The sequence below is a fragment of the Trachymyrmex cornetzi genome, unplaced genomic scaffold (assembly GCF_001594075.2).
Source record: "Trachymyrmex cornetzi isolate Tcor2-1 unplaced genomic scaffold, Tcor1.1 scaffold25, whole genome shotgun sequence".
Classification (NCBI taxonomy): Eukaryota; Metazoa; Arthropoda; class Insecta; order Hymenoptera; family Formicidae; genus Trachymyrmex; species Trachymyrmex cornetzi.
Window position 1 is genome coordinate 1,644,817 of NW_017297166.1, and position 144,179 is coordinate 1,788,995.

General features: G+C 33.7%; 1 protein-coding gene across 1 annotated transcript; it reads right to left on the bottom strand.

Moving 5' to 3' along the window:
• Positions 1 to 52,103: 52,103 nt before the first annotated feature.
• LOC108761526 (lachesin) lies at positions 52,104 to 99,404 on the bottom strand. The gene is made up of 9 exons (XM_018508130.1): positions 99,335 to 99,404; positions 89,340 to 89,446; positions 85,719 to 85,904; positions 67,873 to 67,956; positions 62,241 to 62,364; positions 58,292 to 58,429; positions 58,052 to 58,174; positions 55,986 to 56,156; positions 52,104 to 52,393 (listed from the first exon to the last, which is right to left on the bottom strand). Exons 1-9 carry the CDS (start codon positions 99,402 to 99,404, stop codon positions 52,104 to 52,106), a joined length of 1,293 nt encoding a protein of 430 aa, XP_018363632.1.
• Between the last annotated feature and the right edge of the window lie 44,775 nt (positions 99,405 to 144,179).

Here is a 144,179-nt window from a genome sequence, read left to right on the forward strand (position 1 = left end):
TTCTGTATCTAACTAAATTTTTAGCAAATCCGTTTTATCCAATGCAATAATTGATTTATATAATGACATTTGTTTATCAGAAAATATTGCGCCGAAACTTTTTTTCTCTCACTGATTTAATATGCTTTTAAATTTAATATTTTTTTAACATTCTGTATAATGCGTAGGGGAAGCTCGGGAAAAATGGACGCCTTGGGTAAAGCGAATACCTTTTATTTTCGCTTATCTATCTGAGATTGCGCTATGAGTCTCTAGCAGTTGAAGGAATGACAGACCAGCGACGCTATGAAAGTACGAAACGACATATAATTGCATTTGTTTGTGTTTAATAGAGTTATATAGAAAATTGAGTGTTTTCTTGCGATTTTTTCTTAAGTACGTAGCTTAATTATTATCTGTAATTGTTTCTTAACCAGTGTGAATGATTTTTTATAAGAATTCTGTGTCTTTAAACGTGTATTCGAGGTTAAAATTTTTCACTTGGTGCTTCAACTTATTCTAATCTTTCCAAATTCGCGCCAGGTACACGGAGAGAATTTTTTCTTAGAATTTACCCTGAAAATATAACAGCCGTGGGACAACATTGTATTTCGAAGAATTTTAATATAAATCTCTCTCATTCATTAATAAAACTACAATAAAGTATAAAATAAGTTTGATCAATTTTACTGAAGTGGATGGTAAAAATCTTTAAAATATTGTATTATACCACAATCACCATATATTTTCAGGGTAAATTTTAAAAGAAAATTCTCTCCGTGTAGGTCCTTTGGCCAAAGCGGATGATCCATTCTCCTTACTCGGTATATGATTACAATAAAAATACTGGGAATACGGAGGGACAGACGACCTTTCGAGTGTATGAAAGGCACGTGTTTGTTCTCATTTTTGTTTATTTTTTGCCACAATGCAGTATGATGATTTGTTTATGACTGATCCAGTGCAGACATTGCACCAAATGGGCCCATGAAGGCTGCACTACATACAGAGGATTTGGTAGCTGCTTTTGTGATGATTGCCAAGACTGATTCTAATTTTTTAAATTTCGTTTGCATTGTCCGAGTGATCCATTCGCTTTGCCCAGGGGGGTCGAGCAAAGCGGATGGTTTCTCTTTTTTTATGTTTCAACTAAAACGACATATTAATGTTCAAGTTTTTAAATTTATTTTTATTTTATTTCAAAGTTAAGTCCTTTAAGAGATTTATGAGAATAAAAATGGCTTTTGATCTCAATTTTTATTGTGCCATTTTTTCTTCTCAACCTTAACACGTCCGCGCTTCCCCTATATATATATATATATATATATATGAGGTTAATTAAATTATATGAAGGAATGATTCTCTACGCGCAAGATAGGAGAGCGTGTAGTCGACAGCGATTGTTGCATTATTAACTTTACGCGCGGTTGTTTCTTCACTGAGCTCCGTCGTGGCTACGTAGTTTCTGCCGAGTTCTGCGGGAGCATCTTTCTGCCTCCTCTGTTTACGCGAATATAAAGCTCAAGTCCTGCGTGTGATCGTTATGAAAATCCAGCGGTGGAGTCCCGTTAATTCAACGCAAAAGGAAGCCATTTACTTCACGCGCTCCAATTTCATGCTCTTGAAAAAACATGCACATCGAACTCTTTGCGAGGATATTATTTTTTACAACCACCACTTGCTGGAGTTTTTCTATATATTTCTCTCCGCGCGTTCATTTTTACGGGAATTGTATCAAGTTTCCACTCATAAGCTACATTTTGTTTCTCTATTTATTAAATCTCATCGAGATTACATCGTTTTCACATCTTTTGCAGTTTATCTGTAGTTTCAAAAACTTGTATAACTATAATGAATAAAAGGTTTTGGAATACCTTTAAGCAGTTATGTCTCAAAGGATATCATGAAAATATAAGGATATAAGATATGTCAAAGACAACGTACAAACATTTTTTTTTTAAATAGCTCCTTCCCAAACATCCTTTAGATAATTTCAGAACGTTATAATATTCTCTGGGGACGTTTTAAATGCTAGATTTTGAATTCATATCTTCTCTCAACCGAAATTTACAATATTACATACAGTACATTCTTTGTGTTGTGCTAACGTTTCGAAAATTTCAGTGTAATAAGGAAAAATCTTGGTACGTAACATTATTATTTGAGCTACTGGTTTTGTACAGAAGCTAACAACTACATTAAGTTAACATGTTACGTCTCGTAACAGCCGCTTTTCATATCCTTGCCGTCACGAACGCATTTCACGTTTCGTAATATAGATATAGTTCGTTGAATAAATATATGTAAATTGTATAATCGAATACGATGTCTCTTTCATATAGAAGATGTCAAACATATTTCAATTTTCCGCCCCGCTTAACGCCATTATGATAATCGTGATGAAAACATTTAATTATGTTATAACGCAGCGTGTAAACGTAATTTCTACATTAATACTATTATGATAAAACTAGCCATATAAAATTCCACACATAAAGACATCTTATGTTTATATAGCTTCTAAGCTATCTATAAACATATCTTAAAAACATAAACTAAATAACATATCTAAAAAAATAGAGTTAGATTTTGCTTACGGCAAAGTAGATATATCGAGTTATGTTTAGAGCATCTTTACTTAAATTTATTATTTTTGAAAATTTTTTATTTGTATTATTTTTAAAATAAAAGAGATTGTTTTACGCTTTATAATGGAAATTTGCTTTACGTATTAAAATTTTACATGATTACAATATTAAACGTACTTTATGTATTAAAATTTTACATGGTATACATCGTCGATGTTTTCTATCTTTATAAAAACATTTTGAAAATAAGGATAAAACGAAGTAAACAAAAATTTCATGGATAATGTCTTGACATTGGATTGTTATAAGGAAATTTCTCAATAGATTAGTTCCGTCTTTCGCGCGGGTTATGGGACGTTAGGTCGATCCTTTACATGCTGTTCCATAAGCGTAGCCGACCGAGGAAGCAAGGAACTCGTTTAATAAATAATTCTTGGGTCTGTGTTTTCTTCGTCCAGCCCGTTCAGTCTTACAGCGCCGGTTCCAGTATCGATTTCTTGCGACTGTAAGAAAAATAGACCGCGTTCCGGTAAATTTTTAATCCGCGCCGCCTTCGATGTCTAAATAAAGAAACTTTCTCCCCTTTTATGCAAAACTGGCGTCTAAGAAAGTTTTCGGACGTAAAGAAGTGCACAAGACCGAGAGGCTGAGTGGTGAGGGATACGCTCGCTCAATATTTATGTGCTGGAAGTCCGTGCTCTCGCGCTCGCCTTCCCTTTTCTAATAGTGCCCCGTTGAACTTGTTGCTGAGTTCCAGCAGCAATTGTTACATATTATTTAGCAAACAACTTTTGAGCGAATGAAAGGAAAAGTAAGTTGAAAATCGATATGTTCGGCGGAATCTAGAAACACGGAACTGAACACAAACCTTTGATCGACCAATAATTGTGCGTCGTAGAATTATTTAAAATCTTTAATATTTATTAGGGATGCATTGGATCGCAAAATTACTGGATACCGGTTATCGGGTATCCGAAAAGAATGTAACATCAGATATCTGGTATCTAGGTAACATCAGAGATCCGGTCGGATATCTGGGAAGTCAATTTTTCGAGTCGGACATCCGACCGAATTCCGAGAAAATGTCTTCTAAAAAATACTGTAAAAAAGAGAAAAAATTGGAATTTTGTAACAATATATAAGATATAATATTATGAGTATACATACTTATATATATTTATATAATAAAAAAATCAACAATTTAATGATATAAAATTTCAACCGGATATATTCTCGGATATCTATACTAATAATATCCGGTCGGATAGTAAAAAAATTGCCGGATAATACTGGATACCGGATACTTTTCGGATATCTGGTGCATCCCTGATATTTATATCAACATGTCAACATTTGTTATCTCTCAAGATTTTTATTCGTTGAACAATACGATAAATCACATTGCATGAACATCGAGAAAGGATTATTCGTGATAAAAATTTCTCGACAATTCGGAATGCATCTCTTAATGCGACATACTTCGGAGAAATCGCATTAGCTTAGCCGTCTAGGTTCGTATCGCTGGCTGCTGACACCATTCAACAATATGAAGCACTTACGGTTATAGAGTTAGCCTGTCGGCTGAGCGCATAATTACCAACCGGAGCGGAGAATCTCGCGTAATTTTCGGGCGGTGAAAATTTCATGGCGAATACGTACCCGCGCCGTCCGCGCAAGGCGTTTTAACGAAGCGCGAGCTGTCGTCGTCCCTCACGAGCTCACCGTGAATTTGCAGTACGACGATCCGCTCTGCCTTCGTTGCGTCGAACTTTGCTGCAAGCGAGAAGAGAAACGCGAAGGTGGTCGGTGTACAGATAAACCGGAGGCGTGTGTTCGCCTTGCGAACGAAGCCGGAGCGAGTGATGTGCCAGCCCGGGCGGCAGACAGCAAAATCATTTGCCAACGTCTGGTTTGTAAATTATTACAGCTACCCGGGAGAGACTAAGTCGCCCATTATTCTGTTAAACGCTTTGTAGAACGAGATTCATCCCCGAGTCGAAGGGACGTACATAAAAGTCCCTTGGCGAAGTTGGAAATTTTTTAGGGGAACTTCTTCCACCTCTGAAGACCCGTAAAGAAGTATACGAATGAGCACAATAGAATGAAATAGATTAATGAAGTAACGAAGATATGTGCACATTTTCATTAATGAATTCAGAAATTTAATAATGCATCATTATTGAATGGTATCACTGAGAAAAAATGCTATTGATTCAATTAAAGTCTGTATTACGGGCTGTCACTAACATAAGTAATTAATTCATGTAGGTGTATTTTTATTGACATAAAGGCCTTGATTATTGAAATAATAATTTATACCCTTATGTCACACACACAATAAAAATATACATGAATTAATCACTTATGTTAGTGACAGCCCGTAATACAGACTTTAATTGAATCAACAGCATTTTTTTCTCAGTGTAATAGAGATGTCGCCATCTTCTGTGAAGAATTTGTTGCTATGTACGAAAGAGAGAACGCTGTAAGTCGTAAATTTTTTTGTCCATATACTGTACAATTATTGAAATAAGAATTCAGAAAAGAAAGGATTAATATGGACTTTATAGAAATACAGGGAATTGTTGCGTATATGAGACAAATGTACTATCTGTGAAATATCTCCTCTGTTCGGGACGTTGCTAATTACATGGCCGCTTTGTGGAGGCGAATTCTTTATTACCTTGCAACGAATGAATTATGCGTATAATCGTGCGTGTGGTCGTTTTACTATATTGCCGCACGAATAAATAACCCTATATATACGCACATGAAAATGCTCGACGTATGCACGAAAAGCTGGCAATTTTCCAAACTCCAATTTAAATAGGATCCGACTGTGAACCGGTAATAAGCAAAATTTAGTTCATACCAGATCAATAAACTTTTTTTTCCGCATATTGAAATATATGTATACATATATATATAATTTTATTCTTTACTACTTTTTTCTCTCACAATTCTGCCTTTGTTCGTTTAAAATCGATAAGCGAATGTATAAAATATATAAAGATCATCGATCAAGTTTAGTAAGATCAGTAAATTATTCTTTATTAATTGTTTTAAATAGGAGGAATTTTTTAAGTTGATTTTTTAAAACGATATAGAACGCTAATGATATTATAATAATATAATCAATAATTTACTGTCCCAATTAATTTGCACGTAAATTTGTTTGTTAAAGTTTAATCATTTAAATATCCCTTTATTGAAGATACTTTATGGCTTTACATATATCTTTTTCCTTGGGAAAAATTAAAAGCCAATAAATCATTCTTGGGATCGATTTTAGTGTCATGATCCACGCGGTATTTCTATTCGACGAATAATTTTTTGGCAGGGTAGGGGTCTTCTTCTCGGCGAGGAACGTGCTGGGAGTTCTTGCGATTTCTTTGTTCGATTGATGTTCAATGCGAGAAATGTGACGGCCGATACTTCAACCTGGCCGCGATATTCCCAGGATAAATGTCGACGAAGATCGCAGACGAGTATTCGGGAGACAGATAGTCGGACGGCGATGCCCGTATTCTCGAAGGATTGTAGATTCCGTGAAATTTTTTGACCATCTTGTGTGGGTTATCTCTTTAAGCAATTTACATAGCGTTTCGATTAAACGCTTAATTTTCCGTTTATGTACCGCACATTTTTTATTATTATATATTTAAATTTGTACAACTTTTGTTTTTTTTTCTTCTTTTTTTAATAAAATATAAATTTTTAAAGATAATTTATCAAAGCTAAATTTGTATCTGTGGCTGATAAACTAAATGTTTTTAAACTGATAATCTGATATTATAATTTCGACGTCTAGAGCTTCGAAATTTAATAAATCTCGCTTTGCGTATCACGCGTGTCCCGAGAGTGAAAAGAGGAGCTCAGTTACTCGGGGTGGCATTGCATCAAGCACAGCGCGTCGGAAGATTTTCGTTGGCTTGGTTGAAGAAACTTCACCGAGAGAGTCCCGCGGCGAACTTCTAACGCTATACCGTATACGCAGCCTGGAAAAGTTTCAACCCACCTACTTGCCATTCGTTCGCGGGACGAATCTTTCCCCCTTTCCTGCTGCCGAATCCCTTTTTACGCGGGAGAGTGTCTTCTACCTGGGAAGTCGTTATAAACAAGGATTAAGGCTCCCGGACGTGCCGTATTTTTCCGCGCGTTCTTCACGAAATGCGTTTTTCACATTCTCGACGGGCGGCGCGATGACAGATATTCGCGATTTCGAAAAACCGAGAGCGTGCACACACTAAACGATGGAAAGTGAAACGCAATAAGAAAGATAAGTCAAATACGATAGGGAATGCCATCACGGTCAGAGTTCACTGTTAAATTTTATAGGGTCAAATTAACTTGTGAGTCGCCACTATTCCTACTCAATAATATCGTTACTTTTTACTAAAACAATGGTTATATTTGACACTATACAATTTAACATTATATAGTGTCAAATTTAATTAGGGTAAACTCGAGTATGATGGCCATAGTTTTTTAAAGTCCAAAAAATATACATTTATTCTTGTTACTTTTTAACAATATTTGGGATATTACTTTCACTGAAGCTTAAAGTAACAAATATTATCGAAATTAAAGAGAAAACGTAGGGTAAACTCGGGTATGATGGCCATAGTTTTTTAAAATGCAAAAAACATACATTTATTCTCCTTACTTTTTAACAATATTTCTTTCACTGAAGCTTAAAGTAACAAATACTATCGAAATTAAAAAGAAAATACTTAACAAAACTTTAATTTCATCAAAATATTATAAAGTATGCATTGGCCATCTTATCTGATTTTTAGTAAATCTGTAATTTATTAGACATTATAACAGTTTTTAGCAGACACGTGCAAAACTTTGCAGATAGTCGAAAGAAAAAATATTAGATAATATTTATAATATTGTTATTTTGAACAATGTACTTATATGAACTACTGTAAATATTGATTATCTTTAAGAATTACTATAAAAATACACTATTTATCAATTATTGGAGAAATTATGGTCTATGGCCATAATACCCTAGTTTACTCTATCATTTTAGTAAAAAATAATGATATATTTAGTAGGAGCAGTGGCGACTCATATTAGATTAAATTTGACACTATAGATTTAACAGTGTTAGATATTTCGAATAATAAAATATATATTCTCTATTAAATCAATTTATTTCAAATATGATTGCGCGCCGATAACTTTCGGAATTTCAACACTAACTGTTTGAAACGCTAATAATTCCCCCTAAATTATATTGGAAAAACTGTCAAGGACTTATTACGAAAAATATTACCTTTTATAAATATATTGTCCTTCTATATAATTATGTTTATTACTATAAATCACTTTTTATAAATATATTATAGAAATATTATCTTAAGTCTTAAGAAAAATAAAGTTTTCATTTATTGGATAACAACATCTCTCCCGTATTTTCACTCGCATTGGGTGTTATCGTTGAATTAAATGGATTAAATGATCATCGATCATTTTCGCTCACTGACGCAGGAAACTTCATATATTTTGCATATGTCCACCTAACTATAAGTTCAATCAAATTGATAAATTCCATGCATGTCTGCAGCGTTACATTCTGCAAATACTTTAGAATTATGTTCGATCGCTACGTTAATCGTCTGTGATTGAAATCCTTGGCATTGTAATCTATCTAATTAAAATAAATGTATTCGATATTACGCATTCATGCATGTATTTCTATTATAATTTTATGATTGCATTAAGTAATACTCAAATATTGTAATAAAATATATTAATAATACTTATCTCTCAACTTATCTCTGACTTATCTCTAATTAACACCTTTTAATTGTTATATTTTAATTATATAAATATGTAACGGGAGGTTAAAACCCTATTACTTAGAGATAATTCAGAATTGATTATAACTTTAATGTAAAACACATACATAGTTCGACGATTCCAACGAGCAATTAAATGAGCGTGCATTACGTGTAACACGGTAAGATGCACTTAAATGCTTCCTTACACCCCTAATTTTACACGCGAGATAAACGTCTACTCGCGGCAGTTTTGGGAGCCCGACTGAACATTAAACTCGCTTCGCACATTTCTTCAATTTGATTTTGCGTGACTGCGTCGTAATTACCTTCGAGCAAGACCGAAGGAGAGATACAAATAGAAAGAGAGAAACACAGAGAAGAGAGGAAAGAAAATAGTGAGAGAATGACGCAGAAAAAGGGAAACGCTTAATATTCTTCAGAATAAAATTCTTAAAGCAAACACGAAACGTAAGTTAGTAATACTATTCAAATGCGACTAATGATGATGAAAAGCATAACGTAAGAGGAATTGAAAATCGGAATACAATTTGATTTGCACACAAATTATATTTTGGTCCAAATATAAATATAATAAATTACATATATATTCTACTTTACACAGTAAAAAATTTTGTATTAAATTTAACACATTTTACATGTCCCAAATGATGTACCCAAATTTTTGTGTTAATTTAATATAAGAATATGTTAGAAAAGTAACACAAATATTATGTAAAAAATTAACACAATAAGCGTAATACTTTGTCACAATTTAAAAGTAAATTGACACATTTATAATGTTAAATTTAACTGAAATTAGATGCTATTTTCAGATTTTTAATTTAGGCGATGCCTCTGCGATATTTACATACGCAATATATAGATTTAACAAATATTTACCGTTACAAAGAGTAAATAACACAAAATAGCTGTACCTTTTATAAAATATGTAATTAGCTGTACAGAATATATTTCTTCAATAAAATTTATAATATTATTAATTATTTTAACACACATTTTATTCATTTATACCTAGAATTTATGTTTTAAAACTACATTATTTTTGTTATTTATTTACCTATAAGTTGTGTTATTTCAACACTGAGAAATGTTCAATTTTAATTTAATACAGAATATTCAAATAACATGATCACATTATGTTAAATTAACACTCGGATAGGTTAAAAATTCAACACAAAAATTTTAACAAGGATTCGTTCTAACATAAGTACAAAATGTTTTTTATTGTGTAGAAAACGGTGATAATATACTTGTCTAGTATTTTTGCTTTGTGTTAATTACTTTCTATAAATACGTATGTAGAACGACATTTATTGCAGGTATTAACGATATATTTTGAAAGATAATACTTATGTTTGCATGCTTGTCATTTTTAATTCAAATATCTTCGAATTAATTTAAATCGATCAATTAATTGATACTTGAAACAGTCTTAGGCCCGGTTGCACCAACGTTACTTTGATTTTAAGCGAAATTTAAAACTCTCTATCTCGTTTCATAACCGAAAAGAGACAGGGACAAAGAGAGTTTTAAGCCTCGCTTAAAATTCAAATAACGATGGTGCAACCGGGCCTTAGAAATCTATCAAACCAACGAGACAGACGTAAAGGGAGAGAACGGCAAAGACATATTATAGAGAATGTATACATAATTACACACACCCTTTAATGATTAGCGTCATTACGAGGAAGAATTAGGCGTGCGTTTCTGCAGGACGAGCCTATGTGTATATATATATAGTACGTCCTAATAGAGAGCTCACATATAAACGGCGGATAATAAGTCACTTACACGAATCCTGGACTAGGAGGTTGGCCACACGCCAGTTATCTCTCTCTCTCTCTCTCTCTCTCTATTCGCGCTTCGGTTGTTCCGATCTATTCTATATCGTGCACGTCACACGCATGACGCTCTTAACTAAATTATGGACAAAGTAGTGCGATTCCCTGGCTTAAGGGGACATTCACAAAGTTCCGGTGCAGCCCCACGAATTTCGCGTATTCCTTTGTAGGGTGTAGTACCTAGTGATGCCTATCATTTTGTGAAACTTGCAAAAAAATGCAATATAATATATAAAGTTATCCTGTTGTTCGTATCTGAGATAGTCAAAGGTTGATATGTATCTTATATAACTTAAAATTAAAAATAATTTAAAATTAAGTATATTCCGTTTATCATAAACGAGAAAAAAGAATTTTACAAAATGAACGATGTTTCATTTTTCTGTTACTACTTTAAAAATTGACGAAATATAATCGATTGGACATGTATTATATTATAATGATTGTGAGAGTTATATAATTATCTTTGCTAATTCAAAATATTATTGTGACAAAAGTTAAATTTTGATTTTATCCTGTTACATTCAAACAATTATTTTATAAATTATTTGCAGCTTGTCCTTTATATTGACAAGATATGGCTATCTTTTTTTATCCACTACGAAGAAATTACCGTAGCTAGCTATGCGCGATCAGACACGATGGCAGTAAAGTAAATCGTGCAAAACATCCTTCGCCACGTATCGCATCCCATGTCAGCAACGAGTGACGGACGTTACACGCTGTGTTGTAAATTGCGAGCGTCCTCCACGGTGCAGTTAGCATGGTACACAGCTCTCGATATGAAACTGCGGAGTTACGTTTGGCATTAGTCGACCATTTCTATTGACCCGTTACTCCAATTTATTTATTGTTTATTGAACATCGGTAGGCATGCCTTGCTCGCAGAATTTGAAAAATTGTTATGATTCTTTGTGAAAACGTTACATATCAATTAATTTAAATAAAATATTGTAATCATACACACACACACACACACACACACATATGTACACACAACAATTTTGCTCACTGCAATGAAAGGCAATCGTGAGTACCTTTAATAAAAATTTTAAAACGGTATTTTGATTATTGTCAAAAGCACAATTAGAATTAGATAAAATTATTATTATCGTTATAAAAATATTTAATTATTTGTTTCTCATATTTTTATTTGTTTATTCACGGTAAGCCGTTTAAAATTATGACAAAATTACTGAGATTATTTAGAAACAAATATATAGTTTTCTGAATATTCCAGAAAGTATAATCCGTTTTTAAACATTGATCTCTAAATAGTTTTAATCTAATTACTTACATATATCTGTCATACTAATGAATGAGAATCGTTTATTAATGACCTTTATTGAAAGCTACTCTCAATATTATTAAGTAATAAATGAAGGTATCGGAGCACATGTAGGGCAAGTATCTAATTCATAAAGCTCGTTACGGTGCTATATTTAAAATAATTTGATGGTGGAGCTCAAAAAGTGGAGCTTAAAAGTTATAGACTTGATTTTTACTTTTGCTCTCAATCCATCAAATTCTATTCAATCTTGTCGTATTCCGCAAAGTATTCTGTCCTCATGCCGTCAATCATATTTGCGGAAATAAAACTACGTGCAGATACGTTAAATTGAATTTAGGTGGCGATTGGACGTCACATCCCGAAGTATCAGGGCGAATTAAATGTTAAATCGTCGCACAAAGGATGACCGAAAGGATGGTCGGCGCGTTTTCGCCCTTTCGGCCAGAAGGTTTTTTTCACGTTTTGCTGGCCAGCGCATTTGAATTTTTATAGCGGCGCTGATAGATTGACAGACGAATTAACTGACAGTGTCGACGTCGACACTACTCTGAAAGAGAGTCGCGCGCGGGTGTATATGGTTAAAGGCGAAAGCCTCACAGGTTTTGTTTTAAATGTGCTATCGTAACTACCAAACGCAATGAAATAGATCTACGTATATCGCGAACACTTTGCGATACACCTTTTAGAGAAATGTTGAAAGTGAAAAATTTATGCACGATTACTTACGAGATCAATTTATATAATAACCATATTTCTGCATGTAATCAGAAAGTTTCGGTCCATTCATCCACGCTTTCAACAAAAATATACTGTATTTTTGTTGAAAGCGTTTCCCTGAGAAATCCATTAACATGCTTCGCGTCTTACTTTCATAATTCATCCGAAATACAAACATCGACTCGACCTTAATTTGAGTCGCGCTCTCGAAAAGAAAGACTTTTACACGTAAAAGTTGTATAAGCGCGAAAATATAGAGATCTTGAGGGTATTTAATTTATTTTCTCACAAGAAGCATCCTTTAAAAAAGGATGATAAACGACAAATATCAATCGAGAAATTTGAAAGCTGTATCTTTCCGACGTAATTCGCGCATCGACCAGCAAGAGAAATTTGAACGGTGCGCTATTATATACCGGACGAAAATTCGGAAATGTAACCGGATAATTGAGACAGACACGAGGGGGACGTGCTGACATAATTAATGTCAGTGCCCGATTTACCGGGATAATTTCGTGATACGTGTCCCGGCAGGGGTAATTCCATAATGCTCGAGCTCTCCGGGCACCGTAAATCTGAAAAATTCGCGTTACCGGCCGGTGATTAAAGAACGAGGCGATAATGGAAGGCAACGTGGAAATTTTTGTCCGCACGCTGGACGCGCGTCGCGGCCCAATTATTTAACAAATATGTCACCGGTTGACTTTCAGTCACGTCACCTAAGCCGTGATGTCGCATTTTTCTTCGCGCTAACATGTATCCTTTAATTAGCGGAAGCGTATAAAAATTACGCTCGAAACCCGTGTATAAAAGCTACGAGTTTCTATAAAATCAAATTTTGCGGGATAATAGAAAGAACGAAAAATGCAGTAAAATGTAGGCTTTTTTTCTACATTTCATCATCTTACACTCTCCGAAGTTGTAAATTGAGAAAAAAACGGACTATAATTCGAAAATTTCACTCCGATTATTGCTCGTCACATTTTTACATTGGAAAAGTTTCGAAAAATCACCTCGCGCGACGTTTTAGAGTAACATCGAAGGGAATTTTTCAATCTCCTCAATCCGGATATGTAATGCACTTTCCCGACACCCAGAATGTCGACCGGCCGCGCCATAGAACTCGATGCAATATAAGAATCTCCAGAATTTGTACAATTTTTTAATGTCCATACTGTGCGGAGCAGGTTTCTCCTCCTTCTTCGGCAAAATTTGAATGGCATGACTCCATATATGTAGGCGAGGACACGCTACTTTTTAAAGGATATTAAAAAGCTTTATATACCTTTATTTTCTTAAAAAAATATTTCCAATTTAAGTCGTGGGTGCAATTTATTTTCCATCGTTATGTGTATAACAATGACGTGTAGGACAAATAACGGGCGACCTAAGTTAAATGAATTAAAGCTGTTTTTGCAGTAATTGCCTTTGATAAATGTATTTTTAGGTTTGCGACACAATTGCGCGAATTGAAGATTGGTAATTATCTTCCACTTCCTGCCGCATTACCAATGCAAATTCCGAGTATCGATATCGTACGAGGGCGCGCAGATTTTTCGCGAGAGCGTATTAACTATTTTTGCGCTCCATAAGCGCACCGGTTAAATCTGGGTTATTATTTCGGCGTCAAAAAGGGCCATTTAGCCGTGAAATTCGATTTACTATAGCGCACAGGCAAATTCGATAGAAAATGAACGCTGAAAGGTTATTATTCTATATACGCGCACCGTATATCAAATTCCTTCCTTCGACACTTCCAGTCCCAAAACAAAACAATGTAATGGTTAATCGTAAAGAGGAGTGGGGGACAAATCAGACACGTGATAATAATAAATAATTTATGTAACGCATAAAATAACAGATATCGTACCGTTTTCCGGTCTGTATGATTATTGAAGTAAAATATCTTTTTATTTCTATTTTATAACAAATTTTTTTACACATTTGGCTTTATTATTCCAAGTGTTAATTATTTTTGCCTTAAATATTTTCGTAACTTTTTCACTTACAAAATAAGTAGAAAATTGTATTGTATATCGAAGAAAGATATGAAGGCATGAGATTAAATATGTTATATTATCCGAGAGAAAAACAGCGAAATCCCCTTTCACCCTTTCTCTCATAAATGACAGGATGATGTTGCGGCTAGCCAAGAAGCAAGAGAATTTGTGGTCGTCCGCTATGCAGGATATGAGCAGATACCAAAGCATCCTGTTTTTCAGTTTTAACCTTCATAATCCCGAACGGCGGTCCATATGGATTCTGTACTATTAATGGAAATAAATGGTACAGTTATATATTCTCTCTACAATAATCCATATTTGACTGTCACACATTTTTATCATCATGATTTTTATTACATTTGTTTCCGTCCTTCGTACAGATTGAAATTTTCAATATAACAAGATTTACGGTACCTACATTTTAACAAATTTTATATACAATTTTATTAAATAATCAAATATTCGCTCAGTAAAAACATTAAACATGAAATTAGATGTATTGGATGATAGAAATGTCATTGTGTGCATTTTCATTTTTAATAAGAATGGCTGCGTTCAGCAGACTCAACAGTTAAGTGAGCGCTCGCTGCTATTGATGCATTCTTCTAGATCTAAACGTCATTGTGTGCATTTTCATTATTAATAAGAATGGCTGCGTTCAGCAGACTCAACAGTTAAATGAGCGCTCGCTGCTATTGATGCATTCTTCTAGATCTAAAATCTGGTTGGACGATCTAAAAGAATACACCAATAACAGTGAGCGCTCATTCAACTGTTGAGTTTGCTGAACGCAGCCAATGAGTACCGGTATATCTCTATAGCATAATGAAACCTTCTAACTTTTCAGAATCAATTACGCTTTCAATTGTTACTTGCCAAAATTACCGATAATGATTTTAATCGGTGAACGTAGGTGCGATATCGCGGCCGTTTAGCCGCGCAATTCGATTTAGCACGGGTGAACGGGAGATGTAACTGCCGGAAAAGCGAATACTACGTATGCGCAGCACCTACTATATCGTGAATAGTGTCCAGTGTTCTTGCTTCTTCGGTACAACGTTGGGAAATGCTTAGGATGCTGCGGTTCGCCACGGGTGGTGACAGAATTTCGCGACCGTACAGCAAGGCGTGGCGGGGCTGGAGTTGCCACGCGCCCTCTTTCAGTCAGCTCTGTCCATGCAGTCACCTCCTGTAATTATCTGCTGCCCGTAATTTTCTTTAATCACAGGAGCCCGCGGCGCTCCGCGTTCACTTTGACGGACTTGCGTCGAAAGGATTCGGTCACCACGGGCCGTGTCGACTAAACACGTTGCGACGCTCACCGGGTGGTGTCGAGAATAAAGAGAGATGATGGTGTGAGGGACAAGTACGGATACGGTCGGCAAGCGAAGCGAAGCGGCGCGATGTCGTGGAAAGCTAAAGGAAGCGAAGGCGAATGGACATAACGGACAAAACGGCGAAAGGGTGAAACGGGAGTGGTACCAAGAATAGGACGGATCGAGTTTTCGCACGTTCAGTATCCTATATCGAGCGGGAGGAAAATGAGAACACGTACCGCGCAGTGAGTTGATGCTATTAATGTGTACTGTTCACATTTAGATATTCGTGTCTGTTGTAAATATGGTTACTCGTTAATTATTAGATAAAGCGATCTGGGGTAAAATCTAGGATAAATATTGTATTATGTAAAGAGAGATAGATTGATTTTCTACTATAGCTGTGAAAGCTACACTTAAGTTCTAAAGCGTCCTATTAAGGCTCCTGAGTAGTCATCACAACCATATTGAATCATGATGTTAAAAGTGAGAAATAACACGTTAATTTTTATTACGTGTCATTTATAGATAAAGACAATTTAGATAAAACAAAATGATGAGATTGCTTTAAAACATTTTGTAAAAATGGACGAAAACTATGTTTATCCCCTTTGAAAATCAATAAACAATCGTAAAAAATGATAATTTTAGAGCAATCTCATCATTTTGTTTTATCCAAATTGTCTTTACTTATAAATGACACGTAATAAAAATTGACGTTTCATTTCTTGCTTCTGACGTCACGATTCAATATGGCTATGGTCAGGATTGGGAAAGTTACTTTTTAAAAGTAACGCGTTACCGTTACCGTTATTTGCAGTAAAAAGTAATTCGTTACCGTTACTCATTACCGATTCTACAAAGTAATGCGTTAAGTACCGTTACTTAAAAGTAACGATAAAAAATCGTTACTTTTCGTTACTTTTTTTGTAATTATGCAGGATGAGCCTACTACTCACCGATTTTGATGAAATTAGAGTCGTTCGACGCATTTTTGCAAGAAATGAACGAATCTAACAGAAAAATAAGTGTCATTCTGCCCGGTAAACTGAGATTAATGGTTAAAATTGATGACTATTGAGTTAAGGAAATCTAATTTCATCAAAATCGATGAATAAACCTGTCTTCTGTGTAATTACATTTTTTAAAATGATAAAACAGGCTTCTAAGACAGAGTATAAATAAACTATAAGATATTTTTTTTAGAAACATATTTATCTTTGAACATTTTTATCTTTCATTAATATTTTATACATATACTTATATTTAATTCTGTGGTATTTTATTATATAATAAATATTTTAGTTTTTAGTGTTCTCATGTTAAAGTGACGACAGTGATTGAAACAAAAATAGGCAAAAAGTTTTTTGTTTATTTAGTATCTATAATTTTATTATCCGTGACGGACGTGACCTATAAAAAAAGTAACAATACAAGAGTAACGGAGTCAATTTCGTTACTCGTTACTAAAGAAGATATATAACGTCGTTACTTTTTCGTTACTAATAAAAAAAAATTAACGGTGTTACCAAATCGTTACCAAAAAAAAGTAACAAAAAAGTAACGTCGTTACAAGTAATGTGTTACTTCCCAACCCTGGCTATGGTAACTACTCAGGAGCCTTAGGTACAAAATATAAGTGAACCTCTGTCTTACACGATTGATAGATAAAGGTTCAAAGTTTTTTTTACCTATAATTTAGAATCTCATCGTATCAATATCATATAGATTACGTCAACCGTATAAAATTTTCGATTCGGGTCCAAACGACCCATTGCTGTAGTCGAGGGTTAAAAATGTGTTGGCATCGATCTTGGAATCCTTTACGACGTTATACGTCTCTCGCACTTGCTTGTGTTATATTAGACAGCAATCTAGTTAGACAACTATACTAGTTACTGAAGTAACAAAATTTAATACCATATTTCGCTAAATAATAATTTGTTGTATAACGGAGGGGGGAATGAAAAGTACGGGAAAAGAAAAGCAGAGAAAGCAGACTGAGAGAGTTGTCGAGAACTGGAGTACAGAAGAAGACTTTTAGGACAAAGAGAACGGAATGGTAGGGAACGCAACGTCGAGAGTTGGAGAAATTATAACGTACTGACAAAACTTTCCGGCGGTATTCAACACGCACATACTGGGCGTACACCGCGTAGCGCAGCTGGGAGAATTGTTTAACGAGAAGAATTTCCATTCGGCGCGCCACCGTGTTGATAACGTTTTCTAATTTGCCCTAAGTCCTCGTCTGGCTTTAGAAGTCCAGGCACTTCTCGAGGAATCGCCAACGGAAGATTCGAAAAGTCTACTTCTCGCGGCGCATTAAATTGGATTTACGAGAGATACTTTCTTTTGGTCAATCGACGGCTGATTGTTATCGGCTGCGTCTATAATTGTGTATTTCTAAGAGATAAGGGAGATTCTGCAATATATATACATCGATTAGGTATAATTACGTGTATCTTCTTTGATGTATTCATCGTTTCGTATTTCTTATTAAGGTAATTTATCGCATATATTTTTCGACATAACTAATAATATATAATGTTTATGAACAAAAGTTTAATTCTATCTTGGTATTCGTTCTAAAATTGGTTCGGTGTATTTTAAATTAATATATCTTTGCTTAAAGTTAACGTAATTGAACAATTTTTTTTTATTTCAGAAGGTCAAAATTCGAGGAATAAGATTGTGCAACTTAAAATTATGCAAGATTGTAAAAACTTGTCTGGATACGCAAATATCAATTAGAGTTAAAAATCTGATTTGTTTTTCATTAAAAGTTAGAACGTCTGGATTTTAATGGTATTTTTTAAACAAGTCGTTTAATTATAGTAAAATATTCATGCATATATTTTATAAATAAATATAACGTATATATTATAAAACAAGTAAAGTTCTTATTCTTAAGCAAAAGGTTTTATAGAAGGATTATTTTAATTATACGTTGAAAATATGTAAGGATACCTGTAAAACAGTTGAAAGTCGAAATGGCAGTTCTCGAGGTATAATAATCGGTAAATACAAATAGTAATATCGGATGCAGAGTCGTCGTTGTGACGTTAATCCCATTTGCTCGAAACACGAAGTGCATCGATGACATCTGCGTGCTACTGTTACGGTCGGGTTGTTGCAGCAGCAACAGTTTCTGCAGCCGGAACAGCACGATTATCCGGGACACCTAACGTCAACCGCTTTCTGAAGCCGCAGTTTCTGCAATAGAATGACGCATGCGGAGCTTTCCGCATTCGGATCCTTCTGATATCGAACCGCGCTGCGAACGACGTTTGCGAACAAAAAAAAAGAATGAGATTCCTCATATAAATGCATTTCGAGATGTGTGGTTAAAATCTTTCTCGTGATATCGCGTTTCAATGCATTGGTGGAAATATTTGCGGGGAATAGCGATTATTGTCGTCGCGCTCGATGCCTTAATGCTCGCTCTTAAATTTTATGCTTTTGTTCTCTCCATCGTTTGTCGTCACTTACTTATTTTTTATACCTTCACCGACGTCATTGAACATCAAATGCAGCTATGAAATCAAAGTATGTATAGATATAACGAATAATAATGCTACAATAAAATTCATACGTATCAGTTTGCCAATTTATTATATCGGCAAGTTGCATAGGACATCGGTGTCCAGCGAATCGCTTTGACCATAACTCAGAACGTTACGGATGGACCACGCAGATATACACTGTTATTTACGCACTTCCGATAACCGCGCGCAATGAATACCGTAAAGTTTCGTAAAGACCGCAAACATAAAAGCTGCGATAAACGGAGAATTGTAGAGGTTCATTGTGAGCCGCTGCAAGTTTCGTTGCCTCCGCCTCACCGCGACGATAGTTGCACAATTCTCGTTTCCCTGTCGCTCGTAATTTTCAACGGCCCAACATGGTGGCAGTCTCGTGTTCCGCGTCCAGCCAATTCTGAAAACACACATACCACACGGATGGTATTTTGGTGCCGATTTTGGTTCCTCCTGCGGTCCCGGTGCGATAGAATTAAACGAGTCCTCGGTAAAAAGTAAGAATATTTCTCTGTGAAGTGCAAGACTAACTGACTCCTCTAGCTGCTCCCTCCCCTCGTTTTTGTCGGGCGCACGTGGTCCCTCGCAAATTTTGTGATATACCTACACTGGGCCGTCTTCTCTAGAGAAACTAATTAGCATCACTCCAGAGTCTCAGCGCCAAGCGCACAGAAGGCTTAATCAGACCTCAAAGTATTACATGTGCCGACTTTGCGCCAAGTTCCGGTGCAATGTTATTTCTGTTGTCGGAAGCGCTGTGTTAGTGGCACGTTGCAGTTAAAAAAAAGATGATTAAAAAGGCGCCAGCAATGAGAGATAGAAGATTGCATAATAATGGGGACTGTGGGAACAGGCGCATACACATATACATACCGTGATTGTACTTGGACTTTGAAGAGCCCAACAGGAAAAGATTTGCGATTGCTTTTGTTTCAGTTGAAAATAGCTTGTTGGAAACTATGTGAAAGAATCGCGAATTTTTATGCTGATCAGTGTTAATTCTATGGTATATCTGATTTTCATTTTCAATGCTTTTTTAATGCTTTTTTCATTACTTATAAGGTAAATGTATTAGTTAGTGGACATGATCCAATTATTAAACAGAGTGACAAATTTTAATTTGCTTTTGTAATATGCGTGGCTCAAATTCGTGGTTTATAAAAATTTAACAAGACGAATTCATTTAGAGTCGTATTTAATGACTTAACATTAAAAATTTTTGTCATTTTGTCCAATAAAATTGGTATACTTACCTTAACTTTTTAAATAAATAATAAGACATTTTCTTGATTATACCGTTATGTTTGGCGTTTCACTTAAAACAAATCTTTTGCAATATGTTTTATTATGACACACGATACGATGATAACTCGTAAATTTGAAGAAAATATCTGCGAAAGTCTCAAAGCTTTATGAAAATTATAATCAATATTAAAAATCTTTATTTTAGACTGCATATGTGAAAAACATAATCAATAAGTACTTGAAATTTGAAAATGCCTATTACGGGCTGGATCTTCATTGCTTTAAATAATTCAATCTTGAATTATTAATATACACTATATATGTACTTGCATATATACCATATTGTAGTCTTTTCAAACTGCGCGCCAAATTGTTTTTCCGGACTATAAACGCAATTAAAACTATTCTAGTACTCGCGAATTAAATTGACAAGCAATTTAATAATTTAATGCTATCATCAAGCATCATATTATAAAGATGTTAATATGTTGAAACTGTTAATAAACAATTATAGTATATATGCAAGTACATATATAGTGTATATTAGTAATTCAAGATTGAATTATTTAAAACAATGAAGGTCCAGTTTCGACCGTAATATAGGCACCTTTTAATTTCTAGTATTGAAAATTATATGTAATTAAATTGAGCGGGTATGCTATATATCGCAGTTTATTAATATAAAATAGTATGGCGTTTAAAGATTAGGTATAATTTCTGTAAAAAGTAGCTGAAAGTGGACATTTATACTTTTAGTATAAAAATGAATATTATATATAGATTATATAATAGATGAAATAATTTAATAAGTTTAATATTTATATTTTACAATACAATTTTACAGTTTAAGTAAAAGTTTTTTCATGTTATCTTAATTATTCTTTAAAAACATACCGCGTGTTGTATCAACATATTGTGTATCAATATGTCAGGTTATTTTATAAATGTGATACCTTTCTAACAGGTATTACGTTTATAAAATTAATCGATTGATTACATTTGTACAATTGAGTGATTGATTACGTTTTATAAATGTAATGCCTTTTCTAGTAGGCATTACATTTACAAAATAATCGATATACTGACCAATATGTTGATGCAACACGCGGCGGTACATTATTTTTTTTAATTTTCAGGTTTTAAATTGTCGCTAAACTGTTTTTGTATCACTTTCAAATACAGTATAGAAAAACTTATTTAATTTTTTACAGTTTTGTCATTTTGTTTAAAAAATACGTATAATATATTCCTAAGGATTAAATCGACATTAATATATTATGTGATAGAGTGATGCACTTTCGAAAATCTCCGATGAGAAATGCGCGAGAACGTACAAGCAGAAATACGTTCCGCGATTCATCTCGCGCGCGGTGAATAACGCAGTTTTGTATTCCGGAAGACGACGCCGTCGATACCAATCCGAAGTTCTCCGATCTCAGCCGGCTGTGGTCCGTATCACAGACGAGCACATATACAAATGTGCAAACGCACTCACCCTCGGCCGCAAGTGAAGAAAGCCGAATACTGGTGCGTATACGCGATTCTCCTCGGGAGCCCCAATCTCTCGCAGAAGAAGCCGCGTTAATTAACAGTCGCGGCCGATCGCGATACCGCCGTCGAACTATAAAGATAACGGTGCGCGAATGTTCTCCAGTAAATGGCTGCCGAGTGGGCGTCGCAACCCCGTTCTCGTCGCCGTCATCATCGTCGTCGTCGCGCAGTGTCGCGGTGCCGTATCCGACAAAGTCCCGCGACACCGGCTGACTGTCGGGGATGTCGGTCGTTGTTGTTGTTGTTGTTATCTCGAGCTGTTTCCTGGTAATTGTCTTCCCTCTTAGGCAGCCCGGGACGGGCTCGTTATCTGGTGAATAATTCAATAAACTGCCGCGGAGAGTTTGTAAAGCGAAAATTTCACGGTTTAGGGGCAAAAAGCGACGCGAGAGATGTTCCGTTTGATGCGTCCGACTTCGGTTCCCTGCCTCCGATTCGTGGGCTTCAACAAGGAAAACCACGATCTCCGCGATCGGATAAAATCATTGAGTTTTACTCACGTGTTCTAAACTATCGTATATACCATATATATATATATATCTGGGTATTTATAATTATTTTACTTGGTAAAATTAATTTAAATAGATAATTATTAATACGAGAACGAGAGAGAGAGAGAGAGAGAGAGGGGGGATATTTTGATTAGTAATTCTTTTAAGATACAAAAATATTGATTGATCTGTTTGTAATAAAGTTTTTCCTTTTACTACAATCATGGGTTTAGCTCGCTGTTAGCGAGTGAGGTCCGAAACTGAAACTAATTTTAAACTCGACGTTAAATAGCTCTGCGAATAGATAGATAGAGAGCATGATTGTACGTTGAAACAAACGTATTTTGCGTGGTATACGTTACCGAGACTATTACACACATTTGCGACATTCGATACGGTGCAGCAGGACAGCACACGCTGCTCTTGATGCACTTTGCCGCGTACTCGAAAAGCAGGTGCGCCTATCGGCAGACATTTCAAAATATATAATACACTCGATAAGTGACACGCGTGGACGCCGATCACTCGACAAAAATACAATTTGCGCGCATCGCGCTGGCTCTCGCCGATTCAGTGCTCAAAGCGTGTCGCGCGCGAATAAATCGCGCGTTTATCCGCCGATAATTACACCTCCGATGTACGCATGTTATTGCATGTGTATATAGACATTTTCCGGCCAATATTTTCCGATAAATATTTCGCGGCCGGCGCAATCGCACGGGAGAATTGCGTCGCCTCCCCGACAAATATTATTTATTTTTCCCTACATGCAAACGGACCTTCGGAAAATACATATTTCGAGTGGCGGCGACCGAGTGACCGCGCCCGCACACGGCCGGTGTAACCACTGAATAACGGATCTGTTTCTGGCAACTGTTGAATATTCAATGAAATAATTTGTTTCGTTCTATTCTCGTTCTTTTTCCATCTCACGGCGCGCCGCGAAACCAATCATAAATTGTATCGCGGCTGTTAGCCGGACGAGCCGCGCGCACGTCGACGACCAGTCAAGACACTTCCGTCGTGCCAACAAAATAATTAGATCGCTATGAATAAAGTCGTAGTTTCGGTCCAGTGCGCGGATTGCAAATGAATAAGCTTTCTGCAAATTTCACCTGGTAGATTCTTCGATCGATTTCGACTTGATGTTTCTTTAACAAGATCGTCGATGCGCCACGGTAACTTTGAAATTATAAACGACTTGAGCTTTTTTATGAATTCATTTTCTGCAATGAGAAAATAGCAAGATTAAAAGATTTTACAAGAGACTTTAAGAGATTGAGATGTCAAAGAATTATAATATATTTGTTACTTTATATTATTTACTTTATATTCTATATATACGAGCTTTAAAAGGATAGTTAGAATCTAATTCACGACTCAACTCAAGTATGCGTCGGCTGCTCTCAAACGGACTACCATCACGTGTTACAGGGTGTTTCAAGTCTGAACCATTCTGTATATAGAATATAGGGGTAGAGAACGGGGATAGTCTGTTTGAGAGTGGCCGACGCAGATTTGAATTGAATTGCGAGTTCGATTTTGACCATTCTTTCAAAGCTTGTACATATAGAATATAAAGTAAATAATTTTCTAGTGTTGTAAGGGAAGGACCTGAGAAAGGACCCGAGAAATAACAGAAAGAGAAAAAGTTCTTTTCCACGTCTTGAGATAAAGAATCTGTAATCGAAAAAATATTTTTCTTTTATCTAAAATTATGCCACTTACGATTATTTATATTGAGTTAAACTAGTTAATAAAAACAATAATTTTTGAAGGGCTACGTGCCACAAAATAAATAAAGAGAGTCTATTTTAATTATAAATATGAAATTAAACAACAAAACAAACGTTTCGACGCCGATCGGATCATTCTCAGTATTCAGAAAAATTTAAATATCTATTACAAACGACAAATTATTATAACTTAATACATGTATAATGTAATGTAAATACGTATTGATTGCTGAAATGCTTGCAATGATGTAGTCATTCTTTTAATCCTTCAACATAATCCAACAAACCAATTTAAATGGCATTTTTCTTGTGTTCTTGTAAAAGTTGTCATGTCTTATAAAAATGTTGAGTCCAAAGTTAAAAATCCCATAGTATTATAGTCGTAAAAAAAACACTGGAAACATTACAGCAGTGCAGAAGTTAACATGAAAAGATCTATAAGAAAACCATATAAAGTAACCGTAACAATCAGAGTTCACAATATAATGCTAAACTAGTTAAATTTAAATGTTATAGCATTCGCAAGTAATCTGTTATGTACTGTCGCTAGAATTGACATAAACGGGCATGTATGCCATCGCGAAGTAATATTTACTACTCTCTAAATCTGAATCAGTGGATATAGTCACTAATTACTGAGTGTACATACATACTTGGCAATATATACTTGATAATCAGTAAAATTCAACTAAAAAAGGAAGAATGTTTGAGCATTATAACAAAAGTACTGATATTTGCACTGATAATTTCAATTTTCCAATACCATATTCATTGAATTTAAGCACTAAAACAAGTTAGATTAAATCCGTTAATAAATCAAACTAATCAAGACTCCTTACAAATCAAAGAATTGGAAAGAGTAAGGGCACTAGGACACATAATAAAGATTAGCTCAGTTAGGGATATCAGCGATTTTCCACTAATTCAGATTTAGAGAGTACATCTTTTCCTGTATTTATGTGTGTGACAACACTATTTAAAAATACTTGATTATTATCTGTTAATATATCTCTGGAAAATCATAACCTTATCTGGATAATTTTAAATAGCAGCTTTTTAAAAGCAAGTTATAAAACAGTGCAAAACCATTCGAAAACCGTTTTTTCTCAGTGCCTGATTTTTGGAGAAAGAAATCCAGGAAAATGAATTTTTTTCAACGATTAAAATTTCCCGCGAAAATAATAACACTATTCGAAACTTCTGAAAAATTTTAAGAAATGATAGATTTCAAACAAGAAATAACTTTTGTTAGATTTTTAAGGAGCTCATTCGGATTCTGATATATGAGGTATGCAATCGATTGCATGGCAGTATTGCGAGTGTCAGTTAACAATACTGTAAATCCATAAATTTTTGTGTTTTGTTATCTTTTTGCAAAAACAAATCAAAAGACGTGAATTAGTCATGAATGTGAATTGTCAGTCATTACGTAACTAGACGAGTAACTCCTTTCATTGAAGGACACAGGTTCTTACGAAATTGATTATCTTGAAGCTGATTTAGCATTCTCTGAAATTTGTCCCAGAGATCCTGAAACATCCTGCATAAAATTGCGAATGCGTTTGCCAATGATTTCCGCGAGCGTATTTGCATCTTGTAAATTTCGTAACTATCTCAACGTTCATTTAATTGCAACGAAGCCGTCAGATGCATGACGTCTCTATAATGAATATTTCATCGTATATATCACGTTCATAAGATTCCGTTTCCTTCACATGAAAAACTCACATAATTAAAATAATGAATGAAGAAAGTGTGTATTATCTTTAATAATAATTTGACCTTGTTGTATAGGGGTCAAATATTTTAGATATCATTAATTCTTAATACGATGATTTTATAATTCTTTACTATACATGAAGGATTATTCATGTATGTCTCAGATTTAATTCTCATCACTTTAATAAAAAAAAACATGCAAAAATTATTAAGTGATATTCTTACATATACTTTAACATCTTTACAGAATATTTTGAAGATTGTGTACCAAAAAAAATTGTTAATCTATAAATGTTATAACAAATTACTTGATGCTCTCAGTTTTTCGAAGAACAGAAATGTACATACAAGATACGAATATCCCAATCATGTATAATGAGTATACTGAATATACAAAGAGTTAATTTGTAGATCTTTTTAACTCAGATTGAAATATATTTTAAATGAAATATGAGATCATAAAAAATTGTCTTAACCGTACTTAGAACGATTTAGATTGTATGCATTAGAAGTGCTGTTTACTTTATTGTACATTTATCTGAAAAATATAACGTTCGTAATGTCTGATCAATTGTCTTTATCGACGACTTTGCATCGCGTTTAAGAATATCATATTTCGTTTTATAAATGTAGCAAGAGGTAACTGACACTTTCGTTAACGGGAGCGATAACGGATAAAGGAGAAACTTTTAAAGAAGAGGGTTCCGCATTTTCGTATATGAATGTTAAAGTAATTTTTAACAACGTCGCGCTGCATAAAGTGTTTCTTTTACGTTTTCTCCGTGTGAGAATTGTGACATTTCTTTTTTTTTTCAACAGCTGCAATCGCAAAACATGCTTCTATTGCGTGTTCCCACTCGAGAATCGATTCCACCCATTGATATGTAGTAAAATAAAAAAAGCTTGCGACTGATATCTCGTGCTATTTCAGTAACGATTGACATAAGAGAATGAAGCGAAACCATTATCTGAAGGGATATAATAGCTGCGCTGTTATAGCTCTTATCAATAACGTTCCGCTAATCTTCAATCGTACACGGAAAAAAAATTTTACTTGTTTCAAGAAAAAATTATTTGATTCAAGAAAATAATTTTCTCAAATAGTCTCTAGCAGGCATTTAATTAATTTATGAAACAATTTTCTCGTTACTAGTAAATATTTTTAGTAACCAAGAAATTGCTTTTTGAAATCAAAATTATATTTTATAAAAAATAATCAATGTATGATTTCTAATACTCATGTCATAAATTTAAGAAAAATGTTCTCTTATTAACAACAATCAGATTCAAGTAATAACATTTATTGAATTTAACGAAACAATTTTCTACTGACAAGTAATTGTGTTTTTATTAGAATAAAATATTTTCTTCATTGATAAATTATTTGCTTCAGAATAATATTTTATTGGAACAAAAAACAAATTTATTGTGGCAAGTAATTAATTCTTTCAATAAAAAAATTACAGTTCAAGAAAATGTGTTTACTTGAAAGTAAATTTTTTTTCCGTGTATTTACTTAATAAATCGCTTTATCTTTTTCGTGATTGTGCCTTATATTTGATTACAACATATTTTTTAAATTTATAATCGCTTATTATTCTAACCGAGTTAGAAAGTTATAACCATTACTAAACGCCGCTTAATCTTTCGATGTTACTCTACGAGAATAACACTACATTTGGGTGTGGCATATTCAATTGTTCATAACTTTCATAAAAATAAATATATTAATAATTTTTTAAAAATATTTAAATAATTATTGTGTAATTATTTAAGTAATTATAATGTTTAATGTTTTTCTTTTTAAATTAAAACATTAGAAAGAAAATACACTGAAAGAAAGAATTTTGTTAATTTAACACTTCAACACTCCAATAATACCTTTAACAAATGTGATTGAAGTTTGGAGTAGAGTGAAAATTAAATGTAAGCCCACTGAAATAACAAACAATTGACGATCACTTTAACAAATGATTTGTATGTGACAACAAATTGATTTGTTACGATTGCTGCTAGTCTACTATACCAACTAATCATTACTAGAAATAAACTATATAGAACCTAATCTAATCTATCTTTTGAATAGACTTTATTTGCAAGCGACACTGTCTATTTTAATTATTTGTTACATTGACGAATAATGAAGAATGATTTGCAGTAGTAACTAATAGAACGTTTCCTTACCAAATCATTTGTTGTCCCTTGATTTGTTATTTTGTTTCTATATAACAAAGTCATTTCTCTCAGTGTAACGGTACTAAATAAAAATGTATTTATCTTTATGAAATAAAGAAGTTGTAAGCAATGGAAAAAGCATTGGAAAAAGAAAATCGGATATGCCCAGAGTGGCATCGAAGAGTTTAAATTCTTTGCTAACAGACAGTTTTCTGAAATCTCATTCAGGAATCTTGTATGTCCTGATCGCGGATCGAAAGGAAAAGATGTTAAACTAAACGTTTATCAAAATTCGCCCTGGAAATTCGGTACGTTTCGAAATCCGATGGAACGCAAGTTGCGTTTATGAAATCTCTGCGACCGGGGATTAGGACGCAAAACGATTTATTATAACGAGTATTGCTTGTCGCGGCTGGAGTCACGGATCCCTCGTAATACTTTGTAAAGTAAGGAAATGCAGATTGGAGATTAGCGCGACAAAATTAATAGGCCGCGGCCTGACAGGAGAATACTACAATCCACCTGGGACCGGCGTCCAGACGAGTCTCTCCGGAGTGTACACGACTTAAATAAGAGCGCGACACGAATGAGGTGATTTTTAAATAATTTCTCGCGCCGCGTTCGCTCACAAAACGAGCAGTGAATCATTACTATAAGCCGACATCGACGTCGCGCAACAATCGACCATTCTACCCTGTCGCCCCGTGTAAATCAACTGTATCGCGATATAATTAATGATACAACTTGAAAATTTTTCTAGGCTCGGGACAAAAGTGGGCTACACCTTACGGCATTTTTTTTTTTTACCTTCGCTACGAAATCATCAATCTTTTTCCGGCCTTCACTCGCTCGCGGTTCTGTCGATCAATTTTGAAACGCGTTTATGCTCTGGTAATGCTCGCATCGATCCTTTATCTCAAAAAATCCATGTATAGGTATAAAAGTACGTCGCTGGAATATTGATTGTAGCAAAGTGACTGCTCGTGAAAATCTATGGATAATGAAAAAACTGCGACAAATGGCTTTCGCAAAATCGTTAATAATAAATATCTTTTAACTTTAAATAAGTGACAGTTGACACAATTAAATATGCATCGAGATAAAATGCAATTCGTATTTTTCACGTACCTATTATTATTATTGTATACATTTTTTTAAATATTCATGAACATAAAATTAAATTTTTTCTGATTAAAAAATTTCTTTCTTGCTTATTAAGAAATTTAACAAAAAGGAGATTTTGATAGCAGTTTTTAGAATTTTGCGTTGTAAAATTGACCGGAAGTATCAATGTTAAAATATTGGTTATTTGATATTGGTAACTATGGCAATTAGTCTGAACGTGTTGATAGATAATACATATAAAAGAATGCGATTCTCTCCTCTGTCTTTCGTGAAATCGGTACGCGATACTGATTAACGAGGCTCGTCGAAGAAAGTGAACCCCGTCCATTGTGCTGCGGCATCAATGAGCTCTCTTCGATCATTTTCTTTCAGTCCTCTAGTGAGTCCTCTTCTTTGGCTTTGCGCTTGTCATTCTCATTTTGTTCACTGGACTCTCAATTTCAACTGTACATTTGTCTCTTGGATATTCTGATTCCGTCGTGTCAATCGATAATGTCCGATTATTTCTCAATACGGAAAGAAAGGAAAGAAAGTATGTCTTCTCCCCGTATTTTATCATTTGTTCGCAAATGATTCAATTGAAAGCAAACGATTTAATTTAATTTAACTCGAATATATTATTTATTAAGTATTCCTTCCTCTTAAATTTTGCTCATAAAATTTTGTTAAGTAGTTAAATATATTGCTGAGAAAATGGAAAATACTTATTGCGAATAATTCTGGTATTAGCATTTTTTGTTTGTTATTGGTTAATTTAAACAATAATATTTAATGCAACGATGTCATGATTAATTCAGTATAACGTAATTATAGTGAGAATATCATGAACTATCAGTTTAATAATTCATATATAAGTTAAAACTTCAAAATTTACACAAAGAAACTTGTTTAGACATTGATAATTATATATAATTGTATATAGATAATGATTGGAAATGTACAGTAATCACATATTTTAATCCTATTCTCAAATAATTGTATAATTTGTTCAATAACAATATTAATGCTTGAAATATTATATCTTTATTATTCGTCTGCACACAAAAGTATTCTTATTTTTTAAATTTCTTGTCGCTTCAAGCATAATTGACTGTAATTTATAATAATGCTCACGAACTGAGCAATATTGACAATATTTCGAGCATACATCAGCCAAAATTTAACAAGCATGTACACGCTTGTGTCGATCATCTTCAACGCGATAAAGGAACGCGACACATGGAAATTGCTGAGCATGAAGTGACTCTTCTCCCCGCCATGAGTTCAGTAATTGTTCGTTCTCTCCGCATGATTGCTATAAAATAAAAAGAGTGGCAACTCGATGTATCACAAGATAACGAGGCAAGAGAAATAAAACCATCTACACGAGTTTTATACTATTTCAAAGAAATCGTAAATAAAATCTACCATAGGAACAATATAAAAAAAAGAGCTCTCTTTCTTGACATAAATAGTATTAAGATTGTTATCGAAACAGAATATTGTTTAAGTAATTATGCGTTTGACATGTACTTACTATTTTTATTCGAAAAGAAAATGTTACTTTTCCGATATGAAAACTTGATACATTTTTTTTACTTATTCATTTATCTAAGTTTTTTTTATTATGAATATGACGTAATGATACATGAAATATAATACGGGACATTATTGAAAAGAGCTACACGAAAGAAATGATTTTACTGAAATAATTTTTACTGAAATATCTAAAAATTTAGTTAGATGTAAATTTAGGGTAAGTATGCGATCGATGAACCGGTACAACGGATAAACTAGTTAAATATTTTTAAAAACTTTAAAAAAAAATATATATATATATATAGGGCTCTCGAAATAAAAATACAACAAATTAAAGAATATAAAGGTAATGAGAGCGTCAATACAGCGCGGAAATTGGTGCGCAATTATAACAAGAATTTCAACTAATTCACATAATATATATTACCATGTCGATACAAAAAATTTTCCTTGTACGTTTCGGTTTGCTTCAAACCATCTTCAGTAAGTTTTGAACAATTTCGTCGATGTCTTATAATAAATATAGTTCGCAATGTTGGTTAAGTCATCTTCGTCGGTGTTTTGAAAAATAGTCCGCAATATTTAAATTTAATAGATTTAGTAAATTTTTAATAGAAACTAATATAAGTATTATTTTAAGGTTTTATCTTTTTAACATTTCTACTGTTGTCCCGCGCGTAAAAATTTTAGTAGCGTATTTAGTAATATTTAATAGCACATCGTATCTCTAGTAGTCGGTGTTAAAAACAATTGTGATACGTAAATACATTTTATAAATTACTGGAAACTGACGGATTATTAACTAAGTTTATAGTTTAGCAAATTGTTTTAGTGTTGAAATAATCTTTAATTGAAGATGAAAATTTCTATCTCCGTTTTTGAGATGTACGATTTAAGCGTGTAAATATAAAGTTTTGATTGCAGTAAAGCACTGTGTTGAGATTGATTCATGTTAATTCCATTTTAAACTCCATTATATTTCGGTTATTATATTTTACTTTAATACTACTTCATTTCTGAATAGCGACATTTTGGATAGCGTGGTTAAAACTGATTCGTTCCCAGTTGGAAGATATATTCTTGTTGCGGCGCCGTTTGCGTGTATCTCTGTATTATAATAAATGTCATGTAAATACAAGATTGATATTAAAACTGGCGCGAATTTCGGGTGGGCGTTAGGGAGTTCCGTCTTTACCATCGTTGCAATCCTGAGCTGGCACGTCAACGAAAAGTCTAAACAAATATTTGCCACGTACTGGCCAACCTACTCTATTTGCATGTGCGGGGGGGCGTGTGCACAGGCGAGGATATATTGGTTTACCTACTGAAATATTCGACCGTCTGTCAGCCAGTGTAAATCTCATTCATAATAATGACGACGCTGCATATCTTCTTCCTTTCCTATTCCTTTTTTATTTTCTCCCTGAACGCTGTTTCTTCTTCGTCGTCGTTATTATCGGTGATTCTCTTGATACGCATCCATCAGGAACTTTATTTTACTCTTAAAATGAATAAAATTCTTTTGAAATTGACAAGATCTTAAAGTATTAACTCTGGCGAATTCAAAGATCTTTTCATGTAAAAATATATCTTTATGCATTATTAAGAACTTTGTATATATTGAGTACACAACATCGTCGTATGTAATTATTGATATTTTTTACATGAAGAGAGGCAGAGATAGAAACAACTGTTTATCGATAAAATAATTTCCTCATTTATAAATTTTAATTGTATCGTTTAAAAAATATATGTCATTATACTTTTCTCCTAAATCCACGTACGATAACCTTCTAACATTTTTTGCATCACAAATGCATAACTTAAATTGTGAGGCTTGCGTTCCATAAATTGTATAGCTGCCTATGCAGCAGATAAAAATCTCAATTGTTTTAATATTCTTAATACATAGTAAAATAAATTTTTAATTAGGTCAAATTTATAAAAGGTATTAAAAGAATGTTATTTTGAAACAATTTTGAGATTTAATAATGCTACGTTAAAAATATATAATAATAATTTATATAAATTAAAAGTTTTTTAAATTTATTATTTTTAAATTTATGATTTTAAGTTTATTTTCTCTCTCTCTCTCTCTCTCTCTCTCTCTCTTTCTCTGTTATAAAAAATAATAACTTTTATATTAAAAAGTAAAATAAAAAAATTAAGTTTTATTCACTGGTTACAAAATGGTTTCCATAATCGGTATATCATTTTTCTAACTGTATCGAAATAGGTCGTTCTCAAGAAGTATTTCGAGGATGGCAAGGTATCGCATAACTCAGGATTACTTTCCTCTGCACACAAACGAAATCGTCTTATCACCTAGCACTGGTTCACTTTTACTAGCAAGAAAAACGTTGAACTCACACACGGTCGAATTTACGTCACTTTGCCAGTGAGGGACGAGATCTTAAAATGGTATCTTCAAATATTTAAAAATTATAAAGCTTTTACTCTACTAGTACATTAAATTAATAATTATAAGGAATCTTGAAATTCGAAAGAAATCAAATTATAGCATGAAAAATTAAGTAATAAAAGTTTATTTTATTTCTTTTTAAATAAAGTAGTTCTTTAAGTATAAAGGTTTAAGTATATAAAGGTAAAAAGTCATTCGCATCATAAGTATAACCGTGCGGTAATATGCGTACAGTGACAATGTTGTGTTGGTGATTGCGCAGCTTTGACATCTAATAGATACCATTATACGATACAGATCATTTTTATTAAACATTTAGAATTGGTTATATTTAAATTAGGGATGCACCGGATATTCGAAAAGTATCCGATATCGACGGTCCGATGCATCCCTAATTTAAATTCTTATTTACTTAAAAAATTATTTTATACATGGAAAAAAATGACATGCATTTTTATTACTTAATTTTTTTTATTACGAACTTTTATTTATACGAGCTATATTTTTTATTAATCTAAAATTTCGGGTCTTTCTATATATACAAATATTTCTATGTATAAATCATTTATGCATTTATAATTTTTGAGTGCTTTTCTTGGACTTTTTTAAATGTTAGACATCGTTATCGACAGCTGGATTATTCATTACGATCGATTTTATTAATTAAAATGCTATGTGCAGATATGAGAAGTCACATCCAATAGAGAAGTGGACATATCACAAGCGGTCAGCATACCAATCGAAAAGAAAAGAAGGTCGAGATGCAATTTATCGTGTCAATCGTGACAGCTAATCGACAGTCGATTATTATCGCGTCAATGCATAGAAATGAATTTATTTCGTCACGCGTTCTTCTTCTTCTAAAATTCTTAAGTTTATATTTAGTCACGTTTCTACCGTAAATTTAAAAAAGAAATCAATTTTAAATGAGACAATTTAGTAAATGGATCTAGCAATAAATTTGATATTTGCGATATTATATTTATAACCGCAATCTTATGTAATATTAATTTAATTAAAAATAAAAGAAGAGATATGAGAGAGAGAGAGAGAGAGAGAGAGAGAGAGAGAGACAGAAAGAGAGAGAAATGAAAATATAAAAAATGTATATTGTATATGTATTCACAGGGAGCCATGAAGTTAAAAAAATAACTTTAGTTGACAACAACGGAATGAAAATGTGAAAGATTGCCTTCGCTGACGGATGAAATATTCTCTTGGCAATAATCGTTGGCATCTCAAAGTGCTCGTCGGAGTTAATCAAATTTCAAGAGTAAGAAGAGAATCTGCGATAGAGAATTGTAGATGAATTGAGTGTCGAAATGCGGTCTAGCATTTGAAACAAAGCATCTCTAGCTATCTTTTATACCAATTTATACATGGAGAGAATTTTTCCTTAGAATTTATCCTGAAAATGTGATAGTCGTGAGACAACATTGTATTTCGAAGAATTTTAATGTAAATCTCTCTCATTCATTAATAAAACTACAATAAAATATAAAATAAGTTTGATTAATTTTACTAAAGTGCATCTTTAAAATATTGTATTGTACCACAACTACCATATTTTCAGGGTAAATTTTAAAAGAAAATTCTCTCCGTATACGATATTAATACAGTATTTATACATTAGTAATACTTTTATACAGTAGTAATAATTTATATATACAGTAATAATTTTATTCGAAACGTCTTTCATGGAAATTGATAATGAAAATCGGTAACGAAACCGGAACGAATCATCGCTAAATGCATGTTTGCAAATTTAAATTTTATTTTTTAATTTAATAAATATACTTTTAACAAAAGATAAAAAGTTTTCCGCGTGAATATCAGCTCTTATTTCTTGAAAATGAAGAAGAATGGATGTTATGCATATTAATACACAGCGATGTGCACATCTTATTTTTTTAATTTAAAAAAACTTACGGTTTATGAATTAAAAAAAAATGAGGTTTATAAAAATACAAAATATTAATTATTCATTCTTATTTTCCAATTTTGATATGATTTCATAACTTTGAATTTGAAATAAAAATTCTAATAAGCTAGAACCTCCTCGATTTAAACAGAAAATAAGGTTTTGTTATTTATTTACGCATTGGAATGAGAGCAAACCGAGAGGAAACATTGGCTCGAATTGAGAGATACTCTCTCGGTAATTACCAACCAGATTGACTTGTGCTCTTGCCGTATCCCAGGTGGGCGAAACGAGATCGAGAGAAGAGGAAGAGATTCGTCGCACGCATTGATCCGATAACAAAGAGCGGTATAAAGCAGGCAGAACAATGAAAGATCTAAAAGCACAAATAAATGTAACAAATAAATGGAACGTTGACATTTTGTTTTTATGGAAGCGCGACAGGTTGTTTAATGCCATCTAATAAAAGAGAAAAGGGATGATACTTTTCCATTCGAGTTGGCTGCTTAATAATTATCATTCCTTTACATTTTCTTGTCGGATTGAAAAAATTGCGACAGGAAAAAGAAAGTCGCGGTACATATTGATTCATCGATAAGAAAAATATAATGGTTATATATGAGAAATATGAGAATAGTTGCTACAGACAATAAATCAAATCATTCAAGTTACGGAATACAAATAGAATACATAAAAATCGGCCATGTATCTATTGTAAGATAGAATAAGTTAGTATTGATTTCGAAGCGTTTGAATTCAAATTCTTTGTCAATAATTTTTATCTATTTTAATATTATTATTAGTATACATTTTTAAAATAATATATATTTTTTAATATCATAAATAATATATATTTTTATATCAAATAATATTGGAAGCAGGACGTATACTTACTTTATGCCTCAGTAATTTCCTCAATAATTGTGAACGACGAATTATAGACATTTATGTCATCGAATATCTCTTTCATTTTTATTCTGCGATAATTATAAAATAAATGTATAGGGTAACTGTCCCTATTAATGTGCCTTTTAGCCAATTCGCTTATTACTGAATTAATTATTAAATATTGTAGTTTTAATTTTATCTACTTTTGCAATCAATATCGGTTTTTCAACTATTTCTTTTTTTTATAATATTTCTTTAATCTAAAAAATGTTAATACTTTATAATGCTTTTAAAAATAGAAAACATGTTTTTGTCCCTATTAGTGAGTCCTCTAAGCGGTGATTAATGTGCCCCCAATTTGTGTGCCTATCCACATTTGACTCATCTGAACATATAATTACTAAAACAGGCAATAAATTTAAGCTAATTGTTAATATTACATAAATCATTATTTTAATTATATTTATTTCAAAGTACATTCATAACACAACGTTTTCAGCTCCAATACAGGGCACATTAATAGGGACAAGCTTAAAATCTTGCAGTACGTTTTAGTGGATTCGCATAAATTCCTCATCTTTCGAAAAATATTTAAAATACTTTAATAATAAAAAATAAAATATTATCTTCGGTATTGTATGCATTAATAATTTAACTTAACAAAAACAAATTTTTTTCTTATTCAACAACAAAAAATCCAAAAAAACAGGGCCAATGAGAGTTAGCGTGGTAACTAATACGCAATCTTAAATCTTCAATCCAGAAAATAGATTCTTTATTCCGAAAAATAATAGTACGTTCCAGTTCACTTTGGAACCATCCTCAGCAATACAAATTCAAAATATCAATCCCTTCGTGTCCAAGAAAAATCACCGTCAGATTAACAGTTTTGATATCGTAATCCCAAGATATAGAAGGAATTCGTCTCGACATTGGATCAACCAATTACAATTAATATTTACTAAAGAGTATCAAATTAAAAAACGTATGTTGATCGCAACTCAAACGAAACATGACTCAATTCTATTTTCTGGATTAAAGATTTAAGATTGCGTATTAATTACTACGCTGACTTTCATTCGCTTTGTTTTTTTGGATTTTTTGTTGTTGAATTTGGGAGAGTCCCGTAAGAAGATTACATTATTAATATTTTTTCTTATTTATTTGTGCTAGTTTTCTTTATGACTTATCGAAATACAAAAGCACACTAATAGGGACAGGCACAATAATTGGGACAGTTACCCTATTTAGGCGGAGAAAATCTTTTTACATTTTTAATATATTATACATATATGTATTAATTATAGTCACTTTTCTTTCAATCATATAATTTTTTTAAATAGAACATCTCTTTAGTTATTACTACGATGTTACACTACAAAGTTATAAAATAATTAATTGAATTTTCCAATAAACTATACTTTGTGAAATTTTTATTATTTTAGGAAGCTAAATTAAAATTTATAAAAACACTGATATTAATTTAACGTGACATGCAATTATTAATTATCGGAAAACATTTACTTCATGTTTAACTTTGCTTTTAAAATATTCTACAAAATTTAATTTCATATATCGTCGTAAAAATTGCTATTCAACGTTTTTTTCGCTATATTTGTGGGTTCGCGTCAATTTGCGCGAGTTAATCAAATCGGGAAAATGAGACGAGGATTCGCGGACGTGTCGCTTGAGGGCCGTCGAAGCCATCGCATGCGTAATACTGAAAAAAGGAAAAGGGTCTGGATGCAATTTGCTGCCGTCGACCGTGACGACCGTGCCGAACGACGATAGTCGGACGCGTGAGGAGTGTTCCTCCATAAAGGGAGACGTATAAATAAAATGAAAAAAAGGAGAATGAGAGACGTGGAAAACCGCTTGAGGAGGGTTGCCCGGAGCTGGAATGAGGAGAAAGAGAGAGGTAAGGTGAAAAATAGAGAGGCAGAGATACGGAACGGCTTACGTGCACTTTTACGGAGAAGGATCTAAACAAAGTCCGGCGCGCATTACTTTACGAGCCTGGAGAGACGTGATCCATCTCGTCGTTAATGCGACGCGAAGCGTCCCCATAAAAGGATCGTGATCTCTCCTTTCGCCACCTGAGCAGAGTGTCTGGCTAATCCAAGGTAAAGGAGATTCGACAATGTCGCAAAGCCACAATGTCGCAAATAAATGCTGCGTGAATTTACAAGCCGGGGTTACATAGCGTGTCGACTTGTCGATACATCTTATAGCGGTGCTGTCAGAGATAACATTGTGACGATAGCTTTAACAAAAATAAATAAATAAACTCGGAATTTGGGAAAAATTCTAAAGAAACTATTTATTTTTACTTTGTTATTTATTTTTTATATATTTATACATAATTGTAATTTATATTTATTATATACCCATTGAAGCATTAGAATCTTTTAAGCTGTATGATATTGAAACGAAACTTAAATGAATGAATGCGATTTGATACTTTTATCCATTGCAGATAGAAATTCTTGCAATATGTATCGGTTTATTCACAAATCTTAATTAAACATTCCAGGTGTCAGTCGATTCGATCGGGATTATTAGTTCCCGTTGTTGCTAGCAGGCCAATTGTTAGCATTTCCGGTCGATGCCTCGAAGGGAAATTCCACAGAGTGTACGCTATAAGGGAAACTATGTGCGTAGAATTTCGCGAATTTCCAGGTTTACAGGATAATCATCTTATGATCCTCGAAGAATCGATGCACACGAAATAACATTATTATTCGATCTGCTACTTTAAGAGTAAGTTTTCGATATTCCTCGTACATATAATTGTTCATATATTTTAACTTCTCTTATAAAATTTAATATAACGTTAGATTATACTAAAAATTAAAGAGAAATGCACAGAGTCTTAAAAGTTGCATATTAGAAAACACATTGTTAAAAAAAATAACGACCGTATCGAAATTAAGTTCACACGATGGAAAGAATGAGCGAAAGGAGTTTAAATCGGCGCAATTAATTTTGCAAGATGAACTTTACTACTATGACTACGTAATCGAAATCCGATATGGAAACTGGATCTCATTTCCTAATTGATGTAACGTAAACGCGTTAAAATTGATATAGTTTACTCTCAAAATTGCTTCATCTTACAACTGCGTACTCCAAATGTTTATTGAACGTAATGAGAAATTGAAATTGTTGCAATAAGAAACGTATTAAATCGATACATACAATGATATTAAGCTGACTGTAATATGATTGCTTAATATAAATCTAGTTTCTAAATAATGATAACAATTGTAACTAAAGTAATATATTGTAATGACATTTTTTAGCACCTTTGACATTTTGTAAGGCATCTTCATCTTTTCGTAAGTCTCTCTCTAATTCGTTTCTATCGATTAACTTTGTCAGTTCAACTTACTCTTCATTTTTTTTAATTCTTAATAAATATAGAAAAAAAATGAAGTTAAACCGAGATTAAAATTAAGTTGGACACAAGTCAGGTTTTTTATTACTTTTATTTTGATATTCTGTTATATGTTCTTTTGTTTATTTATTTGCTTTTCCTTTTATGTCTTTACGTCATATTTTTTTAGGACACTTTTTATCTTCCATGTTATGTTAGAAGTTTATATTCATATCGATTTAAGAGTTAACATCACAAATTTTTATATCTTTCAAACTTTTAAGAGTTAGTCTTTTTTTTTTAGAGTTTTATACCAAATTATATTTGACTTTTTGTGAAAATCGTTCCCCACGTTATCTGACTGCAAAAACGTCAACATATTGGCCAGTGGACAAGGGATGTAATTCGTATTGTAAATTTACGCAGCGCAGCGAATTTATTTGCGACGTCACGGCTTTGTGCTGTCTAAATGGCAAATTAAAGTCGTCCAAACATAACTTCGATATTCAATTACGTTCGTTTTATCTGTCTGATAGAAAAATCGATTGCAGACCTGATCGCGTCGTCTCGCGAGCGATAGTTGTAACGTAAGCACGGCGAGAGGTGCGTCAAATGGCGCTGGCGAAGCAGCATATCTTATTAGAAACAAATATTCATGTCACATACCCGGCACCGGCTGGTGCCAAGTGTTTGACTGTTACCCTACGCCGCACGTGCGTGAGAACCGAGCGAGTCTGGCATACCTACTCCGTGTTTCAAAGAACTTTGAAATAATATCGAACGAATTTTTCCATTCGACCCCCTAACCCCTTCCCGTTTCTCCACTCTCTCTCTACCACCCTCCATCGCGTCGAAATCCAAATAACCGACCGCAGTGCATGTGTGCCTTCGTCCACTCGCTAGACATATTTTTAAAGTGCATTCGACGAGACCTGTATTTGATGCGAATATTTGAAAATAACGTCATATTTCTCTTTTTGAGATGCAAAGTGTAAACTGCGCTTTAAAACGTTTGTCGTCTTATGTTATAATTACGTCCCGCGATCGTATTGTAATAGAATCGCTGGCATATTTTTTGTGATTTTTAAAATTATTGAGTCTTTGTTAGTAAAGATCCTTTTACCGATTTGGAATTAATCTCTTCTTGATGAAAATGTCAATATGGTTACACGGAAAGAACGAATTTATTGAAGTATTTAAAAATTTAGCTAGAGACAGGTCGGAACATAATTTTATCTGGCCATCAAAATAATTATGTCGGACGTTGAAATAATGAGCAATACCGTAAAAAGTTTTGACACGAGAAACTAGTTTTAGCGTCCTACATAATGATTTTGTGATGGATTTTAACAAAATTATTTTTAGATCTGTATCTGGTTAAATTTTTAGATACTCCAGCAAAACCATTTTTTTCGTACAGCATTTTCGAGCAATAATGATTTAAATTATTATCAATTTAATTATTTGAAATATTCATATCCAAATTAACTAAAAAAATTGTGATTAGAACGGTAGTCGATAATTTTTAGATTTTCTGTAAATGACGTTCGCTTTATAAAGACATTTCGCAACAAAACGTCCGAACCGAATAAATACATTTTGTAGAACATGTACACCAAAATAACAATTTTGCTGAACTATTAAAAAATTTATATATATAGATACAAATCTGAAAATAATTTTGCTAAATTACGTATATCAAAATAACTATGTATAACGCTCAAGTTAATTGCTCAAATTTTTTGCAGCATCATATTTTTTACTCATCATGTTTAAGTAATCTATATAATTATTTTGATGATCCAAATCTGTCCGAAAGCCGCTTAAACTCCGTAATTTCTTATCCACTAGTATTGACAAAAAATCGATATACTGTATAATTTCGTAACACAAGTCCCATCACTGTTGAAACTCGTGTTTAATTAACTAATTGCGATCGACCCAACAAAATTATTTTCAGATCTGTATCTAGCTAAATTTTAAAATATTTTAATAAAATCATTTTTTTATTTATACAAATTTTTTTGCAAAATTCATAATTCTTTTGAATATTTAAATGGACTTCATCGAAAATATTATTTTGATATTCATATTGATTCAATAGTTACAAAAAGCAAAGTAGTTGACATCAGATAATTCTTTGTAATAGATATTTATATTATAAAGAATTCCTATTAAACGAGCTAAAAGGTTATGATTCGTTACAATTTAAAGTTCAATTTATGAATAAATGGCGAATAAATAATGTGTAATATACGTAAAAACAGTTTACTTGAAAAATATTTTTTTATTCGTACATTTACTATGTTTTATGTATTCAAAAGTGAATATTTAATTTGAACCATGCAGTGCAAAAGTCATCATTATACAATATCGATATTTACGCAGAATATATTTTTAGACACGTTATCTGATATCTACTCTCTATATAATAAATGACCAAGACAGGATATTGAACATTATATTTAGAAATGCATTTAATGAAAATGGTATTCATTGTATAATTCATACTCAAATACAATCTAATTGAATAAGTTTTCTTAACCTTATTAAATGAGAAAAGCATTGATACTAAATTGATCGTTCAATATTCTTTCAGTGTAAAATTATACTATCATTATATAGGAAAGTATCACAATACATATTATTTATCATGATAAAAAAGCTTTTCTATACGAAATGAATGAAATTACGGATAAATCTTTTTATATTTATCGTGATTTGGAAAGAATTTGCACTCAGAGCTTTTTATCGATTTGCAAAGATCTCGAGTTTTTTTTTGCACTTGACTTTACGCGCGGATACATACATTCAATATTAAATTCCTGAAATATATTGGACTATCAACGTGTGTATCTCCGAGATAGAATGTTGTGTAACAGAAATATCTCATATCTCATTAAAAACAAATCTTAACATGCTTTCTCACTTTGATTATATGTTCCATATTGCCAGACAACGGTGGAAATATTTTATCATCGATATCAATTTTAGTTACCCACTGCATCGTCGTTGATAAAGATCATTACTTTCAACCTTTCTCAGATAACATTTTCAAAGTGACTTAAAATTGACAGCATTTTAATAGAAAACCAAAATTCTGATAGATGTGCTAAATTTTGTGCGAAACTTACCTTCATGCTCGAACCTGCGACATGTAGAAGTGTCGTACGAGAGAGCTAAAAACGTGTGACTTCCAAGTTGTTATTTTACGCGTGGAACTCCAATAAATTAACAGAATATAAGCTTTCTTTTAATTATATGTATGAGAATACACCTTTTGGTGGGGGAAATTTTAGGCAAAACAATATATTATTACTAACAAACACAATAATGGATTCACGCAATAACATACATATGCAAGATAAGATCTTATCGATAGCTTCATATATGACCCGAAGCTCCGTCTTTATTCCGCCGTGATACTTGGTTACAGTATTTTTTTTTGTTCACAATTATTTACAGAATTATTCTCCACTATCTTCTTACACAACTATATTTATACAATCCGCTCGTCGCTCGTCGTTTTGGTTTTTAGTTAATCTTCGCTCACCAAAGTGATCGATTGTACGTACAGTTATACAAAATTTACGCGAGCACTATGCACGCGCATCGGGAAAATAACGCCGTCGAAAAATCATATCGAACGCTACTATATGACTTCGCGATTATTATTTATACAGGAAGATAGCGTTTGGATTTGGTATACATTGTCGACGGTCGAATTTACCTTTACGCGAGCAGTACTTTATCATTTCGAGATAATACTCGCATAACGCCAAGTTCGTTCGGATATGGAACGATTGTCCCATTTAACAACGCAGGATTGCAAGTTCTCTTAATATACAAGTCGAATCGATTGCGCTCGTAAACGAAGACAATGCAATTCGTTTAATTAGCTTCCTGAACACTCAGCGACAAGCGCGTAAGCACGTTTCGTGTTCCGAAGGATTCTTAAAGCACATTTCCGTCTCGCGATGTATCCTTCGTCAGGACCAAGATGATCCTAGGACACATCTTGACTTACATAAATCTAACCAAGGAACGCCTTTCAACCGTAATGTTCGGTTTTTATTATTTTACAAAAAGTATACATCATATCAATCAAAACACAACAGGAAATTACTTCGTGATTAACACCAGAAGAATCGAGGCAATCGTATTGAGAGAGAGAAAAAGATATTCCTTATTTAATATAACTTTTCCTGTTTAAATTCGTTAAATCTTAATTTTTAAACTAATTTTCAATATTTTTTAAAACATTTTTTTTCAATTACTTATTAAAGAAGAAGGAAAGTATATCATTAAAAGGAAGTATTTATTAAAAGAAAAAAAAATTCTCTAATTAAAAAATTTAAATTCGTAGATAAATAAAACATTGATAGAATACGTGAATAATTGTCAGATAAAGGCCCCTTTGATAGTCTAAGTTATAATTCCTTATCTTAAGATAACATTTTTTAATTTTCTGTATTAATACGATCGACGATATGTTTATACTTCGAGGATATAGATATGTAATAGATCGATATAGTCGAAGATAATTTTTGTTGAATTTAATAAGAAATAATATTATTTTATCTCGGATCTTCTGATGTTAATAAAATACAGCTTTATGATACCGATCCTAAAGCTTAGCGGCGCTGGAAGAGAAGAGAAGGGTTTAGATATTCATTAAATGGTTGAGAAATCATTCTTCGCATCATCCACACCGCTAACAGTTTTCCACGTATTCGAAGTTTCGTTTTCTTGTATTGTCTGATATTGCAGTCTGGAGGAGTATTTGGAAGCGCGAAAGGAGGAATGAGCCGCTGTAAGACTCGCCGAGTAACAGTGACATACAAATGCCAGATAATCGCCAGTATAATAATTTCCACGCTCGACGATTTAAGAATTTCGAGGGTTGTTCACGACCCCCTGTAATCCCATTGTATAGAAAATTCATCGGCAGCTCTCGCGCGAGAAGCGTTTTTTCCATGCAACATCCATAATACATTTTACGTCTCGAGAACTGTATCTCAATACTCTGTCTGTCACCAAACTCAAACTTAGGAAATAAGCACGAAGAATGCGATTATCTCCGAGGACAATCGGGGATTGAGAAAGAAAATATATTCAGACACATCCATCGTGTCTTGCACACGAATTGCTTTAAGGTGATTCTTTAGTAAATCGAATTACCATAGATATGTTTAATTTTTTTATGTAATAAAATTGAAGTACCGAAATTGACGTGTGCAAAATTTTATGGTTGGTTAACGATGAAATAAGAGAGAAAAAAAATGTTGAAAATGTAACTTTTCACGTATAACTTAGTGACAGATAAAGCTCGCCGACGCTTCTTTGACTAATTGCACACGAATCTTACCATAGACTTTTCTCAAAAACAAGATAATTTCAAAAATTACAATTTTAGTGGTCACAAAAAAGTAATAGGTCAACGGTCATTCTGGAAAGATATTTAAGTGCATAAACTTGCATATAAATTTAACTCCGAAAAGTAAACATAATATCTTCTTGTTTTTGTTCGATAAAGATGCAGCTCTTGATTTACTATGGTATGTACCATACTATTTCATTAAGATGTACGCGTAGTTTTAATATTTTATCCAAATTATGCAGATACTTGTAATGTGGATGGACCACCATAAGTGCATAAACTTGCATATAAATTTAACTCCGAAAAGTAAACATAATCTCTTCTTGTTTTTGTTCGATAAAGATGCAGCTCTTGATTTACTATCGTATGTACCATACTATTTCATTAAGATATACGCGTAGTTTTAATATTTTATCCAAATTATGCAGATACTTGTAATGTGGATGGACCCTGGTAAGGTACCCCAAATTTTCGGCACTTTACTAAAGAACCACCTTAATCGATCTTTATTTTTTTTTTTAATAAATACTTATTTATAAATACAACGATATCAATCTTTATTTCCTAATTTTGGTAAGAACTGAACGAATTAGAACTCGCCAATTTATGTACGATAAAATTTTACTTATTCTTAAAAATAACATCCCTCTTACGAGTGTATAAGTCCTGCACTTTTCCTTTTTATAAAATATTACGTACGTCAATAACATGAATTGAAAATATTTTGAACTTAGTTATTTCTTGTGTGTGTGTGACTTGTACTGTGTGTGCAAGTTAACACAGCTTTGAAATTCGATTGTGAAAACTACTGCACGAAGAGCGAAAAATTCTAGAACAGGTATTTGGATAGGTTTTTTTTGCAACGGTGTTTTCGTTCGATAAGAAAGATATGTTATTTACGACTCAATAAGCGCAAAGAAAAACTAACGACTGCAACAAGCCACGTTGCGAAAAGTAAAGTAAATAAAAGAGGAGCCATGAAAAAGATAAGCATGGTTATACTGGAACAAAAAGACGAAGAAAGTTCAGGAATCGTATAGTATATCGACATTCTATATAAAAAAAAAACGTCGATAGAACGACAGTATCATATAATTGAAATAAAGACAAATAAATGAAATTTACATTAAGTGAAGTCCGTAGCGTACAATATCGTAAAAACATTGGAAGATAAAAACATAGCATTATTTCACACAATGTCAACGTAAATGCCAAAAAGGGACGATCCACAGGAGCGATAATTCACGCAGATAAAAGGAAGTTGGCTAATTCTCCTTCTCCAAAACTCTTAAAACTTTATACCAGTTCAATCGACCCACTTAAGACTCATAAAACAAACTTCTCGAAGCTGTTCGATCGCGTCGTAGAAAAATCCCAAATCGTCGGGCAGTTAAAGTGCCAAAATATATCAACGTTAAGCGTCTCGAAGTGAAGAATTGTCGTTCAAAAAACATTACCGATATTTTTAATTAATATGTAAAAAAAAAGACGGAGAAGTATTTCGATGAATATCAAATTTATAAATTTATATTCATCCATCAATTTTGAATCAGGAATAATCAACGCGCGCGCTTTATAATTTTTCAATTTAAGCATTTTAATTATTTTCGCACGTCTTTGTCACTTTCATATTATAGTTTAAAAAAATCATTTTACGTATCAGGCAAAACAGAGGAAATATTACGCGTATATAGGACGTTTATCCTTTCGCGGCTAGTCGCGGAATTACATTGATCGTTCTCGTTGCGACGTGCTGAAGTGCGCACTTCTGAAACTATAGGTACCCTTCGTCTGGCACGTCGAAACAGCGAAAAGCACCGAGTGCGAGCACACGATAAACCAACAGCGCGCATACGTAACTATCTGCGTCTCCCGTGTATATCGTCTCAACGGGCTTACACGTCGTACCTCTCGGGACTTTAATAAGCGTAACCGACGGAGATTAGGCGAACGGCCGAGGGGGGACAGAAATCTACGAGCAACCGGAGCAACTCTAGCCGGAGAGACTGCTTGAGGGGCTAACACGAGGAGGTGTCGCAACTGCAGATGCGGTTGTAACTTTATAGAACCGACTACGCGGCATAGTCCAACCAGAACCAGGTATAAGCTCGTTTGGAAGTCACGTGAAGTCGTCGACGTCTTCGAGAATTGTGACGATATCAACGGTGATAGGGATGATGAACGGAGAGGTGGTGATGAGAACGAAGACGAAGGGAATTAGGCATGGTGGAAATATATAAGGTGAAACAATACGCATAATGGCGGTAGCGATGCTGGAAATAGCCAATCAAATATGTCCGAATATGCACTTTCCTACTGCGCATCCATCAGATTGCTTCACCTTATATATTTCCACCGTGGGAATTAGGTATCTAGAATCTTCGACGAACTATGAAATCTTCTTTAGCCCTCACCTGGTTGGATGGGCTGTATGCCAGTCGTTCATGCCGCCCCGACCCGCGGCGGATAATAATACCGCACAATTACTCCGTAGATGCCCGAGTTCGCGAAAGAAGGGAAATAAAATCAGCATAAAAGCGAGAGCCGCCAAATGGCGGCCTCGGCATGGCGGGCCTTTTAATGAAAAGTGGGCCGGTGGGGAGCAGCGAAGAAGAAGGCGGCGGTGGCCCTTAAATTAATTCACGATGAATTACGTCCGCGCCAGCTGCAAGGGCAGTTGTGTTTATTTATGGTTTAACTAAGATCTTCTTCCGCTCTAGTCCTTAAAGGCGGATTCGCCCTTATAATTTCTCGGTGATCGAGAGAGGCGGCCCGCCTCCGTCATTTTCTCGCGTCGTTGATGAGAGGGAAAGTAAGAGAGAGAGAGACGATAATCGTTCTGAAACGAGGATTCTCTCCGAAATAAGAGGGAACACGTTCGCAGCCTCACAGGCTACAGCGGCGTGTCGCAAACGAGCACGGTTTGGCCCGCCGGGGAAAAAAACCCCTCGTAATTTTTTTTCTCGAGGGTTTTTTTTTCGGTCACCGAGAGAGCGACCATTCATTGGCTCTCGCGAGGACGCTTGAGGACGCTTCGTGAACTGGGTTTTTTTTTTGCGACTGGCCATTTCGACGTAGATTGCAGTGACGAATGTGGCACCTCGCATATTATATCGAATGCGAAATGGGCCATTGGTTAATTGAAGAGTACCCCAGAAAAACGTTGCAAACGACAAATTTATCAGATACGATGTGTCAGCGGAGAGAAACGTGATTGTACAATATACAATATATCGAGAATATAATGGTTTCTCCGAAATATCATTTAACGTGTTTCCATTTTGTCGTGTATTTTAGAACAACGTTAACTTTTTGTAATCATTTTGTCATTAAAACTTTTCTCTCTTTTTTTTTTGTTTAACGTCAATATTACTTAGAAACTATTTGCAATATATAATAGAAACTTTGTTACAGTCTTTACTTTAAAGTGAAGTGGGATAGCGGAAGAATGAACTCCCTTCGTGAAAAATTACGTGAAAAATCACGTGAAAAAAAGAGTTCACTCGATATTTAAGAGCAATTAGGTGTGGACGAACCGATCATGAAGGAAAAATCGATTGAGAACACACGAAAATAGATTTTAATGGAAATTGGGCACGTATGACGCTCCTGCGAGAGAGCTGTCGACGAATACCGAAAACGAACCGCGAAGCGTAACGAGACGCAATTTCAGTTGCCATAAAACTTCAAACCGAAGCACCCACGGGGACGCCCGATTTATTTAGCAAGTGAATACAAAACTGTCGTAGCGAGTGATGTGGGAATCGATGCGATCGATTTTATTATCTTTCCACGGTTTGGGTTACATCCATTTTGTGGATTTTCGTCTGAAAATAGGATGGAGATTCATAAGCTGAATCGGAACGGCTTATTACGTCACGACGTTCGCTGTTGCAACATCAAGTATAATTAGAGAAATTACTGCGAAAACCGAATGTCACGATAGCAACGATTGGAATGGTTGGACAAGGCTTTGACAGTAATTAAAAGTCTATCGATACGGAAACGTAAGCACGCTATATGGTGGAAATATAAAAATATAATTAGTATCATTCTCTCACTCACATTCTCCGTTTCTCACATTCTTTTTTTCACACATGAATTCTGCATACTCGCTTGAAGCAACTCGCGCCAGAAAACGATCGTCACTGATTTATCGAACACTTATTAGTCGTTTGGCTCACATCGGTAACGAGTAATCAGATATTTCCTATGATCGTAGGACGCGCGATCGGTGCAAGTTTTTTTATTGACTTATCATATTTTGATTGAATCGCTCCTGTAAGTTCATTACAGTCTGTAATTCTGACACAATATAGACTTTTCAGTATTTTTATTGCCTTTTAAATCTCTTACATATTTTTAAATGAGTCCTCTCATTAAAAATGTCAATTTTATACGTATTTTATAATATGTGCAATAAGTAATTTTTTATATTTTTATCGACAATTTCATTTTACGTTGGTTATAAGTAAAATCAGTTCAATATCATATTGTAGTTTTTATACCTCTTTTCTCGAAATTCTAAATTTAAAAGAGTCAACTGTGGTCATGAAAATGTCAGGTGCGTTATATGCAATATTACATTTATTACTTTAACTTGACAGATAAAGATGTAAAATATTGAGTTTATTGTCTTGCCGTTAAATCGATTAACATAAAAGACAATGAGAGCTAAGCTCGTACTGAAAGAGTTTTAAGCCTATACTTTTATTCTTAATTTTATTTACTTAAATAATATTCGAAATTGTACCGTTACTCGTAAAACGTCATTTTGTATAAGTATTTTTTTCTTTTCATGAAAAAATGTGCTCTTCAGATTTCATTTTTTTTAATTTTCGCTTTTACAAAATATAAAATGTATCTCACAAGAATAGAATCTTAGTATCGCTTTTTCCAACTTGTGTTAAATTCACGATCGACAGTAGCTGTTAAAGTTTTCAAGTAAATATCCGTTGAATATCACCCAATTTTATTTTAACCGGAAGAAAATTCTAGTATTGAGAACCCATTCTCGAAAGCAAAATCCTCGAGTGAACAATCATCGAAAACGATTCTCCACTCTACCGTTATCGGGGAGCGTTTTGGTAAAGAAAATCGCATTCAAAAAGGTAGAGTACTAAATGTTTCTCCAAAGACATACTTAATTCCGTGTTGACTGGAGAGTTTTGCTATCGAGAGCTGTTAACCGAGAGTGCGGTAAAAACTCCCTTGAGTAACCGGTAACCTTGTGTGGGGAAAGAAAAGAAAGTTTGCGGAAGAGGACAGGTACGATCGCACGTCCGTGATCGAGGCGTGTGTGGCGAACAACTTGGGACCGCTCGTCCGCGATCGATTCGTTCCGACTTTCGAGATCGAGGGCGTCCGCCAAGACGGGCGAGAGACACCGGCGTTCTTGCTATACTTCCGGCTCGAACTCCTTTAAAGCTTTCAATACTCGTTTAAACTCGCGATACATATCCTATTACACCGGCGTTAATCGTAAGGGCTAGAGACCCTTTAATCAGAGACTGGCCATCAGGATTTCGTCAAATTTCTTCGAGCGAGAAAGGAGTATAGGCTATCTCACTCCTCCACCAATAGCGATGTATATGCATGATATACACTAAAAAAAAATATAGTTAACCCTTACCATACCATCTACAATTTGGTGCCTCCATACCATCAAGGGTCACTTCAAATCTCTTCGTTTTTCACCTCTTCAAAATAATAAAAAAAATCTCTAAAAATTCACCAACATACTTTCAACTTTCTAGAATGAATATTGACTCTTTATTTTGGAAAATAATAAAATGTAGTATAATTTATACTTACCGAAAGACTCAAAGAAACTTGCACGAACAGAAATCGCTCGGTCACTAGTTATTAGTACGGTAAGGGTTAATTTTAATAAATATTTAGTTCAATACTGCCAACTAAACATTTACTTACAGTAAATAAATATTTGTTCAGTAAAAAAAAATGATTGTTAAATCAAATTAACATTTCTTGTACCAAATAAATATATCTTTATATTTAATAAATATTTAGTTGGCAGTATTCAACTAAATATTTATTAAAATTAACTATATTTTTTTCCAGTGTATACACACCGCTATTGGTGGAAGAGTGAGATAGCCTATACTCTTTTCTCGCTCGAAGAAATTTGACGAAATCCTGATGGCCAGTCTCTGATTAAAGGGTCTCTACGAAACTAAGGGCTATCTACGAAACGCCACGCCGCTCGCACGCGACTGGAGAGCGCAGCGGGGAGCTGGGGAAAAGTGGCACGAATGTGTTAGTTTTACCCTGACGTATGCACACATATACACGTGCGAGCGTGCCTGTATATGATACAGTAAATATGTACATATCACGCAAATTTATTGCCGCCGAAACTGAGGAGTTACACACCTGACTCTTCGATCCGCGCGAATATTATCCAGGATTATCTTCACTTCGAGATATGTTCTTCTCCTTCACTCGTTGACTTCCATCTGTCTGTTCAATTTCAGCCTCTGTCGCTTCATTATCTTCTTCTTTACTTTTTGCGTTTATTGTTTTTTTTTTTATAACGTTTCGATTTAATTGATCGAGAACTCGTAATTTGATTCGATAACGCGTGATTTCCACATAACAAAATAGATAAGAAATTGTTATTTAGCTCGATTGTTGTAATCAATATCATTCTTCTAAATCACTGCTGAGATCGAATAAAACGATATCCTGTGTACACCGTAATGAGTTTATGCACTGGTTTAATTTTGCATGGGAGTAAAGAAATCTAGGGCATCGTTTAAAGTTTATAAGAATATCGAAAATAGAAGCGAGTCAAATTATACCCGATCCCTGAATATAATTAACTTAACACTCACCGATTCAAGTATAACACGATCAATATACGCCCTGCGATGCACGTCTTCAGCCCCATCTGGTTCATCCCTTCCGCGAGCTTCCGATGCATTGATTAGGTCTACGAATTACGAATAAGCCACTCAGGGAAGACGATACGTCGTCGTCGGCGGCGGCGACTTAAGCCCATTCGAAGTTGTTTTTGCCGCCTAGAGCCGAGCAAGCTGCTGAATAGCCAATGAAGATTAAAGCTTGCGGGCTTTTACCTTACGCGGACTTGACTACCGGGGGCATCTTCTTCGCACTGATCAATCAAAATTAAAATACAGTACGTTTGGAGAATAGCACCCGAATTTTCTCTCTCGAATACCTATTCTATCTATTTTATTTTTCTTTCGCGGCAGCTTGCTGTACAAACAACTTCGATCCTATGGTCATCGAGGGTCGATCGCATGTAACAACGCTTCTTCTCCGAAAGTGAATTATACCGTTGCGAAAGATCGCGTTGCGAGAACCGCAACGTGCGATCGCAAGCACTGATGACGGGCGCTTCGACCAAGTTCTTCGGAATCTCTCGTCTCTTTCTCTCCATCTCTCTCTCTCTCTCTCTCTCTCTCTCTCTCTCTCTCGTTTCACCATCACCATCTTCGGCGAACGATTAGAAGCGACAACAGCGGTGATACCAGAACGAAGAGCCGTCGTGGATAAGGATCAGCGCCCGAGCTGACGTTGATCGGTCGTTTCTTGCCGACGCGAATCGTGGAGGATGGCGTGGCGAGCGACGGGTAACCCATATGTCCGTGGACCGTGTTATCCACCGCCAGTGGCTTGTTCTCCGTCTTGTCCATCTCCGCGGAACCGAACACTGCCTCGTCCTCTTCGTCATAGAACAACACCGGTGTTTGCGTCTTCGCCGGCCCCGAGATCTCTGGAACAGGGGAAAAATGTGCGATTTTGATAAACTTAACGCAAAAAAAGAAGGCAATGTACACTGTTAAATCTACAATGTTAAAGATAAAATGTTAATTTTTTACACTGTTCAAAGTAAAATGTTAAATGTTAAAATTAACATTTTGTGCAAAATGTTAGTTTTAACGTTATCGATATTTTATACTATAATGATATAAAATAACGATATATTAGTACGAGCAGTGACGACTTAAATTAGGTTAAATTCGGCACTCTATAGATTTAATAGATATATAATTGGAAAGGCTTAAGTGTGTGTGTGGCATCTTCCCCCCAATGACCTTATCAATATTTTATACTAAAATGATATAAATTATAAAAGAACGATATATTAGTACGAGCAGTGACGCTTAAATTAAGTTAAATTTGGCACTGTATAGATTTAATAGATATATAATTGGAAAAATATTTAAAAGGATGTGACTATCTGAGATACGATTGGAATATTAGGGTAATAATAGAAATAGGATGTATTTAAGGATGTATTTTTTAATAAAATATGAAAAAGTTATCGAAATCATCACGAAGCAGCTTACTTGAAACGCTAATAATATAAATATGATAAGGCGCCGAAACATTCGGTTATTCATATTGATATTATTAACATCTCAGATCGATTATGTTAATGTTCATACGTTTCGACGCACAGTCACATCTGAGATAATTAAATTAAAAATTATGAATATGTATTGTATTCATAACATCTAACTTTGACCGATTATTGGCGTTCTCTCTCATATTTATGTATATCATTTACAGGGTCGTATTTATTCTCAAAAAGTTATATATTTTTCTATATTGTATTTGAAAGTAAAACAAAAAGTTTAGTAGCGATTTAGACCTGGATCAAAAAGTATTTCAAGAAGTAAACATGTTTTTAAAAAATCATTCAGATAAAATGAGAAAATTTTCATTTAAATTATAAAATTATATTATTAAATATAAATGTTGATCTTACTGAATTATTTCAGAGGTATATTTCAGTAATTTTGCAGAGAATATACACCTGATATAGCTTTAATAAGCAATTTATTGTATAAGTAAGCTGCTTGTGGTAATTCCGTGACGCTTTAACGCGACTCGAAACCCTTTTTATTATATTGTTTCAAAAAGTAGTAATGTCACGAATTTATCGGCACTTATTTTGAGAGTTTTGATGCTACAAACTTTCTCCATCGGGAATCCCTTGAATAAAGGAGTAAAGGTCAAGCTGGGTTGTTTGTAGATAAGACAACTCAACCCACGTGTTATTCCCATGTACAGAGTTTAGTACCAGACGAGGTGGACACGTGCATGTGTATCTTATATATATATATATAACATGTTTTCTGAAGTTTCTATCGGAATATTCCGTAGTAAGTTTCGAGAAGATTGCCTCTCGGTAAAATCGATTGCATTATCTTCTTTAGCGAGTTTGAAATTCCCGATTTTACCGAAGATTTTGTTAACACTAGCAAGTAAGAAACGCGAATGCGGGCGAGACGATCTCTTGTATCGTCATCTTTAAATTTACGTACGCAAATATGTCATCCTTACGTCTACCGCACCGGATGAAGATCCCCCGTTCTCGAAATCGATGGGTCGATAACACGCGACGATTTACGAACGCGAAGGGTATACTGCACTCGCCTTATCTCGTCACCCTTCCGCCTGGTACACCCTGAAGGGAAGGGCTGTAAGCCAGCCAAGAAATTCGACGTCGCGCACGCGAAAAGATGAGGATTGACCGAAGGGCATCTGCCGTTGATATATAGAGGCAACTCCTCGGAGATTTCCGTCCATAAAGTGACGATGCTTGTAAACGCGGGGTGTGTTTGCCGTAAAGAGGAAATCCTCTTATTCCTATCATCCCACGATCAGTCACGGCGGAGGATAGGCGGCGGGACCGGGACGACGCCGACGCCGACGCCGACGCCGACGTGGACGGTTTATTGACGGCGGGAGCGAGACATGAACAACGATTTTCACGCCGGGTATAGGAGACTCGTTAACCTCGCAAACCGCCGCGTTAATGTAGGAATAACAGGTCATGCGCGAGAGTAAATTCCGCTCCTCGCTTCGACCCTACAACGGTTCGCGAGATATCGCTGTAACCGAGTTGCTACGTGCGGCAAAAAGTCGTTTCCGCGTCGTAATTCGTTCGTTGCGAGCAGTCGAGAGCCTTGTTACCCGAACGCGTTCAAGATCGTTCTGCTCACAAGTCACGCGTAGAGCGATTTGCACGATGTAATATCCTAAAAGCGGATTTCTTGACGGATCTGGCGCTTTAAATTTCTTTTCTCCGATAAACCCAGCCAGCTACTTAACACTAAGAATTGAAGAATCTGATGAATCCAATTTTGAAGAGTGAAAAGTAACAAAATAAAATCTTTTTTTTATTCAATATTGTACAGACTTTAGTTTTTCGCATTTTGATCTGCGGCTTAAAATTACAGTGAGTGCAAAAAGTTCGTATAGAAAAAATATTTTTTAAAAAAAACTTTATTTTTAGAAAGTAAATATTATCCAGCGAGAAATGAGTCATCGAATTAATGTCGAATCGATATAAATACGATGATTTCAACATCAATTTGACGTCGATTCGACGTTTAATTGACGATCATTTTTTGTTGGATAATTAATAATTTATTCATAAAGAATAAAATAGACTGCAGTATGTTTCTTAAAATTGTATATACCAAAAAGATGTGTATTAATTATACAAAATATATCATCTGAAAAATAAGCGAAAATTAAAAATTGTAATGTTTGAATGCTCAATAAGTATTCGTACAAACGAGAAATTTAGCTTCTAAAATCAGGCATATATGCGAAGCTCGTTTGTTTATGTTAGAACAGAATGTATTCATTGTATAAAATTGCTAATTAATCTTTATTTTCTAGAAATAAGACTTTTTTTATAACAAATTTTCTTGTATACGAATACTTTTTGCTCTCACTGTAGTTACTGTAACTTATCAAGAGTTTAAAGTTTATATTGAATTTTTTTTTGCTATTTATTATTAAATAGAGAGAGAGAGAGAGAGTATTTAATAATAAATAACAGGAAAAAAATTAAAATTTTCTAACAAAGAGATTCTCCATAACACGTATATTTAAAATTTAAATAATGCGGTGTTTACTTGATATTAATATATTACAAAGTAGTGTTAGGAAGAAAATAGATGTTATCAACTATAACAAGCAGAAAATTAATCCCGACACGGTGTTTATATGTATAATAACTCATTCACAGTTTGCAGAGCAAACTTTCCACCGTTGACCTCCCGCGCAATTATCTGCCGGTCTATTTGCAGGTTTTATTTTACGGTACGAAATCTTAATCCCTAGCGTTACGACCTTCTAAAAGAATAAAAACGGAGGTAAAAAAGGGAGAAAAGTAGAAAGAATCGCGATTATCCGCACATGTACACGTGCATTGAAACGAAATGCTGCACGTAATTCTCTCCCCCGTTTTGACTGCGTTCCGTCGAGTAATCGAATTAGGTATTCTTTATGGGCCCCGCGGAAAACTTCGTTTGATAACGGTCGAAAACGCGCTGTGTACTCACCGTATAATCGAATACTACTCTCGACCTCGCCGAGGGAATTTTTGGCCGCACACCGGTACGTTCCCACGTCGTTTTTCTGCAAGTTGCGGATCGTGAGGATCATCCGGACCTCGAACGGTGACTTCGTCACCGTTTGGACGTCGTGCCTCACGCTGGATATTATCATCGCACCTGGAGAACAAAGCGGAGAGCATACTCGATTATTCCGACTTCATCGGATAGGAAAACTGCATGTTGTTTTTTCTCATATTTGCGTTCAGCATTTTTATCGATTGATATGCGGCAGCAATAAAAAAAACCATTCATTATGAAATTACAGAGAGAAATACAGAATGTTTTATGCAAAGGAAAAAGAGAGATTGAAATTAAAATAATTAAGATATACGAGTTTGTGTAATGATCAAAATCCTAATTATACGTTTTTTTATATTTCTCGACTATTAAAATCATCTCAAGGATTTTTTTTTTAATCGAATACAACACGCACACACACATTTTTCTATTTCAATATTCCGATTTTTTGATCGCTTCAATAACAAGGATCTATATAGAATAATTTAAAACCTTATAGCACGCGTATATTAATTGTATGCATTTATTCAAATACCATTTCAATTAAACTATTCGAGATATGTTTATGTTTTACGTTGTGCTAAGAAGCCACGTCTTTTATCATAAATAAGATATCTCGCCCGTTTCCCGTTATGCTTTCTTATTACACGTTGAAACAGTTGCGTATAATGGGAAACCAGTGAAAGGTATCTTCCACGCGAGACGAAATTGCATACGAATGCATTGGAGCGAGGAACTCCGGATAGCTGAGCGTGTGTTAAACTGGAGAACGTCTGGCTCTTACGAGGCGAAATCCACTGCGAGGATATTTCCACGAGTCTGGATAAGTAGTATTCTCTTATATCTATCTAAAGTTTTCTTGAGGAATCCTGAGCCAAGTTATTACACGTTGTTGCGATATGTTGCTGGTGCTCGTTGACATTTCGTATGATTTACGATTTGATACCGAAATATTTGACTTTTTACCGATGTATTTACAAGAAAATTTAGGATAATTATTGACTCTGCACGGAGAAATTTTACTTTTTATATCTTATTATCGTATTATATTGCCTAAAAGGATAATCTGAATTACCTAATGTTCCGTTTTTTTTTGTATCGTTGTTTATTTGCGTAATCTTAGAACGCGTTTTTTTTTCTAATACGAATGAGTTTTTCGACACTGACTCTACGATACGCTCAGTGTGTATCGAAATCGCCTAACTAAAGTACGGTCCATAATCGGATTTGTCTTGCGAGAGTAATTAACGTTTGAGTATTTCTCCGCTAGTTACAGTCAGTAATTAGTTAACAAACCAATCGCTATAACGGACTATGTTACTTGTGGTAAATAGTACGATGGGTAAACTACAACTATTTCACGCAGATATCGTATTTGTTTATACACATAGATGGAAAGATATTTTGTAAATTATTCCTATTATATTAAATTATAATTTCATTTCGCGTGGAAGAGAAAACTGTATTGTTAATAGTTTCGATTGTTGTTATTGTTGAATTTATATATATTTCATTGATAGAAGACAAGAGGGAATTGAATTGTTAATAATTACAAATAACAAAAACAGTGACACGCATCGATCAAGATTAAATGTTAGAATATATTACAGCCAAATTTAATTTAATTTATTACAAACTTTAAAATTACTTAATTATTTATGAAAAAGTGTACAACTCGAAAAGCTCGTCATCTTTATTCAATTATTTATGAAATTTTAAGTCAATCCATACGAGTAATTATTGACCAGTTGATAAATGTAACAAATTAGGAAAATTTCCAATAAACGGTAAATAATAAAGAATGTAGCCAACGAGTAATATTGCCACTGATAAAATTAGCATTATGGATCGAAAAAATACAATAACTAAATATAATAAAATATTACACCGAAATGTCATTAAAGCGTAACAGAACGTGATATATAAAATATAATGCAAAAGCTCTATTTTTAACATGGAAGTCATCTCACGTGTTCTCTCACGTGTCATCTCACCCTTAGGGTCCTTGACCCAATAGTTAATCGACATCGGCGACGCTTCGACGAAACATTCCAGAACCACGTCGGTCCCCAAGGGCGCGCCGACCAGCTGATTGGGTACCTGAATCACTGGCGGAACTGTAAATCGAAATCGGAAGATACTGTTGCATTTTCAGCCTCGGCACGGCTTAGTTTCTACACGAGGAACACGGTACATCCAATCTTATAGCTCGGACCGTAATTACTATTACTCACAATGAACGTTGATATAAATACGTTTGCTGACCGCGGGCGGAACTCCGTTGCTGGCAATACACAGATAAACCCCCATCTCGTTCCTCGAGATCTTCGTCAACTTCAGTTCTTCGCCGAGAAATTCGGACTGATGAACTACTGAGGACATTAAAGTCGAATAGAATTGACCACCTTTGGTGGTCACACAAATCGCTAGAGCGCCCCAAAATTCGTGTCCACATTTCTTTATTCTAATATAAATTAAGTTACTTTTTTCTCTAAATGTCGCAATTTGATCAATCAATATACTGATTTATTTTACTAATTATGTTTATAGTTTACTTTAATAATTTAACGTAAATATATGATACGTTAGTTACTTTCTATAATCGGGTACGCGCATTTACGTGATAGAGTTCAATATTAGTCTATTTAAACGAATAATTATTAGTAAGTCAGTTAAGCGTATCCAATACGGAAAGCAAAACAACTTATTAATTGATAAACATAAATAAATACATAAATAAAAAATAGCTTAATAATAGATTTGATTAAAATTAATTTAATTAATTAAATTAATTTTTAATCAAAGCTATTATTTAGCTATTTTTTTATTGATTATAAATAATAATTAGCACAAAATTAATAGTAGATATCCTTTCATGCTTTGTCCAAATTAATTTTTTTCTAAAGAATCTGCCAATTTAATTATATATACGTATATAATTAATTAGTAAAAACTTTAGCTGAGAATCGATGTCTCTCTGGCTATTGTTATTTAATGAAGAATAACCACTGTATGTAGACGGACGGAACAAGAACATGAATCGAACGACTTGTTACAAAAGCAGTGGTCGATAATCAATAAAACGACAAATGCGCTTAATGATATTATATTCGCGCTAATTATGCTTCTGCAATATTTTATTATAAAACATGTAACGCATGTTATACTTTTGTGTGTGCGCATTTTATATGTTGTATTTTTAACACGAATTCTTAATCAGTATTTGCAAATCTATTTGTTTCATATTTCTACAACTTTAAAAGTTCCAACAATTTGTAAAATCCAATCGAATAATTTCACGCTTCATGCATCGGTGTAAATTAGGCAAAAGAAACATTTTTATTAAATAACTGCTCTTCACATATCGTTCGTTTTAAATACGTTCATGAGCGTATTCAGATGCAAACAACAAAGTGGCGCGCGCAGATAAGACAAGCTCAATTTGTTTCGCCTGCACCTGTTCCTTACCGCGAAATATACTAAGCAAACGGACGGAACCCTTCTCACCTGCGGCCTCGTTATGCTACATCAGCAGTTCAACTTGCAAAAACATCGATTTTCTCGAAGGTCCTCAGACACACCCCGTGTGTTTTCCGCCCCGCGAATTAATTACGCGGAAACGGTGTAAATGTCGTTTTGTGCTTGCACTCCGAACTTAATCGAAGTACTATGAAGCCTCGATGAACGACACGATTCCCGTTTCCCCATTCAAATCTTAAAAGTAAAAGTTTATTCTTTGTTCGCGCTTGGAAATTAGTTCTTTGAAAATAATAAGTTGGAACGGAAAGTAAGTATGAAAAATTTTGAAATATTTCTCGAGTTTGTATTAAGAAAATTAAAAAGATGAGAAACATTTCGGAATTAAAAAACATTTCGTTTAATAGATAGTTCTGAATATTTAAATTACTGAAAAATTAACGAATTTTTATGAGTTTCAGAAATGCAATCAACAGCGAAAGAATCTAAAAATGTCTTACTTATTAAGTAATGCAGCGTAGAAAAAACTACTTTATAATTTTACAGTGCAGATCTGGATCATTTGTGCGTTTGCAAAATTTCTCAGAAACGGCTCAACTTTTTCAAACTATATTTTTGGCAATAGACATCTAAGAATTAGCTTCACCAAGGTAAAATATGAGTCAATTTATCGTAATGGAGTCAAAGATCAATTCACTAAATTTTTTGGAGTACGATTTCATTCTTTTGGAGATTCATTCCAAAGAATTTGAAATGAAAGTTAATGAAATTTTCAATAATAAAGGGCAAACCGAACGATTTAATTTTTAAAAAATTTTGTCATGTTCCGACATTTTTAATAAAGTTCTATTAAGGTAATTTTAGGTTTTTCGCTGCATTACTTACAAACTATCGGAAACCACTGTCCCTTATCAATTTTAATAGACTTTGAATATGTATAAAAAAATATTTTATAAAACTATATTTTTTAAATCTGCTTTTCTCAAAATTTTTGGGTCAAAATAATCCCTCGAGAACAACAGATTTTTTCATGTACGAAACTATAATATAAGATATATGGAAAAATGTTTTGTATGAAAATTTTATGGCATTTTATATTTACTCTTAATAACGGTATATTCACATTTTTCGAAAATGTCAAAATTTTTTTAACTTACTGCCACTCTTCCAGGGATATTTCGATCTCTAAACAGATAAGAAAAATATGGATCTATAAAGTTTTATCAAAATGATATTTAATTCAAAGCTCGTTAAAATTGGTGAGAGACAGTTCTGATGGTTCCCTAGTTAGTTACATCCGTAAAGGAATTATTTCCAATGTTAATTAAATCTGGTGATAATCACGAAACTAAAGCAAACTTTTCCGACATGAGTCCGATAATCACTGCGATTGTGGTGTCGACAATAAGCCGCCGGAGTCGGGTCGTTCAGAGGTACAGGTTCACGCTCGGCATATGTTACACCGGTTGCCGCGACGTGCATCCTTGGACCATGTTGACAGTACAGCGAAATTTGCCTGCTATTAGTATCACCACGGTGAAGTGAATACTAAATACGTCGTTTAGCCGAGACCAACGCGACGGTCGAGGGCAAGGCAGGATGCTTTGCTCGGCTCGCGAATAGTGTTTTCCGACCAACATTCATTTTACGACCGCTTAAATTCTCAAGGGTCTTTGTCAAGGAACATGCAATAATTTCATATTGTCGAACATTTCCATCCAATTTTCTCGACGTACAATCTAGGATTTTTTCGATTCGTCGAATAATTATAATTCACTAAAAAACTAATATTAAGCAATTTTGCTTTTCTGGAATCGAATTATTAATTATTAGGATGTTATTCCAGTAATATTAAAAAGGAAAAATCGATCACAATTTCCTCAAACGACTAATAACAAGGTAACCGTCTCTCACTGATTTTGATGGGCTTTTGTTATATCATAATGTTAAAAAAATGTTAGACCCATTTTTTATCTACTGATCTCCAAGTTTAGGAATCGAAACAGCCCCTCAAAAATAACATTTTTTTTTAATTTCTGATGAATATCTTTGAAACTATGAGATATATATGAAAAGATATTTTATACAAAAAAATTTTACGTTATTTATCATACTTTTACTCATTTTTCTCGAAAACGTTGAAAATAAAAAATCTGTTATTTTCGAGAAGTTGTTTCGATCCTAAACCTTGAGATAAGCAGATGAAAAATATGAGTTGAATATTTTTTGCTGCTTTACAACATATCCACCATCCATCAAAATCGATGAGGGTTTTAACGGTTCCCTTGTAAGAGTAACTTTCGACAAACTGTCATTTCGTATCTGAAACGAACGACTCTCCTATTTTAATACGAACATAAATTATGCGAGAATCCCAAAGAAGGTAAACGCGTGTGTTCTATAACTGGCTCAATATTAAACGCGATGGAATTCGACATTGCGTTTAATGATCCGCGGAATGAAAGACGCGACGGTGGCCGGCCATTCGGGCAGAAGCCGCGGGGCGATAAGGCATCGTCTCGGTAACATCAGCGGAATCGGTTTCCGGGCGAAATTCATCTTAAGGTCCGGAACCACGATTCGTAATGAGAGTAATTTGAATAGTAACGGGATCGCGCGCGATGTGCGGCATGCGCGCCTGAGGAAAACATAATTGTATATTCGGCGCTATATCGGCGCGGGTGTACCATCTATATTAAATCTTACCGTGAGACTTCTGGTTCGGGGCGCTTCCTGCAAATGGCTCCCGAATTATAATGGGCTTGCCGTCTTCCCGACGCCAGGATACGCGCGGCTCGGGTACGCCTCTCGCCCGGCACGTTAACTTCACCTGTACGTGTTATGAAACCGGAATTATAAAGAGAAGCGAGTTCGTTATTGCACTCCACTAATGCCGTGCTTCATCCAAATATATTTGGAGGAATAAAGGGGAAAGAGAGAGATGCGCGCGCGCGCGCGCCTCCGTCTCTATGTAAAACACGTACGCGCGCGCGAGGAGGCTTGTCTGATACAATGGTGGTTCGTATGGATACTCGAGCGGAAAACGAATCTACGATCGCGAGGGGCATGAAATATCCGATGGGATGCCGGACGATTTTTAACGGTTACCTGCTCCGTCGCGCTCGCGCGGCCGATTTTATCGAACCTCCTCCAATTCTCGTTAACGGAGGTTCAATTTTAGCGATATTTTTACTTCTGGATAGCTTTTAATAATCCAAGCGATGATTCGAGGTTACTTTTAATAGCAAACGAGGTCAGATGCGATTAATTTGAATCAAGTCGATTTTCATAATTTGTCGCTCTAACGTGTGTCTGCATTCCCAGCCATCAATTATGAATATCGGCCTGATTTTCATCGGTTACAATGTTGTGGATACTCGAAATGAACGGCAGCGACGCGGGTTACGAGTTGCGGAACACGTACGCAAAATGAATATCTGTGTGTTCTACAATGGAAAATATAAACGGCATGTTGACAATTAACGACACGACACGTGTCGCAGCATACTACGCTGTTTGTTCGTTTGCGTTCCACTGACACGCCGCCTGCTGGCTTGCAATATCTGTGACATTTTTGGATGAACATCGTGTTAGCACGATCCTAAAGTGCAACGTAAGTTATTGCATGTCGTGTATTTTGCGTAACTACCTTCAAAAAAGCATAAAATAAGACGCGAGCCTCTTAGCTTCTCCAAACAGCTTTTTCAGCGCTTAAAATTTAGGTGTCTACAATTTATGTAATAACTTTAACTAGTGATATCTATAAATCTCTGATTACACCTCGTAACAATTTGGAAACATTTCCAGAATATTGAAAAAATGACAGTCGAATAAAATGAGCACAAATTCATTAATATATGTATAATATTATGTGTAGTAATTGTACCTGATAAAGTTTCAAATATTACTAATTTCATCGAGATGTAGATATAAATTTTACATAATATATCAGTTTCGACCAGATTTTTGAAATTAAATGTATCATTTTCTAGAAATAAACGAATGTATCGATTGCAAATATATATATATATCGGAAAGATATACAGTGAGAGTAAAAAGTATTCGTACAAGGAAATTTTTTACAAAAAAAAGTCTTATTTGTAGAAAATAAACATTAATTATCAATTTTATACAATGAATACATTCTGTTTTAACATATACAAATGAGCTTCGCATGTATTTCTGATATTATAAGCTAAATTTCTCGATTGTACGAATACTTTTTAAGCATCCAAACAATGGAACTTTTAATTTTCGCTTATTTTTCAGATGATACATTTTCTATAATTAATACACATCTTTTTGGTATATATAATTTTAAGAAACATACAGTCTATTTTATACTTTATGAATAAATTGTTAATTACCTAGCAAGAAATGATCATCAATTAAACGTCGAATCGATGTCAAATTGGTGTTGGAATCATCGTATCGATATCGATTCGACCTCAATTCGATGGATAATATTTAATTTTTAAAAATAAAGATTTAAAAAAAATATTTTCTCTGTACGAATACTTTTTGTACTCACTGTATTTATAATTCGAAGCATACACTTTCGATGGAACGTTAAACATTCTTTAGAAAGTATTACTTCGAGAAAAGCTTACGCGATGAGAGAATTTCGTATTTTTGCCAGGAGTCCTATTAATTTTGAATTAAGATCGCAATTGGGTCGAAGATAGATATCCTCGATATGACAGTTCTTATTGTTGGAGGGGGAGAGATAAATTAAAAAATTGAAATCTTTTGGTATTTGTTTCAGTACGGCGTGAAAACGTGGGACATTTTATGGCATGAAATGCGATAAACCGCGAAAAATTTCCGCGAGTATAGATCTTTTTGGAGTCTTTTTTATTGTTTTATGACGGTTTGGCGAGCACACGAGAGACGAGCCGTTAATAACAACAGTTATGGTCTGAGAAAATTATTTATTTAACTTGATGGATTCGGTTTCCACCGTCAGAAAACGGATGAACACAAACCAGAATCTCGATTAAAATTTCAATTTTTTATTAACTTTATCTAACACGACAGATCAATGAAAGTTTCAGTTTTTTAAACGATTATTTTGTTGCAATCTGCTGTTGGACATCGTTTTAATTAAAGCTATTACATTAAGAGTAATGTGGCTTTTGAGACAAACATTATTCAACTTCTTAAACCAAATTTCTTACACGCTGAGATATTTCTTCCAATATTTTAATATTTTAAATATACAGAATGACTATCTGAATCGTGCTGAGAGTATGTATACGAAAGTTCATTAAAATTGTACAAAGTTTTATAAAATTAGAATTTGACATTTTACGAGTTTAGGAGTAAGAGTACTTTTGCTTGAAACTCTTTTAGCTTTACACTGAGAAAAATGTTTTAATACGTTTAACTATTTTATTATATGACTAACAAAAAACTTTCTTCTTATTTTTTCGCTAAAATTGTGTTGCTCTAATCAAAATTTGAATTAGAATAATCAAACTTGTGTTGTTTTTATCAAAATTTGGTTAGAATATAATCATTAGAGCAACACAATTTTTAAATAAAAAAGCCAGAAAGTTTTTATTAACATTTCTCTCAATATATATTTACTGATGAAATCTACGATGTGCTTCTGTATAATTTTTGCCTCTGTTATAGAAGCTTAATGAGATATACGTTCATGCTGATATTCAACCTTATACGACGGCTCAAATGAAATTGATGAGTCAAATACCCGACCCTCATCTGAGAAATAACTTTCAACTGAAGACAAAAAATATAACGGGTTATACTTTCAACATCCTAATGGTCACCCTGTATTATACATACCTATATAAAATCTTAAAACAATCACTAGTCAATTCTTAATAACAGAGTTCTTTAGTAAATTTGTCTTAATGAAAATGTCGGGGAAGATTTTCACTTACTGCAATTTTTTAATCTTTTGAATTATTTATTTTTGTGGCTACGCTTCGAATTAAAATTCTCTCAAGATAAACTCTACTCAAAGTTAAACTGAAGAATATAGTTTTGTTATCTGTTTGACTTGAAGTTTAATACATGAAAAACCCTTCTTTTTCATTCCCTTATTGTCTCGACATTATTTGTTAAAGAGAAATTGATCTCAAATTAGTTAAAAAAATCCGGCATTAAAAATGCATTCTATGATTTTACATTGTATAAAAGATATTTTAATAAATACATACTAATCGCTGCTGATATTGCTTATTAATACATCTTACGTCCATAAATGATATTTTATAGAAACGAATAAAGAATTAAATTTCGTAGTTTCAAGAAAGTGCTAAAACTTTTGATTATGCAATTGTCTAAGTACGTAAGAAGAATTTGCCTAAGTCCATCAGATATATTACAGCACACAATTATATAATAATATAAACAAAAATAATACGATGCGGTACTTAGAAATGTGTCCCGACAAACTCGTCAAAAGAGATAGAAAGTATATAACTTATCAAACTGACAGTTGTACAATTTTCACTATACCAACTGCGGTAGCTTATAATAGGGGGACTCGCTATGCGCGGTATAATTTCAAAGTTTAAAATGGTCCATGATAGTAGCTTCGCGGAGCTGTCGCGTCTTCGTAAAAGCGTCCTGTCAGACGTTCCGAGGGAAGCGCAATATTCTTTAGCCGAGCGACACCGTCGGCCATGCGCGCGGAAAAACGCGAGGATGAGATGAGGTATTCGCACAAATTGCGCGACTGCTACGGAATATGAATTGTGAGCAACAGGTCACTTATTTTCTCTGATGGCTTACTTACAGCATCCGGCGCGAACGTCAAGACCGGCCATAACACGCGTGTGCCAGATTACACTCTTACAATTACGCGTAAAAAATTGTCGGATTAAATGAATTACTTATGAGCGAATATAGGCTGAAATTCTATTACAAGTCATATACATATATATGAAATGTACGATTATACTTTCTTTACGTTGCAAAACTAATAGATTTTAATAATTGAAATAGCTCGACTTTTTCAGCTCAAAAATGCGTGAGATAATAAAACTTCAATTAAAGTTATTAATAATGAAAAGACATTTAATAATAATTGCGGATTGGTTTTATGAATGTAATGTTGAAATAGCACTTGCAACAGGTGTTGCAAGTTGCAGTTACGAAATCGCTATGACATTATGAAGTGCGCTTCACTATTATAATTATTTTTTATATTAATTGAAATGTCACATATTTCTAAATACGATATCCAATTTATATACGTTAGTGTACAGATGGAAGGCAAGTATATTCAAAGTTGCTCATACTTTTAATTCAATATCAATATTTCGTCAGAAACTTCTCGATAAATTTGATTTATTAATAATTTCGTAATTAAGGCGTTATTAATGACGATGAAGTTGCAGGTTATTTGTAGATTCAGACACAAGCCGTTGCACACTCGTGGCGTACTGCCATTTTCCGATATAGATTTCTCCGACATGAATCACGCGGAATATAACGTTGGTCTGATAATTTACTACACACGTAAATCAGCACATTTGTAAGCTATAAACCGTCGTTTATTCATGACGGCTTCTGTGTAGAGTAAATTATTTAACGACCCCTCTGGCCTAGTCGCGCATAGCGCATCTTTCCTCTGGCATATTTATTCGCAAATTTATTTCTGCACGCAGATGGAATCGTCGGGATTGAGACGAAAATTAATTTCGATCGAAAGGAATTTAATCGTCGTATTTTATAAGGAAAGAAGAATTTTCCTGCAAGATCTAAAATTTTACTGGATACAGATTTAAAAACAGTTTTTTGTTGGATTACTAAAAAATAATTATATTGATAATTTAAAAAAATGATAAATAATGCTGCAATTGATTTTGATATTGTAATAATCAGTTTTCCAACAAAATTATTTTGACATCATATAATAAAGAATATAGGACTCTTAATTTTAAAAAACAATACAAAGATTATAAAAGGTATATGAGAGTCAATATTAACAACTCTGAATGTAAAAAGTTCAGACGTAGAATATATTACATTATTTAAATTCGAAAAGGTACAGGTTAGTTATTATATGTTTTGGCTTTTGGATTGAGCTATTTTCAGATAATATAATAAACGCAATTTGTTACTAAAGAACATCGTAAATATGATAGAAAGCGTTAAACTTTAACTAAAAATTATTTTGATAATTAAACAAAATTCAAAATTATTCTTTTCATGTGAAAAAATAGCAATGTAAGAGAAATGCTATTTCTTATGACTAAAAAGGTTGCAGTTTTTAAATTGTTAATAATTAAAAGCTTTTTTTGATAATTGCGAATTAAAATTATAGGTAAAATAGAATATAATTAAAACAAAGAAAGATATTTACCTGGCCGCCTTCGCCCACCATCATATCACTTGATGTAGCTTCAGGATCGAAATCAGGTGGCACAACAATAGACAGCATACCTGTCTGGAAAAAATAGATTAGCGGTAATATTTAAATAGCACGATTTAAACTCAGCAAATAATAGCAAATTGAAATTTGTTTTATTAATAGCATTATTTCATTTTATAGGTAGTAATTGTAACTATATAACTGTAATTCTATTTCTTTTCTATTCTTTTATTCAATTATTACGTCTAAAAATTCGCATTCAGATTATACTTAATATAAATATATAATAATTTTTTTGTTATTGATTGCGCATAATCCCGAATAATACAAATGAAGCTGTGTCTGAATATTACTACGCGACCTTTTTACGATAAGTTTTTTACAACTAGCTACAGCGCATTTTAATTAACGTATATGCGAAATTTACGATAATGACAGGAGAGGAAACATGAGATGCGCACGGTCAAGGCAGTAATTATATTTCTAACATGAAACGTAAAATATTCCCTACAAAATCATAATATGCTCTTTGTTGCGAAAAGCATATTTTTTTCCATTATACAATAACACGACATCGCGCAAATGTGATTCATCCGATATGCGGCGTTGATAGCAACAAGCGAATCAGAACAATGACATAGAGCTCGCTTTATTTCCCTTGTCGCGGCCCACAGTGCTTCTGTGGAAATAGTATTGAGATAACCAATTTTTATTCGCGGTAGATAGACACAAAATAAAATTGCGGAATTAATGAGAACGAACGAATTTCTTAGACTTCTTGAGTTTAATTAAATAACTATATCTGGAAAAAAAAACCGTCGTGATGTCACCAATTCATTAGATACGATTTTGAACGTAACAAGCAATTCGCGGAGGCAGTTTATTCGTCGGTTTTTTCCTGCTTTTCGTAAATTAAAGTAGACTACAAAGTACAGAGCCATAAGGCAGCGAATAACGCGAGCGTCCCTAAATCTCACAAGCATCTCGCTCTATATACTTTAGCTCGACGCCGGTAACATATTATGGCCGCGCAACCTGCTACCGTTGCCAGTACGGATGCCGGTGTATGTCGTAGGTTTCGTTAATTAACGACACATGGTAGCGCCAAACATCATAACTAACAGTCGGCACAATCATTATTGCCTTCCGCGAAGCCTAACAATCATGTGAGTTATAGTCACACGTACGTGAGTCACATATTCCAATTTGTTTAATTCGTATAATAAATATAATAAGAAAGAAAATCGTTTTTGATATCGAATATCATGTACTGATTAGTGTGTTTTCACGTATTTATTTCTTATTAATATGAAAATGTATATATAATTTTGAATTAAAAGAAAGAATTAGATATACACTTTTATTATTTTTTATATAAATAATAAATAGTTCTCAATAATATAATTCCTAAATCATCGAGTAGGAATTTATTTATAACTCCGACAAGTCTATTAACTACACTAAAAAACTAGACTAAAAAAAAATTTGTTGAATTTTAATAAATATTTGTTTTAATAATACTAACAAAATATTTACTTACAGTAAATAAATATTTACTCAAAATAAAGTTATGTTTAAATAAAAAAAAAGTTTACATGTAGTAAATATTTCGTATTTGAAACAAATATTTATTAAAACTTGGTAATTTTTTTTTTCAGTGTACGTTAATAATCTTCATGACTTATCGTTTAGAAATAACCAGGTTGATGTTTAAAATGCTGTACGGCAAATTTTTGAGCAGAATGTAAAACAATCCGTTTCAACAAAGTGCTTCGCAGTAACTACGCGTTTGACGTTTACCAGCACGCGAAGGCGCTATCGCGTTATAATTCCTGCGAGCGAGTGAAGACAGCAGAGGAGAGGCAGAATCGAGGAGGTGGATCAACCACCTTGAATGCTGCGGGGACTTTTGTCGGTGGTCGTACGTCAGCCACGAGACATCAGTACGAGTGCAAAGACCTCTTTCCCGTCCCGTCTCCTCTGCTCCACCATATCCACCATATCCTCCGTCGTACTTCCCCTCAATTCTCGTTTCACTTCCTCGATTTAAAGGAAGTCCCTCTCGCGTACGCGATGCCGCTTTCTCCGTTCTCGCATAAGACGCGAGGTGTGCGCGCAATTACGAGGATGTAATCCACGCCACGACGAAACTTCAATCGTTATAACCGAGTTGTCTGGCAAGCCGCCGCTGCGCCGCGCCGTGCCGCTCGAGAAACAGTCCCGACGAATGCAAACTGCGTACCTACCACCTAACGTGACGACGACGATGACGAGGGCGGCGAGACACGTGCCCGAGCGCGTAAACTCGTACGTGTCGCCACTGAATTATGAAACTCCCTTCCTCCACATCCGCCCGCCGTAAATTAATTATTATGCGCCTGCAAATGACTGTATCAATCCTCCACATCCGCGCCGCGATTCGGTGAATGAGAATCCGTTTCATTGATCGGTCAATCTGCTTTTAGAATTGCAAATTGCATGAAGCGATTCTGCAACGTGATTCTTATCTACGAAGCCTATTTTCTTCCCTCTCGAGAAATTGTGTTATTCTGACAGATAGAAAATTAATTTGGTATACAAATTCATAAATAATTTCGTGCTTGCAGTAATCATTATTGATACAGTTAAAATGGAAATGTGCAAGGGTGAACCGCTGACTAAAATTGTACACCAATGCCTATTAATACCTAATAATGCCTAACTAATGCCCAAATAATACCTAAATTTTATGCCCACTAATTAAGTTCACTAATGTCCTGGTAATTGAAGCTCTATATTAACCTCGACCGTCACACATGCATCTTAGTGTCCATCATGCATTAAAAATAATCATTTTTGTACTTTAATAAAATCAAAAACTGCTTTTTTCTTCAAAAATCAAAATTACAATTTTTATATCAAAACTATTTTCTTTTTCTGGTGCAGAAAGTAATTTTCATAATTTTTCTAAACATTTTTTCTAATATTTGCATAGCAAAATAATTTAGTAAAGACCTTAAAGAATATGTGTGAATTTTTACAGAATTTTTCGAGCACTTTAAGAGCCTCAAAATTGAGTCGGACACGAATGACCCATATGTGTCGTCTAAAGGTATAAATAAGTGTGATGTTCTAATAAAAGTAGCGCATTTCTTTGATCTGAGTCGAAATGACAACTTTCCTATTGGCTATTTCGACCGCCATTTTGGACCTAGTTGTCTGTAGTCCAATAAGCGCTTAATATTATTGTATGATTAGTATGATTAGTATGGTATATTTAGTAAGTCCAATATGAAGGATTTTTTCGCTACTTTTATAATATTAATATAAAACTTTACTAGTAATGCTTTAGTAATGTATAACCTCATACCGCTTATTACAATACACAATTCTTTTAAATAATACCCAGTAATGCCCCAAATTTGTACACCGTAATGCGGTGTACCTCAGCGGTTTACCTCTTGGAAATGTGTTAATACAATATAAAAATAAGAGTACACTGTTAAATTCATAACGCCAAATTATGTCCAATTTGAATTATTTTTAATTATTTATGTAGGTCTCGCCACTGTTCCAATATGTCGTAACTAAAACAATGGAGTTAAACAATTGAACTCAAGAACATGCATTAATATGGACGTTGTTTACTCTGAAACTAACTACAGTAATGGATTGATTTACATTTTGATACGTATAGAAGTTAAAAATAATAAAATGTTACTTAAATTCAAGGGATTGAGTTACCGTTGCTCCTTAAATATTTAGCAAGATACGGAAATAAAATAAGGAAACAAAAAATTGACATTTTACGCATGATGTAAACATTATGAATAATGTACAGAATTATTTCGATTCACAAAATGCATCATACGGTAAACCTATTCGCAAAGAACACGTTCGTGGAAACTCATTATCGCTCGTTAGCCAGATTCGAACCACAGGATCATTATTAACCCATATGTACGCGCTCAGTTCCATTCAACATAATCAGGCTTGTAGTATAATTGAGAAACCACACATTGTTTAGTAATAGTTAGTAGTAAACGAATAAAGCGAGCAATTATGTTCTTCTTAGTGTTTATAATAATTTGTTATGCTGGAAGGGGTAATGCATAAAAAAAAAAAATTATCGCTGTACTTTAATCAATATCATTCAATGCGACATTAATTTCACAAATGTGATTATGCTTAATAAAAGTCGGTAATGAAAATTATGATTTATCTTAATTAAATATTTGCGATGTGATAATATAATTATGTATATTGTTTAAAAAATGATTACAGTTGTGCGTGTAACTGAAGCATTAGTTAATTCAATCGTAATTAATTTTAACTAGAGCAGAATAAATATTAAACGGACAAAATCCATGATTTATTCCAAAATCGTTGCTAGGGCAATAAAACATTCATGAGGGTCATACACATAGTATTTTCGTGAGGTTCTATTCAATTACCCGACTAAATCAGTGCGTTTCCGTCGCGTTGGGAATTATGTAGATGGCTTTGAAGAAGTGACGCGAAATTTCAAGAAAGACGACACACATGCCGACTTGCAAGCCGACGCTTCTCCATACACGTAAATTTTATCAGACACGCAGTCGGAATTATAAGCGACGCGCGAAGGGTGCCACCGTATTCGGCAACGAGCGAGGAAATATAGTTACGAGAGGCGAGACGGCATCCTTTGCGGAGGACGAAGGTCGTGTTTTAACTGTTGATATATGTATATGCACATAGAACGAAGAAAGAGAAAAGAGGAACGATCTGAAATAAAGGAAAAGTTCCTTTTATGGAGGAAACATTGAACTACTTAGAAGGCAATTTATCTCTCATCGATCATCAACTCATACAGCACAGAACGTTGAAAGAATGTTGCTGAGATGTTGCAATGTTGAATGTTGAAGTGTCAATGTTTTATCAATGTTGTATTTATATTGGTTCTTCTACATCGATTGTTGATGCTGCAACGTTGAAACAATATTGAATAAATTGAACCACAAGTTAAATTTTTATTGATTTTTCCACATTGATTGTTAATGTTACTGCAATGTTGAAACGACATTGAATAAATTATATATCGAAATCTATTTTGTAAAAAATGAACAAAAATATAATGTCATGTAAATATAAAATTTAAATCACTTAAATTGATCTTTTAACGAGATTCATTTCTAAATAATACATGTTTACGCGAAATTAGGCTGCGCGCGCAGAATGCTTGCACGTATGGTATCGAGGGGATAATTACTTAATGTAATCGTGCACAGAAAAAAAGATTATTCTTATAAATCAACCATAATATACTCATATATAAGCAAAAATATTGTAATCTTGCTTTAAAAATTTTAGTCTTGAATTTGTATTGATATAAGATTTTTAATTGAGCAAGTCTTGAATTAAGTGCAAAGTAATACTTGCATCAAAACAAATTTAATCAAATCAAGATTGATATCTTTGAAGCAAGATTATAATATTTTTGCTTATATATGAGTTATGCTTATTATGGTTGATTTAAGAATAGTCTTTTTTCTGTGTGGGATAGAGTCCTCGAAATCATAAAATTCATATGAAATCTCTATGTATAATCTAATAATTTCATATGCAACCATGAGAAATCATTGTATAATATTAAATAAAATATCGTATATTTTACCAAATGACTCCATATGTATTGAAAAAAATTATTTGTAATCAGACACAATAATATAAAATCAAATGAAATCATGTAATCAGTGGGACAATATTTCAACTAGTGGTTACTCTCTCATATGGTATTGTTTGTGTTAACCGATCCGATGCGCGATGTCGACTCGTGGTCTTTCTACATATTTATGTCACAATTATACATCCACTAACATTCAGTTTTGTGGATCATTGAAGTTGCAGTTCCCGTACGATTGCAGAGATTCAGTATTGTTGGATGGCGTATAATATTGGATAGGGGTGACCGCTTAGGAAAATAAGAAAATTAATTCCCAAATGAGAAGGAAGCGTTTTTTTTTTTCAAATATAATTTTGTCGTGTGTTTTCTGGAATGTGATGTTAATCAATAATACTTATTTTAATAATAAAATTGAATTAATTAATATGAGAAATTAAACGATACAATATAGAGAATCAACTAAGAATAACATATGAGTAACAATATTATTGTAATCAATAAAAACGTACAGACGGGTTGGTTCTTAGCCCTATATTGTATTGTTAAATTTTTTAATTATTTAAACCGTTATTATTTATGGAATTTTAATATGAGAAACATTTTTTATGTCTCACAGATAATGCAATTCAACGGACATTAGAAGTTTCTGCAACGTCTCTTCAACATTGAATTTACATTTCGCGATGTTACAATTTTCGCAATTGTTACAAATCATTTTTGAGATATTGATTCAATGTTAGTGTTCTGTATGAGTAAGTTTTAACGATCTGATGAATGGATGAGATAAAAATTTGACACTCCCACGCATTTTGGATTTTTTGTTATCTGAGTTAATTTTTAATATATTTGAAGGATGTTTTTTTCTAAATTATATATACCATAATTTTAATATTATAAAGTGATAACGGAAATATCTAAATATGTAAAAAATATAGTAAAATTTAATTATAATATATAATATATTTATAATATAATATTTTCCATCACAATTTCTGTCGCGCATTTCACTTAGTTCTATATGTCGACTTTCTTTCCGGATTTATCCAAGAAATGCTCTGGCAAAATCACTATAGCTTGACCGCTCGCGGCGAGCCATGTTCATCTCATTGTCAGAAAGCAAAGAGAAACGTGAGGTAGGCAAAAACATGACGCAATATGAGAACGAAGTCGAAAGAAACGAAATATTATTTACTGATAGATAATAAGATAATAATAATCACAGAATATAACCAGTTCGGAGATAGATTCGATTGTGGAGCAAAATGTGCAGTATCTTAATGCAAAATGATTTCACATTGCTCTGAGGATTTACTTCCAAGAAATAAATTTTTTATTTACAAATTCTCTCCTCTTTTCTCACGCTTACTTTTTATTGTATATTCATTCCTTTCGTGAGAAATCCTCGAACGATTGGCCGGAGCATTCAACGGTGTTGCTCACAGAGCGTTCGTTATTTAGCTTAGTGCCTCGTAAAGTAAGAACGACAAGAGAGATCGGAGAGCAGGCACCTGCCGCCGTCTCACCAGCAGCCATCGCTATGTTACGCTCTGCGCACTATTTAAGATTACAGCCTGCTTCCTCGCGAAAAGAGGGAAACTCCGGCTGGCAGGGGCGGGGCTCGCACGAATTCAATCCGAAATGTCGGAAAATTAGATCTCGACTTTCCAGCGGCGCGGCGTCTCGCGCCGTATCACTTTGCCAGCAAGAGGCGGATGAGGTGTTACTTTAAAGCAACCAGACAACCGCGATGTCGACTCCGGTCTCGCATAAGACAACGCAAATGTTATCCGAGAGGGACGAGCGAGGACTGGCGCGCGTTAACTAAAGTGGCTCGTTAAGCGTCTTTCGTACCGCGAGAAAAATCTCTACGGCTCTTCGCTCGTAAAGCTCGTAATTTTTGCGCGACTAATTGCCGCCTAACTGTGTAATGTCGTGCATTTAAAGAGAAAAGTACTAATTTTAAAGACTTGCTCGTTGTTGTTTGGATTGGATCTTTCCATTTGGTGGTATAAATCGACACAAACATTCTATCTTTCTTGATATTTAATGAATAACAAAGACAAAACGATACTTATGTTAATTTGTATCATCTGATAAAAAGCACTCATTGCTCATCGTTGTTTAACTTAAGTAAATTTGTATACCATCGGGAGAAATGTAAATAAAGTACGATTTTGTTAAAGTATTTAATAAATAAAACAAGTAACCAAACTCTCGAAAATGACAAAAAAAAAGAACAAAACGAATAAGGGCTAATGAGAGTTTTTTGTGCGGTTGTTAGTGCGAAAATAAAAATCGTATATTGTCGAAATATAGTATAAATTAGTTATGCATAAACGTTTCGGCCTGCTTCCGAACTATCATCAATATGTCTGAAACGTATAATGTAAATTCTCACTTCTTCATGGCAAGATGGCAGAATGGCAACTCAATCTTCTAGAAAACTGAGAAAGTTACTCACCAGATGGAAGAAAAAAGAGTTCATTTCGCAACAGATTTACAATAAATTGTACAACATTGAGAGAGAGAGAGAGAGAGAGATGGGGTGTTATCTGGCGCTTCCAAATATCCATAAACCGGGGTCGCCTCTTAGAATTATCATCTCTGCTGTCGATAGTCCATTATACTCTTTATCAGTATTTCTACACAAAATCGTTTATAAAATTAGTGTTGACTCATTCAATCATGTAAAAAATAATTTTTATTTGACTAAAATTTTGAACAAAAAAAACATTAGATGATAATTCTATTTTAATTTCACTTGATGGTTTCCCTTTTTACAAACATACCGATTGACTTGGTTCTTGACAGCATCTCGAATAGATGGCCCGCAATTTCAAAAATATGTAATATTTCAAAAGACGAATTTTTTATCTCTGCAATTAATTTTTAATTCTTCTTTTTTTTCTTTTGACAATATTATCTACAGATAAAAATTTGGAATGTCCATGAGTTCACCTCTATCACCAGTAATCGCGGATTTAGTATTACAAGATCTGGAGGAAAAGGCAATGAATACTTTAGCTTTCCGTATATCTCCTTTTACGATCGCTATGTTGATGACATTGCAATGGGAGCTCCAGATAAAACTACAGAAATATTGCAAGTCTTCAATTCGGTTCATCTTTGTTTATGATTGAAATTGGTGGGGACAGATTAAATTATTTAGATATTATTATCAAGAATAATAATATTCTTGAATATGATTGGTACCATAAGCCTATACTTTCTCCGGTAGGTATCTGAATTTCTTTTCTTAGCACCCTATCTCGTAAAAGAGAGGTACGATCATAGGAATGGTTGACATCATGGCCTTTTTGTTATCTCAATCTAAATATCATAAAAAGAACCTGACCTTTGTCATTGAGACACTTTTAAATAATGACTGTCCGATTGATTTTATTATTTTTAACACAATTAATGAGCGCTTAAAATCTTTATTGAGTAACAAAACCTTAAAGCAAAATACGAATGATACTTCCGAAGATATTGTTAAGAAGTCATGATTTACGATTCCATTTGTTTCGGAGATTTCATACAAATTCAAGGACATAATTAAAGATCTTGATGTTGACCTTGCATTTTTTAGTCTGAACAAGCTCAATTCTTTTATTAAAACGCATAAAGATTCTTTTCCTAATAAAGCAAAAAAGAAGAACGTAGTTTACAAGATATTTTACAAGGATTGCGATGCGTCCTATGTCGGGCAGACAAGAAGGACTCTAAAAACGAGAATCGAACATTGTAATGACCCGAAGGAACACGAGTAATCATTCTGTTCTTACTGAACACAGACTGGATCTGAACCATGATTTTGATTAGGAAGGCATAGAAATTGTTCATCAGAAGCGGTTTTTGTATAAACGACGTATCTCTGAAATGCTACATATTCATTTGCAAAAAAACAGCTTTAATTTGCAATCTGATACCGAATTTTTACATCACTCATACATCTCGATTCTCAATACTTTACATTAATTTAAACTGCGCGCCGTCTTTGTTTTTATCATTTAAGAAACAATCTGACATATGTTGGTAATACCATCCGTTTTTACTTATTAGTTTGTACACTGTGTATTATCTTTGACTCATTTGAACGTTGACCGTCACAATACTCGTTTCGCTAAACATGAATAATTTGCGGATCTTTTATCTCTCGACTTTGAGTGATTTTTTATGTTCATGTCTTTCATGGCCATGGGTGAGTGCATTAATTTTTCTTTATTATAAAAAATAATTGATAACGTTTTCGATATCTACACAGATTTTTATCTGTTATTCGTTGCCACTGGAATTGTCAACCATTGCCAATTGAATAAGAAGATTGAGTTGCCACTCTGCCGTCTTGCCGTGAAGAAGTGAGAATTTACATTATACGTTCAGACATACTGATGATAGCTTGGAAGCAGGTCGAAACGTTTATGTGTAACTAATTTATACTATATTTCGATAATAAACGATTTTTATTTTCGCACTAACAACCGCACAAAAAACTCTCATTAGCCCTTATTTGTTTTTAATATTTAATAATTTTGCTAGATATAGATCTGAAAATAATTTTGTCGGATCATCGAAATAATTACGTAAAAATCTCAAACATGTTTAATATATAATGTCAATTTTCAAGCTCAAGATTGCAAAGCAAAATAATAAAAGTGGTAGACAGATCAACACACGAACAAATAATTAAGTCTAATTTTCAAAATTAGTTTATTAAAACATCAAGATGATAAGAATTAAAACCAGTTTTCCATTAATGTACATATATAAGGACGTTTCGTCTAATCTTTTTTAACCGATAAATTACAAACGAGAATTACGATAATATGATATTTAAAGAGAAGATTTAGGACAAAGAGAAGATTTATGATGAGTGATGTGGTAAATATTTTTGACATTTTAGCATCCAATTTAAGCGTTCTAGTACATAATTAGTTTAATGGTCTAATAAAATTATTTTTAGATCTGGCTAAATATTTAGATGTTTCAGCAAAACTGTTCTTTTTACTGCACTGAAAAGAATGATCTTGTTATTGTTAAGTTACAGCGAAAAATTATTGAGATACGAAAACTTGGCTAAAATAGATAAATGCCTAGTTAGAGTTACGATGTTGTACCTAATCAATATAGACGATAAAGACAGAATTATATCAGAACGATTTGTCAAATTTATCAAGAAAATCTCTCTGTAACGTTCAATCAGATGAATGTGACGGTGATTCATATTTAGCAGTCATATTTGATTATGAGACCTAAATTTTCTTGCAAACCTACATTGTTTTTTACCAGATACAAAAAACAGCGATAATATTTATATCTGGAGCAGCAAAATATTTTTTTGCGCATGTTAAATCATAGTGTCAAACTTAATCTAATTTATGTTACCACTGCTCCTACTCAATATATCCTTATTTTATACTAAAATTATATAGCGTCAAATTTATCCATTGTTTTAAATTAGGTTAAATTTGACACTATACACGGAGAAAATTTTATATTTAAAATTACTATAATGTGGTAGTAGCTGCGGACATCATGTAAACAATAATGCAACGTAATTTTTACACTTTTTCATAGTAAAAATTTGTTATTACAAAATCACAACTGGTTGAATAAAAGTTAGTATTGTAAAAATAAATAAAAAATATATACCTAGCAAATTTTGCTTGCGTCCCATAGTAAAAATTAACAGTTTTCATGTTAAAATATATGGCTTAAGCACTGATTTAACAAAATAATTACTTTATTTATTATAATTATGTGATAAAAATTAGTATTAGCATAGTAAAAGTTATGTCGGAATCATGTTGTGACGGTCCATCGGAAATACTAGACATAGTAAAGTGTAATTTAAAGTTGTATTAAAACTTAATATAAAATTTTCTCCGTGTAGATTCAAGAGTATTTGTATAAAGATCTTGGTTCAGTTATTAACCTTTAGCTATTTTTCAACAATCACGAACCATTTTAAAAGTCGACGCGGAACGAAAAGGTAAAGGTGTTTTCTTTGTTTCCCCTTATCGGTGATATTACTATGCTGACTGCGTATATAATATAATAGTCATTAAACGCGACTTAATATTCCAATCCTTTTCTGATAAGACTATATGCGCAGCCGTAACTCGAAACGGGTCGGTAGGTAGAGAGGAGGATTTAAGCGCTACTTGAGGCAGTGTTCATAAACGGGTACCGAACTGACTAGGACGGCTCGTTAAGTTCCCGGGCTCGTTAAGTATGCGCGAGTCTGCCAGCCCCGTGCACGCGGTAGGCGAAATGCCTTCGATACTTGTACAGATTGTTATGTCGGCAGCAGCTAATACTCGACGTCAGCTAGACGGCAGGCGGTTAATACTCCTGTGGTTTCCTATCGCGCATCACCGACGACGATTACAGGCGGCGGAAAGTATCGAGATGTGTAAACGAGACTGCAGCGATTGTCGCTGCCTCCGTTTAAGCGCTTTAGATTTCTCTCTTCTGAGCTCTCTCGTTCGGTCTCTTGCTTCCTCGTTCACGTCGCTCGAAAGTTCCATCGGAAACATGAATACAGTAATGATACGCGATGTTTATCGTGAATAGATCAATAAACCAGCAAACTCGATTATTAAACCAAGATTACATTTATCGGTTAGCTATTGTGTTAACGTTTGTGGTAGATTATGTGCTTTCGAAACTCATTTATGCCCGTTTCTACAGATAATAGATTTAAACTTTAATCTCGGTTTAACTTACTTTTTATTTTTATCTTTTCTAGTTCTAAGAATTAGAAAGGGCTAAGGGGTAAATTAAACCGAGATTAAAGTTAATCTACATTGGTAGAAATGGATACTATTAGTCGGTCAATATTCCTCTGCCACAGAAAAAAAAGATTAGCTGCCACAGCTAAAAATTAGGCAGCTAAATTTAGTAATATTGTATGGACACTCAACATTGTGTCTGCGAGGTCTAATTTTTCATTAGCTGTGAGGCCTAAATATTATCATTGTAACAGACAAGCAATTTTACTATTATGTCGATGTATTGATCATTGCAGCAAACGTTTTCTGTGTACCAGACAATTTGGTAGCAAGTACAGTTTCAACAAACCATATTTAGCTGTGATATAGAGACAATTTTCTTTTACGCGGATAACTCGATATATCCGATAAATGTGACATCTTTATTGCTAAATAAATTGACTATAACAGACATACATATTTTGCTATCACGTTCTTATATTAGCTACAGCAGCAAATCCCTTGTATGTAGTTAATGCAATTTCAGCTAATCTGCAGAATTAGCTATGATCAGAAACTTGTTTTTCCGTGCAATGATTAAATTTAAATCCCAAACTTCAGAATTTTAAATTCTTTTAAGAAGTACTTCAAGATGAATCGGATAATTCGAAAGACAATAATTTTTAGTGAAAGAGAGCTTTTCTTCGCGTTACAAATGAAGGTTTAATGAGGCAATGTAGCGCTCGAAATACATTCCTGATTTCCTATGTTCTAATGTGAATACGATTGCGCGTATTACATCAATGGATTATGTTAATGATAGTTAGCAAACTGAGGCCGGGATGATTAATTGCGTGAGCCAAGTGGGACGCGGTCCGATTGTAACTGAGTAACTATCGATTAACTCGAGCGCATCTTGGCACTTTATCGATGCGGGCATCACTGGCAGCGGGTTCACTCGATTAATTGTTTCACTCGCAGTTCGGCAACTTATCGCCACCGATTTTCGCGGTGTTCACCACGATGCAAAAAAGATCAACGATATTGGCGTTACGTTGACAAATTCTTTGTCCTTGTTTATCTGGGTCACAAAAGTATTCAAGATGACGTTAAAAAATTGCGGGAACGTTACGTTCATTGGATTATACAAGCAAATATTAGACATGTTTTTAGACAGTATTCTTAGAAAGATTTAACTTTTCTTCTCTTTGATTGATTGAGAGATCGATTATGACCCCCGGAAAAATTTTTCTTTATTCTAAAAATAAAAAACACTAAAGATATGATTCACATTCGCTGGTTATTTTATGAACTAAATCTCTATTGGAAAACGGTTATCCTTCGCGAAGTTAAGTTCAGGATACGAGAAGTCGCGTCCCCTAAAAATCGATTGTCGTAGAACAGCGTAGAATATTTATTTACGCATATTACCATCGTTTTATAGAATATATTTTATTGATAATATAATTTCTCGTAGTAATATTGTATTTTATTGAGGTTGAATTTGTTTTATTCTACATCGTCATCAAGTAAAAGTTGATATCAAACTTATCATATTTTTGTCGGATCGTCAAAATGCACATTTTTCATATTAAATTTGAAATAAATCTAGTATAATTTATAATTGAAACTTAATGCAATAGAATATTGTTATTTAGTTCATCCTATGATATAGAACATAGATTATTCCCAAACGCACTAAATGAAATCTTCGTAACATATTTATATAACATATGCATATAACATTATCAGATATTATAAAATATATAGCAAAATATACATAATGTGATAGGCGAATTTACCTCATCGAAATCGTGTGACCTTTCGTTCGCTGACAAACCGGTTTCCATGTTTTATCGACCTGAATACAGTCGATAGGGCCGTCCCAATTAGTTATTTCACCGAGTTTGTTGGTTTACCACGGTTAATTTCAAACAAGGATTATACGTATCCAGGCTTACAACATTGAGGCAAAGTATCGAGATCAGCATTCAGTAGCGAAATCAGAAAACGTACAGGTGGAATATGAAAAAGTATAAACTTTTTATTCACCTAAGTTTTTATCGGACTGTTTATAATATTAAAGAATCATACACGAAAAAATATACAGTATTATACTAGAATTCTAGTAAACTTTATGGAATTATCAAGTTCATATATAGGGATATGTGCCTATTTATGTAAAATTCTCTTTACATTTCTGATAAATGAGATTGTCATATGATAATCATTCTTACTTTATCGACAACAATTTTTTCTTTAGTATTAACAAAATTTACTTTATTGCATAGTAAAATATAAAAATTCTGAGAGTTGTTTATGCTCGTCACAAAACAAATCTTGAAAATAGTACGATTTACTTTACTGAAAGTATAATTTATCTTACTATAAGATAATAATCACTTGAAATGATGTACTATAATCATAATGTACTTTTTATCTTAAATCTCCGGTATTTTTACTTTTAGGCAAATAAAATTTATCACAAATTCGGTAAAAAATAGCCAGAATATTTTTTTACTAGTCTTGTAAGGTATTCATCTCTAAATTATTTTTCTCCGTGTAAAAAAACAAAAATTTACGACGAATTTTGTTTATTATATTTTAAATCTTTTACTGGAAAAAATACGTTTAGTGAATCTAGTCTTTTTTTGTAAAGAATTCCAAAACAATCGATTTAATCGTTTCAGTTAGATGAGCGAAGGAAAATCACAAATTCGATAAAAAATAGCCAGAATATTTTTAATTGTCTTGTAAGGTATCCATCTCTAAATTATTTTTCTCCGTGTAGAAAAACAAAAATTTACGACGAATTTTGTTTATTATATTTTAAATCTTTTGCTGGAAAAAATACGTTTAGTAAAAATACGTTTAGTAAGTCTTTTTTTGTAAAGAATTCCAAAACAATCGATTTAATCGTTTCAGTTAGATGAGCGAAGGAGGAGTGTAACTACCGAAAATGTTCGACGCGGCGGATAGACCACCGTTTCCGCGCCTAACTAAATTCCGAGCATTCCTTCCGCGGCATCAAGCGTTTCTAAAACGGCACCGAACTGCTATTAGAAGCGTTCTCGCAGGAACTTCCTAACGATACTTCCACCACCGTTGCCGCGATGTCGTCGCTCTCGCATGCCCGCGATCGCTCGCGAAACTTGTGCATCGTTAGATTTACTCGCTGGTCGGTATTAACACCGCGACGAGCGTGAGGTGCGAGACTAGAAACGAAATGGACGTCGCTCTTGATTCGAACGAATGACAGAAAGTTTGTAATTGAAGCATACGCCGCGCTGTTGGAAAAACTTTCGTTGGAATCAGTTAATTTATGCAATACGTCGGTAGTCAGTAACTCTGTCAGTAAATCGATACATGAAAAGAACAGTTTTGCTGGAGTATCTAAAATTTAATTAGATATAGATCCGAAAATAAGTTTATTAGATTGTATAGGACATTCAAACTCTGGTTGTTAGAGTATCAAAACTTTTGACGGCATCATCATGTTCATTGTGTTTGAATTTCCTATTATATTTTGATGGTTTAATAATAAGTTATATTTTTAGATCTATATCTTACCTAAATTTTTGGATACTTCAGTAAATCGTTTTTTCCATGCAAAAAAACCGATTTTGCTGAAGTATCTAAAAATTTAGACACAGATCTGAAATTAAATTTTATTGGACTGTCAAAATAATTATGTAGAATGTTCAAGCAGGATGTTAGAATGTAAAAACTTTACAGCATATTTATGCTTGAATTTCTATATAATTATTTTGATAATTTAATAAAAATACAAAGTGTGTAAGATTGTACGTAACTACACAACGAATAGGAAATAAAGGCCTTAAATGGTCAAGCTGGATCTTTAGTACTGAAATAATTCTATGTGAATCTACTACATCCAATTCCTCAAGCTGCGCGTCGAATTTATTTTCAGTTTTGAAACATGATTCTAATGGCCATTCTACAATAAGCCATTAGTAATAAGTCAGAAGTCAGAAGCTAGATATATTGATCAATCACCGTCAAATCACAAATGTAAGAAGAATAATTGACTCTGCTTGATCAATTTCTGGTTTCTGACTTCTAATTTATTACTAATGTCTTGTAATAGAATGTGTGTCATGGAACTAGAATGTCAATATTACTAATGCTCAATTTCTTCACCTCTAGATAACTTTATCCAAGAGATATCTCATAGAATACAATGGCGATATCTCCTGGATAAGGTTATCCGCAGCTTATCCAGAAGTTGAGCATAAGTTGACAAGCAATTCAATTATATTGTTGTATAAGCATCTTCACCTAGAGAAACATTTCTTTAAATCGAAGAAACCTTTCTCTGGAATATGATTGATCTTGATATTCTGATGCTGATAAGCACCTAAAAATATGTAAATAATTTCATTGCGAAAAATATTACTTTAGCTGGAGTTTAACAAAATTACTTTCAAATCTGTATCTGTATGTACCTAAATTTTTAGATATTTTAGCGAAACTTCTTTTTATAAGTATAATATGAAAGCAGTATTGTCAAATAATCTCCAAAAAAAAAAGTTTTCAATATTTACAAGTGTAGAGAAAAAAGAAAGATAAGCCCAAACAAGACAATGTCAATCAAGCATAAATTCAATAATTCGAGTATATCAATGTTTCAAGAGTTACAAATAGATGGTCTTATTCGAGCAATGTCGACAGGCCAATTGGTCCTTTCGTACTTTGATTGCGATCTTCAGGTCGATCACCTTTCTCATACGTGATCAGCGTATGTATTTATTTATAGCCCACATCACCTTTCTACTGTATCTATCCTTGTATTCTATTATCTATAAATATCAATTCTGTTATCTATACAAGGTACTATAAATAAATGATTTAATGAAAGTTTACATTGCTCGAAAACGAGGAAATCATCCATTTTTTCATGAAAAGAAGCTTTGCTGAAATTTAGGTATATAAATACGGATTTGAAAATAATTTTGTTGGGTCGTCAAAATAATTATGTGAATTGATCGGTAATATAATGAAAAAAATAATCTTATAGTTATAGTGAAAAATTATCTAGATACAAAAAATTAGCTAAAATGAATAAATGTCTAGCAAGAGTAGCAAGCAGTGTATTATTAAATATGTATCTAATAAATCAATCAAAGATGACAGAGACAGAATTTATATTTCAACCATTCGTCAAATTTATCAAGAAAGTCTCTCTGTAACGATCAATCAGATGACTGTGACTATGTGACTCATATTTAGCAGTAATTCACATTTGATTATGAGACCTAAATTGGCTCGCATACATTGTTAGAATTTTATGCTACAAATTCTACGAATATAATACATAATTTTCTATAGACACAAAAAACCAACTATAATTCTAGCTGAAGCGGAAAAATATATTTTTGCTTGATGGAAATGATACGGTTGAATTGATGATCATTCCGTATTACATCGATCTGCAATTTAAAGGAGTTTAGTGTAGTATATACCTGACTCTTCATGGGATCCGTATTGATTTGACACATATAAAGGCCGCCGTCCTCTTTCTGGACACCCTTGATGTGTAGATTCCATATAGAGTGGTCGCTATGGGACACGGACACCCTCTGATTGTGCGTGATCACGTGGTCGTGTATAGCTTGGATCGCCTTCGTGTCCGCCTTTACCCAACCGACCTGGAACATCAATCGCCAGATCGGAGCCTTAATAGGCGAGGGAGATGGAGAACGGAGGGGCAGACAGAGTCGGTGCCGGAAATCGCGGTGACGGCGTCGCGGATTTCGCTGAAGACGCCGCAATTTCCTTACAGGCATCCCCGACTGCGGAATACAAACAGATGTGGGGGATGCCTGTCCCGAGGTGTGCGTGCATCCACACATACGTATGCGCGCACCCACACACACCCACACCCACACACATTCACACACACACCCACACACAACACACACACACACACACACACACATCCGGGCACAAACACAAACACAACTACACATATACACACACAGATACGAGTGCGCGCGCACACAGATTGACACGCGTGATTCCCCTTGGCCAAACTTCCAGGCGGTATTTGCATTTTCCTTGGAATATTCCGAATCGAGCGAGGTGCTCCCGCGATTTCACGCGACGAGCAGGCGAGCGGCATTGCACGCACATACGCCCTCACAGCCACAATTACGCTACGTACGCGCCCATTTCAATCGGTAATAAAAGAAGCGAAATGTAAAGGCAGCCCGACCGCATCGCGGCTTTGTCATCATTCTCGTGCATGTACGCGCGATATTGCACAATTGCGAGGATATCGTTGCACATTCATCGTTCATGAGAAGGATACTGATAATCGTCGTATTTTCGAAATGAGAGAAATGACGATGAAAGATTCACGTTTCTCTGTCATGAGAAATTTGTCGATTCTAATTACAATTATATCAAAGATTACTCGGCATATATTTTAGTTGCTCGATTATATAAAATCGTTTAAAGAAGCATCGATAAAATGGGTCGCGCTTGCGAGTCAATCACTCTCTTCGAATTTGACTTTCAGATTCCCTTAGGAAGTGAATTATAAATGGAGAGACTATCTTCGACGCTATACTCGTCAGAATTTCTAGCACATCGCGATTTTGTGTTTCGTATAAATTTTATTACTATGATTCCCCGCTTTTCAAACACATTTTAATTTGACCGGCACGAGGCGTTGACGTTTATTTACACGTAATCGATGTCCGCATTGTTTCGCGCGATTAAATTAACGGTAATAATAATTGCGCAATCTGTGTCACGCAATGAAGATCGAAACGGAAATACGGTCGAATGAATTCGAGAATGGAATATATATTACACATTCAGTTGTGTTGATATTTCGCTTCTACTTCACTGAACTGCCGGCAGAAATTCGGGTCAATGTGAAACGTAATCGTGTATTCCATTCTACAATTTCATCGGACGTCAGATATGGATAGCGAGAGCTATAGTCTACACATCTGACCGTATCTGACCGACTACGAACAAATAGTACGTACTTTGGCTAGAAGCAACTGGTTATACTGTAATGTAGTTGCTGGTTATACTGATTCTCACTGTAGCGCAATGCAATTTGCAAAAGCGCAAAGAGAAACGATAATGCGTGGAAAAGATAATCCCACTATATGGCTATGCATATAAAATTATTATTATTAATTCCATACCATCGTAAAAATGAGAATTTGTGGTAGAATTTAAGAGCGTTATGCTAGTCAAGTTATTTCATTGTGAATCATGCTCGCAATCGATTCGATAATATAAAATTAGCTTCGCGAAAAATTTAATGCGTTGAAAGAAACCGTCGGGCCGCTCAAATCATCTTATAGACACGTGTATCGATAAAAGTTCTTTGTAGTCGGTTTCAAAGAAGAAAAGTGAGTGGAAAAATTCCTCTCGACTTCTTTCCGCTTTTAAATAAGAATTTTGCGGATATCAAGATCGACTTTCGTGAAAATCATACGGATTATTTAAAGCGTTAAATGTCTTTTCATGTACTTGTCAAGGATTCTTTTCTTATTATGGATTTACTCTCTATTTTATAGAAAATAAAAACTAATTTTCGGACTAGAAATGTGTCAATTCTTTTTATGATACAAATGAATATATAGGTAGATAAGACTAACATGTCGCGATTTAAGACTGCGCGCACGTTGGAGGAAATATTAAGAATAAATGGAGAAATAGAAGAAATTAGGAACAGAGATTAAGGTGGTTTTTCAGTAAAGTGCCGAAAATTTGGGGTGCCTCACCAAATTACTCAACATCTGCATAATTCGGATAATAACAAAGAATATAAATATCGCTCGAAGTTTGCACAGCAAAGCAATTTAATTACAAAAACAATCAAATTAACGAGCACACAATGATATTTGATAGCATGTGTTTAATACTAAGGTAACATATCAAATAATTGATAGATGTTTTGACTCACAGAGTCTTCTTCGCTATAATTAAATCTAGAATAAGCTGATTTAATTTATTAAGTAAATCAAGAATCTTCACCGAAAGAAAACAAGATGAGATTATGTTTACTTTTCGAGGTTAAATTTATATGCAAGTTTATGCACGTAAATATGTTTCTAGAATGCCGTTGACTTATTACTTTTTGTGACCATTAAAATCATAATTTTTTAACTGTTATAATTTCGTTTTTGAGAATTGTCTATGATAAGATTTGCGTACAGTTAGTCAAAAAAGCGTCTGCGAGCTCTGTCACTATAACAATAAGTTATACGTGAAAGTTATTCTCATTTTCAACATTTTTTTCCTCCCTTATTTCATCGTTACCTACTATAGAATTTTGCACACGTCAATTTCAGTACTTCAACTTTATTATATAAAAAAATTAAACATTTCTACGGTAACTCAATTTACTAAAAAACCACCTTAAGTAAAATGCACAATTAATGGATGCAAATAAGACATTATATCTTATAACTTATTTGTGTCCATTATGCGTTACGTTTAATCTGTTTTTTTATTTTTATATTTTTCTAATATTTAAATTTATTTCTGTTCTTAATCCTTACCGTACTAATATGGATAACTAGTGACCGAGCGATTCCTGTTCGTGCAAGTTTCTTTGAGTCTTTCGGTAATTTTATAAATTATACTACATTTTATTTATTTTCCAAAATAAAGAGTCAATATTTATTCTAGAAAGTTGAAAGTATGTTGGTGAATTTTTAGAGATTTTTTTTATTATTTTGAAGAGGTGAAAAAAACGAAGAGATTTGAAGTGACCTTTGATGGTATGGATGAGGCACCAAATTGTAAATGGTACGGTAAGGGTTAATATTTTTTCCATTGCATCCAGGGCCCAACGATGCGATTAAACTGTCCTTTTATTTCGCTTGCTTTATATCGAGGTTTCTGCTAGATTTTCGTGGTTATCGGACCATATCAACATTATATAACGCAGCACACCTCGAATGAATGTTCGTGTGTACCGCAAAAGTTTAACCTAGGGGGGTAGATATGACTTTTTAAAGGCCGCATCTCCTTTCAGAAGTTAAGTGAGACTCCGAGAAGTTAAGCGAGCGTTACGACATCACAGACACGCTGTCGCTTTTCATGCAACGTACCCTGTAACCTCCTAGATGTTTCACCAGACACGTGAAAGTGGCGTCCCTCCCGAGTGGCACTGTTAGATTGGTGATAGGGCCAGAGAATTCGGGCTGAAAAGCGCCGCCTGAAACGATAAAATACGTACGACGTTCGTGAAAAATACATACGCCATTTGCATACCGCGCACCGCCGGCAATTTTTCGACAGCGATGTCAATTCGCCGTCGTGCAGAATGCATTTTATGCGAAAACGAATAAATGTCAGAAGGCTGAATGCTACGCGACTCGGCTAAACGCGGAGATGCGTCTCGCGACTGCAAATTAAACGCGTAGACGTGACGTCGAATTAGCGAGAATCACTGTCGTGTGTGCATCACTTAAGCAAACTTCCATATTCACGAGGAACATTGATCGACGCTGGTTATCTTGTCCATATCTGTCCGCTCTATTCGATGATTATTATAAATTTACAAAAGTTTAAAAAAAGCATATTGCACATAATTATCTTTCCATATACTAATGCATATTTTTATTGAAAGCAACAATCTTCATGCAATTACCAAATATAGGTGTTTCTGTAATACATTATTGAAATAAAAATAATTTTTGCAAATTCTATTGTGTTTAAACTAGGTTGACGAGAATAATATAATTTTATATTATATTATCATTCTCTTTACCTCTTAATTTATAATGTATTTTTATTTTAAAAGTTTATTTTAAATATGAAAATAATATAAAATATAATTTTATATTATACATAATATCGTTATATTATTATGATTTTATATTACATAATTTTATATCATTTTTATGTAATTTTTTAAGTACATACTTTACGAATTAAAACTTAAAGAGGATGAGTTTGATTTTGATACGATCAATTTAAATGAATATATTTCGTAACAATGTAATTGGTGTGGTGGAACGTACATATCTCCATTATCCATTATCTTCCTAATGTGAAATTATGCGTGCAGCACACGCAGCTGCCATAAATATTGCATCATGCATGATTATAGCTAACGTGATGTTCCATACGTACAGAATACATCCCTTTTTACTTTCTCATATTTTTCACATATTCTCAGATTATTTCGCAGCTGCGTTATGAATAATAGCGCTACAGGGACGATAGCGTTCAATATGACACGGCTGATGCGTAAAATAAGACGAAACGTATAAATTGCTTCGCCGACAAAATAGATACCGAGGGTGCAGAATGCGCGAACAATGGGCGAAGACGCAATCATTCCATATAAAAAGTTTGCCCGTCAAATTTCCTTTTCTTTAGAATAATTTATATATGCGCACGCGGAATTTAAATGGTTTCGTGTAAATTCGAGCGTAACGCCAAAGAATTTTTACGTCTCGCCAATAAACTAAACGGCCGCTTGACGACTCGCACCGAGCGAATTGAATTAATTTTGTAATCGGCAGCCGAGTATCGCGTCGAGATGGTTATCCGATAGTTTACAGAATGATGACGTAAATGTTGATTGAATCGATCAGTACGGGGAGAGGCGAAACGACGCGGGGAGGCATGGCACTCTCTCTCGAATGCATTTTCTCGCGCAAATAGATTCTACAGAGAGAGCAAATAAGAAGAACTGACTTTACAATACTGTTGTTTTTATATTTCACGATTCTCGCGTAACAGGCTGTTTTGGTACTTGAACTCTGTGTGTCTAGAATCGTCATATATATAGAAAATGTGTACCGTATCAAATGGGCTTCCAACGAGATGCACACGCGCCCGATAATATTTTCGTATGAATTTTTGCTAAAAGTATCCAACAGCAGTATCCAACAACGGGGTAAACAGGACAATGATACTTCTGCAGAAATTTCTGTCCCAGCTGCTGCATAAGCTACTCGATTTAGAGTTTTTTTTTTATTCTACAGTTTCCTCTATCGCGAGGTTTGTCGCGAATAGCTTGACGTCATGGAAACGTGGCATTTCCTGTTAATTGATTAAATTACAAGAAATACTCGATATATATTTGTCACGCTATAAGACAGTTATTGCAGTTTATTTATAAAATTTAAATTTCTCTATTTAAATTGTTCCTTATTTTAAAAAAATATGCAGGTCGATTCTCCTTCTTTTTCAGCCAGTATCGATCGTCGCATCTTTGCTGATAAAAACAAACGTGGCGACGTGGCATATTATTATTAGTTAAACAGTGAGGAAATTTACGATATTGAGTTACGATAATTAACTTATATCGTCCTCTTTTATTATGCCTTCCTTCGTTTCGCAGACAAAATCGCGCATAGTTATGTAACGATTTTACATAAATAGAAGGAACTTTTCAGAATTGGATCTCTAAAAATGAGTATTTTAAAAATACCGTTTGCTCAAATTGCTATATTTGTATGGATAGCTCTATGAAATTAATTAGAATGCGACAAACGTATGAACTGAAATAATTTCGTTGTAATTTGAGCTATTAATTTTCGATTATCCGATTTCTCATTACTCTCTATATATAACGATACGTTTGAATGAAGCTTGTAATTGTAATGAAAGATCTTTAATTACATTGATATCCAAAACCTATTAAAAAGTGATATATCGAAAATGTGACTGCGCAAAATAAATGAAAATACAGTTTGACGTGAAATAATTTTGATTAATAATTATCTTCTGAAGTAAATTGACTTTTGTAATGTGCTTTCCGATCTAAATGTGACAACTATGTTTATCAATGCAATTAAAACGTTAAATGTGATTATAAATAAATTATAGAACGGTGTAGTTGTGAAAAATTGTGTGTTGTAAATTTGCAAGAAAAACAGACCAGAGAAAGTTGCACGAATGGGAAAATTCTACAAAGAGAATCTGTCGAGGTAATAAAGGAGCTAATAGAGATTTTAAGAAAAGAAACAAGTTGATAAATTTATCTTACAACAGGAATAATTGGATCAACAAGTATTAATAAGAAAGATTGTAACGATCGCGTGAACCGTTTAATATTGCCAACGTGGCTATGCTTGATAGGAGCAGCACGTTAAAGGTTAAAATATAACTCCAGAATACATAAACCGGGTCGCAGTCATTTGTTTCGTAAAAGTAATGTTCGCAATTAAAGCGTCACATAGTGAAATGCACACAGTTTTAATTATATTCAAGAAAAGAAATTTTCTTGGAAAACGTTGTAATGGAGAATATTGCATTTAAATTTCATTACGAATTTAAGTTTTACGCCAAGCGCGGCGCATGATAAATAATTAAGAGAATAAGAAAATTACAAGACTACAAAACCATGGAAACCAGACACTCACAGAGAGACAACATTTAAAAGTATTAAAAAGTCAGATACCTATTGTTTTTTTTTTATTTCATGTGCGTTGATGTTTCTTTGGACTTTCAATTAATCGAGCGTATAGACCGTAAGTTATTTTAAAGTATTACCGGAAAAGCTAGAAAATTGTCAATAACTTATCCGCATTTTATTAATATTAAAAAGTTCCACTGGCATAAATTACTTACCGCGCGTCGTACTCGTCAACATTGCAACGGAAAGTACACGCGGAGCTACGGTTTTCCATCCGGAAAACTTTGTTGAAAATTGCGAGTAGCTTATTATCGAACTTCCGAGAAAATAAGTTGTTATGGATATTAAATATCGTAACATTCTTCGCTGCGCAGGTATATGTATAGCCCGTAGTCGAATTAGTAGCTTTCGCTTTTCGACATACGATCCTTCGCCCGTAACAAGCAGTCTTATTAATCTCAGCACCGTAAACTCTCTGTCGCTATTTCGAGATAATTCGGGTAATTTTCGCGCTGGGGCTTCCCATTCTTCGAGGATCGTTTTTCGCGTTAATACCGTTACAGTAATAGTTCACCCCGGAAAATCGCAAATCTTTCATTCATTTTTACTCTCTCCCGGGGAAATTAAATTTCCATTTTTATATTAGTACGAAGATACTTAATTAAATTATTTTAATTTGTCAAAACATTATTATGTTAATTTTCCCAGAAAAGAGTTGAAATATTTTTCTTTGCCAATAAATAAATATTTGCTAGTTAAATAACATAATGGCAAACATTTTTAACATGTGTAACATGTTTGCTGTGCATTCGCGAGTGGAGATGCAGGTCGAGCGCTGGAAAATAAACTGATGGCGAGAGAAGGAAAAATAAACTATCGATTACCGCGGTGATTTGAGCAATTTATCTCATAAATAGCATCGCACCGCACAATTATTTACTCCCTATTAGTCAAGCGTTATTTGACAATAATTTTGCGCATCATTTCGTGGACGCCCACATCGAATGATGCAAGAGCATATATTTGATGAAATTCACACAATAATCATCTGGAAGAATATTCATTTATCAAATGATTATTAGTTAATGCTTATCAAGTGCATAACATTTGACTAAATTGTTTCTAATCCCTGCATTATATAGAATTTTTATTGTTATTTTCGTTATCTATATTACTTTCATAATTTTATTAAACGCAATGATTAATTATAAAATTTATATTCTTTTGCGTATATATAATATGCTAATATATAATATTAAATTTTTTGTAAATTAAGGCATATTAAAATATTAATATTAACAATAAGATTTTTTAAATCGAATGTTTAATTAAAATATTGATTTAATTAATAAAACTCGCGGTAATTTTTTAATTATATAACACATGTAATTGATTATTAAATAGAATTTTAATCTTTTTATAGAATTATTATATATATAGAATAATTTTATATTTTTTTCCAAAATTTTTCGCGCCAGCAATTCGAGGCAAATGAACTTCGTATTGCTCGATCCACGCATATTGCGCGTGTAATCGTGCATCCGAAACGTCGGCTAAACAATCTACTGCTGCAATGTATCAATTGAGGTAATATTAATACATATTTAACTTGTCGCGCTAGAATGCACTTTACACGCGTTCATTCAGTACATTGATAATGACAGTCTCATTTACATGTGCGTCATATTACTCAATGACAATTACAAATTAAAGTACTAAATAAAAATACTTATATACATTTCATGCATTTCTTTGTTTGTCGAAAATAGCATCAACAGAAAACTACACAAAATATCTGTATTATTTGATTACTTATACTTATAATGAAATTGTTGCGAAGGATAGAATTAAATGTGATTTAAAAATAGCTAGAAGAACGCATAGAAACGACACAGACGTGTTTCTAAATACTAAAATACCCGATAGTATATTAGATACTCGAATAAATTGATGTATGTCACTATATATATTTTTCGAACAACACTCTTAATACCTTACATTGAGGAGGAAGATCGTATCCCCTTGGCCCAGACTCCCGCTTGCGCGCCTGTAAACGCACTTTCCTCGTTCACGAGTGGCCAAAGTAAACGGCCAAACAAGCAAACAGACACTCTACAAATCTCGTCACCCAACAGCCACCACCCGCACGTAACTCTGCCCAGCTAAAGAAATATTCGCAAAGACGACTCTCGACGGAAAGTCGTTCCCGAGTTTTCACCGTTTCATTTTTCTCGTCTTGTATCCCTAGGCTCTTTTTCCCCTCTATCCCTTTTTGACTCCGTTTTATCCAATCTTTTTCCTCTTCCTTTTATTATTCATGTTCTATTGCGATGTAACGTACGTACCCGTATTACTTACTCTTTTATATTAATCGATTTTATATTAAGTATCTTAGGAGATCGACCATTCCTTAACAATAATTTGATTGGTAAGTATAAGAATCATCTAAAATTGAAATTAGAGACATTTTTTAATTAAACTGAGATTTCTCTCTCTCTCTCTCTCTCTCTCCCTTTCTGGATATAATTAAATTTTATTTACCAATATTTAACACATTAAAGCTCACTCAACATTGAAGAATAAAACGATATCTTTGAATTTTATTAAAAACATGACTTTCAACTTTTCAAGACATAAAACGTTTGAACTTTGATGTAAAATTTATGAATTATTTATTATTATTTTAATTATCTTCTTGTTGTTATTTAATCATCTTTTTATTCTATAATTTTATACGTTTATTATAAGCTACAATTTATTTTTATGACTATTATTTTTCTAATATTATTGTTGAATTTCCTTCCTTTCATCTATTTTCCTTTTTTCTCTTCTTTTCGTATTCTTTTTCTTTTTCCATCGTTTTCTCTCAGTCTCATTTTTCCGATTGTCTCGTAAAAGCGGCTTTGCCTATCGTAACGAGACGTTTGAGGCGAATTTTGTCGCGATTCGACGACGGTACCGGTAATGCAAAACATAAGCGGAAGAGCTCGGCTATACACCGACAGGCACGGTGCTAAATTCATCGGGACGCATAAATGCGAATGGAGGATGGAATGTATTGTAGGGTTCTCCCATTTATCGTTTTGTGAAATTGTTGTAGCAGCTGAATTATTTCCAGACGAACATTGACTTGTGAAACGTTTTATCAGAAAATATCACAGATCTCACATCCGTAAATTTTAAACTAATTATTACTCATAACTAAAAAAATATGTATATCTATTATATTCCGTTTAAAATTATAAAATTAATTACAATTTGTATTCAATTTTTCTGAATTTTCTTTCAAAGGAAAGGAGAGGATTTGGAAAATTAATGGAAGATACGCTGTATTTACGACGAAAGCACAGTACATCTCAGATTAAATGAAAAATTTCTAAATAAGATCGAGAATTTGCATTGCAGTATCGCTTCATCGATGACGTCGTTCGCCTCGGGGAAAGCCACGGAAAGAAGAGCTCCGTTTAATTTAACTCAATTTATTCTTTCGTTTGCCCGCCTCTGAATGGCCATCCTTTTTCCATTCACCCTTCGTTAAGCGACCGATAAGTGAAAATTCCCAATTGGCCGAATGCTGCCTTTCTATAGTCTGCACGTTCCGGTCCTTATTTATCCCTTTCAACGTCACACATTACTGCTCGATATTAAGTGCACAGCAGCATCTCAGCACCTTCCTGATGGGCCCTTCCCGTGTTCATAATTATTGCTTTGCGGATGCTCCTTCACGAACCTACTTCAAACATCCGCAATCTGGAAACTGGCAGCGTCTACAAAGTTCTCCAGATCTGTTTTGGATCGTTTTAGATTTGTTTCAAAACTCCTTGATGCATTTGTATTGCGAGAACACATTGTATGTGTCGTATGATATGGAGAATATTTACTTCGCGAATAATATACATATTTAAAGAAACGAATAAATTAATGTACACATTATATAATGTACATGTTTCTAAAAATAAACAAAAATGAAGGACATTTACATTCTTTAAATTATGGAAATATGTTTCGGATAGATTTTTAATTTTAAGTCACGATGAAAGGGAGATGAAATTATTTCATTTTGTAACTATAAATAAATGTAACACATTTTGATCCCTCAAGATTTATTTGTAGGTACTAATATATGATATGTTTAATCTTTATAAAAATATTATATACTCTATTTTAACTAGATATTATAAAAGATATATTTTAAAACTCACTGCAGCTATAAGAAAAGATTTCTGGACAAAACTGTGACAGAATTTTAAATCATTCATTAAATATTGGATATTTATATTTTATATAGTTGCTGTAAAATTACTTTTTTCACTCGTATAATTGATACGGCAGCAGCATTTATAAATTATGACTTTACACATCAATTTTTCACATCAATTTTTCATAAAAAAAATCTATTTTTAATATTTCCTTTTTCTTCTAATGGATACACAGAAATGAGATATAATAAGCGTAATAATTTCGGAAACGTTTTATATTATTTATTATCCGTTTTAAATATGAAAGATAAGAATAAATTATTGCTTTGAAATAAGTTATTAATTTTATCTTAAAAAAATACGGGAAAAAAGTTTTTTAACTAATTACAGTTCTTTTAAAATGTACAAAATTTGTATTCGTAAAATTAGCGCAGGGATCGCATAAAAGGATGAATTTTTTAATGGAAGAACTTGAAAAGAGTTAAACGGAATCTGATGGATTAAAGTAAATTCCCGCGACAATTCGTCGAGATCACGATGCAAATTGGGCAATTTACGATAGAACGGAAGAATGCTAGTAGTTAAGGCTATGCGTATCGGGTGCAGGTGTCACGGCGCTTGCCTGTTTGCGAGAAATGGATCCGCAAAGAATATCCAGGCGCGCGCTAGTTTTCCTCTAGGAAATCTTATTTACTCGTTGAGAACGCGAAGCGAGGTCGGCTGAAATTGAGTGACGTCAGTAATCAAATGCCATTCACCCGTTATGAAGACGTTTCGCCTCGGTGGAAATTATCATGCGAATACGCGACTGGAGGAAGCGATAAAACCTTGATAGTTTGCGAAATTTCTTGTCTACGTCAAACTATAATATCTACCTATCCTTCTTCACGGTCCGCTCAGCACTGCCCTTCTTTTCTCTTTCCGTCGTCGCTCGTCTCTTACGGTATCTGCAGTCTTTATTAAAATCGTAATCTTTTATTTCCTCTCGCAGACATCCGCTTGTACGTTTGAACGGTCTATTTAGCTTTTTACTAGAATGTAGTTATTCGAGACAAAAGATAAATTATATTTGACTTTATGCATCGACAAGAGCTACTAAATATTCATGCTGACTTTTGTACAATTTTATTTTCTTCGTTTGTCTTTTTATCTTATTGCAAGTTGTTAGAACTTTTTAATCATTTGTCAGTTAAAACTTATTAGTGTCTGTGACCGAATATATGTATATTTTGCATAGAAAGATATATTTGTACATGGAAAGAATGATTTTCCTAAAGTATCTATAAATTTAACTTATAGATACAAAATTAGCTAGATATATCTCTCTAAAAATAATTTTGTTAATAATTAATAATTACATAGGAAGTTCAAGCATTATGAGCATAAAGTTTCGATAATTTGGTGATTAATTTGAATGTCTTACAAAATTATCAGATCTGTAGCTAGTTAAATTTTAAATATATATTCTAATAAGATCCTAATTTCTGTGCGTACATATATATTTATATATGTATATAATATATATATATATATATATAATAACTAATTATGAGTATAATGAAATTAATAAACGATTAATACTATACCCGAAATAATACCGATTTACCGGTTTATTAATTAGCTATTATAATCGAACATGTAAGCATTAAAACCTGTGCTCTGATGCATTTCCATTAAAATCATTTTATTTCTGTTTCTGATATAAATTCCACTTGAAATGAGTTAAAAACTTATTTAGATCATTAAGCTTAATCTACGAAACCTTTTAGCTTCTAATATTAAATATTATCGTAATTAGAGCCCTTTAAAAATCTGCACTATAAAAAGATCGATTTCATACATAAAAATTTATATCTGGATACATTACAATATATTACGCATGTATATATTTTTATTATGAATATTGTATGAAAGATGTACGATTTTATTTATACGCGCGGATAGTAAAGTGGAATAAGCGATAATATGCGTGTTTTAACGGAACTGCAGGTGGTTCGCTTTAACCGGAGCACGCATTGGCATTCAGAAAAAGTAATATCTCACTAAAGTGGAAGGTCGTAAGGCCAATATCGCAGTATGTCGTGCCGTGCAAGTGTGCGTTTCAAAAGCGGATTAGTTCCGGTATTGTATTTACAGGTGGTCGTGCACAGTCGGGCGGCTTAGTTGCAAAATTGCCCGTACATAGCGTGATATATATCTCATGGTTCTCATATTCATCGGGTTCGGCGGCGCTCGAAATCTACAACGCGCACGTTCGCGTGACACGATAGGTATCTACTCTTATTGGGATCCTAATATCGCCGGGATCAACCAGAAATCCGTTAAGGGATTTCGCTAAATTAATCTTGTTTTTCTGAAAGTACTTCGATCCACACTGTCTGTCTATTATTATCTCGAAGAGGGATATCATGTAACTGATGCAAATTGATCGAAATCTCTCTCTCTCTCTCTCTCTCTCTCTCTCTCTCTCTGGCTATATCTGTATTTGAGTACAACGTATACAAGTAGGGCATGATGAAAATTTGACGCTTACCAAAAATATCATTTGGATAGATCAGGAGCGCCAATAACATCATTAGAAGTGCCTTTTGCCAATCCACCATTTTGCCACAATCATGGATCCAGCTAGAACATAAAATATTATGGGTAATCAATGTCTTGAAACCAATAACTTTTCAATATAATATTTAACTTTATTTTTATGTATTTTAATTGACATATGTTTTTTTTTAAACGTAATAATCTTTACAATTATTTTTTAAATTATGTTTTATAGGATTACCAGCTTTGATAAGAGATATCACAGTTTGCTCGCATTATTACATTATTAATTAATAAAATACTGAATACATTGCATAATGCACGGACAAAAATGATATTTAACGAGAATCGCGAGTAATTAAACACGTCATGTCAGTTAATTATAGATACAATTTATCCCGCGTATCCTTTTGATGGTTTGTGTATAAATTATTGATGAATATTATTAAATAAATCTATCGTATCTTTATATTCAATGGACTGGAAATCAAACGCACTACAAAGGAAGACGAAAAGTTATAGAATAATAATAAATACAATCACACAATTGTATTTATACGGAAATACCTGTCGTTTATCATCGATCAATTTTATTGAAATCGTATATTAAGAATTGCGGATAAAACGATTTGATATGCAAATAATCGACAAATTCTGACCATTAATCCCCTCGAATTATATACCAGAGGTCCCTTACTTTATTAGCTTGGACGCGGCTGGGGCGAAAATAAAAATAATAAAGTAGACGTGAGGCGTGGGAGAATATATTACTAGCGAGAACATTAAAGTCGTGTCAGCGTCTGTGATGATATTCCACGGGGATATTCCTTATCCTTTCATCTAGACTTTGCGTACAGATCAAAACGCGTACCCGCCGCCGCCGCGCCGCGCCGTTCCTCTAGTTATATTGGGGATGATGGTAGCCCGTTTGTTTACACGATATTACATTAAGAAAGAAATACACAAAACCACTGTAAAATAAGAGATCTTCCAGTATACATCGCAACATACACAAAAATGAGTTAATCTTTGGCAATAATAAAATCTATTATTTTGTCTTTTACCAGATATGTGATAGAAATTTATTGATGTATAAAAATTCTTTTCCATGACATATAAAAAAAAACCTCTTTTTTTATTAATTTTGATTTACATTAATTTCACTTGATATTATTACAGTAAATAAACGAAATAAAATCTTTATAGAATAATTTAATATAATTTTAGTAGCATGCAATTGCGTGAAATTAGTGGCGAAATTAATCTTGTAGTAAAGCAAAAGGTAAAAAGACTAAAAATTGTATATGTGCTTATAAAAATTTATCATGGCAATAACATCGCCTTTGGCGACCTGGTTGGCGCGTTGCAAGCGTTAAACGCCAATCAGGCAAGTTTCCCTTGTGCAGCAGCACACTGATAACTCCATTACGAGGCGCAACGCAGCTACCTGACTTGTTAGACACTTCGAATCATAATATTAAATTGATGTGTCACTCATATCGACCTTCCAGTAGTTACATAACGACGATAATGCTCATCCATCTCCTTTCATTTTCAGGACGAAATGAATAATGTACCGAGCCAATATAAATCAAATATTTCACCTAGAAACGCATATATAAAATAATACGTAGATACGTAGCATTATGTAAATAGTTTTCATATAACTCTTTCTATAAAATTATGGCAGTTTTTTTTAATACTTTGACATGTAATATTTATTGTATTATTGTATTAAGCCTAAATAAATATATACTTGGTAATTATAATTTAGGTTGATTCCGTTCCGTAATTTAAATAATCTGTGCTCTTGACTAACGATGTAAGCAGTACGTTGAAATCCCTGTAATATTTAATACACCCTCTTCTGCTTGCCAATGCAAGGCTTAAAGCATATTATACGCAGGCGCTTGATTGTCCCTCCGGGAGGCAAAGATCCTAACATGAAGCTGAGTATCCATGGTGTTGCGCTCGAAAGAGGAGTCGTCGAGCGAAAGTTTGCCCACGACAACTTCACGACGGAAAACGGTGGAAGTTAGGTACATTTATCGTTCCCCCCGGTCGGATGCACGCAATACGAGCGAACTGTATCCATCATGTGGGCGCGTGCCCGCGCGACAAGAAACGGAATCAAGTTCGAGACTCGGCAAGCTTTTCCGCTCGAGTGCAATGAGCAATAGTGGCGCGGCCTTGCCCAACAAGTTTCGAATGTGATGAGCGAAAAGGCGAGACGATAAAACTTGACACCGACATGATACAAACTTGGTGAAATAGCTGTCTTTCTTGCCTCTCTCTCTCTCTCTCTCTCTCTCTCTCTCTCTCCTTCTCTCTCTCCTTCTATTTTAATTGTAATTCCAATTCTTAAAATTTCCTTAAAACGATGCCAATTAAGCATCAAATTATTAAATTGCTTTTCAATTTAATTTGTGATATTACTATAATAATTCAGTTACGTTTCTAAGTCCGAAAAACCAATTCAAAGAGACTACAAATGTGGTATAAATTTACACGGAATTATTTAAAGCATTAAGATCCAGCTCCAACCATATTACAGGCGTTATTTTTTACTTATTGTTTAATTCTTAATCCTATTGTTTTTATATCTGCTCTTATTCATCGCGTTATTCTTCGCTTTCTTTTTATTATTACAGTTTATTTTTTGTATTGCTATTATTTTTATAAATTTTATATATTATTGTATCTTTTTTCTTTTTTGTATATTTTCTTTATTTCACATTCTTTTTCATGTTATGAATACGCGCAAGTGCTTTCGCAAATAATCGTAATTCCCAGTGTGTTTTAGTAAAGTGTCTTAAGTGTAAAATTTACGTCATGTAAAGCTTTCTCAGAAAAATTGTAATAAACATGTAAGCGTTAAAGTAGCCGCATTGAGCATTTTTACAGAATAATAAATTTACATTGAGAGAAAATCTTATCGTCGGTGTCATTCTTACGATACGGACGATAGAAACAACCACGAATCACCCTACTTTCTACCGCACGATTACAGTACGCTCGTTCGTAAAGCAAGAAGCTGCACCATGCTTATATACCACGGGCGACGTGACTTTATTCAAAGCGGATTCCGTCGTTTACTCGATACACAGGCCGTAGTAATATCGAGTTTAGATTTCGACTAACAAGAGACCGGCACGAAAAGGCGGCTGGCGAACGACGAGCCCCGCGTAAACAATGCCATCGAGTAATTAGACGTGTACAAGACAATTCTTCTCCGACGAATGGAGAGTCGCGCGTCATGGTAGACGAGCCGTATTGTTTTACACGGGTTTAGGACGACAATTCGAAACCAAGAACGAAGACGCGCTCTCCTTTGTCTTACGTTGCGCCTTTGTGCATTCTGTGCAAATTTTCAGTTGAAACTCTTTTGTCAGCTCTGTACTCGCCCATTTTCGTTCAGCTCCGTTGGTTTCATGGCAGTAAAATACTTGTATTATTATTTAAAGTCTAAACGTGAGAAACGACCCGAATAAAAGTTATGTATATTGTCAGAAACGATATTTTTATCTTCGAACGCTTCTTACACATCGCTTTTATAAATCCCTTAAATCAATTCATGATGTAAATTTCATGAAACAAAAAATAGAGATAATTGATAAAACTATAAACTACCTGTTTCAGTGTGTAAAGTTATATGTCCTTATTAAAATAGAAAATTAAGAAATTTATTAAAAAATAGAAAAACGTTAAGCTTTTAAGAGGATTGTTAAACGTACAATAATAAATAACGAGAATTTCACGAATACGTTGAGAATAACAGATCGTGTAACAAACGGCGACGATACATTCGACCTATCGCAAATTATTGGGGATCTCTGAAGTATTAGAGTAACCTCGCAGTGGTTACAGTCCGTGATTAGTCAGACGCGTGGAGCTAAGCCCAAGTCGTGTACACCTGAGTTCGGTAATTTATAGCCAAGCCATTGTAACATTTCGGTACGTGATACTTTCAAGCTACGCGATTATTACCACATTCGTAATTGAATGCGGCCGAAAAAAGAGATTAACGCCGCACAATTTAAAAAATTATTACGTATTCTAATCATACATCGCATACGTTCGTTAGCGCGTAGAGCGGATTTAAAGCAACGTTTTAACGTCATAGCAATTAGAATATTCCTAATAATTTTCTATATTCGTATTTATATCCTTATACGTCAAATACTTATTTAAATTATGTTTGCGTCTAATTTTAGAAACAAATGGAAGCCACAGGAAATTGCATAAGATTATTATATACTATGAATATTTTATGATATAACTACTTTAAATTTAATCTAAAATTCTCCGGTTTCCACAAAGTTTCCTTTCTAATGAGTTCATTTAAACGCATAAAATTCAAATCTTCCTAATGGCAAAACTTTTAGATGCACATAGCTGGAAATTAAACCATACTGCAGTCATGTGATAAATGTGTCCATAATCCGAATGCATCTCCGTTGCAATTCGAAGTAAAGAACATCTTGGCGTGATGAATTCTGTGGCTCTGTCTGAACATATTTTCAACAAGTTTATTATACTACGTCTAAGACTATTTGATGTCAACAATGCAAAATGATCTTGCGAGGGAATAATCACTTGATGTAATCGTGGGACAGAGTCCTCGAAATTATTATAAAATTCATATGAAGTCTCTATGTATAATCCGATAATTATATGCAACCACGATAAACCATTGTATAATATTAAATAAATTCGTACATTTTACCAAATGACTTCATATGTAGTGAAAAAAATTATTTGTAATCAGATGAAATCATATGATGTCATGTAATCTACGGGACAATATTTCAGCTAATGGTTACCTCCTCGTGATCTTGCACGAAAATCTTGTTACGCAGAAATTGAATTATTTCCGATAAGTGCCGACCGAAAGAATTACGACAGGAAAAAAATTACTGGTGTGTTTCGTGTCGTCTTAATGAGATCTACGTAAGCAAAGCAACATCGTATAAGGCATAAGCGTGTACGAGCAAATGGTTTTTACAACTCAGGCATGGCGGTTTTAACTCTTGCGGCTTCCTGCGTTGACGTAGCGGCGGCGCAGCGACGCACTTGCACAAGAAACTAATCTGCATTCAAAATTTCATTCTTGTCGAATGTGAAATGTAATTTCCGACGTGCTGACGTCGTCGTCGTACTATACGCACGTCGGGCGTACGTTAATTTAAGGAATCCGGTTCCATCATTACGGAGGGTTGTCTTGCGTTCGATACCGTTTTGCTTTGTTTCGCGTGAAATGTCCATTTACGCGTCCACTCGTAAATACAATTGTCTCTAGAGGAGACAAAATAGGACACGAGCATCGGATTCGAGCGATTTAACTTCTCGTCGTATGACCTTGTTTCAGGATGTTTTTTCCCTTATGGAGAGAGTAAAAGCGCCGTTCTTTCTTTTTCACTCTCGTTTTTTTGCGGTTAATGTGGTTGCTGATGGCAACTACAGGAAAATGTCAATTCGAGTGAGGCGTTTAGTATTAGTAACCTCTAAGTGACCACTGAAACGTACTAAAGCGCATTTATATGTACATAGTTGGGAGTTATTTACCTTGGTAGTCTTTTGGGGTTTCCGACGTTCCATAATTTCAGTGTATTAAATTAAATTGAGAAATGAAAGGAAAAAATAGCACCCGATACGTGACGTATCATTTTATCGCGAAAATAAAGGTGGTTGAAAATTTTAATTTAAATTGAAAGCATAAAATGGATCAATTTACATAAAATTCATTTTCTTCTTGAAGCTGAAATGTTCCGCTTTTATTTCGATGATTATTTAGATTGATTTAATTATAGGTCGTGGAAAATATATAAATATTTGTAAAATTATAGCAGCGCAAAATGTATTAAACAAATTAATAAGAATAGTAATAAAAGGTATAATGAAAAAGAGCTCGAGTATTATATTTAGGTACTATGTATACATGTAATTCGAAGAATGAACACAAAATAATCTGTCAAAGGATTAATTCGAGTTTTGTGAAGCTTTAGTCGCACTTAGGTGTGCGATTAAGTAATCCGAGTGGTGGCTAATTTGATCGTCATTTCGCCGGCGTGTCGCGCTGACGAGAAAGCTCTGTGATCACAATTTGTCCGTAAGCGCTTTCATCGCCGTCGTAAAGAAATCGTTCCCGTTGCCGCTCGTCCGACGGAAAGTTTCTTTTTCTAATGAAGAAAGAAGCCCGCCGACCGACTGCATCCGTTTTAACGAAGTCCGCCTGGGAAAAACTCTCATTTTCTGCGCATCTCCTCTCCCTCCCCTTCTGATTCAATACGCAACCCGGAGAATTGCAATGGAGCAAGTGTTTTTTAATTCGTTTCTTTCGTAGAAAAAGAAAAAGAGGAAAATAGTCATATATACCACGAACTCTTATTCAACTTGACAGGCCGCGAATAAACAGCGATCAAACACAGCTTCGTCAAAAGCTTTAATTAATTAACTTGTTTGTGCGCTGGGAATCAATCTGGAAGAGCTTAAAGCTTTTGTTTTATTTAGAATCGCTATTAATCTCCTTTTGTGCGGGATACTTTTCTTGTTTAATGGAAATTTGAAAGTTGTCTCTTTAACAAATTCTCTTCCATTAAGAGAACATAAATTTTATAGATAAATAAATGTAGATTGCATTAACATAGTTACGGTAATTAACATTTAGCAGAAACTAAATGAAGAAAATAGAGTAATTAGAGAAAAAAAGTTTCTTATGTATAAATGTTTATCATCCTAAAGTTTGATTTGCATGATTATTTTAAATTTACTGAAGCATTTTTTAAAAAGATGTCTGCTAATAATAATTAATATAATTTATACGAATAAATCAATCAATTAGGTACGAGAAATGCTAGTTATAATCAAAGATAGATGTTAGAATAATCTATATGTATTTAAATAATTTTTATCTCGAATATAACTGCTTGCCTATTATTTTCAATCTTGCAACACAATCAAACCGAAATAATAAATATTCTCTTTAAATTAAATTAGATCTTCAATTTTACGCTATTAGCATCTTTAAGGCTGAGTTAATTGTTCCACCTTTCGGTAAACTTCAGCTCATTGCCTTACTCTCTTATTCTCTTATATTTTACTCTTTTACTCTTTTGTTTATCCAATAAGTAAATTACCACATAGTTTATCTAAAGAACAACCGGCCCTAAAACCTATAAAAAATATATTGCGAAAAATATTACCTCAGCCGGGATAATCTGCATACATATTTTTGCACATATTGTTAACATTTTAGAAAATCTTTATATTAGATAAAGTGTATTATATCCTATGCGCGCAATAGACATTATCCCCCTATCTCTTGGTAGAGGATTAAATGTTATCTTCCGTATCCCCGTCAGGTCACGAAGACGTCGCCACGTGCCCTTCCAAGACGAGGCCTGGAGAAAGATGAATGAAGATTCGGGTAACGAACACGATGGGTAGGGACCCCAGCCCTCTTTCCGTTCTTATTATCAGTTACTGCTTTCAAGATCAGGGCAGGCGGCTCGTTTCAACTCCACCACGATAAAAAGAGCAACGACTATCGCCCGTGATATTGCAAAAGGGCTAGTATCGTAGCAACAGACGCTGATAAAAGATGGGAGGAGTATAATCCCCTAGCGTCGATGTGTCTCTCAATGTTTTCTACCTACCTCTGCCTCTCTTTTCCTCGCTGAGAAACAGTTTCGAGTACTTGGCGGTACGCACGAAATGCGAAGATTCCTCGCGATCCCAAAAGACTCCCTGTTTTTATCTTTCCCCGCGTTTCCTTCAACGACCGGCAGTGCGGCTGCGATAACTCGTCGCGCTCGCTCGTAACTGAAGATTAGCTCTTCGAGCCAAGTCTGGATAGATATGACTATATTGTATAAATGGATCGAGAACCTATTATGCCAACAATCGCTTAGGCGAGAAACCCAAGATAAACAAAGAGAGTTCACTGATTACTTCTTCTCTCATTCGTGTCTGTACAACGACATTCGATGTACGATAGAACGTCCAATAGTTTTTTGTTATCTTTATTTTTTTATTTTTTTTTTTTTTCAGAAAAAGATAATACAGATATTAACTTCTTCTGTATTCTTTAGATCTTGAACTTTAAATTAGTATACTTACACAGAAAAAATTTTGCTGTAATTAAAAATATTAAAAAATTTAAGTGAGTACAGATTTGAAAATATAATTTTGTTAGATTATCAAAATAATTACGTAAGAAACTCAAGTAATAATGGGCCGTGTTGCTAAAAGTTTAACATTCTACACGGAGAGAATTATCTTTTAAAGTTCACCCTGAAAATATGGTAATTGTGGTATAATACGATATTTTAAAGATTTTTATCATGCACTTCAATAAAATTAATCAAACTTATTTTATATTTTATTATAGTTTTATTAATGAATGAGAGAAATTTACATAAAACTCTTCGAAATATAAAGTCCTAGAACTATCATATTTTCAAAGTAAACTCTGAGAAAAAATTCTCTCCGTGTCAAGCAATCAATTTAAGTGTCCTACATAATTATTTTCAGATCTGTATCTAGCTAAATTTTTAGATATTTTAGCAAAAACCTTCTTTTCTTTTTGTATATGTACATATATATTAAAAAGAAATATATATGTATATATCTAAATATATATTATGCAATTATTTTATGCATTTGTGACCAAGAGAGACGACGGTTTGTTTCATATAAAGCGTAAAGTCACGTTGTTTACTATTCGCCATTTGATATATTTTGAATGGAAATTGAAAAATCATTTATGATTTTTAACTGTTTGCTTAAGCGTAGAGCTTTTAAAAGAAGGAATTTAGAGAACGTATTTCTGTAATAGCGTCGTATTTCCTCGAGATATATGAATACATAGATAAGAGTAAGAAGGCAGATAAATATTCTCTCGGCCAGAGCATAGAATTCCTGTATATGTTCTTGGATCAGCTGCACCATGCGCTACGATTTTACTGTGGTGAAGCGCGGTCATCTCTCTTAATGGCATCGCCGGGGTTAGTGCGTCGCGAAAGTGCAAAAAGTCATAAAGCGCAGAGCAGAAGAAACGTCAGGAAAATACGACTCGCGAGGTTCCGTCTAAATCCATACGATATCGCTTATCCTGATATTGGCAATCTTCGATATCCTGATAGCAACAGATATTACTTTGTACGACGTCTGTACGTGACCTCTTATGTTTGCCGGAACTTCCATTCTCGAATTCGCATTTATTGAAACTACGGACGATACGGAAATACGTAAAATTTCGCGTACAGAGAGAAACTGGTATTTTGCAACGTGATCTGCGCATCGAGAATGCATAATTATGCGGTAAAATAATATGCAAAGTCACTCCTCGAAATATGAAGGAATTTAATTTAATTTTAAATATGTTTATATATAGTTCATGCGCGCGTGTTTTATCGGCATTCATCACTTTGCATTTAGATGCCTGAATTACAATCGTGCACTTGCATTCACGGTAAGAAAAAGGACCTTATCGATTGTACTATGCAAATGCGAATGTGCTCGACAGCGCCCTGCCATAAGGTTCTTCTCTCATTAACATGACGAATTCATGTAAGACTCTAAAGGATTCATAACTACTCTGTAACAACTATTCTCGAATTATCTTCGTTTGGTAAGTCAAAAACCGACAAAGAGCAGAATTAATAAGCAATTATAAATATCTTTACTTTAATTACTTGTAATACTTCGAAAACTATTCGCGTTTCAATATTTTAGTTACGGCGACACATTAGAAAGTAGTAAAAGTGATTATCAAGTAGGTCAGGTATTGAAATTTAAATAAAAATTCTGGCAAATATTCTTAATATAATAATAAATAAATTAGTATAATAATACTGAGTAAGTAATAATGAATAATATATAAATATATATATAAGTTGTGGTATGCAGTTTATCAAATTCAATACAAAAACAATGCAAAACCACTTTCTAGATTTCCAGATTTAATTTCTGCTTAAACTTTTGTAATACATCCACCGCCCGAATTTTGCCGTTTAACATAAAAACGCACGCGGGTGGAAAACGCGGCTTTAATACCCGCGGAATAATAACTCCCGCTGCTGAAATAAATCGTACAAAGGGTCGTATCGCGTTCTATCCACGGAACCGTCGCCTTGTCTTTGACGTTTCTGACTAATGATCCCTAGCTCCCTTCTTGGTCCCTTCCTCTCCCTTCTCGAAAGCTCGGAATGTTATTATATTCCAAGTATAATGATTGATTGATTAATGCGGCACAAAATTACAGAAACCGGTCAGACTTTCCGCTTAACCGGCTTGAGAAAAACTCATAATGGCTTTTCGTTTTGGTAGATTGAATGAAAGCCTAAACGTAGCACATAAACTGGTTAAGATATAGTGGATTAACGTCTCGCTTTTACAGATTTTCTGATAAATCGAGAAAATTTTTTTTCTCAAAGAAAATTTTGGGGTTGAAATTGCGAAGAGGGGAAAACTGAACTCAAGAGGGATATATCGCAAAAACAAACGGGAGGAGGAAGGGTGCTCGTAGTCCTATAATGGAGCAGGGCTTCGCTTCTCGAAGAAGTCATGTTCGATCTCGGAAAGTTTTCAGGACTTTCCGCCCTCGTCTTTCACACACACGCTCGTTCGTTCGTGGTAGACTCGCTACCTTCTTCACGCTTTCGTTCTTATAATTCAAGAAATATATCGTTGCCATCGGTACTTGCATCCTATTGCACTCTTACCTTCTCTTTTTTTTTTCCTTTTCTCACTTCTCGAACAATGTGCCGAAACTTTTGAGCGATAATGCTTAGATTCAAAAATAAATGGTGCGAAAAAAGTATGGGAATGTATTATAAATACATCGACGAATCACTGTGTAAGAGAAAGAAAAAAATTATTTTTTATAAATAACTAGGTTAGGTAATAAATTGAAATTGTAAGAGAAAATCTCTATATATAATTATATTTAAAAAAAATTATTTCAAGTGTTATACTTAAGTCCTTCTGTGCTAATACAATGATTTTTTAATGGTAATGTACCAAAAATGTATTATATATAATAAGTACTAAGCTCATCATTATAAATATTGGCAGGGAGAGCGCGAAATAACTAAAAATTCAGGTTCTGTTGGCTCAGCAATGTCATTGAAATATTTCACCGAGAAAATTAGCACGTATTAAGCTTCACGTTTAAAACGGGTAGTGTTTAACCTCATTGATTTTCATTGAGGCGCGAATGACAGGAATCACTTTTGACAAGCCGTAAGTCATTACGCCGATTGGCCGCCTTTAAATCGTCCTATTTTTAAATTTAAGCTCACACAATGTTTCAGCGAACGATTCTGATCTAGTTCCTCTTAACGTCACAGAAAAGTTAATAAAAAATTAAAATTTTTTCGCAGAGCGCAAATGACCCGGGTCATAGTTTCTTTTCTTTTTCAATGTGTTAATGTTGGAGAGTACGAAACCTAATTAAATCTCGATGTTGTTTAAAGAAGGTCCTACACCGCGTATTAAAACTCGTGCGCGACGACGGACAATAAAAAATTCACTCGCTGGAGTGGACCACAATTACAGGCAAGACATTCACAAGCGAAAGCGTTGCACTAAAGCATTTGTTATTAAAGAGGGAAAGATTGCTGATGAAGACTCAAACCATGAGTGGAAACGTTCAAAGTCAAGGTTTATATTTTTAATATTAAGAAAAATTGCGCTAAGTGGATAACTAGCGTTGACTCTTATTGCCTGTTCTGTATATTTTATGTTTTATGTTTTTTCTAAATTGTTTTAATTTAAGAAGTCTATAAAAACTTATTAATTTTTTGTTAATTTGTAATTTCTCATAAGTAATTAACATTAACTGTACATACTGATGATAATCTAATGTAAGGTCGTCATCAGTATGTTTATGTTTATTAGGTATACGTTGTCATCTATTAAAAGACTTATTAAAAGTCACTTATTAAAAGAGAATTTATATAAAGATTGTTTGTCACACCAGAAGAACTAGTGCAGGTTTTAATGCTCCTTTCTGTAATTATTGAATCTATACTGTAAGCCGAGATAGATTGAATATATTTGTTTAAAATTAATATTATTTAATTAAACTAATTGCATTTAACGGAAGCTACTTAAGGACTTTTGTTTCGAACAAAAAGCACATTCAAATGTTCACCATGCTCTCCAACGCAATCGTTCCTATTTTGCAGATAATTCGCACGCAACAGATGAGAAAAAGCATGCCACTAAAAATATTCACATTGCAATGTTTTAATTGCTCTCTGACTGTACGTTTCCTGGCGCAGAAGAACGATAACAGGAACTGCGGCAACAGGAGGTTGTGTCGCCTCCGGCTGAAATAAAAGCTTCACGCTTGCGGAAGCTCGGGAACGAGCGGCGTTCGTCGTTTCGGAAAAATAAAGTTGTAACACTTTGAACCCTTACGTGACGTTATGGCGAATTCACAGATATCCGACGAAAAGGACTTCTAAACGGTAACATCTACAGCATATACATAAGATGAAAATTTCTATATGTATCTACACATTTCCAGAGCGTTACTGCACCCCGAAAAATGTGTGATTTTTTTCTAAATTGTATATATTGTAATAAAATAACTGATGGTTTCAGTTTTAATTAACTTTTGAATTTAAAGTGGCTTTCATTTTAATATTTCCTCTGCCATTATATTCCAGCTGAAAATGTGAAGATAATCACATCTCGTTAAAATTTAGTAATATTCCAAAATGGAATTTATATTATTTTTGTAATAAATAATTATACTTTCAAGTAGAAAATACAGTTTGTATTCAAAATGATATAACCGATATTAATATTTGTTCGTAGAGAAGAATTCAAGTCATTTATAAGGAATTTTCATAAAATAGGAACATTGTTTTGTACTTTTTAAGTTTTGTACTTTAAAAGGATATGAATTATTGTTACAATTGCATTAAGAATTGACTAATGTGCTACAATGAAAATCGGCTTTTTAACAAGATAGGTATAAAAATGATTGCTTGATTTAAGGTCTTTCTGAATAAAAAGAGAAATTAAATTTTATAAATAAAATGGAAAATATTTATAAAACTATGACAATTACGTCTTAAAATCTAATTCGTTTTATCGATCTCATATATTTTTATAATATCTATTTTTTTATTTGTCTTTTAAATAATTCAGGTAAAAAAGCAATGATTGTGGACAGTTTAATACTACAAGAAATGTAAACATGGCCTGATTTCATCATAAGTGCGTATTTTTATATATAAAAATTAATAAAAAGTAGTTCAGGTTTCTTTCTGAGAAAGACGCGGGACTATGACCGAAAGGTGGTTGCGGAACTGGGACGAGCAGACGAGCCTGAAGATTCTCTTAAATTTCCGAAATCCCGTACACGCGGTGTACACACGACACGCGGTACTCTGCTGACTTTTCGAAATTGTAGGCGGGCGCTGCCGCTCTCGCCGGCGTAAAATAAATCAGAGTACAGGGTGAGAGATCTAGCCGACGATATATTCCGGCACGTCGGGTATATTCCCTTCCTTAAGTTCTCGTTGCCCCCGTACTGCCGCCGACGCGCCTCTATAGATTTGGCCCATGTCGAAGTCAGAGCGCGGAGAAGGAAAGAGAAAGAAATGGAAAGAAAGCGAAAGAGTAAGAGAAAAGGTGCTTCCGCGTCTCTCTCTATAAATCTCCGAAGAACTCCTTACCTATGGCAACGATACGCACGACCCGACGTTCCCATTCCGTTCGCGGAGCAAACGCGAAAGTTAAACGTCTTCCAATTATGTCGATCGATATGATCATGAGCCCGATAATTGAAGAAATTCTGGAAAAATTGTTTTAAGTTTTCTCTTTTAACCGAAATAAATTTTATATTGTTAAATATGGAAAAAATAGATTGGGTGGTACAGCAAAGCTATAATAGTAATTATTGCGTGAATTCAATTTAAAGAATAATTATGTTTTGTAATTCAATTAAAACGCTTTGTAAAAGAATATAATTTCATAATTAATGTAACAATTTAAATAAAAATATTAATTTGGAATATTAACCCTTAAATGCTACTGAGGGTCCAAAAGACCTCAAGGCTTTTTCAACAGTATATATCTTATAATTCCGCTGTAAATCGAACTTCTAGCTTCATCTACCGTTAGTTTAGATCCCCAACCGGTTGAAAAGTTTGCGGCAAGTCGGTCTCTCTATAGCAGCTGAGTAGGAACGACGCATTTCGAGGCAGGGTACAAAATATCTCAATGTGTCATTTACGTTGTGCAAAGTGAAAATCGAAACGATTTTTTTATTCACGTTTTTGTGTAAATTTCATCATTTCGAATTGTAAGTATTATTGTGCGCGCTATAAAATTTTCTCAGTGTTGTAATTATAACTTTTTCACGAATAATTAAGAGTATAATTCGTAGGGATGCACCGGATCGTAAAATTACCGGATATCGGATATTGAATGTCCGGACAGAATGTAACATCGGATATCCGGTAACCGCTCGGATAGCCGAGAAGACGATTTCTTCGAGTCGGATATCTGACCGGATTCGGAGAAAGTGTCTTCTAAAAAAAAAACTTTTAGAGAGAAAGATTGTAACAATGTATAACATATTACAGCATCATAAATATGCATACTTGTTTCTGGAATCTAGAACATTTGTATAAGAAAAAATCAACAATTTAATGATATCAAATTCAACTGGATAATATATTACCAGATACTAATGATATCCGGCTATCCGGTCAGATAGTAAAAAAATGCAGAATAATACCGGATACTGGATACTTTCCGGATATCTGGTGCATCCCTAATAATTTGCCTTCGTGCCACAAGCTGATGTGCGATAAGCACCGCGTTTACTTTTGCGTCGAATGTTCTGGACTAGAATAAAATAAATGTTTACATGTTTTTGTACTTTTTGTAATATTTTTACATACTTTTGTAATTATATGCCCAAAAATATTTTTTTCATAACTTTTTTACCAAATATATTAGGTCAAATAAATCGTTAATTGTGTTTTTTCTTTCTCTAAAGTTTCTTCATTCATTTTGCAAAATAAATACCTTTTTTTGAATATCCTTTTTTAGAATAATAGTGTCAGACTTAGTTTTATCTAAAAAAATACTATCTCAGGAGTACAACCCTAAATTTTTAGCAAAAAATATTAAAAGTTAAAAATACATACGATTTATTTGTTTAAAAAGAGTAAGCTTCTTTAATTTTAACTAATTTCTTTTTTTTAATATATTTACAGTGAAATTTCATAACTGCAATTACATCTTCTTTTAGAAGCTTTGAGGTATATCCAAACAAATTTTCAAAGAAAAATATTAAAAACTCTAGGAACAGTATATACTTTTTCACGCTGAGGTCCAATTAGCCCTGTGTGACATTTACGTGATTTTTTTGACGTGTGGCATTTAAGGGTTAAGATATCGCTTAAGATACCAATCAGAGAGGATTACAAATTCTGAAACGGAAAACTTAAAGTGTCAAATGAACATGATTTACGATACTATTTTCCGTGCAACATCGTATATATAGACGGAAAAAAAATAATTAAAAACTCCACTGATTCAATAAATCTACAGTCGTAATATACAGACAGTCAGTTTTCTATGTTAAAGTAGCATAATATTGACAGCTGAATAACATTAGCGATTTGTAAAACCATCAAATTTTCTTATAATTATATATGTACAATTTGAAGTTATGTGTAACTTTTTAAATAATGTAAGTTATATATAACTAAGAAGACATCTTAACATTCAGACCGTAGTGGCGCTTCGTATTTAAAGTAATGTTTCTAACATAAACGGTCTTATTTCCAATTTTATTATTAACTAAGAAGACTTGGTTTAATAAATCGCTAATGTTATTTAGTTGTCAGTTTTGTTTAACATAGAAAACTGATTGTCTGCATATTACGACTGTAGATTTGTTGAATCAGTGAAGTTTTTAACTGTGTTTTTATTTCTGTCTGTGTACAGTGTTGCATGGAAAATGGTAATATAAATCATGTTCATTTGACACTTTAAGTTTTCGCATTTTAGCATTTGTAATCCTCTCTGATTAATATCTTAATATTCTAAATTAATATTTTTATTTAAATTGTTATGTTAATTATAAAACTTTACTCTTTTACAAAGCGTTTTGATTGAATTACAAAATATAATTATACTTTTAAATAAAATGTTTTGTCATATCCTATATTTATTATATTTGTTGTATTTATGCATCTAATAATTTTATACCACATATTTAAACGGGAATGGGAAATTGATAAATTACTTTTGAAATTTTTCTGTACATAATTTTTCCGTACAACTGAACCGTTAAATTTCACTTATCATCTTTGAGCGACAGGTAGTAAGTGCGCGTTTTCAGAAACTTATAAAAACAAGTCTCGTCAAAGCCGCAGCCATGTCTGTGAAACTATCCCCGGAGAAAAATATATTACGACCATTTCTCACCATAAAATGGCGTGAATTGTGGCCCCAACAATCGTTTTGCGGTTATAGAGATTATGCAAATACAGTCTCGCCGACTATAAACTATGTGGAATTTAACAATTTTTCACCATGCGACGCACTCGATCTTGCTTGCGCCTCTGTGGCCATGCATCGTATAACAATGACGACATAAAAGGATAACGGGACCCTTTACTTTCCATTCTTGGTATATCGTTGATAAGAAATCTTAAATCTTGAGTAAGGAAATGTAGAAAGTTTTAAATAGACGAAAAATGTGGAGTTATCCGTTGCACCGTTAATTTTTGAAGCTAATAGCTTTCCGATACTTTCTATTGTATAATACTCATTGCAAATTTATTTGATATTGATTACAGTAAAATTGAGGCCTTTAATATAATTGTTTTTCTAAGCTGAAATAAATTAAAAATTTGCGGTCTTTAATACTTAATTAAATTATGGAAAGAATTTTTCGACTACAATAATTAAAGTAATTAAAATAATAATTGAGAAAAAGTAAATTTAAATCTGCATTTTAAAGCGGCATTTTATTACTGAGTTTTTTTGTAGTATTTTTGTTATAAATGTGGATAAACACGAGAAAAACTAATAACGCATTTATTCTTTTGAATGATCAGAAAAGTATGTTAATCGCGCGATTACTGTTAATACTTACATTAGTACTACGCCACTTCACACTAAAGTGTACTTGCACTTTTTATATGTCTATTTCTTTGAAATATCTTCTCGCTAATTTTTATGTACGAATTATACTTGCGCGTATTGTTACAGTTCATATAAACTGTATGTAACATTACGCAGTATTGCAGGTGGTGAAAAATTTCTTAAAGATTTATGGTGAACGCTTTATAAAGGCTGGAAGTTATATTTTACCGACTTCGACGTAAACTGAAAATGCACGCCTTGTGCTACGTGGAGATTCTCTGAAATTACTTGCAGAGATAAATAGGGATCGTAACGTCCGACAGTAATATCTCCTTCCGCTACTTTTATAATACTCATCATCGTTCATCATTACGCCACAATAAAGATGAGAATCGAAATCCCGCAAAACTCGATTATCTGTGAGACTGTAAACGTTGCGATTGCGTTTTATTTGTGTTCTGTAAGCGTCTTCAGAAACACAATAAGCATAGTATTTTTAAAGTACAGGTATATATTTCAGTAAAAATTAATTATACTAATTACAATCATCATATATTTACGAACTCGATAACATATTTTATGTTGCGCGAAGCTCTCGAGTGGATGAAATTTTTACGATATGTTTTATTTGCTTTTTACACGAATTAGCAAACAATCGTTTATCAAAAATATCATATAATGGGAGATTAATGGATCAATTCTAAGCAGAATTGTAAGGCTCGTAATTTGTTCTCGTAAAATGTGTAAGAACTTATGATTGGTATTATAATTCTATGTATATGTACTGTACAGTTATTCGTAAATATCTACTATTCTAAATCTCCTGTAAATCTTACGACTCTAACAAGAAGCTATCTGTAAAAGTATTGCGTAAAATTATAAACACTTCTAAATTCATACAAATATTACGAGAATATGTCTTACAATTAAGTCTTACGATTCTGCTTAGAATTAACCCGCAGATTCTACCTGTGTCGTTAGTTTGCGTATTAATGGAAAATATATTCTTAGTATGCAAGATTTCTTTAAGACATTTATAGCGACTTTTATATATTATAGACAAAAGGGAAATTTTGAAAATTTGATTTTGAGTTAACGAAATTTTTATTTATTTTTTATTAATTTTTCACACGAATTAGTAAACAAATCATTTATTAAAAACCAACGGTTGTAAGATTAAGATTCTACACTTGCGCGTTAACGGAAAAAATATTCTTACTTTTCAGTATGCAAGATTTCCTTAAGACATTTATAGCGATCTATTACACACAGACGCGAAATGATTTCGCTGCAGCGTCGCCTCTCGAGCGAAAGTTTATAAGTTGCGATAAAAGCGAGGGAAAGTTTAGGAAAAAGCTTGATATTTCTTAGCGCCCGATAAGAGCCTTAAGGTCTCGCAACTTTTTCTCGCAAAGTTCACGAGCGGTTTAGAAACGATGCTGTTTATTATATTATTATATTTTTGTATTTTGCTCTGCGAGCACTGCAGTCAAGCTAGCTAGTAACAGCGTCTCAGGATACACACAATTTGAAGAGGAACTATAAAGTTTGAAGAATCCATAATACAGGCGCAAGAGCTCCCATTATTTTTTAATTATTACGCGATATTTCTTAATAGATATATTAGATGTCTTGTAAAATAAAAATTGTTTCTGAAATGTTTGTTAAACGGTAGCGACTCGTTTAACTTCGTTATGGGGACAGTGTATACGATCGAAGAACGCTGAAACAACGTTAAGCAAAATTGACTTTTATGGTATGGCCGGCTTTTCGATGACTTTATAATCTCTCGCAGTCGACTTGCGGAAAAACCCTTATAGAGTTATAATGGCCCAAATGATACTTCACGATACAAGAGTATCCGACCGATATCCTCGAGTAGAGTTTTTCATGTTTATGACGCTATGATTTTTACCATTTGTTCAAACTACTTATAAGAGTAAGATTTTTCTTTGTCAAAATAATGTGCGAGAATTGAGTGTGATTTCATACGTAATTTTGAACAATAGATGAATAACGAACAATTGAATATCTAGATTAAAGTTAAAATTAAATATGAATTAAGAATAAGTATAATAATCTACCGATATAATTGTAATATAAGATGTTCTGTCATTACTAGATTTCTGCAGCTAATGGAATTATTCAATTGATTAAATATGAATGCTAAAATGTTGGAATTGTAATATCTTGGAAATACGAAGGAACTGAAACCATTACAATTTTACTCGTCATAAAAAACGCATGTATAAAAAGTGATTACTTTTTGAAAATACTTATAAATTTTAATTGAATAACATGTGTAATTTATATTTAGAAAAATAATGTTATCTCTCTCCATCGAGAAATAAGCATATCTCTCTTTTTCAAATACAAGGCAGATATTTTATAAATAGCGGCGGAAAAAACATATACTATAAAAACGCACTATCACTAACGCAAACATAAAATGTAAGCATATCTTTGGAAATTAAAGACTGAGTGAGATGAAGAACATTGAACATTCAATTCGCGAAGCCACAGTATTTTATTCCAGCTATATGTTTCAGGAGCACCTGAGCGAGAGGCTGTTTAATTCTGCTCGTGTCTTTCATCAATCTGACTTTAAAAGGATCAGGCTAATTCAACGCTCCGTTATTTAATTCCGGATTAGGTAGACAATCGCACGAAAAACCAGCTCTTGGGTTAGTTCTATTGCACTCGGCGTTTTCTCGTGGATTTTGAAAATTGTCAATTGATTAGATTTATCGTTGAAAGTAATGCAAATTTCGATATTACCTATATATATATAAAAATAGAGTGAAGAAAATTAAATTGATTATGGTCTCTAATGGAATCTAATTATGAAGTTAAAACTTCAAACTAACTTAGAAAATTCACGAGAATAATTTTATTGTATTTGAAGTAGGTTATTTGAAGTTTATAGTTTCAATAATTATTGGACAATATTATTTATTACGTGAGGCGCTCGTAATTTACCTACGTGAACATCAAATATCGAATTTATTGAATGATAATTCTTACATGAGATATTCGATTAGTATTAATTAATAATCATTTAATATGAATTATTTACTTTTAGATAGCATTTAAAATACACCGATCAATAGATTTCTTGACTTCTCATTGATAATAAGCATGGTTTATCACATTTCACGACAAAAGGATATAATTTTGATATGAGCTACACGGAGAGAATTTTTTCTTAGAATTTACCCTGAAAATATGACAGCCGTGGGACAACATTGTATTTCGAAGAATTTTAATATAAATCTCTCTCATTCATTAATAAAACTACAATAAAGTATAAAATAAGTTTGATCAATTTTACTGAAGTGCATGGTAAAAATCTTTAAAATATTCTATTGTACCACAATCTCCATATTTTCAGGGTAAATTTTAAAAGAAAATTCTCTCCATGTACTTATTGAAAATACTATATGATATAATATAATATAAGAGATAATAACTATACTATAATAAAATACTATATAATATAATATAAAAGATAACATATAAATTTTATCAAAAAAAAAAGTAACTTTAAAATAACTAAATTAGAATGTCGTTTATCGTTGTTTATTTACGAGGACAAATTTTCTGGAATTAACTTTCTATTTTGGAAGACTGCAAAGAGATCAATCGCTTTTCAGATTAATGTGTAATCAAAATTCTTTAAAAAGAAGTCATTGATTATATATTATAGAAAGTACAGAATAGCAAGTGTGATATAGGTGATGAAATTTAATCGAATTATTAAGTCATAAGAGAATCTATAAATAAAAACTTTCTGTCTCGAAATATTTTTAGACGTATAATATTACACTTATCGTTAATGAATAATTTCGAAAAAAATTGTATATTACGATCAATGAAATATTGATAAAAATTATTACATTTCTTCGTCATTGCTATGCAGTAAATTATTCTATTAATAATTGTTTATAATTTTCAACAAGTTTCGACAATGCATTTAGAGTATTTAGAGCAATGAAGAACATTTTTGTATTTCTTATTTAAGTTTGTGCAGTGTAGTTACAATTACGAGCTTCTTTACGAAGTATATATAGAAAAGATAATTTTGCTGAAGTATGTAAAAATTTAAGTACAGATCTAAAAATAATTTTGTTGAATCATTGAAATAATTATGTGAGACGCTCATCGATCTGATTGCTAGAATGTTACAACTTTTTTCAGTCTAGCTAATCATGTTCGAGATCCTTATCTAATTATTTTGATGAATCAACAGAATTATTTTTAGACTTGTATCCAGTTAAATTTTTAGATACTTTCAGCGAATCGTTCTTACTGAAAATTTTATTGATGATATATCTTTACTTCTCTCTCCTCATCGTTTTAAATTTTAAGTAATTAAGTTCATTGCGTAATCTAAGATTACAAAGAATTACTGCGGTCGAATATCGATTAAATTATTAAACGGATTGCCGTTTTCCGTGACTTGGAACATCGGTCGCGACATCGGTGGAAATATACGGAGGGATTAAAATCACGAAGATCGGACTTTGGAAAACGTGCATGAATCATCTCGCGGGACAGTCGGAGTCTGAGATAAGAATGGAAACGATGATCTCGCCTAGCCGGGCTGTAATTTACGTTTTTACGGAAGTCGGAAAACGCGAAGGGGGTGGACGGCGGTACGAGCGGGTGAGAGCGCGAGGTTGAGTTAGCACAAGACAGCCTAAGCGGCGGGCGCAAGAAAATTAGCAACGTTTGCTCCGCGTAAGAGTTATGAGGGCTTTGTAGCCAAACTACTCATGCGCATTAAGGGTCATTACAATGCCCATAAATTGTGGCCACTGTCCGCCACGATATTTATGTTATCAATTCTCCCGAAGCTAGGAGCGAAGATGGCAACGAGGCTCTTAGGCGCAGCAGCGACCGTGCTCGTCACGCCGCGCACGTTGCCTCTTTTAATTTTCATCTCACCCGGTACAAATGCATTCCGTGAACATATATTTTTCGAGTTATTGCCGTCCCCCTTATTGAGTATATTATGTTAGTAGCGAAATTTCTTCCCGACGTAACGGCACGTTATTTGTATTCTTTACGATATTTACAAAATTGTATTAATTAACAGTAATCTTATGTATACGTTCCTTAAATAATTTTTGTGTGGCGGATGCATGCTTACAAGTAACTCAAGTAATTATTTTCCATATAAATAATACCTACTCACTTATAAGGAAACTCACCCAAGTGTCTCTTCTTGGATCTGGAAAGTCAGCATGACATGCTATTGATATAAAAACAATAATGACAGAGTAAAGTAATAACAGGGAAAAATAATGACAGAGTAAGTAAATTACAAAAATAATGACAGTTCCAGTATCACTTTTTTAGTTTTACAGTTCTTTATAAAAATGAAAAAAGATTGTTGTACTAAGAAAAGCGGAATATTCTTTATTTTTATATGAAACTGTATAAGAAATATGATAAATGTTAATAGAATTATTATTATTCTTCTTATATTAATAAAATTTCGTGCTCTAACTTCATAGTTCATCGTACACACTTTTTCTAATTTGAAAGCTTTGGATATATTAAAATATAGGCAGAGATATATTTCTTGTAAGTGCTTAATTGCGCGTTAAGAAGGTAATACCCTTTCTTGAAAAAGGAGTTTTATGATTTAAAAAAGAAATTATTTCAAGAATATTTTATAATAATTTTTTTTAATTTTTTCAGTTTTTATAAATTTTTATTTAAAAACTTTTATTAATTTTTTACTTTTTATATAAATAAAAAAATCGTATTAAAAAATTTTTTTTAAGTACTCTTCAAATCATTTAAATTTTATTTAAACTTTAATAATTTAGACGACATTCACTTACAAAGAAAGAAACTGATTTTTTTCAAGGGATGGTCTCATCGCTTTAATAAAGATATAAAGTGTGATTCAGTACTTATACAAAATATATGTCTTTTAATAAGATATATCTTTTATTTTTGTCTATATTTTAACATATTTAAAGCTTATTAAAATTGGAGGGGGACACTTTGATTATATTTGCCTTGTCAATTTTTATTTTAAACTACAAATATATATACATCTTTGCATATCAAAAAGAGTTTCTTATATAAAGTAGAATGAGATAATTTGAAATTTCTGAGGGTAGATTTAATAAACGATAATTTCGAGCTTATACTGATTTCAGCTTTATCCCCCATAGACGAAAAATTTCTTATGATCTTTTTAAATTATTACGTTACGCGGTCGAGAAATCTGATACTCGCGTTTCTTGCATTTGCATTTCCGATATATAGCATACTAGAGGCTTACGGGACTTCAGTACCAAGGAACAAATATCTATATATATTACAAAAGCGACCGCGGAAAATCTTTGTTCTAAGATATGCGTTTCATTTACGTGCAACTTGCTACAGTTGAAACTGCGGATATCTATCCTCGTAGTTTCAAAGAAATATTTAACATATTCGGCGACGAACGAGAATATTTCGCTCTTTGAAACAATACTTACATTATAATGCAGCGCGAAATTTCCGCTTCTCGGTCTGCCACTCAGATGGAATCTATTTGTAATTAAACTTGATCGCCATAAATTATGCAAATAATTCGTGGTTTGTTGCTCCTACAACTATTGTAGGCAAAATTCACACATTCAAAAATTCACTTATCATTTCTATTTTAATATAAACCAGATACGATTATATTCATACAATAAGCAGACAATATGGACTGTAATCTTCATATTTTCCAATATACGGAACGTCTTATTGTCAGAAATACTATTTCTAGTGTACGTAGATATTAGAAAGTAAAATTTATTAACGTAATATTGTGATTATTGTCGAGAAAACGCAAAAGATTTTGTATATGGTTCTCTTCGTTTATTTGTGTTAAAAGATTTCGTTACGTAATGAAAAGAAATGAAATAAAGATTACTTTTTTTCCAAAAGTATGTACGGAATGGAAAATATCGGTGGATTGTCGTACAATTGTCGTATGGCGCATTCCTACTTTTTAATGTAGTAGAAAAATGTAGTAGAAAAATGTTTCTATGGTCGCGGAAGTGTTTGAGCGAGGCAAGGCGCGTTCGTATCTCATGGAAACGAATGTGACGCGAGTATGATGGTAACAACGCAGGTGTAATGAATAAATCCCGAAGTTTTTCGGGCCGCGGAAGTTGCTGCGCGGCCCTATATATTCACCTCTGCGTTGAAAAACGAAATAACATCTTTCGGCATGTTCGCAGTGACTGTAAAAACTCCGGAAATCGTTGCGAATTTACGAAATATTATCGATGTGACCGATTTGTTTGTGTCGTTATTCCAAAGTAATATTTTTCGAAGTAATATTTATTTATCAAAATAAAAATAAGTTTCTACTTGTTTATTTGTTTATTTTACCGTACCATACCGTGCTATAAAAATTTCTGGACACATTTTCAAAAAAATTTTAGAGCGAATGCACAATCGCTTGACATAGAATATCTATATGTGACGTATATTTTAGACAAGTTATTTTTTCTATTTAAATCTTTCTCTTTTCTTTTACTGAGTCAACAGAAGTCATATGTGTCATTTATGGTATAATTTTGGTTAGAATATTTCATAAAGTCATAAAATTTATAACTATATAAAACTTTAATTAGTTTCTCTTTTCCTTTATCAGATATTATAACTAAATATTAAATGATATATTTATATTTTTTTTATCGTATTATTTTATATTACTGTATTATATTATCCAATTTTTATACTTAAAGTTATACAATTTGGATTAATAAATTACTCTTTAAATCATATTAGTATTGGATTCTAAATTAGTTCTCTTTAGAATTACAATTATATTTTCTTTTAGAATTGGAATTTGCAATTTGCATAACTACAAACCACATTAATGTATCGGTTGATTACTATCGTAAAATTGTTTCCAAATATTAATTTCAATTAATAGTATGACAACAAGATACAATCAATTTTAACTATTACATGCAAACGTTAAGGAAAAATTTTGCGAACTGCGGTACTAATTGTAAGTGACACTACGGACAGAGAAGTAAGTATACCGTCGAACGACTTTATCGGTGCGTTATTACGCGAGAAGATGCATCTGCGTGCCACATGGAGACGATCTGTTCCAACGCTATCGACGTATCGGTAACGAGATACATTATTCAGCGGACGAATGCGCGCTTCCGGTACCTTTGGTCATTCCTTCAGCTCGTCACGTACTATCCGAAGGAACGCTGACAAAAATACACGAATTTAATTTTTTTTCCTAAGAACGAACTTACTATTGAATCCATAATCAGTTTTCTAAGTTTATGTATACGATGAATTAGGGATGGGCTATACAAGTATCGATACGCTAAGAATTCTTTGAAAATTGTCCTTTAGGTAAAAAAAAAACTACTTTTTTTTTAATGAAAAGATCGGTTTGAATAGCCTTAAAGACGATATTTTGAAAAATAATCGCCATCTCTACGATGAATCTGGCGGCTATTAAATATATATATATATTTAGTTCATGTTTTAATGTATGATAATATGATTTAGTTATTAGTTCATATATTGTTATTGATATATATTATACATATATCAAATATTTATATTGATTATGTATTATTTACAACAGAAAAGATTTTGCCATTATGTTTTCTGTTCGACTGCATTCTGTTTTTGCTTATGCGTTATCGATGCTGTTTTCGAGCGAGAAAACTGAAAACCGCAATGCAATCTAACTTGGTTGGAGGCGACAGATCGCGCAGGCAAAAACAAATAAATTAATTACTTATTTGCCAAATTGGAAACAAATAATAAAAAAAACCGTGATCTGACGTGTGCACTTAATTGATTTTTCTTCTTTGTCGATTCTTTGTGATTCCCTTGAATATTTAAAATTTGTTTAATCTCGTTGCATATAACATAACGGGATTGGTTTTTTATTATCCGGCTGATTGTAAATGTAGGCTTTTTCGAACTAACATATTATATGCAAAAAAATAAATAAAATATCTATTGACCAATCATGTACAATACAGTACCCGATATTGCACTTTATTGCATTTGCAATTTACAGCTGCGAGTATACCATTTCATTTCGATTATTTTACATTTTTAGAGAGATATCGGAAAATGTAATTGACGTATTAATAAAATGATCATTGGTAATAAATTACATTTACCTTGGGAATTATTACAAAAGTAATTTGACCATGAGCTTTCAACATAATAAGGAAAGTTCGGTCATTTTACTGCTAAAGTGTCAACAAGAAATCATCTTAATAATTACGTCGTACAGCATGCTTATAAAGTGTTATTAATCAATTTCCGCCTTCCTCAAACAAAGTAACGTTGACAAGAACAAAGGGCATGATTTTAAATAGTGACAAATGAACGACATCTCGGCTAAGTAAGCCAATTAGACGACACCACGAATTCTCTTAATTATACAATTCAACGTTTCATGTCAGCGTATAAATATAAACATATCGAACGTCACAGATGCAAACGCTCAACTGGATAAATGGTCTATGCGAATATAAAAATTTATCGTTATGTTGTCATGCACATTTCGCAGCGGGAATCGATATGAAAAGGTGCCGCATGGATACACATACACACACGCACACACACACATAAAATTTGCAATTGTTAACTCTGTAAATATGGAATTTGGTAGAATTATGCAAACTTTCCTTAATTTTTCGCTTCTAATTGCTGACGACTTTGCTGAAAACCAGAGATAAGTTTTGATATATAAATCTGAAAATATTTATTTAATATTAAAAAATTTCATATTAAAAATTGTCTTAATATATTTATAAGAACCTATTTGCGTAATGGCAATATAAGAGACAGCATAAATTTGAATTAATTCTTATAAAAAGGACTCTATTTTAATTAATATAAGTTGAGTATATCATGGATCTTCTTTATTCCTTAATATGCACGAAAAAAAGTAAGAATTATCAACTATATTATTTGTTATAGGAATTTACACGAAAAGACCAGTTTTGCTGAAGCAAAAATTTAGCTAAAAATTTAGCTGTATATTCATGTGCAAATAATTTCGTTGAACTATGAAAATAATTACGTAGGACGCTCAAATTGGTTGTTAACATCAAAACTTTTTGCAGCATTTTTCATTCTGCTTAAATTTTCTATATAGTTATTTTGATGGCTTAATAAAATTATTTTCAGATTTATATCTATTTTTTTTTTAGATATTTTAGCAGTAAATCATATTTTCCATAATTGGCGCGCAGTCATTTCTGAGATAAATTTATTTGAAATACACACATATATATTTTTAGACGTAATATTAGTCCAACATCGATCTATGACCGTAATTGGTGCTTCTTTGTATTTAGTTGATTTATTCATATTTTCCATATAACTTATTTTTATCAAAAATTGTTAATATAATAAAAGTGTGAATCAAATTAGAAAAGATTTATATGAGCTCTTGGAAGAGTTTTATGATTGAAAAATAGATATCTATTCATATTATTACATATGCCAGGCGGAAATAGGTATTGAAATAATGATATGAATGGTTTAGGATATAAAAGAAAATAATATTTTTTTTACGATTTCTTAAGTCTAGTATGATGTCATTTTCATTGATTTAATTTGTGTGACTTAAGTGGAATGATAATGATTAAATATAGAATTCACTATTACCGCGACGTCTGTCTTTCTTCGTCTAATCAGAATTTCCGTTTCGTAATAGTTAATTCAGTTTACGTATGCCAGTGTAAGATATGAAAATCAACTACATAATTCACTGTCAGCGCGACAAAATTCTATCTCGCATAATTAAAACTTCCATCTCGCAACGGCCGTATATTCCGCAACGGCGTGATGATCCGTTAAATAAAATCATAGATTTGATTGTTGCATTATTAACAGCGTTATTAACAGTTTAATGTGCATCCTCAGCACTTTTAGACGTTTCAAAAATTGGAATCTTATATCTCAAAGAAATGGATCGCGTTTGATATATCTCTGAATGTCAGAGAGCTGTAAAAAAAAAGGAACAATGAGGACAGAGGATTGCGTCTTGAATTTGAAAACGAACGCTGAAGCGGAAGAAAGACACGGTCTGTCGTCGTCCGGAGAAACAATTTCCACGATGAGTGGCGGCGCGCGAGAAAGAATTTCCAAATGAAACGTATCTTCCGCGAGACGATGTCCATGGCGAGGCGAGGATGGCTCTCGAAGCTCTCGGAAAAAAAATAAGGCTAATTTCGAGGTGCTTATGCACGGAAACGTAGCGGAACGATGAACCGGAAATGCTCGACGAGAGTAATCAATTCTCGTCCTGCGAGAGACGTGAAAGTTTTCTCGTCTTTTAACGCTCGCGCATATAGTTATTAGAAACTTTGCAATACAAGATGAATACATGAGCGGTAATGATCGCTTTCGAACAATCTTTCTGTCGCGTACGTCATTGAAATGTATCTTTTTATGACGGATCGAGCTCTCTATTACCGCAACTCAAGTCTACGGAGAAGTTGCCGCTGCGTCGCGAAAATGTGTTACTCTCTGACGGTTTCGTCGTGCGAAAGAAGCATAGTCTATCCCAGAAACAATTTCTTGCGAGGCCGCGCGGGGTTGGTCGCGGTGGAAATATGAAGAAAACGACCGCAAGCGGAGCATTTTCGTCCAGCAGTTTTAGATATGATTAAAAATGAAGTTGCGCTGTAAGAAAATAAATGCTATCCATTACCGTAATCCTGGAAATGGTGGAGTGTTGTTCTCGCAGATTATATAACCGGGAAGCGTCCTGGCACTATCGCGGCCACTTCCATCTACGGAATCAATTAAGCTGTTGGACCGCGGTAATATCTTTTTCATTTTGAGAAGCCCGGAGAGAATCGCGTGCTAATATTTATAGTACCTAAAATTAGCAGTAGCACAAATCTAGGCACCCTAGCGGGGAATCTAGGGTTGATTGGCCCGGTTAACTTGACCATAGATTTTTCCGACAAAGTTCGTAGTCAGCTGATAACAATGTATACTGAAGAAACACCATTATGCGCGTTACATGAAGTAGCCGGGTGGAATAGGTGTAGAAGAACTTAGCTTCTGCCTATCCAAATATTTGCGCATTTCAGTTCCGACGATCATCCCGGCGTATGTGATAAAGAATATCCGTTAAAACATACCGTGCCGTCGCATTTTACAGCAATTACAACAACGATCTCACAAATATGATACGAGACCGCGATGTACGTAATTTTCACGCCTCGCTATTTCCGCCAGTTTTCTCGTAAATAAACTGCATAAGTGATAAATCGTTCTCCCGAATTTTCAACGTCGAGCGGAAGGTACAGTGAAATTGACCGTAAATCGTAGCATTTTCCGCGCGTCCGATAATTTGCAGTTGATAAAATCACGTGCTCCAAATATGTCCACCAATAATCTGTATCTATTTAATGCGCAATAAAGCATTGAGTAAGCGTGTTAAGCCGTAAGAAAAAGGATGGAATTACGACAGAATAAATCGGAGATTATTCGTGCGGCGCATAATTCGCGTCCGTTGGTTTTATCGTCAATTTGCCATTTTTCGTTCACGTATGTGTGCGTGCTTCGCGTGCACGCGTGTGAAAAGCCATCGCCACGATCGACTCATCATTAATGTACGCACTTCCGGTGACGAGTTAATCTCTGGTGGATCGATCCGCGAATATGCAACCCATTAAATGTCAAGCGACACAATCGCGAGCGGCTGAAAATTGATTTCTCGCCATCAAAGAAAGTAGTTCATCCACGAGAATATACGAGTTACTTGGAAATTATTTAGATATACTTATAAGGGACATCTTGAGAAATTTTCTAAAAATGTAATCGCGACCAAAATGTAACAATGAATTTCCGATCCAAATCTTATTTTACTTAGATTTCTCTTTAATTTTACAAGGGAAAGTCGCAAATGATTTCGCTCTTTGCATTCGTTATTATTTTTTGTCTGTGATTTCTACAACTTATCGCTCGGTTGCCAACCCTTCAATAACCGGAGCTATTCGAAATCGATTGTGGAACACTTGGAACACTTGTGGAATATTCATTGGAGGATATCGCTTCGCTGCTCGCATGTCGGTACAAAGATCGTCGGTAATTGCCCTGGTTTGCTTTCCCAAGCGACATCGGCGATTAAATGTCGCTAATACGGGGAAGCCATCGCGACGAACTTACCGTTCTCTCTACGACATGCACCCAGCCTTTGTAGCCGCGGCAATTTATGCAAATCGGATACGATTGTCGGTTCGACAACACGAGAAACGAGAAGACAGATCGGCGGCAATTTGTTATTAACTAAATCCACGATGCACCTGACAGAGGTCAGAATAAATTTGTGTTCTTTTTTTCCTTTTTTTTTCCCTCTGCCGCAAGCGCACGTGGTCGAGTGCGCCATCGAAAAGCCTTTTGCATAAAAAAAAATGTGCGGAACGAATCACTGTGGTGTGCATGCCATCGATGTCTCAATTAAAAAAGGTAACAGCAAACACGTTCTGCTCAAGCGACAATCCAATTATTTCTGCTATTTTATCATCTGTATCTATGATTAACAGGAAACACGTGGCTCTTTGCGCGGGCCGATTTTTGAAGAATCGCGAGGCGATTCGAATAGGTCTGTTCGCGTTGCATGAAATCCCCAAATATTTTTGCATGCTTAAAATGAGATAGATATATATATGGCTTTGAAAGAGGGAAAGCGAAGATGCCGAGCTCTTGAAAAAGTGCGAGCAACGCGAACAGATCTAATGTTATAGGTGACGACGATTATAGACGAGAATTCTACATTTTATAAGCGATAGTACTTTCATCATAAAAGATTCCTACAAGATCGGAAAGTCGCAAGTTTGAAAGCGACTTCTGGGAGCGAAATGAATAACAGGGGAAAAATACGTACGTACAAAGTTGTCGCGTTTCGATCCCGCGGAAACTTTTCAATGATGCTCAGCGCCCGAAAATCGAAGCTTTCATTAAAAAGTTACGGGAGCTAGTTGGATACCGTGCTCGCGCGGACGAAATTAATTTGTTTCTTGCCGCAATGCGAGCGATATTAAGGGAACAGCGCGAATCGAAGTCATTTCGCCGTTGCGAGACGCCGATTAATAAAAAGCGCTTGCAGATCTCGTATCGACGAATCGATAGCCGCATTTTATTTGCATTAATCATTACGACGTAATGTACGTCTCTGGTCGTAAATTAAGTATATCGGGGCAGGTGAACACTGTTACCAACTACGGTAAATGTCTTTTTGCTGAATATGTTGAGGATTTCAGTCAAAAGTTGTAATTTTAGAATAATTGTTCCCCTTCTCTTTGAAACAAACGTCGTTATAATCGATGTAACTTGAAATATTCAAACTTAATACATTAATCTTCTGGCAAAGCTTTGCACCTTCGACACTGTTCGAAGATACAAAATGTCATTTATAAAAAAGAAAAAAACGGATTCCTGCTTGAAATAAGAACAAACAGCACTTCGAGCAATGGCAATTTATAAATAAAAAATTGACGTATCTTAAAGGGCTTCTGCAAATCTATTTTATATGGATTCTACTCGGATAAAACAGAGTTTTAAACAGAAATGTTCGTCAGTGTTACCGATCTCGAATAAAAATTTCTGAATTCGTTATGACAATTCCGAAGAATTTTAACACGAATATGCAAATGTATCAACATGTGTTCACTTTAAAAGTAACTTCTTGTCGCAAGGGCAAATCTCGATGTAACTGACCAGAATTAAAATTCGCTAACTCGCAACCCGCTGATCCCAAAGGGTCGCACCGCGAAGCGAAATTCTTCACGCCCCTCGCATGAAAAGTGCCTTTCACACAGGATGAGATCAAACATCACCGCAACCGATCTGAATGAGAATTCGCGAAGACGCTAACCTTTTAAAACTTCTGTAACGTCTTTCATGTACTGTTCAAAGACGCGAAAAAGCAAATTTATTTTTGCAAGAAAGAAAATCTTTCTTAAATATATATATATATATACAGAACTGGATTAAAATTTACTAATCTAAAACAGAAATAATTGAAGAGCTGCTTTAAAAGTGTAAACTTTTTCATGCGTGCATTATAAGTGGGATTTAACATTTCCGTATATGCAACACTAATTCCGAAGAATTATTCGACATAAGAAAATGTGAAATTTAGTTCACTGAATATGAATGAAATACGAAATTTAGTTCACTGAAATTAAGGTTGCAAAGTGAAGAGTTATACGTTAAATTTATCATTTTGTATTGTAATGGACGAAATTTTTTTGCAATAAAACGTGTCGTATTAAAAATTAAAAATATAGAAATTTTAAAGAGAAGCAAAGTAATAAAATTCACAAATCTCAAAATATTCGCATTAAAAAAAACGTACAGATTTTTGTTATAATTTTTCACGTCACAGTTGTAAGATCCGCAAGGCTGTTGCGTTAATTTTTGGAAAACCCGAGGTCCGTGAAATGTAATTTTCTTGCGATGAATTTTTCCGCGATCGATTTGAATGAAAAGATTCGCAAACCTTCAGCGGTAATCCTGAAAGAGTTTCACACATCTTGCGGACGATTCGATGATGCTGCTGGAGTGATGCATCCGAGGAACATTAATGATGACATCGCCTTATTCTCATTCACCCTTTGTCGGGGATGCACGTGATTCAGCGGATCGCACGCGAGTACCGAACGCGACCGCACGGACTGAGGAACGCCGGTAAACTGATCGGGATCCTGATGGTCCTCCTCTGCGGAGGAGACCTCCGGGTACAGGACGAGGCGCGCAAGCTCGCCGCGAGCGCGAGCACGAGCGGGAGATCGCGGGAAAGCGTGTTTGGAGAAAGCGAGAGAGAAGAAGCCAGAGGAGGCCGGGCCTGATTTAATCGCAAAAGGTAGCAGGACACTAAGGTGCGGGGGTGCGTCGCTTCAAAGGATAAAAAGCTCTGGTAATTTGCACCGGCCCGCAAGCTAGAACGAACGGAGAAGGTAACTCGCGTTTCTACAAGACAGCCTAAAAAGCTCACTCGAATGCGCGATATTGAGAGACAGTCGATGAAGCGTGACATCGACATCATCAGTACATATATAATATGTAATAGTAGCTTTTGAAATTTATTTTAAAAAGTGTGTGTATAGACACGTACATATATGTAATCCTTGATAAATTGAAAGTTAATTTATGTCAAAATTAATTTAAAGGAATTCGGGTAGTTTCTGCACTTCGGATTTTCCAAAAATTAATTCAACAACTTGGTGGATCTTATAACTGTCATGTGAAAAATTATAAGAAAAATCTGTATAATTCTTTTTAATGCGAATATTTTGAAACTTGTGAATGTTATTACTTTGCGTAATAAAGTTAATTTATGTCAAATTTTGTTTACATGAAAATTGTTAAATTAACGTTCAATTAATTTTAAATCAAATTTTTAAACCAATTTAAAAGGTAAAGATCTATATTAATTTAGATTTAAATTTAGTGTTTACAAAATTAATTTTTAGTGAAAACTGTCAAAATTTACATTCATATTAGCTTACTGAGAATTTAATTCGTGTCGTTTAAGGGTTATACCTATATCGAGATAAATCATTGACATTTAACTATTAATATTTAGTGTCAATCTGATATTATATAGAGTGTCAATATTAATATTCAGATCGAAATATTACTAGTACTATATTTTGTACCAAAAAAGGGTATGAATAGTTCTATATTACTGCAGTGTCGTTAGCATTTCAAACCGTGGCTTTTGGATCCAAACGCATTATCGACTTTGTATTTCGCCCTTGGCCGTTCGTGCCATGTCGCTGTTATCGAGATCTTTTGAGGTTCCGAAAAAGTTTGTACGTCGTTTTGTTGATCGATGAGCGCGGCTTTTATATTCGGAGGCAAAAGACGCGGCGTTGATATTAACTTCACGAGGAACTTTTTAATTTTTGTTCGATTGATATCGCTATGCTTTCGTACAGTTTGTTGAAAGGTGAATAAAAGATAAAATGAGTAATGATGCCATGGTAAATGCAACAATGAAAATATCTTGCTAACAAAGGCCTAAAAATCCTAACAAAATCTAAAAATACTAAACAGCAAAGTATAATCATCAAAAATATTTAAATACGTAACAGATATTTAAAAGATTCTAAAAATTAGGATATATTTCACATATCTAGTGTTATTTGAACATACGTAATGTTATTTGAAATAGTTTTATAAAAGCGTGTTCATTTTTATAATAATTTAATTCAAAATTCTTATATACTGACTTAGGGATTCGTTGTTTAAAGATTAAGAGACAAGAGAAAACTTTTCCAGTTAAAAAGTCAGCAACGACGAAAAGTTTCGGAAGCTTTCGGCCTATGACAATTGAAGAATTACTTTAGTGTTATGCTGCTCTATAGTATGTCTTCGCGAGAAACGATTTAACTTTATAACGATTATCCATGTGGCATGAGTTTCTTTATGCAATAACTCATTTATAGTTTACAGATATATTCATATTTATATTCATATCAAACGTTTATAGGATTTTTATATGTATAATAGTATGTCAGATAAAAAATGTCTAGCCATTATTCCAATAACTTTATCATGAATGAATAACAAATATTAATTTATTACTTGTTCATGATAAAATTATTGGGATAATGTTTAAACATTTTTCAATATATATCTAGCTATTTGATATATATATCTAGATATGTATATAGATATTTGAAGTTAAAACTTATAACCCTAATTTTAAATATTAAGACTCGAATTTAAATTTCCCCTATTTCTGCCACGATAAAATTTATTTAGTAGGAGACAATTAAGCTTTATTATTCATATATCTAATATCGAATTTTAATTCACATCTATAAAACACAAATAAAAGTACACATATAGAAATATAGACACTTATATGTACGTAAATTTTTTAGATTCCGTTTCTAAACAATTCCACGATTCTTTTTAATGAAATTTAATAAAATATTGATGAATCGATTTCAAAGAATCTAGATCTATTATTAGTACATACAATCAACAGAAATAGCAGAATATTTTGTATAAAAAATGTTACTGCAAGATTGCGATATCACACACACACAGAAATTATTATTTTTAAAACAGTTAATTCAATATTTTATTGGCACGAAGTGCCACATACATTCTCATGTGTTCTCGAATTTCTCATCAATTTTACGATTTAACTTTATTTAACTTTATTTAATAATTTCAATATTCAATCAATAGCAGCACCGCATACGTAATCAACAGCGTCATTGTACATATTCTTTGTTTATTTGATCAAGACAATAGCCCATGACCAATCTAAGAAACAAACTGGATCGCGAGGAACAAAAGTAGATGCGGAGTGCAACGAGCGAAGGTCTCCAGTACAATAATTGAATCGACCTTTATCGCTGTGATGCTGAGAGCATTGTTCTCCAGTATCTTCTATTGGATAGTGAGATTTGGTGCGTTTCCATGATTACCGTCACGGTAGAGCGAAGGTATCAAAGGCATCCTCGTTCGAAGATGCAACGACAACGGCGTTACATTTCCTTCTGAGCATTGCACGCACATTTGCGATGCTCGTTGAATTTATGACTACTTTACAACAAGCCTCGCACAGTACGTCGGTTCCGACGGGAAATCGCTATTCTCTGATTTTATTTGAGTCATGGCTGATGAACGAGATAGCGTATCTTGGTACTTGTTAGAAACACGTCAAGACAATGAATATTACTGCTACACGAAGAGCATTATTCGTCAAGTATAGACGTGTCGCGCTAAGAGATATAAGGTTATTACAGGATCAAAAAAGAAGGATAACAAATGTGATAGTTTGATAGAAAAACAGATCAGTTACTATTGCAATTAATTTAAAAAGTTTAAAATTAAAACATCTTTAAGTGTTTAAAACAGAGGGACAAGAATAAAACACATTACTTTTAACAGTGTGGTGGCTTGTTAAATTAACAAAATTTGTTCTCTCAGTGCGAGTATTGCATTAAAAGTGATGACACAATATTCTGTACATGAATGTAACGTGAAAAAAATCATGAAACACGCATGCTGAGAAATATAATCCAAGTAGCACACATCGCCTACAAAGCGTTAAAAAAAGCGCTAAAAAAAAGTGTAAGCGCTTTTTTAGCGCTTTGCAGGCGCTGCCACTTGAAAGTAAAAAATCTAATAATTAGAAATATGTTGAAATATGTAGATAGAAAGATGTATACGTACCGTCGCCTCCATTTCCTTTTTGTAAGATCGAAATTAACTCTGCTATTATTTAAGGGCGTTTGACAGGTTAACATACGTGATTTATAAAAAAAAGCATGAACTCGCTTTGCTGGTGAAAATCGCTTTCCCTTGGCTCGTAGGATCGAGTATGGATCGAGCGACGGGTTAAGTGAAAAATGAATTCGTGATAGGAGAATAAGAAGAGGGAGGGAGATTAAATGAAAAATGAAATAAAGCCAAATTGGATCGTCCCAAAAATCCAAGGGCGTGCAAAGAAACAAGAAGACGACTCGTCTCAAAAGAGCCATGTGCCTTGACAGTCCGAAATAAGTTTCGGACACGGATGTGTATCTTCTGCGTGTTCTTCTTTCGAGCAACTCTAATTATCCAAAAAGTCGTAATCGCATTAACGTACAGCTAAGAGCTATGTCGTTGCTGTTTGAGAATTAATAGATAGTCACGCTTTTAAGGATGTATCCCCTTCGAAAGAAAGAAGAGTAAAAGGCAAATCTTACTTCTTAAGGAATTTTATAAAGAAACAGCTCTCTGCGTTCATGAAGAGCTCCATAATTATCAAGGAGCTTACGAAAACCGGAAAAGTCGCTACTGAGATACCTTGATTTTCTCTAACGATTATTTTTAAAACGCGAAAAACATTTTATTCTAAAAAAATATCTGCATTGGTCCGGATTCATCATCGCTAATGCAGTGAATTTGATATTACCAAAACATTACGTTTCCATTTTATTTCACACAATTAATTCTCTGCATTCCAAAAATGGACATCTAAATTCGTCTTCGGTAGAATATGATTTTTTATTTTTAACTTGTTTACTTGTATGTTAAATCCCTTTAATCTCCGGGGAGTGCACAAATACATTCGCCATTGGAAAGGATTAAATAGCTTTCAATTTTACTTGGTAATATTTTGCCGGAGACTTTGGAAAATTACAACTTTGCGATATAATAATTACGAAATAACGGCAAATTATGATTGCGTTGCAATCATAAATTTCTAATAAACCATACGAATTTGGTATTAATAATCTCTCTCGAGTACGATGATGGTCGAGTCGATCGATTATTTCGGTATTTTGTAATTAATAAATAATAGATGTTTATAGTCGTACGTTTTATCTATTATGGGGAGCGATGTCTCTGCAAATCTTTATTGGTATGCATATACTATTATTATAAAATATGCTTTGGCGTATTATCGTATCTATGCGAACGATTTAAGTTATTACGTGCGATGCCTGACATTTTCTGATGCTCTGGAATTCTTTATTATATACACAGCAATAGGCTGCAAGGAGATAGATGAAATAAAATATATTAAGTTCGAAATATGGGATGCGCAAGAAATAAATCAAATCAAGATGTAAATATTGTCATTTTAGTTTAATAATAAAAGACTATTCAAGGAAGAAAAATAATAATAATTATTCTCTAATTCGTATTCACTTGTTACAGCTGCGAATTAAGGTCTATATTATATTATTGTACACTACCGTTAGGTGTATATCATTATTATATGTGTGTGTATACTGGAGTGTGTATATACATACGAATATAACTGCATTACTATGCTGTTGGTTAAAATCGTTTATGTGCTTTAATTATATATCAATTAATATTATATTCCTGAATTATGAATTTGTAACTTTGGTACAAAGAACTGTAAAGACTTTTATTTGAAAAGAAGTTAATTAATTTAGATTTTTGTCCTTATCCGTTTAATTCATCAATCCTTGATGATCCATCACTAAATCAACTTATACTTTTTAAAAATGAATCAGTGTTATTTACTGACATCAGTGCTACATTTATAACTGATGTAACCATCAGTAAATATTTACTGTTTTTCTGTAATAATTTACTGATTTACTTTTAGAGATTACGATTTTCTGCAGATTCAATTTGTAGAAACCATAGCTTCTAAAAATGAATCGGTGCATTATTGCTGAAAAAAAAACAATAAATATTTACTGAAGATTATAGGTATAAGTGTAGCACTGACGCTAGTAGTAGTAGTATATTTTTATTTTTATAGATTTTTACTATAAGGATATAGAATGTTTGGTTTAGACATTTAAAAGAAATTATCGTAAATTCTAAACTTATCGTAATTTAATATTGTGTTATTCCAGATACAAAAATTCAGATATAAATTTCGGAGCTGTTCTTTACACTGAAACTATCTTTTGTCATTAGAACTAGTACTTTGTATGTTACAAATTTTTCTTTTAATATACGTTTAACAATAAGCGAAACATCCTGTATTTAGATAATAAGGGGGATAAAAGACAATTGCAGAAAAAAAATTTTTTTTATCAATTCAAAATTCACTTTTTTGATAAAAATTTGATCTAACGTAACTTTTTCATGATTTTTAAATTTATTGTATCGAATATTTTTTTGCAAAAGAGAGGAGAGGGAGAGAGAGCCACGAATTGAGATTCTGTTGAAGTTTGCATAAAATTAAATGCGGGATAAAATTTTGTTGAAGTTTAATTCGCGGAAATCCTTTGTCCAAAAGTTTATCCAAGCATTTTAGAGCACTACAATGTCAGAATATACTAAAACTTTACTACTTATTTAGGACGCCATGACGTATTGGTTTTTTTTCTGTGATGTTTTAGATTATAAAAAGCAAAAAAGGGTTATAATAAAGATATTAAATTACAAGATACAAATATTGTTATTATCTAATTAAAGAATAACTATCTTTGAGAACTTATGGACAAAAATTATATATCTTACGGTAAGAGAAATCTTTGTCAATCAATCTTTCAAAGCAGTGAGAATTACTTTCTGATGAATGACGAGAATAATGGTTAGCATGTCATTAGACGAGTTAGATACTGGTGGCAACCTAATTAACTTGTCTCGATACTGCGGCATGTTTCGTTCGCCGCTATTGTTTCGTGTGTGTAATTATCCGAATGTGCAGCGCTTGTTCTGTGTATCGTCGGATCGCGAATTAATTCTGGAATATTGTTAAAGGGAAAGGATGCAGGAATAAAATATGATCCAACGATCGCATTGATATTTTTCAACCTATTTCAATAACTGTTGATCTACGCGAATATCTTTTGTATTTACGTGTGAATAAAGATATTATATTTTGTTCTTTTTTTCCTTTCTTGATAGATTATTAGGAACATCACATCGTATTACTTCATAGTAGTATAGGAGGTAGCATAACTTACAATCTCGCAGTAATACGTAAGAAATACGGTGACGCATAATTTTACATATTTACACAATATATTTTCATCAGTACAGATTGAAATAAATAAGAAGGCAAAGAGAACAGAAAGAATTGTAAAAATTTGTAGGATACAATTTTTTTCCTTATTTATTTACAATTTTTTTCTAAACACATCTTTTTACTGGCGACGTAAATTGAGGACAATAACGTAAACAAATGCGATTAACAATTCACAAATGTAAACGTCGCTTTTTATGACGTCGATATTTTGTCTTTCGATTCCGAGCGACGCAGCGGTATGAAACAGAATTGGTAGTAAATTAAATTATCATCCTCCTGATACTGGGTCGCTGTAGATAATAATGGCCACGGATAAATTACGAAGCTACGATCGCGGCACTGGATTATGTGATTATGCAAAACGTACCGCGCGATATCGGAAAATACGCGACGAAATTCTCCATATGCTTCTTCTTCGCGTCAGAAATATTTTACTAGCAATTTTGTTCGGACGTATATTATTTATTGCTACATTTACATACCCCTTAAATCTACATAAATTAGTTTCATCATTTACTGTCAAGTGAACTTTACTGTATTGGCACTTCAATTTGAGGTTTAGTGAACTAGGTTTTTAGAACTTTATCAACTGTATTAGTACTTAAATTCAATATATTTGATTTTTTGAAATGATGTTTAATAGAATTGAGATTTAAATTAATACATTTAATTAAAAATTTATATAATTATTTGCAGAATAAAACTTTCGACACAATTAAAAAATATTCCGATATTAGAGTGAATTATAAGAAATATTTGTTTAAATAAAATTTTAATGTTTTTACGAAACATATCAGCAAAGAACAAGTTTTAACACACAAGCGCGAGGAAATAAGATCGTGGAAGATCGTTTGAAAATAGTGGATTGTCTGTAGATAGATTCGTTAATATTTTCCATCCATCCACTCACCGTGGCATTGTTCAATGCGAAATGCACTACGATGAATTAATCGTCAGTAAACCGGTGTGGAAAAAAGGTGGATAGAACGGAAACCGTAGAAACCCGCGCGCGCAGTGCGGTCGATTTGACACACCTCGAGACGAAACTTCATTTGTTCTCATTCGAGTTCGCGCGTAGCGATACGTATGTAGCACAATGCTTCAAAACTGCGGACTATAGCAATTACTGGCAGCAAGAGCGCGTCTATTCAGCCTCGTCGCAACGAGTTAAGCGACACCGATCTCGCTGTGTAAAGTTTCTTTGATGTTACCCTGAAATAACTTTTGCACACGTACATACATGTCTATTCTATATGTGCTTGTAGATTCGGATCTGCGAGGGTGGATATACGCTGTCCGCGCGCCCACGGAAATTCGCAAAGCACGACCGCGAGAAGCAAATGGGAAAGCCCTAAGAAAAATGCATCGACGAGATCGGAAACGAAGAGACTTGTCTCTCGCTTGTTCTACAACGCATTTGGTCTCTCGGTTCTTGATGCGAATTCAATACCCTGGAACAAGAACAACCATTGCCATTCTGTGTGAGTAGCTGCAAGAAAAAAGAAAACATTGTGGCAAAGACAGATGAACGAGATTGAAGGATAAATCGGATTAAAGCTACGAACTCGTGCAATTCAAAAGAAGTGTAGCGATTAGACGTTAAAATAATTCTTTGCAACTAGGAGAATATATTATTCTGAGATAAAGTTTCACATGAAGAATGAATCAAGTTTTATCCTATAAAAATATGCTGAGAGTGAATTTTCGGTGTAAAACTTGATTCAACCTTCATGAGCTTATCATGTAAGAAATTCTTCCTTTTATCCCGTAGTTTTGTAGGATATTGGTTGTTCTCGCGTACCAGAGTATCGAATTAATCTCTGGCCTTTGAATTTATTCTTGTATAATATTACGAAGTTACGTCTCGCGCGTTTGACTTTTATATAATTTTCCTACAAAAGCGTAGCTACAAACTGAGAAAATTAATACCACTACTTCGCGCATGCTCCTTCCTTAACGTGACAAGATTTTAATTAGTTTATATAACAATGGGATATTAAATTGTCGCGCAGGTAAATGTGGATTCTCGAGACAGATAATTAAGCTTTTTTTATTTATACACAAAGAAGTGTAATACACTTCCTAAAAACTGCAGAATTTAGCGTTGTAATGTACAAACTTTTAATTAACAACGTTTTAAAATATTTTATAAAATTTATTTTTTTCAAATAGATTTTTTTTTTTGTAATGTCATTTCTCCGTTAAAATTTTCGATATGCGGTTTTCACGATTGAGATAAAATGTTCCGTGTAATTAATATATGTAATACATTATAATATAATACTGTAAAGTAACTCGTGCAACAATAATTCTCTTGCTGCGTGTGAAATTATATTATCTTAATAAGCGAATAGCGTCTATGGAAATAAAGTGACAAAAATGCAGATATTAAATTATGAACGAAAATATGTATAGTATGCGCCTCATTATTCTCGTCGTCGAACGTGGTATTAAAACGAGGAAGGTTGCCGAATATGTATAAAAAAAAAGAAGTTTCTCTTCGCCAAGGAACGAGAATCGCCCTCGCTATCAGTATTTGTTAATTTTTCTTCCGTTGATGAAATTAAATCTTGATCAGACTGATTAGCGAATGTCACGACGAGGAGTTACGTGTTTCGCACTGTCGAATGACACGCGTTTCGTGGACGCTGGTGATTTCATGGGGCGCGCAGCTGACACGTGGTCCACGTGGCGACGCTCGCCGGTATTTACGGAGGAACGTTTTTTTCAATGTATTTTACGACACTTTGGACGGGTAAACGGGTGGACGCGGCAAATGACGAAAAATGACAATAATTCGGCGCGGCTGCGTCGCCGTGCAGTTGCAGTGACGCGCGACGGTGCGAAAACCGTTGGCAACGCTTCCTCTCGCGGAGATGGCGGAAAAAAGCGAGGAAAAAAATCACGAGATAGACACGTGTGAAATCGAAGGAAAAGTGTTACCACCCACGGACGATTCGCGTGATGGACGTGTTTCGAAAGCTTTGTTTCGTTGCTAGCCGCGAAATCGAGTTTCATTCGTGTGCTCGTTTCTATATCTTTCTTGTTGTATATAATGACGAAATAGATTAAAGTTTTATGTAGTTAGAGAGAAAAAATGAAATCGCAAACGTTCGATAGATTTCTACGAAATAAAACAATAATAATGATACAAAATAAATGAGCATCGTTATTTTTTCCCTTATTTACAATATTCTGATATAATAAATAAGAATATTGTGGCGAGTTCTGTTAATATCTCATCGATAATACGATTATTGATTATCAAACTGATTTTCTCATGAAAAACTGCACTCAATGAGAAATGACGATTCTATTAAGAGAAAAGGTAGTAGAGATTTACACACACCGACGTCAATCTTGCTTAGGCAGCTATTAGTCAGACATGCTTCATTAGCGGGAATAATTAATGACGCCGTCACCTCGGTGCAAGGATAATAAAGCGTCTCAAACTTTCTTTGATGTGCATGTATAATCCAGGTAGGAGAAGAAAAAAACATCGTTAATGCTCAGCGCTGTGCCTTATCCGCGATAGTCTATCCCATCTTATCATTGCTCAGACTTTGACAGAAACGGAGAAAATTTACTTAGTCGTACTTATTGATCCCATCATAAACGCAGTTGCCCATTAATTACTATACTCGTTTCCCTGAATCCATTATATGTGAATGTATTTACGAAAAACTTAGTGCTTCACTCTCTTTAATGTTCTGAACGTTGATTTATGTGTATATACGTTGTGATCGACTTTCATTACGTTTCTAACGAGCGAGCCATCAGCATCGTTAACAGTCATATGTTTCATGTAGGTTTAATAATTCTGACTTTACTTTGTATTTTACTATTGGTTCTAAAAAATTCACATTGGAATTAAATTACACAGTAAATCGGACAGTTTGATGAATACGTTGCTGTAAAAATTATGTATGGTTCGTTCCACTCAATAATTCATGTAAATGTGCAATATTCAGTTATCACGTATATTTTTTAAAAAGAATTTTTAATTGTTTTTATGATTGTTATGCAATAAATCGAGAAATTTGATGAACACGATGTTAACGAGTCGGGAGATGTAATAATCGCGATTGACCAGCTTATTCATGCGAACAAAGATTAATCAAGTTTTGTAAAAGTTTTGTGAGACTACTTTGTGAAAGTTTTAATATATTAGAAGGAGTTTAGGATATAATTTTTTACACCCAGGAGGATCTAAAACGAGGATCAAAATGTGCATATAAATTTTTTTTAATCAAATTGATTTAATGTGCAACTTGAACAACTTGTGTTGGGTCTGCCAGGCATTATTTTTTCATTCAGACTCGTTTAATTGTGCTCGTGGATTAAAGAGCCCTCCCTTTCGAAGAGTGGACTTACTGGTACCCCGGAAAGTCTCACTCGTTCTTTTCGTCCGACATCAATGAAGTTTGTATCTGGCGCACGTGGCGCGTGTGTATCCAGGTTGAGTTAGTGACGGGCGGGCTGTCGCCAGTATGTGCCAGCTGTTTCACTACTAGCCGTCCTTCCTTGCACCTTCCTTCGTCGTCCTCGGTTCTCGGTCACCACCGCCGACGCCGCTACCTCCGGCTGGTCTGAGCTTTAACAATCTTGTGTGACGCTGAGGAACCTTTGCTCGTGCGCGGCAGCTGTGACGCCGTTCGGCATATCATCGAAATATTATCTTGGTAAATTTTCAGTTTACATCAAAGCTCCCTTCTTGTGCCATGTTTCAATCATTCCATTCTTTGAATTGCTGTTTGAATTGTTTTCTTCCCGTGTGTCTACATAGAGATGTCATTATCGTACATTTATTTTCGATTGAGAATAGTGTGATATATTTTACAAAAAAAGGATTTGAAGAAAACGTAATCTTTCTATGCAATAAAATTTAGATTTTTTTTAAACGTTTGTATAAAGAGACAAAAAGAGAGATTAAAATCATTTTTTATTCTATGCTGATTCTTTTACCACCATTTGTGTTTTCCTTACATAGAAAAAGTGTAGAGTCGTATCAATACTTCATTTTGGTAAGTAATATTTATAATTGTAAAATACTCAGAAAGTAAAGTTAAAGAGCATGATTAAAGAGTTCAATGGTTTATGAGAGATCCACAACCTGCAGATCGCATGCCTGCGGCTCACTTGTGAATTTTTTGTAGCCCGCCGACTCATAACTGAAAATATAAAAATGCATGATAAAATCATATTTTCTATTTTA

Bases quoted from the DNA above. Each gene is read 5' to 3' on its own strand.
- LOC108761526 (XM_018508130.1), bottom strand. From the start codon at position 99,404: ATGGTGGATTGGCAAAAGGCACTTCTAATGATGTTATTGGCGCTCCTG. The intron at 89,447-99,334 runs GTAAGCGTCAAA...TTATCGTTTCAG, and splicing joins CTATCCAAATGATATTTTTG to GCGGCGCTTTTCAGCCCGAA. The intron at 85,905-89,339 runs GTACGTTGCATG...TTGATGTTCCAG, and splicing joins AACATCTAGGAGGTTACAGG to GTCGGTTGGGTAAAGGCGGA.